Raw genomic sequence first — 121896 nt, 5'->3', positions numbered from 1 at the left:
TTCTGCTGGGATCCACTGTTTACCATGTCTGGTTTATGTGGTGCTAGGAATCAAAGTCAGCGCCTTATGACTGTGAGGTGAGCATTCTCCCACATGAGCCTCATTCCAGTCTCCCAGGACAGCGTGTAAGAGCTACCCTTCCTCAGTGTGTCTGTTTGTGCTAAAGTCCTCTCGCAGGCACCTGTCTTTTCCTTTCTGTGCTGTACTTGTATACCCTGAAATCAGGCAGGTAGGTTCTACAGTGTGCACTTGGCATAGAGAACGCAGGCCAGCACCCATTGTTCCATGTGATGTATCACTTGCCACTTCCATTTTAAAAGGCTAACCTCTCATCTGTGGTTCTGTGACTCCCTTCTTTTGTAACAAATAGGATGGCTCCCATCATGGTAAGACCTGCAAGAAGAGGCTGCTTCTCACACTTATGTATAAACAGGTACCAGTTTCAATTTTATTTCATCATATTAACATACATGACATCAAAACGAGAAATGCACAACCGAACCATTCAACAGCTTGCCTTACTCCAACAACACTATATTCATATTACACATTTATACAGTCTTTCCACTCTGACTTTACACACGCTCTCAACCGTTTCCAGCATTTCTCAGAGTCTAGTTTTGCTCATTAAAGTCACTGCTCTGCATCTGCAGAAGACTCCAGGCTTCCCTGTGCTCACAGAGCCAACCACCACACCACCCACAGTGCGCCGCAGAGGCAGCCCTTTCAGTGCGGCAGTTGTGACCCCAAGATGGGCTGAGATGACATTAGTGATGAAGAGTGACAGCTGCAGAGAATGACTCACTACACAGAAGGGACCGTGGCCCAGAGAGCCCTGCATGACATGGCAGAGGCAACGCACCACCGGTCCTCCTGGAACACACGGAATGATGGAGCTGTTGCTTTCATGTTTAGATTATGTCTTACCAGCGTGAGCAGATTTTAAAGAGGGTGGGCTCTTACGCATTTAGTGTATCAAAATTTACTGTGAAGCATTGAGAACTTCTGATTACATAAGAGATTTTGATGTATATCAAAGACACAGATTGCTGAACAGAACCTCCACAGAGTGGCAGCCTGTTCCCCGTGCAGTGTTCTGCCTTCGTCTGTGTCCAGACAGCTTATCTGTACAGGGCGTCCATGAGGACTATAATCCTCCTGATCGAGCCCATCAGCTTCGAACTATGTCATTCTATGCTGGTTTTAGCAATCACTATAGGAAACATTAAGTCACATCCTCGTCAAAGGACTGTCCATTTCACAAACAGAGAAAAACCTGAGACATGAGTCAGCCCCTGCTACACTTACAGTAAAGAACAATGACCGTACCTGCCCCACCCATACCCTGCTGACGTGAATTAAGGCCTTGAGAAGGACTGTACTCTGGAAGATAAAACTCAAGCCAGGGAGTTGAAAGGCAGATAGGCACTATCATGTGCACACTTGTTCTTACTACCTTCTGTTCTCCACTGCCAGGATTACGTCCACACAGTGATTGTACGCCAGAGACTGAGAAACCACCGTGGTCCTCCACCTGACATGGCCCTTCCTCAGCCTGCTGGGACAGCTTTTGAATACAGCTCTCATGCATTCACAACTAAACAAAATTCAACAACCCCTCTGTGAACTTTTCTAGCATGTCTTATTCTGAATAGGTCTTGCTTGCCAAAGCCCATGGTAAGTCTGGAAGTCTAAGATGATTCTAGAAATAGTACCCTTATTGCATACCACAGGAAAAAAAGACACCAAGGAAATTGGTTTCCTGCTTCAAGTTTTACCTTCTCGAAGCTTTCTGTATGCCAAGAGACAGAACTGAAAAGCATCTGTTCTAGCTGAGGACCCGAGGGCGCTGTCACTCTGCTGCCCAGCCCAGTGATTCACATTTATCTCTAACCCAAGTCTGTGGTCAATTTAAGGATTAACAACCCCACTTTAGATAATTCTTTGATTATTATAATCAAATGTTTACTTTCCCATCCCTGGCTTAAGTCTCTAAGCTACCTGACTGCGCAATCTCTAGCTATGCTGAACTCTAGTTGGTTTCCCCTCTTCTAAAGACAAGAAGAAGGGTACAATGGCAGCTGCCCATCCAGGCACACTGGGATTTTGTGCACAGATGGTATGAATTTGTCTGGAAAGTGATAAGTTATTTATTCACAATGCCTAGAAAATGGGCTCCTAGACATGGTAGTGGTGATGGCCCCAAATGTCCTGTCTGAGGTACTGGGTTGGTTGAGTAGATCTGGCAAGGCTCCTAATAGTTCATCCAGCAGAATGATGCCCGTGTCCTTCAGCTGCCAATCAAGCTTGAATTTATGACTCAGCTTTGGACAGGATCATTGCTCTTGGACTTACCACTAGGGTCTGTCCATAAGAGGGTCTTTCCCCCAACAGCTGGCTCAGTCTCAGCGCTAAGGTGCACAGGAAAGGGCCTGGACAGAAGTGAGTTCTGGAGATCTCTGTTGCACATGAAGATGGGAGGGATTTTGCCCTGTAGCATCAAAAACAAAAACCCTTGCTTTTGTAGGAACAAGATGTGCAATTCACTGAACAAAATCTCTTCTCCTGGCTGGGAGAATTCTAACATCTACCCTTCCACTCTTCTGAGAGAATTAGCTGCTCTCAGTGCAGGTGCTGAGAGAATAACTGTGTTGATCCATCTTTTGCTTTTACACCGTAGCTCTATATTCCAAAAATATATATGTATATACATACACATATTTCAGATTTACAGGGAATATTTTTTTGTGAACAAGAAACAAAACAAAACATCAGAAGTTACAAGGGTCTTTCTTCTCAGGAAACCTCAATGATTTCCATGCTGCCTGAAAAGCTAGACTGACTGCCCACTTTGCCCAGCTCTTCCCTCGACCTGTTCTCTGACATGATGCTCTCTCCGAATTCCATCTGGCAGCTTCTGCGTTTAAACTGCTTTTCAAAGGGGCTCTCTTCATGCCAGCTGCGTCTCGAGTCAGCTCTGTCACTGGGCTTCTGCCGCCTGCGAACAGAATAGACTTGGTCACTGCAGGTGGGCAGCTGGCTACAGCTATAGGCAGAGTAACCGGTGTTGCCTCCATAGATGGCGGAAGCAGAGTAGAAGTGTGAGGGCTCTGTGGCAAAATACCAGCTGCTGGGCAGGGAGGGGGCAGAGGACTGGGGCGCCAGAATATCTGAGTGCCAGCCCTTGAGACCGTGCCCTGCAGCAGACTTGGTGAGGTGTTGCTGGCTGGTGGAAAGGCCGAAAAGAAAGTTGGTGTGGTAATTGTCCTCTACACTCCCACTCCGATGCAGCGGTGAGAAGAAGGACCTCTGGGTGGTCCCACTACTGCTGGTTCTCACTGAGTGTAATCGCTTGCTCTGGCTCTCTGAAGGCCTGGTGGGTTGGGGCTGCTTGGGAACGTGGGCCTCCTCCTTATCTGGGCTGGTTTCTGGAGTCTGCTCTGATACCTCCTGAACAGGGGAGAACTGGCAGAGCTTGCTGGTCCCATCCAGTGTGGCAGAAGGTCTGTAGTACTCCACAGCATCCTCTGACGAGAAGCCATGGGAAGATGCTGCCACACTGGCCGAATACGAAACACACTTGATATCAAGAGAGAAGGAACGCTTGAGCTTATTGCTGTCTTCCAGCTTCTCTGAGGACAGCTGGAGCCCGTTGAACGCCTGTACCAGGGGACTGTCCTCTAAGAGTGAAGGCTGTAAGCTGGACACGCTGGCAGGATGCACAAGCCTTTGCCCTGATGCCTCTGAGGTAGAGCTGACACAGGGTGGACTGAGAGACAGCGCACTCTTCCATCCGCCCTCCGAGGCTGCAGACTCGCTGCATTTGTCCAGGGGCAGCAGCTTGAGTTTGCTCTTTGGCCCTGACACTCCAGTCTGCTTAATAGTCTTCTCGTAGTCCATGAGTTGGCCCAGAAAATTAAAGTTCGGTGATATGGTAGGTCTTTTTTCTTTCACAAATCTACAGAGAGGACAAAGCAAAACCCCTGAATTTTATAACTGCACTTTGTCTTGAGGGCACTAAGAGAAAGTGAGGCGTGGAGTTACTACACCTTCCCAGTGCTTTGGAATCGGGTTCATTTACAAGTCCAGGTCCAAGGTGAGATACCTTACTAGGAGAGCCGTGTGGATGGTAGGATGTGTGCCAGTGGGAAGCCTCCAGGTTCCTTACTTTTAAGAAGCCAAGGCTTCCAGTGCAGTGGCTAAGAGGATTGTCTGCTCAACTCTGCCCCGTTACACACACATCTCCCAGAGATGGCACCAGATGGTAAAGTGTCACAGCACCCAATCCTACAGTTCTCTTTATATTCAAAATGACACACAATAGGCTACAAACTGATCTCTGGGTGTTAAACACTACTGCTGTGCTGCGGTATTCCATCCTTAACCTGTTCATCTAGACAGCCACAAAGTCCGAAGGTGCCCTTGTCTCAAAGTGAACACAGCTAGATGTGATGGAGCGGGACTCAAAGCCTGGACTGACCACCATGTTAAAAATTCATCAAGACATAAAAACTCAACTAATAAAACTGTGGGCCTTCCCACCTGACTTCAGCCAAGGCAGAAAGATGACAGAGACAGAGAGCTAACTGGAGAGAGCTGGTGCCGAAAGAAGACCCATCCCTTCCAGTGATCAGCAAGACAGGCTGTCTAAGCAGCTCACTTCGTTATTCCAGATTTTATAGTTTGAGAAACTCAAATATTAAAATCAGTCAGCAGGGCGCATCTATATTCTTGTTTTCATATGAAAACCAATTACTTCCTGCCAACAGGGCAGTGAACTCAGACTCACCTGTCCTCACAGTCCTGCCTCTTCCTGCTTTTCCCGTTGAGATAATAGAAGCAGCCTAATCAGAATACTTCCTGTAAAATCTGGCCAGTTAGACAGGACAGGAAGTTTTATTCAGATTTTATGAACAAGTGCATCAGACTTTCATCTAGGAAGTACGGTCGAGCAGAACACTCTGGTGGGCACTGTGCAAAGACACTTTCCCCACTTACCAATCAGAAAAGGCCATGTTTCTCTAGCAAGGGAAAGGAATGCGCTTTACTGACCTATTGTCACTAAAAGGCAGCTGAGGGTGAACGTATGGCTCAAGAGAATGACAGCTAAACCACTCTTTCTCAGTCTCCAAGACCATGGCCACCAAGGACCTGTGACGAATGTGACCAGAATCATCTTGGTCTGCCTTTCATCTGCTCACCCGCCTTCACAGGTCTTCCTGTTTCAGGGAAAACGAAAAGCATGTTCCATAAGCCATGTTCCTGTCCTTACCTGTAAGCCTCATCTAGAGACATGTCCATCCTCTTCATGATGTAGGCAATAGCAATGGTGGCAGAGCGAGAGATTCCAGCTAAGCAATGTATCAGCACACAGCCATTGGAAGCTTTTGCTTTCTCTGTGGGAGCAAATTTAAGAAAGGTCACTAGGAATTTCTTCAGTAAGGAAATCTTATACTAAGCATTGCCCTGAATGTTACCATCAGTGATTTCACCTGAAACTTCAAAGCAGGTCTCACGTACGGAGCCTCCTAGTTATCCTTTAGTGCTGTTTATTAGAAGAAGAAAGGAAGTTCTCTTGCCATTAAGATCCCAAAGAATTACTAATAAGCAATGAGATTGCTTGGTTCTTATTTCAGAACATATGCTATGCAGAATGTATGTGTGTGTATAGAGAATGTATGTGTATGTGTGTAAGAATACAGAGTGGAAGACAGATGTCAACCTCAGCTGCCATTACTCGGGTGTAAAAAGGAGTACAGGTGTATGGTTTTCAGACAGTATTTCACGGATCTGGAACTCACCAAGTAGGCTAGGGTAGCTGGCTGGCTAGCCAGCAAGCCCTGGGGCGTTCCTCTGTCTCTGTTCACCAGTACTGCATTACAAGCAAGCACCACGGTGCCCATCATCTTTCTGTGGGCTCTGGTCATCAAACTCAGGTCCTGATGCTTGCACAGTAAGCACCTTAACAGGCAGAGCTATCTCCCCAGCTATTTGCTTAACTCAAAACTCATGTGTATGCTGGACCAGAGCTCGCTAATAGGAAGCAGGAGTTACTAACATATTACATCATCTTAATCCCCCGGAACGCGTTAGAGAGACTCGTGGATACCATTAGAAGCAAAGCCAGGGGATTCACCCGGTGCTGCCCTCTTTGCTGATGAGGAGCTTTAAAAGCTTACATGTAGGAGCAGATGACATTATCCCAAATGGCCTGGAAGCAACTACCATGACTGATTCTGTTCTGAACAACTACACATGTGCTCAGCCATGGAGCCAAATCCTTGCCTTTCCATTTATTAGTCAAAGTTGAGGTTAATTTTTGAGATGGAACTTGCTCTGTAAACCAGACTGGCTTTGAACCCAAAGATCTGCCTGCCTCTGCATCCCAAGTGCTGGAATTAAAAGTGTGAGCCACCACCACTGGCAGCGAGGTTGAAATTCTTAAAATTATAAGAACACAAGGAACCTGCACTGGCTAATGAATCTAAAACTGGTTTGGCCTTGCAGTCTGTGATAGATGTCTAGTAGATGCAATTTATTATTCATTATATACTCGTTCATATATATATATATAATGAATATGTATATGTATATTCATTATAATTTAAGAGTAAGCAACAAGCAGTGTCCCTGCTAGAAAAGGAAGCCATACAAGAACAAATGAACACAACCCACACTGACACACAGAACCAGGCTGACATAAATAACACACGGCCTGCATGTAAATCCTGTTGTATTAGCAAACACAGTTATCTTCTGCTCCATGTTCTTTCTTTCCCTTGGGATGGAGACTTAAAGCTATGGTTTACACCTAATGGCAATTCCGATTTTCTGCCACAGCCATTGTACTTTTCCTGTAATTTGGTTCTTCCCCCTTTTTTCTATCTCATGGTATAAAATGTGTCTACACTGATCCCCAGTCCCTAGCTGGAAGCTGCTCCATACCCAGGCTTGGAAGCACCATGGGAGAAATGCAGTGCAGACCATGCCTACCATGTTTAAAGCTCCAAATTCCACTCCCAGCACACACTAAAATCATGGGTTTCAGCTCTCTTCATTTTGAGTGTATTTCCTATTATGCTAATAATGATCTGGGCTGGAGAGGCTCGGTGCTGAAGAGTACTTGTCGCTCTTGCCAAGGACTGGGGTTTGGCTCCCAGCATCTACACTGCAGTTGTATGACTCCAGAGCCAGAGTATTTGATGTCCTCTTCTGACTACCTTCAGGCACCAAGCACACGCACACATGCAACAAAAACATGCAAAAGGATAAATATAGATCTAAAATAAAAATTTTAAATAATGATTATCTATAAAAACTAGACTATAAGAACATTATCATGGTCCTGTTCTCACACTTTTCAATGGTTCAAATACTAGCAATATTACACAAGCAGTTAATACTGACACATATTTTTTAAAAAGATTATTTTTTTTAAAAAATGGGGGAAATGGCAGGAAGGCTCAGCAAGTAAAAGTGCTGGGTGCATAAGCCTAACAACCTGAGTTCAATCCCTGAAATCTACGGTGGGGGGAAAGAACCAAAGCCCCAAAGCTGTCCTCTGCGGTGGCACATGTGTGCCCCCACTCATGCATCACATACACAAATAACAATAAAATTAAATTAAAAATTTTGAAGGAGGCTGCAAAGAGGTAAAACTGACAGTCATACAGGCAACAGCCTGAGTATCAGTGAAGCCACAGAAACAGAAGAGATGCTGCCTCCAAGCAGAAGGTGAGAGCTGACCCTAGACTGTCCTCTGACCTCCACACACACTAATGTGACAGGTCTGCTGGGTCACGCACACGCTAGACTCAATACATACAAGGAAGTAAGCAAATGTTTTTGGAAACCTGACAGTAGCACACATTGCAATGTGGATGATGGGTTTCCCTCTCCCCTCCAACTTTCTCTATTATGCTCATGCTGGGTTTACAACCACAATAATTTTTTCTTGTTTTTTGTTTCTCGAGACAAGGTTTCTCTGTGTAGCTTTGGAGCCTGTCCTGGAACCTTGCTCTGGCCTTGAACTCAGAGATCCACCTGTCTCTGCCTTCCAAGTGCTAGGATTAAAGGCATGAGCCACTACCGCCTGGTTCATCTGATAATTTTTAAAATTAAACATAAAAGTGATTATTCTAGCATGGATTCATTTCACATAGTCTTGACAGACTGAGTGTAACCCGAGTCTCCAAGTGGAAGTCTCATACACAAAGACTTGGCCAAGAGGGGAAAGGAACCTGGCACAGGAAAGCCCTATCAGTCCTGAGCAGGGTGCTCAGGAAGCAGCCTACCCAAGCTGACACTCACAAGCCCTCCAAGAAATAGTTGGAGCTGGCTGCAAAGGTGGGAACATTTGTTGGGGGGGGCAGTCTTGGGAACATTAGGTTAAGAGACATATTTTTGTATAGGAAATTAAGGAGCCTCCAAAAGTTCTGGAGTGAAGAACAAGAAGACAGAGATGTGAAGCTGGAAATAACAGCAAGTTAGTACTACAGAAACCTAAGAACAATGCTTAGGCTTAAACAGAAAAGTACAGAAACCTTTGTCTCCAACAACAAATAATCAAGACGGAGGGAGAGGACTGGAAAGTTAACTAAGGGAGCAATGAGGAGTCCCAGCTCACAGAAGGAAGCGATGGCCGAGGAGGTGACAGCACAGACCTACAGATGGGGAAAAGAACAGCTCATGGCGATCTCTAAAATGTTTGTTAGTCAGAGAGGGCAACCTGTGCCCACAGCCCCAGCAACCTGGGATGAGTGCCTGGGCCCGAAGTCTGAGGCCAGCCTCACACACAGCGGGAGCCTGTGTTGGGAGAAGCAAGGGTAGAAAAGGAAAAGTACAAACATTTCTTCAGAGCTGACTCTGAGCCGAGTCTGCTGTAAAGGTTTGGTGCATACAGATCATTGCTTTGGTCCTCACACTATCCCTCTGAAGAAGGTCCATGACCTTCACCCTTTAATTCAGGAACCAGGCATGCGAGAGTTTTAAGTTAGGTACACACAATCACTTAACTGATAACCGGGGAGGAAGGGCTCAAAGTTTGGCTCCAAAGTACATCCTTTGAATCAACTCTCTATGTTGCCTCAGTGCGGAATCAAGGACTTGGTGGGGGTGGGGTTGAGCAGGAGCTTGAAACATGTCTCTGAATCAATACGACATGCAATGGGAACATTAATCACAGCTGGTTTCTTCTCAAGGACAACAAATGGAATAGTATGCTGAATATACTTCTTAGAGGTGCAATGACAAAGTATTAGTTTGGCAAATTTTCTTTATGATCATTTCAGTGTGAACTGTATGGTACAGACTAGCTTCTGTAAGTGCATGTCAGAGTATGTGCTGGAATTTCACTGGACCAAAAACTACTTGAAACTATCCATGCATGACCTGAGGCTCAGGAAACCTTGTAACAAATAAAAGGACTTCATACCTAACAGTGTGTTTTCACAGGACCTGACTTTACCCTGGGAAAAGACAACACCAAGTAAGAGAGAAAGTCAGCCAGATCTATCAAACCGTTTTCAAAGCATTTGCAAAGTGGAAGGGTGAGTTAGCTCTGAAAGCTTAACTGATTTTTAAGAACTTGCAACGCATAATCACAGCTCCTGCAATGCTTAACCTTGGTGCTGTTAAAAGTTAGCTAGTAGGTCACAAGGCCAATGGCATGGCACACGTCACCTTGACCACTAAATGTGGAAGTGACATCATGTACTGTTTTCAGACTTGAAATCTCTAAAAGAGGCAAAAGGGGAGGGGTAGCTATCCCTGCCTGTGACACTAAGACTCGAAGGGCGTGTCCCCTGGTCTTCAGCTACATACCTATGAAATCCACAGACTTGTCCAACCAGGGCAGAATTTTTTCACAAAAGCTGTCATTCACAGGCACTCTCAGGAAGTGAGATTCAGGAATGAAGTCGGGCTTTGGACATGTATTGCTGGCATTTAACACGTAGCCAATCCCATTCTGTTGCATCAGTTCCTGTAGAGAGAAAGAGCAATTAAAGAAAGGGACTAATTGTACTAAGAATCATTTTGAGAGATTAATGTTTAATACTATGACAAATATTACCAGTTTCTTTGCAAGAATTACTCACATAGTAAAACCCCAAAATCCAATGAAGTGACATTTACTTATGCTATGAAATAATCCCCTTGTATACTGTAAAGATTTGTCATTCAAATTGGTTTAATAAAACACTGATTGGCCAGTAGCCAGGCAGGAAGTTTAAGTGGGGTGACCAAACTAAGGATGCTGGGAAGAAGAAGGGCTGAGTCAGGGGTCACCAGCCAGATGCATAGGGAGTAGGAAATGAACGTGCCATGCTAAAAGAGGTACCACCACATGGCAGAGCGTAAATAAGGAATATGTGTTAATTTAATATGGGTTAGTAAGCCAGGCGGTGGTGGTGGTGCACACCTTTAATTCCAGCACTTGGGAGGCAGAGGCAGATGGATCTCTGTGAGTTCGAGGCCAGCCTGGTGTACAAGAGCTAGTTCCAGGACAGGCTCCAAAGCCACAGAGAAACCCTGTCTCGAAAAACCAAAAAAGGGGGAGGGGGATGTTAGGTAATAATAAGCCTGAGCTATTGGCCGAGCATTTATAAATCATATTAGGCCTGTGAGTGGTTACTTGGGAACTGGTAGGTAGGAAAGAAATGTCTGTCTACATACACATTTAAAGTTGAAAGTGAAAAAAATATGGACATAAAAGCCATTTAAAATAATATGCCTGAAGAGCAACTACACAAGATCAATACAGTCAACCTCAGTTGTCTCCACTGCTAGAGAAAGGAAGAGGACAGAGAACCTTTTCCCACATGGACCATGCTGGGTGTTCTCCAAGACCCAGGCCTGGCCATTCTTGTTGCTTGGTTTAAACAATCTTTTTAAAGGCTACATCTATTTATGCGAATTCATATCTACTAGATTTTGGGATGTCCCACAGGCCTTTCCCATTCAAATCCCAAAAACTAAACACAGTATCCTTCTCCCTTTTTTGTCCTGAACTTCTGTTTCCTCTCATCCCAGCACTGATGAAAATGACACATTGAGAACACCCACCCAGCCAGTTGGCAAGAAAATACCACACGGCTCCTTTTCCTTCCTCATAATCCCAATTCCAAAGGCCTACCAAATCCCTTTGGTATGACTTCCTCTATTCATCCTCTTCCCATCCACCATTCAATGAGTCTTCCAGAAGACTCTGTAGAAAGCCACCAGGGTGCTCCTGATGTCTGGGGTGCATTTTCCCTCCAAACCATATTCAACAACTAGGGCAGTATTTTTTTTTTTCCTTTTTGAGACAGTGTCTTGCTGTGCATCCCAGCCTGGCTCAAACTCCAGACCCAAAATGATTCTCCTGCCTCAGCCTCTAATGCATCTGGGACTACAGGTGCATGCAATCATACTCCGCTAATCTTTCTTCACAACTAAGAGTAGGCCAAGTGTTCCTGATGCACACAGCCTGAGCCGGGCTTGTGATCACCCTCCCATCCGTGTTTAGACGGCTCCACTCCCATCCACCTGGTGGCTTTCGTCCCACTTTCCCTACTCAGCCTGACTTTATGAATTCCTTCCCATGGACACACAATTAACTATTCCAGGCTCTGACCTTCTAAGGTGCTGGGTTCACACCATTATAACAACCCAGCATTGTATGTTATATTAACAGTTAATTCTTGTCTCCCCTATCAAAAAGTAAAACAATGAGTAAGGTCCTTGAGCTGGTTTGTTTTCCTTGCGTAACTGCACTGATAACGGATCTGTTATTTGATAAACATATCTACCACAGACCCAATGACTAGGCAAGCTGAAGCCCCACCTGATGAGTCTCCCCATGCGGCCTCTCAGGACATCTTCTAAGCCTGGAATATTAGGCTAAGAAACTCTGGTCATTCTTTTTCTTGGAATACCACCGTTTTTACACTTTTCCAACTACTTTAAAGACTAATGGTAGTTTCCTGAAACATGCGTCATCTCTCCTCTACTCATTTTACACACTTGGCATAGCAAGTGTATTTTATTTTGTACAAAGGATACAGATTGTCTGTGCAACCCCTTCTCATTTCTGAGATAACACCAAGAAACACCTTTTGACTTATGTGGCCCTCTTGGATTGACGAACCCCTTTTTTACACCAGGGCACAAGGCCCCCTGATGGGCTCATCTGCTCCAGTGAAGCTATGATCAGACCATGAAGATCTTAGTGGTGTTCATGACAACTTCTCCTCTACAGTGCTTGTGGCAGAGCACACCCGTTTGCCTCCAGGTGACCCACAGATACACTGGGTTACTAAGTACCATCTGACTCACCACAGGTCCCATATGTCCCCGGTAAGGACTGAGGCTTTTCTTAGAAATGTTTTTGAGGAAGCAGGCAATACATTTTTCTCTTCTTTACCAATAGTATTACTAAGTTACATTATGTTAAAAAGCAGAATGAGGGGACTGGAGAGGTGGCTCAGCAATTAAAAGTGCTTGTTTTTGTTGAACTGAGGTTCTGTTCCCAACACCCACATGATGGTTCACAATCATCTATAACTCCAGTTCCAGGGGCTCTGACCCTTCTTCTCAACTCCATGGGCACCAAGCATGCACGTGGTACTTATCTGTACATGCAGACAAAACTCTCATATATGTAAAGAATAAATGAATCTAATTTTTTTCTTGGTTTTTCAAGACAGGGTTTCTCTGTATAACATTCTTGGCTGTCCTGGAACTCACTTTGTAGACCAGGGTGGCCTCAAACTTGCTGAGATCCACCTGCCTCTGTCTCCCATGTGCTGGGATTAAAGGTGTACACCACCTGGCCTAAATTTTTTTTTTTAAAAGAAGCTAAGGAAAACAGTAGCAGAGTGCTCTACCTACCAACTCAATAATGAAGACACAGACTTTTAGAAAGGGTGCAGTGTGCTTACTTTAACAGTCCCAATGCAACAAGGCAGTATCAGGGACAAAACATGCTGCAAGTCACTGATGGTCACAGAATATGGCAAGGGGCCTGACATGCAGCCTGATATCCACACTTTACAGAAATGACAATTTAACCTATATCCAAAAATATTGATGACCTTTGTTAGAGGACTATTAATAGAACACTGTGATATGTAGTGCGTATTAAAAAGACAGCATCCTAAATATTAAGACGCTAATAGCTACTGTATGCCAGGCACCATACTGAACATTTATTAGTTCACTGGATCCTCACTTTCTGTGTGGTATGTGCTAGTACTGTCCCCATTACAGATGAGAACGCTGAAGCTGAGAGGTTCTATAACACATCCCAGGTCTCACCTCCACACTCTGGTCTTGCCTGCTATACAGAGTACAGAATGAAAGATTCAAATCCAAACACACTCACTCCAGAAACTACCCTTTTAGTCCCATAATACGCAAAACTTAAGTTCCTTTTAGAGCAAATTAGCCTGAACAATAAAGCAACAACCCCAGAAACCCACAAACTGAGTTTTGTGGTACCTTCTTTTCATCTTAGTGCTAGGGAGACAGAGGCAGCCAGATCCCTGGGGCTCACTGGCCTACCACCCTGGCCCACAGGCTAGGACAATGAGTGACTTGTCTTGGAAAGCAAGATATACAGCTCCCCCAAGAACAACCCCAGAGTTGACCTTCTGGCCTCCACTCACAGCGTGCAACCCACCCCTCCCACAAACCTACTTAGAAAACCTACCACCAGCTGCTGCTGCTGAACATTCCTTAGGGAATAAGACAGAACTTGCTAAACATGAGGCCAATTTTTAAAACAAAAAGGCAAACAAAATACTAACATGGCACATAAGATAAAAATGCAATTTGACTACTAAATTAAACATGGTGCCTTCGTGTATAGATTTGTAGCTACCACATCAGTGGGAATGTCAGTTAAAGAAGAAAATCATTAATGATGAAATGTGACTTCTAGTCTAAAATTACATACTAAATTATTATATATAAAATGAAAGTAAGAACAGGGCTATCTGGGAAAAGGAATGTTTTCGACCATAATACACGATACATTTGAATGAAAATGTCATGAAACCTACCACTACATAGGTAAAAAGAACTCCAAGTCAGCCTGTGCTAAAAACAATTAGTAAAGCAAATGCACATGAATTCACTAATTTCTAGTGCAAGTTCTCTCCTTAGAGGAGTAGGGTTTAGGAAAACCACACGAAACACAACCATCTGTTTTTATTGTGTAAAAGAACATGGTCTCACAATGGGCTGGAGATGTAGCTCGGTGGTAACACAGCTGCCTAGCATACATGAGGCTCTGGGTTTATTCCTATTACCAAACTAAAAAACAATAAATACATAGTAAATAAAAGAAAGAAGTAAGGAAACAAAGAATTTAGGAAACAATGTCAGTGCAGACATCTTCTCCATTACGAATGCCTCCCAAACATTTTACAGCTGCCTCATTCCCGCCTAATTTAGCTTAGGTCATTCAAAGACAAGTCTCTTCCCTCACTCTCGTTTCATCAGCACATGCACTATTTTAATTAATGCACATAATTACAACAACAAGCATACTGGCCCAAACAGGTCTGAGGCAGGCGGCTGGTTTCTGGTAAGCACACACTAGTGTCAGGTGTGCTGCAGGGAGAGCCACAGCCAGACTGAGGGCACACGGATTTGACACAGAATCTCTGACGCTAGTCAGATACATTTTAGGAGTCAATACAACTCGATTAGTTGTTCGCTTTACTGATATTTCTTTTATATTTTGATGAATGTGCATATAAGTGGCTGATAGGGTATATTAATTTAAACTTTCTTACTTTTGTGTGTGGGTTTATAGATGCAACATGCATGCAGTGCCCACAAAGACCAGAAGAGGGTGTCAGCTCCCCTGGACTGGAGTTAGAGGCATCTGTGAGTTACCCACGTAGGTGCTAGGAACCAAATCTAGGTTCTCAAAAAGGACATTTACTGTAAGTTTTAGTGATATAACTTAAAAGTACACTTATGAAGAATAAGTATTTTGTGAAATGATTGTTCTTCCTCATAAATGGGTGCTAATGCCTTTGTTATAAATTAGATACATTTATATAATTTTCATTTTATTCTGTCACATTATATAAAATATATACAACTGAATAATTACTCTGTTCTGTAATTAAATAGCACAATCTTTAAGCTTCTAGAGTAGTCATCTTACACTGTTAAATATTTAGCTTGGACTTTGAACTAGTGCTAACAGTGCCCTTCCAATGATAAGATAAAGCTCTGGTCTTCAATATCCTGATGTCATGGTGCCTGCGTTCTTTTGACTCCCCTTTACTGCTTACCCTCAGGGCCTCCAGCCTGCAGGGTAATAGCTACACTGTCTTGTGTTTGCTCTCATTCACTCCACCTTCACTCTGATGATCCTATGCAGTCCCCACTCTTCTGTTCTTCATCCCCTTGGAAGCTGCCTCCCTTGTCCACCTTGCACTCCACAGGCAACTGCTGCAGCCACCCCCTTGCTTCCGCCCCAGTTCCTTCACCCTGTCACTTCTCAGCTTGCCAGCTCTAATTACTAGTTGACATTCATCCTCCACTGAATCTGCATGTGTGCTCATGTCGCCAAACACGGCTATGGAAAAACCTCGGCAACATCATCTGCTTTCACTTTTGATTCCGACTCCTCAGCAGTCAAGGTTTCCCTCTCGTGCCATTCCATCACGTCCCTTCCCTCAAAACTTCTATTTCTGCTCACCCTTGCTTACTCTTAGTTGATGGGAGATCTCGTTTTCCTGCTACGTGGATTTCATCCACCACAGGTCCCTCTACTAGCCACACGTCTGTCCAGTCTATCTTCCGAGCAGCTGGCAGTCCCTCTGCTTGCTTAGTAAATTCAATTTTTTCTTATTCAAGGATGTGACTCTAGTAATTGCTGGCTTTTCTCCTACATCGGTTTTCCACTCTCTGGGATGATCTCCTCTACTAACAATCAAAGCATTTCTCCCATCTTGAAAATAGCTCTTTGCCTTAAGCTCTTCTTTTTAGCAAAATTCCTTGGAAGAGTTGCTTATGCCGGTATCTCCATTCCTCTCTGTCTATTATTTCTTGCACCCATTTATTCCACAGGCTTTCCGACCCCTCAACAAGATGCAGATCATAAATGACCCTTGATCTCCATGTTGCCCTATCCAATAGCCAATCCTTAGCTTTCATCTTTCTTGACCTACAGCACCATGTGGCACACTTAATTAGACCCTCCTCCTGGGTGGGCTCATTCACTTGCTTCCTGGACTAGTCTCCATTTCTTCCCTTCCTCAGTATTTATTTCTAAGAAGACTTGAATACTTCCAGTGCTAATTCCCCTATGGCTTAATCTACTTCTCCATTTAGATTTTCTTAATCTTATTTTTATGATACTAAAAACTGCCCACATGCTAATGACTCTGGAATTCATACCTCCTCTTTCAAAGACCTCATTCTGAATGCAAACCCCACCTGGCTACTCAGCATGTCCACCTGGAAGTTTAGCAGGCATCACAAACTTGGTGTGTCCATCCTGCACCCTTCCTGCACTTGCCAGCTGCATCCCATGTCTCCTTGACATCAGACACACATACACACACACATACATACACACACACTCACACACACACTCACTCACTCACTCACTCACTCCTGCCATCTGGTCACCAGAAAACTCTCAGCTTTGCCTTCAAATCTAGCAAAAATCCAACCATTTGTCATTCCTGTTACCAACTTGATTCCAACTATTATCAGACTACTAGGCCTGCTTTATGGCCATTTTGCTTCTGTCCTGTAGGTCGCACCACCTATTTTCCAACACTGGCTCTAAAGCAATGTCATAAAATCTTGCCCTGCTTCTCCCAGAGGAAATACTTACAAGGCCTCAATGCACAGTCCCGCCCCCACCCCCTCCCAGTCTTCCTCTCTGGTCAAGCCTCCCATGCTCACGCTGTTCCAGCTACACTAGTCTCCTTGCTAGCCTCTTAACGAATTCACTCTGCTCTCTTCCTAGTGGCTTCTTCTGCCTGTGTTGCTCTTTTCTAGATAGCCAGATGATTCGCTTTTTGACCTCTTTCAGGTATTTGTTTAAAGTTATCTCAGTGAGATAAATTTAAGCTTCCAAGCCCTTTTCATTAAAAACCATACTGCACAGATAATCCCAACCTCTTACCCTAGTTCGTTCAGGGTACTTATCTCCATAAGCACTTATCACCATAACACACAGGTAATAAATAATGGATTGCACTATATAATTTATCTATTTGCTCCACTTACTGTCTATTCTCTTTACAGATGTATCTCTAGTACTGAGAATACTATCTGTCAAACAATAGAGACTCACAATTTGATCAATGAACCATTGATCTTTAAAATATCTTTAAAATGACTAAAATTATGATCTAGTAATTACTTTATTAGTATCTTTTGATGAAGAATCTCCATAGATGTTTCTAAAACATGTTCATTTGGGAAGGCATAATAAAATGTGATTAAACTATGATCCAATCATTTTATAACTTATGATAAACTGTTTTACCTGGGATTTCCATATTTATTTAGAAAAAATGGAGTGCTTCTGAGTAAATTAACAACATGGGGAAAACATTTTAGCAGCTGTGCTAAAGTAGTTTTTAAGGACAAGTTAAATTGCCTGCATCAGGTTGCAACTGTTTATACATATAAAGTTATAAGTATTTGAAGAATAATCATATAGGGCTCATCAAGCATCAAGGTGCTCTTTAAGCATGAAGAGTGGCCATCTGCTGAGAGATGAACAGTGTATAAGGCAGACAGTTGACAGAGCTACACAGATATCAACACCAAGAGGAGTCTGGTGCATATGGCAGAGCAGAATAGCACTGGAGTGAACCCAAAAGGAAGGATTCTGAAAGGATCCTCAATGAGACTGTGTTTCATACCTACAAAGATAATAAAATTACTGGATGTCCAATGTCTTTATTAAAAAATTCACAGCTTTTGCGTATATCATCTTGTGTAAACACTATGTAAGCATATGCAATACTACATTGTTTCAGGAGTAAAGACAGATGCGAAGTTTGTATAGGTTCAGTACACATGTAAATTTTTGCATATTTTTAATCTGGAATTGGTTAAATCCATAGACGTGAACCCAAAGATACAGAGGGGTAATGGTACAGTTACTGTGAGTGGAATGCAGAAAAGAAAGACAAAGGTGCAGAAGTGTCCAGAAGCACTGGCTACAGTCCATTCTGAAACTGAGAAGATAAGCAGAGAAGAGATCAGAAGAGCTGCAAGATTATAGTCAGGTCATAGGATGCCTTAAAGTCAAACTAAGGAGTCTTAATGCTACCATGCATCAACTCGTGCCTGCAGTTTTAGCCCTCAGAGGCTAAAGCAGGAGGATTACATCAAGTCTGAGGCTTTCCTGAGCTAGACAGTCAGTTCCAGGACTTACTGGCCTAGAGAGTAGGATGCGATTTCAAAAACAAAGCAAAACTTAAAATGAAAAGACATCTAGGTATGCCATGCACCTGGACAGCCAGAGCTAATGGCAGAAACCTGTCTCAGCTACCCCATAATCCACCCCACTTACTGTTAAGTAAAAAGAATTTTACCAAATGCCATAATAAGAAGGCTGATGAACACAAGACTTATTAGAAACAATTCATAAATAGTGTGGCATGGAATGATGCATGAGTCCCACACACCCAGAGCACAGCCCAGCACATTTTCAGTCCCACAATGTCCTGGGTCGATTCCCTGTCCTCCCTCAGCTTTAATTTCGTCCTGTTAATTAAGGCTGGTGGTGAGGATGTCACAATGAAGGCAACAGTATGAGGACATACAGTATGTGACATATAAGGTCTCACTAAATATTACATCGCTTTATCCTGTTTTTAAAACAGCCTATAACTGGGCATAGTGGCATATGCCTGTAATCCCAGCACTCAGCAGGCTAAAGCAAGAAAGATCACAAGTTCAAGGCCAGTCTGGGCTCCATAATGAGACCCCTTCCTTTCTTATAGGTAGAATGTAAGTTATTGATATATGAAATTTTATATATATTACCCAAAAAGCATGTAATATAAATTTTCCATGAATTCAAACTTTTCCTTTTTTTTTTTTTTTGGTTTTTCAAGACAGGGTTTCTTAATGTAGCCCTGGCTGTCCTGGAACTCACTCTATAGACCAGGCTGGCCTTGAACTCATAGAGATCCACCTGCCTCTGCCTTCCGAATGCTGGGATTAAAGGTGTGTGCCTCCACCACCACCTGGCTAATTCAAATTTTACTTCCTCTTAATTGGCATTAAATTGAATAAAGCAGCAGGTCAGCTCTAGGAAAGGGTTCTCCTGCAAAGTAAAACCATGAACTTAAACAATGGTTAACACATAATTAAATATGTCCAAAAATAAAATTTATAGCCAGGTGTGGTGTTACAGATCTCTCTGAGTTCATGAACCACCTGGTCTACATAGTAAGTTCCAGGCCAGTCAGGATTCCATAGCAGGACTCTATCTCAAAACAAAACCAAGATAGTCATATTTATGAGTCAAAAGAGAACGTTTAATTCTGTTATTGTAATTTCCATCAACTTACTTCCTTGAGACAAGGTCTTGCTATACACAGCAGGTAGCCTGAGCTGGCCTGGAATGCTCTGTACCCCCCAGGCTGGCCTTGACTGGCAGCTCTCCTGCCTCTAAAGCGCAGGGGTTGCCTGCCTGCACTAGCAACACTTGGCACGTCACACTTTTTATTTCATTTAAAAGTTTATCTCCTAGAGTAGGAAATACAATCTCTCTACAGTTAGGACTAAGTCTATAATCTGTTCATTAGATCATGGAATACTGATGAAAAGATGGCCTTACTAAGACTGTCCCCCTACACACACACACACACACACACACACACACACACACACACACACACACGTTCTTTATGTTCAGCTAGTCTGAGAGCAGAAGGTCTCACTGAGTCACACAGGCATTGCACCTCTGGTTAATGTTACTTTAACTTTTCTGAAGTCAATTTGCATTCAACATTGACCTCAAGTTCTACCTCCTCCTCCTCCAGCCTTTCTCAGACCACTCACTGCATGTGCCCCCACCCTGTAAGACGGAACAGGCCATTTCATCTGAGCATTACATGAGGACTAGAGTTGGGACTTATCAGTTTTCAGGGGAAGAAACCATCCATGGGTTAGCAACTCAAAGTGATAGAGTGGCTAGGTGGAGAATTGACATGAAAACCGTTTCTACCCAAAGCTGTCTCTCAGCCATCGTGTGGTGCTGCTTCAGTACTGCGAGTCAGGCTGCGTCACCAGGTCGTGTGAATTATTGTTCTCTAAACAGCCAGAATGTACACTGCAGGGTGTTCTACACATGTACCTAATGATAATTTGGTTATCTTCACATGTTCTCTGAGAACCCCCCCAATCAGCACTTGACAATGCTGTGTGCGGGCTATTAACCAACACCTACACAAAATAAATACATCAGCATAAGTCCTACCAGGAGCATAAGAAAACAGTGTGGGAAAAATCAACTTTGCATGTTAAACAGCCTCAATAAAAAAAAAAAATACATAAAGAATGCTGAGAGCAAGCCAGGTAACAGCAAGTCTTTAATCCCAGCACCTGGGAGGCAGAGGCCAGCCTGGTCTACAGAGTTCCAACACAGTCAGAGTTGATGCAGAGAGATACTGTCTCAGAAAACAAACATACAAACAGAACACACACACACACACACACACACACGCTGATGGCAGATAGTTTACTGACAGTTTAAGTGGGTCACTCCAGACAACAGTTTCAGGCTACTCACAGCAGGTAATTTTATCAGCACATCTAGAGTATTTAAGTATAAAAACTCCTCTAACTTTTACTTTTATGGGATAAGGGAGGAAACTAATCAAAAAACTTGAGGGCTGGACAGCCAGCTCAGAGGCAGAACACTTGCCCAGCACACACAAGGTCCCAGAGTTATAAGGGAAAAGAAAAAAAAACATCATTCAAATAACTATAGTCTCAAACTTCTCTCAGTCTAGATAAGAAAAAGGCATCAGCAATGACTTTAATACAGTACAATCAATGTTTCTCATTTCAACTGTAAAGACCAGAGAACAGATTATAAGAAACAAACAGTATAGTGTAAGGGGAAGGAAAAGGATCCTTTGCAGCCAGTGACTTCTCATGGTTTTCAATAGAAGGCACACCTCTAGAATGTGAGAAGTAACTAGTTCATGCAAGCAGCTGGACCTTAATGTCCACTAAGGTACCTGAGGCTTCATAGAGCTCTTACTAAGAGTGGCCACATTACACTGAGCTGTAAAGTATAAAACACATGGCAGACCTCGAAAACTTAAAACAATGAAAAGAACATAAAACACATACATTTTTATGACTATTAAAATATTGACTTAAGTGAATGACTTAATTAAAATTAACTCTAAATTGTAGTCAACGTTTTAAATAAACCTACTAGAATATTTTAAATTATGCATGTGGCTTGTATTATATTTTTACTGAATATCACTGATAAAGAATTGGTTGTTAAAAACAGAAGGGGGCAGAACTCAACTATGATCCAAAAGACTGATGGGATTTGCCAGTCCTTCTGTACAGCCTGATACAGAGAATTCCATTTTCCAGAAAACGGCTAGGATCTCTGCCACTGAAGCCGATGACAAGATCTTGGGTAAATGACTTAATTTGGGGCCAGCCTACATCCCAATCCTATGTGGATTAAACACAACAATGTAAACAGTCTGAACTTGACAAGACCCCACTATATAGCTCAGGCTGGTGCATGTTGGGATTACAGATGTAAATCATTATTCCTAGGAGCCAAGCACTTTAAATGTAATAGTATGTAATTGAAATTTAAGGTCAACCTATCTTCAACAACTTAGCATTGCATTATACTCCCTCCATTATATTAGCTATGAGCCTCCTAAGAAAATAGCTGTGCTTTTAACATATTTTGGTGGCATTTTATTTTGTGTGTGCATATGCATATTCACATGAGTGCGTGTGCACACACGCGTACTGTGCATGTTTGTGTGTGTATAAGCATGCTCACATGCAAATGCGGAAGCCAGAGGTCAACCTTAAGTGTTACTCCTCAATAGCAATCCACTTTATTTTTTTAGGTAGGGACTCTTAGCAGGACCTAGGGCTTGCTGAGAAGACTAAGCTGGCTGCACAGTGGACCCCAGGGATCTAATTGTCTGCACCTCCTCCATGCTGAAATTATAAACGCAGACCAGCACTCTGTTTTTTAACATAGGTGGTGCAGATGGAATTCAAATCCTCATAAATGTGCTGCACACACTTTACTGATCAAGCTATCTCCCTAACCCCAGCACACATGCTCAAGCCACGGCCAGTGAGACAGACCACTTCCTGTTGCCTGTGTAAGATGTAGAACTCTCAGCTGCCTCTCCAGCACCATGTCTGCCTGCACACCATCATGTCCCACCATGATGACAATGGACTAAACCTAGGCACTGTAAGCCACCCAGTTAAAAGTTTTCCTTTTTAAGAGTTGCCATGGTCATGGTGTCTCTTCTCAGCAACAGAAACCCTAACTAAGACAATGACGCTTCTGAAAGAGTAAATCTGTATTACCCATGCATCTGTAACCCCAGCCTTCTGAAGGTAGTAGCAAGAGGATCCGAAATTCAAAGCCAGCCTCAGCTAAAAAAGCTCAAGACTAACCAGGGCTTATGGACCCTGTCTAAGAAAAATGAAACTCAAACAACTAAAAACAAAACAGGGTCATGTTGTGAGTTCATTTAACACTTTTGAAATAACAATTTTCTCACCTAGCAAAATAAAAGTGGCTAACTAAATCTCTAAAATCTTCAGCTCAAAGGTTCTTGTCAACAATGAACCTCGTGGTCAAAAACAAATTCCTGTCCAGTGTTTCAGAGTTGCTCAGCTTTCCAATATGTCTTCAGCTCTCTCCCCTCACTCCCACACCTTAGTGACAGGTCTTCCACAGTGACTTCTGCTGACACTATTGTCCCATAAACTTCTGTAAGTCCATTCTCTACCCACAAAGACTCTACATGCTCTGTTTACTGCACACCTAGTCCATGCCGCAAGTGACACCAGAAAGCTGTGCATTTCCCAATTCTCAATCCAGGTTCTGGATTGACTGCCCTCACCCCGTGAGTCCTCGCCCAGTTGTTAGGGTGAAAAATGGAACAGAGCAAACTCAATGTGTCATTGTCAAAAATAAATAATACAATGATCTGTAACTATTTGTACTAACTGGTTAAGTTTACCAAGAATAAATAGAAACCTTAACTAGTGCTTTAATTTTTTTTTAACCTGGATTAAATAAACCAAACATCTCCAGCTTTGCTACAGGAATACATGTAACTTTAGAAAGTTAATTTTGCTTTCTGTAACACAGTTTACTTATCTGTAAAACAGGATTAATAGTAAGCCACATGCTCAAAGGCACTGTGACCCCACCAGAGAGGTTCTGTTCATACATAAACTGTCAAATCTGAAGTAGGCAGATCTCAGTAAAAAGCAAAAATATTAATAACACACTGTGGCGGCAAATCCTACGGAAGCAGGGGCTTTGCTGTAAAAACAGTGAAAATACCTCACCGATGCCCAAAGACAGTATTTTTCCTCCTAAAACATTTGTTGTCTATACGCTAAGAAGACCACTATGTGCTTTCCAGCCAGTCTGACTGTTCCCATCACTCCAGAAGACGCTAAGGAAAACCGCTGCCTGATGAAGATCACCAAGAGCCGCATTTGGATTGCCACGTGCTTCTTCAATTAGTAACACCGTAAATTAAGACATTTTTAGAGGAAATTCACTTTTCCAAACAGGAAGAGAACTTTTATTTTTTAGCATTCCTGCTTGAGAGCATGTAAGCTGCAGAATCAGATCATAGTTCTACTATTGTTGTTTGTTCATTAGCACAAAAGCCTCCATCCAATCTGCGTTTCTATAACAGTTATGCCTATTCAGTGCTATCCACAGCTTTTCAGCAAGAATCCATAATCCTCTTTCTGCAGATTGTTCCAGCCAGCTTCAAACACAGCAGAACTGACGGAGCACACTTCTGAGTCTCTGTCCTTGGCGTTCTTGATCATCTCTCCCCACTCTGCTGCCAGCTGTCACCATGAGGACCTTCCTCAATCTAGGCCTGACCTGAATGCACTCTAAGTGTAGGACACCCAGTTACAGTAATACAACAATTAACAGCCCAAGAAGACAAAGCTAATGGTGTGAAAAAAAAAAGAAAGAAATCTTATTACAAGTTTCTTGGACCTATGAGGAAAACAAGCAGCGACAGTTTGGGTGTCCTATGGCAATAAGCAACACCAAAGCAATACTGGAAAGATAATACGACCCTTGTGGGAGGGAGCTCGTCGCCGGCACACTGACGGTGCTCCTCCTCTCTGGGACCACAGAATGCTCCACTGCCGCTTCTCCAGCTGCTACCAACAGACACATAAAGAAAGGCGTTTGGAAGCACCCACCTTGTTGAGGACATCTCGTTGGCAGCCAAGATAGAGATTGGGAAGAATTCGAGTTGGCCCAATGTTGGCAACAGGTAAGCAAGGCTGAGATATGCAGGTAGGGACTAGAGTGGATTTTCCTTCACAGAGGCCAGGGAAACAACGAGAGAACTCAGCAAACCCACCTAAGAATAAACATTGTATGATTATGCCATGTACAATGTAAAATAAACCAGCCTTCTGGAACTACTTGACTAAAACCGTTTAAAACAGACCCAAACAGGTAACACTGCCTATGCGCATCCTTCCCACAGCTACTGATGCTAAAACTGGTGTAGAATCCAGCGCTGACTCCAGCTTATAAGGCTGTAGTATGGACGGGCCCTGAAGTTCCAAGGGCCCTGAAGATAATCACTGCCTTCCTTAGACAGTCTTTTAATCCTCACATACTCTATGACATGTGATCCCCTTTCTCTCTCCATAAAAATGTTATCTATGGGACATTAAAGATTTTAAATCAATAGCAAAGAAGTCAAAAATAATTATTCACAATAGCAAACAAATGGGTATTTTAAAAAGTGATAAATTGAGTGTTACTCGTTTAGAGTAAAAATAATGCTGTAAATTCTTCCAGGATTTAACTTTACGTCTTCCAACCACACAGATTCTGGGTAGTAGTGGTGGTGGGATAAGACAAGGTCATGAGCCAGGCGGTGGTGGCACCTGCCTTTAATCCAGCACTCGGGGAAGGGAGAGGCAGGCGGATCTCTGTTGAGTTTGAGACCAGAATGTCTATAGAGTGAGTTCTAGATTATCCCAGGCTACACAGAGAAACCCCATCTCAAAAAACAAACAAAAAAGACAAGGTTGTGAGTAAGCCTGTTTGCTTCAGTCAGATTCAGGATGCGGCTGAATGGCCTTGAGCTCCTCTCCTCACCCTGCCTGACAGTTTTCCTAAGATGGCAAAAACATGCCTTATCCTTAAAACTTATCTTTGTAACAAGTCATTACAGTTCTGTGGGCAGTCAAGGCTCCATCATTACTACTGTTCATTTTCCTAAGCACTACGAACAAATGTTGACAGAGCCTAGATCATCTATAGTATATGAATTCCCGTGGCAATAGTCCTGGGTTCAGATTTAGAACTTGGGGTTGTCCCCCATCCCCCCGCCAGGTTTTGTTTTCTTTTAAAACACATATTTATTTAGTGTGTGTGTGTGTGTGTGTGTGTGTGTGTGTGTGTGTGTGTGTGTTTAGGAGGATGGTACAGAGGCCAGAGGACAACTTGCTGGAGTCAGTTCTCTTTTTCTACCATGTGAGCTCCGGGAATGGGACTCAGGTTATCAGGTTTGACAGCAAAGCTTACCTTACTAAGCCACCTCATTAGTGCCAGTCCTGTGGTCCCAGGTGTCTATTTCTAATGAACTGCCCTATGACACTTCATGAAGTGTCAGAGTCTGGCCACAATTCCAAAGAGAAAAATCCAAGGACTCCTCTGAAGAGGGCAAATGTGAGCAAGGTCTTCACAGGGGTTTCCAATTTAAGTAAATACTCCAATCCAAATTAAAACAGGAACCAAATTGTTTCTGATAAATTCCTTACTAACCAAACCCTTACTTCTTAATATCTCAACTCAGGAACCTTGAAGATTAGAATTATGGGAAATACTTGCTCAACTCAAGCATAGTCCAGCTGGACCCTGTTTATACTTATGTGCAATCCAGGGTCCAGGAGCAGTGAGAGACAACAGAATCTACAAAGCAATTAAGCCATAGCAAAAATAAGTCAACATTCCTATCTCCAGTCTAAGTAACTGTAATTTTAAAGCTATTCTTACACATGAGAAATTTAAAGGTCTTAAACTAAACTGGTGGATCAGATCAGATTGGCTGCAAAAATTCAAATTACTCTGTACAATGAACAAGGCCCTCAAATCTGCCCCGAACCACACACGCACACATACAAGCCCAGTGACCACACAGCAGGGAAAGCAAGAATACAAGCCCCTAAACTCATGTTCACTCCGGGCCCAGCACATTCTAGATGTCTGATGTGGTTAAGGTTACTGACTCCAACTCCGAGTTTCCTCATCTAAAAGTTAACTTAGCTCACGTGCAGTAGCGTGTGGCACACAGCAAGCACTCGAGCAGGTATTCGTGGTTGTTACTCCACAACAGCAACATCCTCGACCCTGGCACCTCTTTAGGATCCGCCTAAGACACACAGTGAGAAGGCGGAGCCTCTAAGCCTTAGAATCTAAGGTTACATTTCCCAAGGGTATGTCAGAGCACTGGCGTCCTGAAAGAAGCTGACAGACTGGACTTGTCCAAAAAGTAAAACACTGTATATATCTCCCTGAGAGGGTCACAGCTCCTATAACACAATAAGGACTCCAAACATATTACCTCCAAAGAAAATGACTTAATTTACTTAAGACAAATAAGCTTTTTCAAACTGATTTAAGCATGGAAATCCCTCTAAAATCTTTAGCCGATGGTGGCATTCTATACAATAAACACTAAGCTGGAACTGCCGGACTGCAATCAACTAGACTCCTCCACCTAAATGGAGCCGCAAATGGACTCCGAGGCAGGCAGACGGGCCATGATGTCCACTGTTTAAACGCATTTCTGGTTATAGAATACAGCTGCTGTAAGGTGGGGCCCTGCGGGCGGGTCTTACAGCAGCACAGTAAAGGCTGTCACTTTTCTTCAGTTTATGCCAACTGACAGGCAGGCACTATTTTGATTATAATTCATTGTATGATAAAATTTTAATATCTATATGTTGTTGTTTAACTTAAGAATTGTTTTGGAGTAATCTCTGGCCCCAACACAGTTCATAGGAAGCCTGTCATTTGCTGTAAGAAATCCTACAGCCAGTAGCCTTTAAGTTACCCAGCCACTGGGGAGTAGCCTCTTATACTATTTATGCCGATGTAAAGCTGGCCTCTTTTCTGGATGCAGAATTCGGTTGCTGTTCTCTGGTCCAGAAGAGGATTCTGATTTGTGAGTCTACCCCTAAACAAATAACCATCTATTATTCTCAATTCTGAGCTAGTGTGAGATTTCTTTTAAGCGTCCTTCTTCAGTCATTTAAGACAACAAAACCACATTCCAGTAAAATATTTTTAGAGAATGAGAATCCAAAAAACACATCTTGACTTACACTTTAAACTTGTAAGTAATCAGACTTAAAAATAACAACAGAATACACTGAACGGAAACTGTGACGAGCAGTGCTGAGATTAGAGGTGTGGCCTACATGCCTAGCTCTACAGGTGCATTCTTACTCTTTATAATATGCTATGAAATAAATGTTATCACTATTCCTATTTGCATACAAGAACACAGAGGCTCAGAATTACATTCTGTAATAATTAGCTGAGCTACAGGATGAGTCTACTTCTTAAATCCTGTAACGTGTGCAGGGACAGCCTTACTGTTACCTATGGTGTTCCAAGCCCTACAACTCTCATTTGCTAGTTCTCAGAACAAGTCCAACAGTTGGTATAGCCCTTCCCTAAACTGATGAAAAGTCTTATTTTCCCCAAAGAGAGGGTGTAAGGGTGCGTGTCTGTGTGTGTATGTGTGTCGCAGAAGTTTCAATAAGAGAGAAGAAAGAGAAGTATATCTAATATGACCAGAGATAAGAGACTTACTAAATACAACTGTTGCTAAAAATTTCTTCCTTGGGGGGAGATGTGAACGATGTCTATTATTAGGCTTTCTTACAGAGCACTGGGTGAGGGGTTATGGACCCAAAGGCAGCCACACTGGAAGGTTTGTATGATGGAATACTCCCCTCATATCCCTTCCCCTAGTTCTCCAACTGTATACTCTAGCCCTTCCCAGGACCCAGAAGCCACAAGCAATTAAAACAGAATTGTGTGCAACTGCTTGTGAGGGGTAGAGGGATACTCAAAAGAAGGTCCCATGATCCTGCCTACCCCCTACTTCTACAAGGGAATGTCAACCATCAAGAAGCCCAGCTAAGATGATCTTTGGCAAAGTGACCCAATAAACTTCCGAAGATAGTGGCAACATGGCTTAGGGGATAGTCATGTACAACAACTCACATGGAATCCATAATAAAGTTCACAAATATCTAGCTAAAATGTCAAAACACCGTGGTTTGTTCATGATCAGATTCACAAGCTGACAGTCAAGCAAAAGCTTTGTCTTAGCTTCCACAGACTGTCTTTCAGAGGGACACACTTCTGCATCCTCCAAAAACAACTTTCAAAGGGAAGTAACAATCATATTAAGTCAGTCAGCCTAGCTGTTCATGGTCCAGCTGCACCATTAATTAGTACAGGAATCCTAAGTCACTTTAACTTCAATGTACCTCAAAAGTATGGTTGGTTCTAGAAAATTCCATGGCAAGGAATTAAAATTAAATAACAGAAACCACTATTCAACCTCAAAACAAAAATGCCAAACCAACAATAGATGGTAAAATGCGCTATAAAAGCAGAGAAGCCCGGCGAGATGGTGCACACCTTTAATGCATGCCAGCACATGGGCAGAAGCAGGCGGCTGAGTTCAGGCCAGCTAGGTCTACATAGCAAGTTCCAGTCAACCAAGGCTACAAAGTAAGACTTTGTTGCTAAAAAAAAAAACAAAAACAAAAAAACAAACAAAAAAAAAACCATACTTTTGCTGGGTATTCTCAACTAATATCTAGTACAAACACTAATAGCCAAACTTTGAAATATTTAAGTTTTCAATGAAATTGGAACATCATTTAGTGCTCAGTCTGGCTTGAAATGTTCCAAACTTCCAGAAAATCCTCCATCTGTCAAAGAGTACATTTCCCTGCTCTTTATCTGTGACAGCATCCACTCTGCTGACTGACACGCACCCTCAGAGTGTTCTCCACCCACCGACCCCTCAGTCACTGATGGACTCTAGCGACTCCAGTCTCATTTCACTGACTAACAGAGACGCTGCAGCGCTACCCTGAACCTTCAGATGCTGTCTGTAGCCTCATCAGCAACTAAGTTTCAAAATATCTAAACTGTCCCTTTTCTTTTCAAAGATTCTCTTGCAAACAATATCTACATCAAGAGAAAAGCATACACAGCCTATTGATGTACATTTTGTTCCAAAGGGCTGCCAGATACAAACTAAAAGCAGCAGACTATCTGACCTTGCCACAAGGCTCGCTGTCCTAAGCAATCAATGTTTGTGTATTATAAAACCCCTATCAGCATTTTGTTAAACTTTTCCCTGTGAAAAACCATACTTGAAACTCTCGGTATTTTAAGAGTTATCATGGACTGTCTCACTGATACTACTCTGCTCCCTACATTCTATGCTGTTTGTCACCTGGGACTGCAGAAAACGTGAGATGGCAGCCACTCCCACGTATCTCCCTAACACACAGCTGAGCTTCAGAAGAGCTGCGCACCAGTACCCGTGGTGCTGAACTTTCACCAGGCGGTCAGAGGCTTTTGGTTTGGAGAGAAATGGGGAGGGAGAGAATAACAGACACTCTACAAGGGTGCTGTTAGTTAATCTTCCACCAGTCAACCAAAAAAAAATACATGTATAGAAATAAGAATGTATTATTTTAGACAGAGGAAACATCTGGTATAGTTTCAAAGGCATGTATCACTTATACGCCACTGTGTTCTCATTCAGCCAAGAGAAAGTTCTTCCCTGAGGGCACCTCCTTTATAACACCAATCAAAAGTATTATTTTCTGCTAAAAAAAAAAAAAAAAACCAAAAACCAAAACCAAAAAAAAAAAAAAAAATCACTGTGAGATACCATTACATTATGGTGGGAGGAAATATGCCATGCAAAATAAAATGCAAAAGAATTCCACTAAGCAATTCTCTTTCTTGGCTCATTTGTAATCAGCTATAAAAGTTATGGTATAAAAGCAAAAACAAATGCATAATTAACAAAAGTAACACTTCACTACAACTCAGTAACATTCCGTTTTTAATTAATTAATTTTTATTTTATTTTTGAGACAGGATCATACCGGGTAATAATATAGTTCTAAAATTCACCATATGGACCACACTGGCCTAAAATTTGCATTCGCATCCCAAGTCCTGGGATTATAACTATGAATATATAACCATATCTAGCTTTGCAATTTTTCTAAGTCTCGAATTCTAAAAATCAAACCATATCCCTTTAACCAAACTAAATATGATGTCAACTACTTTAAGGCTAATGCTCTATAGGGAGAAAGAGCGCTTTCATCCAAACAGACAAACAGTCACCGGAGCTTTAACTGATAGTTACCTAACATGGGAGGCAGAATTAAAAAGAACCACCCACTCCATATTCTGAATGAAGTCTATATGCAGAAATGGCATTTATAAGAAAATTTACTTTCTAGAAAACATTTTTCCAAATATGCAAATTTAACTTTAATTTTAAATAATTTTTATATACTTCATATTTTCTCATTTTAAGACAGTTTTCTAGCCTGATGATCCCATAGGCAGACCTTTCTGTGACATGAGCAGAATCCATGTTTGATTATTTTAGGATGTAGGAGGAAACTGAAGCACTCGTCACCTCTAGAGATGTTACTAGTCTGGGTTTGCTCTTGTTGGACTTAGCACATATTCATCTTATAAAATAATGGGATGGAGCCGGGCGGTGGTGGCGCACGCCTTTAATCCCAGCACTCAGGAGGCAGAGGCAGGTGGATCTCTGTGAGTTTGAGACCAGCCTGGTCTACAAGAGCTAGTTCCAGGACAGGCTCTAAAGCTGCACAGAAACCCTGTCTCGAAAAAAAAATAAATAAATAAAATAAAATAAAATAAAATAATGGGATGCATATGCTATCTATACACGTGCATATAATATACTTTGGTCATATTGAGAGTGTGATTTAAGTTCCCAGAAAATGCAGCGTGGCGACTAGTTTACTGAACTTTTGGCCTGTCAGTCAATGCACAGCTGGACCTAGAAACAACTTTTAAATACACACCTCCAGGGCTTCTAACAAATGCCTCAAATAAGCAAAGATCTTTGAAAAGAGTACAACACGGGCTGGAGAGGTGACTTGGCAGTTAAGTGCACTAGCTGCTCTTCCAGAGGAGCCAGGTTCAACTCCCAGCAACCACCTCTCTGTTCACACCCATCTTTAACTCCAGCTTCAAAGGAATGTGACACCCTCTTCTGGCCTCTGAGGGTACCAGGAATATAGATATATGTGAAGGCAAAACACCCAAACACATAAAATAAATCTTTAAAGTTTTTAATAATGCAACAAAAATAATCAAAAATAAGACAACCCAAATCCATCATCTCACTGCAAAAAATCAACAAGTTCTGTAAACAGGAGAACCAAATTCACAGGGCAAACTCCGTCTGACCCTCCAGTACAATCAGAGCGAGAAGACAACAGCAGAGTCCACAGTGTCAAAGACTCTGCTTCCAACAGCACGGAAGGGGAATCACATGTTCATTTGTTACCTGGAATCCAGAGTTCCTAGCTTGAACTTTTGGGCTTAATGCCCTAACCTCCAAGCTCACATTTCAACCTCCTTTGGTCACTTCAATGAAAGGATCTATGGATCCTAAATATAAATTCAAAGCCAAATCTCCCTCCTGACTTCAGTATCCAGTTCGTGCTTGCTCCACTCCCCAGTCACCTGAGGATACCAACAGTAGTTCTACAGAATGTCTCTTCAGCTCTACCACACTACGAAGTTTAAAACCGCATACACCTCATACTTGAACAAACTCAGAACTCCCTCAAATCCTTCTCCTTTTTTGTAATCTATTTCTACTCTGCTGCCACATAAAAATTACAAAATAATTTTTTGATGTTATTCCCTAACTATTCATAAAATCTAAAATATGTGGCAAACAACCCAATCCCAATCTAATATTTCGGCTATTGCCCCTGTCACCATCTTACATATGCCTAACATAGAAAATTGCTTTTATATTTGGATGGGCTTCTGTCAAGTCAATGCTTCATTTCATACATTCTTAGAAACTATAAAACTCATACTGGCGATCGGGCAGAATTATGACTAACCTGGTAACTGAATTTGTGTGTGTGTGTGTGTGTGTGTGTGTGTGTGTGTGTTGTGATCTATAGTCCATTGCGAATAACATTCTTATAATCACTTCACCATTTAACAAAGTGCCTAGCATATAATTAGAAATCAGCAAATGTTTATTGAATCCTTTTTTGTTACAATGAATAACTGTTGATGGACACAAGTTTCGTATATTTTTAGTATTCAAAAAGGATTTCCTGATTCCATTCAAAGACAGAAGTTAAGCTGGCATGGGTGGGGGCACAAAACCTGTTTCCTATTTGTAGATGACAATGTCCCAGAGACTGTCAGATGAGAAAAAAGGAACACAAGAAAATAATTTTCCAATACTAAAGGGAAAAAGGTACATGTAGTGACTGCCATTTTGTTCAGCCAAAAGCAACACTGTAGCCTCATGTCTTTACCCAAGGAACTTTTACAAAGACATAGCAAGCCAATTTTCTCAGACATCCTAAGTGGCCCAGGAGAGTCAGTCTATCTTTATGGCTCAGGGAATCAAGGGCACAATACCTTACAAAACCTTTAGGACAGTGGTTACAATCACACCCCAAGGAGGATGAGGGGGCTGCTGGAAGTGCCATAGTAATTTGAATGTGGTTATCAATCGAGGTAACTTATGAGTCAGGATAAAAGGCAAGCATAGTCTCCTCTCCAGAGAATGACACTCAGATCCCACTATTAGCACAGTCATTGTGCTCACCGCACAGGCGGTCATCCTAGCGCCTTTGTGTGCAGCTCAGAACTTCCTAGTCTACTCTTGACCGTCAAGGCCAACTGTGTACTCTGCTCTTATCACCAGTTTTTAGCTCGGTCTGGTGGAGTAGGCCTGATAGCCTAGTTATTTAAAATCTGAGTCTGGAAGATTGCTGATTCAAGGCCAGCCTGGACAATTTAGTGAGACCCTGTCTCAAACGTAAAAAGGTAATAGCTGGGGGTATAGCTCAGTGACAGGGCATTTGCCTAATATGCATTAGGCCCTAGGTTCAGTCTCCAGTAGTGCAAACAATAAAACCCTGTCCTCTTTGACCAACTTCACAATTTCATAGGAGACTTTAAAAAAAAAGCAAAGGAAGAAAATGATCCCTATTCAATAACCCAAGCAACAATAAAAACCACACATGTTTACGTTAAAAATCATTCAAGATATTGGTATGTGGTGCACGACTTTGATCTCAATACTTGGGAGACTGAGGCAGGTGGATCTCTCATGAATTTGAAGCCAGACTGGTTTACAAAGGGTTTCAGGACAGCCAGTGTCACATAGAGAGTATAGGTCTCAAAAGAAAAGAAAAGAAAAGAAAAGAAAAGAAAAGAAAAGAAAGAAAAGAAAGAAAAAACAACAAGCATACAAACAAAATTAAAATCATTCAATGAGCATGTGCTGTGATCTAGACACAGTGCTAAGCAAAGGAGCCAGTGGACCAAGAAAGAGGCCATTTCTGGAGTTCACAACTTAGTGAGACAAATTCTAACCAAATATTAAGATGAACACTTAACTAATTGTGTTTGGTAGCCAAAAAACTGTGGTAACCAACTGTACCTGTAACCGGGAGAAGGTTTAAAATTACATTGACTATAGGAGACACCTAGATTAAGTGGAAAGAGACCCTGAGACAGAAAAGAAAAAGGTTTCTGTGGAGGTCCAGAGACCATAAGGGATGAAAACTGATGGTCTAAAAAGGGAGGGGGGAGAGGAAGAAAGGGTAAGGGGGAGGGAGGAAGGGATGATACAGAAGAGGGGAGAAGAGCATAGAGGAGAGAAGAGAGGGAGGAGGGGGAAAGAAACAGGAAAGAAAAGAAAGTGAAGAGAGAATGTAGCTTAGCTAAGTCAGAGAGGCAGCAGAAGTCAGCCAGTCAGAGTTAGTTAAGGATTCTATAGTCTATCCTAATATTACTGGCACTATTAAACTGAAAGTGAAACAATCTAGCAATAAAATATATTTAACTTTGGCTCCAACTGTGCATAATGGGCTGGATATGGCAAAATAGGATACAAAGCCAGTTAGAGGCTCCTAGAGTATTCTGGAAGATAGGTGGTGTTGGCTTGACTAAGGACATAGAGGATGAAGATTTCTTACAGATAGGAGAAGACAGGCCTGGTGATTGAGAGATGACAGGCGTGACCATTCACAATGCCCACCGCATCAAAACAAACTCTTATATTGAAAGAGTTTGTATAACTAATCTCAACTCATCTCAATTCTCATTCCCCTTTGCAGAAAAAATCCACACCAGTCTCCTCATTAATCCTCTAAATCTATCTTCATTCCTGTCTGTTGTTTTGTTTCTAAACATCGAGTTACTATCCTAAAATGGCCTTGACCTCACAATTCTTCTGTGTCAGCTTTCTACAGGCTTGTGCCACTACACCCACGTTTTGTGGTGTTGAGGATTAAATCCAGAGCTTCACCAACACTAGGCAAGCACTGTGCTAACCTGAGCTATATATCTCCAGCTCCTGGCTTTAAAACAATGTGTTACTTGCAGAAGGGGAGTGTCATGGCACACATATGGAGGCCAGAGAACAACTCCTTGGGGTCAGCTCTCCCTTCCGCTTGTATGTGGGTTCTGGACATTGAATTGGGGTCAGCAGGTTTGTGCAGCAGGAGTTCTTACCAATGAGCTAGCACACTGCACTCCCCACTGAATCGGAAGGACCTCCACACTCAAATATTACTCAGTGTTCAAGGTTCAACAAAATTCCATTGCTGTAACTAATCTTCCTCTAGTTTCATTTTTTAAAAAAGATTTATTTATTTTTATTTTATTGGTGTTTTGCCTGTGTGTAAGCTTGTATGAGGGTATTGAAACCCTTGGCACTGGAGTTGCAGACAGTTGTGAGCTGCCATGTGCTGGAAATTGAACCCAGGTCCTATGGAAGAGCAGCCAGTGCTCTTAACCACTGAGCCATCTCTCCAGCCCTAACTTCCCCTATTTCTAGACTTCACACTGAACTGTCTCTTATCACCATATCACACAGCACATAACCACGTGCTTCCCTTTGTTTCATTCTATTTAGACGTTTCCCCAAATTAGCCAGGAAACTCTCAAGGACAGGGACAAGCCTTTACTCTCCCAGTGGCCCTTTTCCCTAGATCCAGGTCCACAGCACAACCATAAATGTGCCCATCAAATTCTGAAGGCTCGCAGTAAAAAAGCTAAATATGCCTAGATCTGGCATCTCTCCAGAGCACTGTTGTCTTCAGGGTATTTTTGTGTGGTTTGTGAAAAATGTCAGCATGAGGAAACAAGTAACAACTTCAGTTGGTTCTGTAACCCGTTTTATCAAAAGGCATGCTCTCAGGCATTGTGTCTTAGTCATTGGTAGCTAGGAAGTGACAAACACACCAGCAGATAACAAATGCAGGAAAGACAATCTAATTTAAATAATTTCATGCAAACTAAGATTCAGAAAACACCAGGCAAATCCATGGTAACTAGTAGGCAATAGTGATTCTTTTTTGTCTAATTTGCTTAAGAATAACTGGCAAGTAAAACTTACATTTTTATAAGTAATCATTTGATACAAATTTTGAAATGTTACCATAGTTTATATACTATCTTTTTTGTGGCAATAATATTAACACATCCTAGTCTCTTAGCAGATGTCAAGTATATTATTCACTATACTCACCAAGTTGCAGCCTCTAGAAACCTACTCAACTGACAGCTCAGATCATCTAACCAGCATCCGTCCTACCGCTCCTACCACCTACCCTTCAACTGCTTCCTTTTTGCTTTATTTATGTTTGTTTTTTAAGCAGGGTCTGATATAAGCCCAGGATTGATCATCCTAAACTCCTCACGCTTCTGCTTCCACTTCCCAAGAGGTGCGATGACAAGCACGCGCCACCACGCCTGGCTTCAGCCTCTCTGTCCCCGACTCAGTATGTGAGTGCGGCTGGTCTGCTGCGGCACTGCGCCTCTGCACCTGGCTGATTGCTCGGCATAATTCTGTACTGGTTCATGGTCCTGACTGATCCCAGAGCAACAACTATGTTGGGCAAATATTCTACCACTGAGCTGTAACCCCCAGCCCTTTGCTTTGTAAGGCTAAATAATTCCATTGTATATGTAAATGTTTTTTCTATTTTCTGTGACTCTCAGTCACTTCAATTTTTGTTTTTTTGTTTTGTTTCTGACAAATAACAACCAATTCTGAATAACTGGAGTGCTTTTATTGAAATATATTTATTTTAATCTTTTACCAGATGCTACAAGTTTTGGTGTGGAATGACTGAAAATGTTATTTCATTTTTCAAAGCGAAGAGGCGTCATACTAGATAATAGAATTAATAATAGTAGCGCAAATAGCAACTCTATAACCAGAAAAAATTATTTCTATTATGCTTTCCTTGGGAAGTGCAGTAATTAATTCTGTAAAACAGAAACTTAACATTTATTAAATCACTCTAGACCCATTTAAAATACATAAAGACTCAATATACAGGCGGGCAGTGGTGGTGCACGCCTTTAATCCCAGCACTTGGGAGGCAGAAGCAGGAGAATGTCTGTGAGAGCTAGTTCCAGGACAGGCTCCAAAGCTACAGAGAAACCTTGTCTCGAACACCCCCCCCAAAAAAAAAAACCTCAATATACATTCATTCACTTCAATAATGATATTTTCAATTACTCAAATCTACTATTTAACATAGGCTGAAGTTATACTTTTGATGAACCTCTCATTAGCTAAGATAATTTGTTTTGAAATTTTATGTAGTGATTTTATACATCATTTCATTCTGTAAAGTGTGAAGATTATGACTCTAAAATGTGTAGGAGGCTGAAAGACTTATTTATAAATGGTCTTTAAGAAAAAGCATCCTGAGCTGGACAGAGTGGCTCAGTGGTTAAAAGCACTGGCTGTTCTTCCAGAGGGCTTGAGCTTAATTTCCAGCACCCACATGGCAAAATCATGGCTAACTGTAACTCCAGTTCTATAGGATCTGACACACCGTCATATAAACGTACATGCAGGAAAAACACCAATGCATGTGAAATAAATTTAAAGAAAGGGAGGAAGGGAGTGAAGAAGGGAGGGAGAAAGGAAGGGCGAGTGAGCATCCTAACCCTAGGTGGTTCATGCTTTTTATCCCAGCATTTGGGAGGAAGAGGCAGGACCATCTCTATGAGTCCGAGGCCAGCCTGGTCTACATATTACAGGACCGCCAGCACTACATAGAAAGGCCTGTCTCAAAAAGAGACAGACAGACGACAGAGAGACAGAGACAGAGAAAGCACTCGATTCCCAATCTAGACTTAAGAAAATTCTAAAAGATTCTGGAAATACTTGTAGGTATGAGCCTTAGGCGATGGTGAGAAACTGAAGACTCAGGTCACTTGCCTCTCCCTGCATGTGAGAGCGGAAGCCTGTGATTCATCTGTGAGTTTTATCTGCTGTACAGTTGTCCTGTCACTCATCACAGGACAGAAATGAGTTAGGGATACAGCTGAGTGGCTCAGAATTTGCCCTATGCTTGACTTCTATGAGAAGGGGAAGGGGAGGGGGAGATGAAGGGGAGAGGAGGGGAGAGGAGAGGCTGTGAGTACATGGGCCTATCCTCTCTTCATCCTTCCTTCTAGAAACAAGGGGATGATGAACGTCAACCAGGGACCTTACTTGTGAAGCACAAATGCTACCACTGCACTGCAGCAAAGCTGCCCTTCTGCATCTACTCAGTGGGGAAAGAGAGCCAGGCACGGCCACACCACCCATAACTCCAACACTCAAGAGGCTGGGCACAAAGACTGAGAGAGCCACACGCAGGTGGGGGCAGCACATGTGGGTAGGACATGAAGTAGAGGCAGGAGGATCACGAGATGCAGATGTGGGTATATCTCAAGACTAACCAAAAAAAAAAAGGTGGGAAAAGAGAAACAATAGTATTGTTTATCTGTAGATTACCTTTTAACCTACTTGCTATCAAATTAATCCATTTCTGCATATATGTTAGTACAAAATGAAAGCCTGAGTTAAAGGAGCTTTCCTCCTATTTTATTTCAGTTCTGTGAAATAAATCTAGCACTTAGATAAGGACAAGGACAAGGACAAAAAGACTAAGATGATAAAGTGATCAACAGTGGGTAAGTAAAAGCCAAGAAAAAAGTTTGTTTTTTAAAGTTTTCTTAAGGTTAACAAAACCGAAAACAGCTGATCCATAAGTCAATGTTAGCAACTGATTATTATTGTCTTCTAGTTTGAAATGGTGACAGTCTTAAGACTACGGAAACAGATTTCACATGCACTATCTGATTCTCACAAAAAATATTCTCAAAGTGAAGGATCTATTTTTTGATAGCTGGAAAAGAAAAAAAAAAGCAAAAACACTGTTAAGTCCAGTTAAATGACTTTTTTTTACAGACATTCAGCCATGAGCTGCAGAGTAAAAACACAGCCCGTTTTTCTCAGCTTAATGGACTGTGTCGATAAAGATTTCAGAAGCCTAGGAGGCAGTGCTAGCCTTGGCACCAAGCCCATCACACGGCCCTGACTTTGCTTTTACTCGTCCAGCCCTGCTTTCTCCCTTCTGACAACATCTAAGGTTTGGAGTCAAGGTGTCATCAGCACTGGAATGGCTTGTCTGTGTCCTCACAGCCCGCCTCTCTCGTCCCCACAAGCCTGAGTTCTACATCTACAGAACAAACAGCAGAAATAAGAACTGGATCCAGTAGAGAGCAGAGCAGCTGCATCCTGCTTGCTCTACCTTCAGCGACTTCTAAACCCACCTGACCAGACACTCTCTTCCCATTCACCTAGCACACCACACATCTAGGCAACGTTTCTTACACGAAATGGGGATGAGGTGTTCTGACTCGGTGTGTCATACGGTTGGTCCAGCTGCTCAGACCGAACCCTCATTCTCCCTTGTAACCCAGTGAGAACCTCTCCCAAAGACACACATGACTAATAACCTTTTCACAAAACAAAGGGATGCTCTTCAGCAAAGGGAATAAATAAAGGCCCATAAGACATCTACCCAGAAACTCACTGTGAACATATCCACAGAATAGCTATCTGTTAACCAAGCTGTCAGGTCAGAGCTCCCACAGGGAAAATGTTTCAAAAAGGCATGGTGGATGTCCTGACAGACCAACTCTTTAAAGACTGGGACTAGGGTATGGTTCAGTAAATACTGTGCTTGTCCAACGTGAGTGATCCCCTCATTTCATGGTCAGTGAAGCGAGATCACAACAAACCTTGCACTCACTAAGAGCCCTCTGAGGTAAAGTCCATCACCATGGCTACAAAAACTCGAAATGAGTACAAAATAAAATACACCCTTAGTTGAATTTGAACAGTTGTTAGCTAGTGCTCTTATAGACCCCTTTAAAATGTGCCTATTGAGATGGGTGGAAGGGCAGGGTTTGATTAGGCTCAGTGCTAGAACATCTGCTTAGCATTACATACATCTATCAACAGAGACAGGGCAAAATATCATAAATTGTAGTCATAGAACTCTATAAACTACCATTCAGAGAGACCCGAGAGAATCATAGCATAAATGTAAGATGTGGTTAGAGATGACCTGAGGGGGGAAAGGCAAACAAAACAAAAAACTATCCTTGCTCCTGGAGAACTGAAGCAAAAATGTGTGACAGAACTGGAGATTTTATCTAAATCTGTATGGAATTTCACAGTGTTAAATTTAAAAACAATTCACACACCAACAACTGCCCTAATCTAATTACCAATAACGAATCAAGCTCACTCTATCCTCCTTCCCATAAACACCAAAGGTGGAAAATGAAAATACTATATCTTTCTTAAGTCACATTAAAAAAAACAAAACAAACAAAAAAAAACTCATGGGTATTATGGCTGGAATCTGTCTGGTAGCAGCTTTATGTTAAGGTCCTACACATTGGTCAACTATATTTACCATTCTGTGTGCCTGCCCCTGTAGCATAAATTCTATTTGTTCTTAATAATAAAAATCCAAAGTCAGATATTAAGGGGGTAAAAGCCGAAGGATCAGAGAAGCAGAACAGCCAACAACTAGAGAGTTCTCACCTCTACCAATGCTCAGACCAAAGGGGCGATCCTGTCTCTAGGAATCCTCAGACTGCTGCTGTCTCTACAAATCCTCAGATGGCATCTCAGACTGAATCCTCAGACTGCATCTGAGCTCCTGTCTCCTCCCATATTATATTCCTTTCTCTGCCCAGCCATATCACTCCTGTCTCCACCTCCCTAGTGCTCAGGTCACCTTTGTGTGAGTTCTGTTTCTCTTTTAGGCAGATTCAATTTTGTGTAGCCCAGGGTGGCCTTGAACTCACAGAGATTCCTCTTCCTCAGTCTCCGGAGAGCAGGGATTAAAGGTAGGTGCCACCACTGTCTGGCTTCTATGGCTAACTAGTGGTTTAGCTTTGCACTCTGATCTTCAGGCAAGGTTTATTTGTTAGATTACAAACAAAATATCACTACAAGCCCCAGGGAGAGCCAGTCTGCAACAGGTAAACCAAGGATGAACAGTTTGTTCTAATTCCATGAGATGCACCTGCCACACTGCTCTTTCTTGGGGAAAGCAGTCCTTCCCATGTGCCTTACAAAATGACGCAGCTGCTTAGCATTTATATATTGAAACTTTTTTCTAAGCATAAAAAAAAAAAAATTGGGGGGTATGGGTGGAGGGGAGGGGAGGGAAGTGAGAAGAGGGAAAGAGATGGAAATTTTCAATAAAAAAATGAAAAAAAAATCACACACACAAATACATAAGTAAATAAGTTTTTAAAATCTACATAATAATTTTAAGAAATAATCTGCACAATTTGTTCCTGATTTTATTATTCATATGCCCAAGAAGTCTCTGGAGTCTCTTTCAAGTGTTTGACACTGTAAGGCTGTGGCTCTGGCCACAGGGAGAGAATTCACAGGAGCCGAGATGTGGATCACTCAGTGTTCTTACACAGCAGGGACACATAAAATCATCAGACAAAAGCAAGTGGCTCTGAGCTGGCCATATGTGACATTTCCAGCTAATAAAATGCCAAGAGGAATGTTAACCTGGCCAGATTACTCTGAGCCAGGGGTGATGGCTCACACCTGTAATCCTAGGAAGCTGAGGCAGAGAACTGCTTCAATCTTGAGGGCAACCTGGGCTACAAAGTGAGACCCTGCATCAAAATCAGACAAAAAAACAAAGCAAAACACCACTGACTAATTTAATGTGGAGAAATAACAGTATCCAAGATCAATGGAACCATTCATCAAAAGCTGTAGTTCACTTTACACACCCGTTGTGGTACTGCTGTCACACAACAAACAACAGGCCAGGTCCTTTCGGCTGCACCCACTCACCTGCAAGCAGATGGACAGAGCTGAAGCTCTTCTCCAGTTTACCCAGGAGGACAGTAAGAAAGCAGTCTGACGACAGAGAGGCAACATCTTGGGAACTCTGGTCATAAACTACCACCTTCTGGTTGTAATCAATGTCAACCTAAAATGCAAAGAGAAGCTTGTTAAGAAGGAGGTGTGAGCCTCAGTCCCAGCACTTGGAAGGTGAAAGGAAGACTCAGGAGTCAAGGTCATGCTCACCTAACACAAATTCAAAGTCAGTTTGGACTTCTTGTGACCGTCTCAAAGAGGGATTAGGAGGTGGGGGATGGTTTGAGAAAAATAATCTAACAAGCCACTGGCTTTGTAAAAGCTCACATTTTACTGATTTTAAAATAATGATTTGTTTTCAATTAATAACTTGAATAAAAATTAGATTCAATTAATTTACTGGATATAATTAGCACAGAAGTGGTTAAGTGCTTGTAAAAATGATTGTTTCCAAAGGCAAAATTGATGCCACTTTTATGATGCGCTAAAAATTTGGTAAAAGGGTAAAGTTGACAAATGATATAATTTGCAAAATAAAAATAACAATCCTTCACCTAAAGAAACATATTAAACCAGGCAGTGGTGGCACATGCCTTTAATCCCAGCACTCAGAAGGCAGAGGCACGTGAATCTCTGTGAGTTTGAGGCCACCCTGGTCTACAGAGTAAGTTCCAGGGCAGACTCCCAAAGCTACTGAGAAACCCTGTCTCTGTGTCTCTGTCTCTCTTTTTAACCCTGTCTCTTTAAAAAAAAAAAAAGAAGGAGGGAGGAAGGGAGGGAGGGAGGGAGGGAGAGAGAGAAGGAGGGAGGGAGGGAGGGAAGGAAGGAAGGAAAGAAGGAAGGAAGATTTGTTAAAATAGCTACTATAGGAGAGTCTGGCGATCTGAGTTCAATCACTGGGATTCACTGGCCTACCAGTCTAGCCTCATATGCTGAATTCCAAGCTAGGAGGAAACTTCATCTCAAAAGGAGGTAGATTACATTTCTCAGGATAATACCCAAGGTTTTCTTCTGACCTCCATGATGTACACACACACACACGATTCATAGGTAACAAGAAAAAAAACCTATGTGACACAGATGTTCATTAAAAGATGCACTTATCAGGAGTTCAAGGCTATCCTTAGCTATATAGCAACTTTGAGAACAACTTGAGCTATATAAAACTTTGTCTTAGAAAAACAAAAGGGGAGGGGGAGGAACAGCCCATTGTATGCACAATACTTTATTATTCCAAGAATAATTATTTCCCAAATATAATGCCTCAACCAGTTTTACCACATATGAATGTTACTTCCACTTCTAATTATTAGTTCTTACTTCAGAGCATATGAAAAGAATGACTTTCAGTGGATTTGGAGAAAGACAAAATGTTGTTTAAATTGATAAAACAATTTCATTGAGACATTAATACACAAATAAATACAGTACATGTCCAAATTACAATAAATTAACTATCATGTATAGTTTAAAATATTATTTTTTCTTCCCCTGACATTTTTGAGACAGAATTTCACTATGTAGCCCAACCTTGCCTTGAACTTGTGGCAATCCTCCCTGTCAACCTCCCATGTTAGGATTACAGGCATAAGTCACAATGCCTGACTTAGTTTAAAATATTCTTAATGTGACAGTGTGATTGTTAATTTATTTTTAAGTATTGCAAGATTGCTAACATCTAAAAAGAAACCAAAATTTCTTCAAATTACTTTTTGTACTAAAAATGAAGCTTCAATTGAAATTATTTCCTCAGTATGTCCATTTAATTTAAAAAGTCATAAAAGAATTTACCTTCTGTTTTGCAGAATGCTGGATAAGTTCTGTAATTAATACTTTGTCCTGTTGCAACCTTCGCTTCATCAGCTTGGAGCAGTTGATATTAATGGCTTCCAAAATGTGGGCTGTATTGTATTCCACAAATGGCCGGCTGTCAATTAGCAGCACTTTTTCCGTTCCACTTTCCAGCAGAGCCACCAACCTCTCAGTAACAATTTGAGTTCCAATCATCTCATGGGCCATGACAACAATAAGTCCTCTTTTCCCACCTCGTTTTTTAATTTGCCCCAATGATGTAATGGTGGTGTGCTCAAAGGCTCAGCCACTCCATTGTACTAAGAATGTATGAGGTCAGGCTAGTGGTGACTGGCAACACAGAGTTAAACCCATTTCAGCAAGAGCCCTCCAGCTGAATGTCTCTTTCCTGTCGATGCGCTCTTGCACAGGACTCCTTCCACAAAGCAGTCCCTCACATCTGATTCATAAAAAGATGACGGGAATAACCATCCACAACAAAAGATGTTTTAGGGCAGCCAGGGCATTACATCATCCTTTACCTTTGCTCCCTCACTCCACAGCTTTACACTGGACTGACAACCTATACGAAGAGAGAAAGAAAGACAGAAAACAAAACATGGGGTCAGAAAAATAAGAATGAGTATCAGATTAGAGAGTTGTGACTCATAATATTTACTTCATTAATCTAATTCCATACTTAACGCATGCTTCATTTGAACAAACAAAAAGATTAAGAAGACATAGTTCCAAGACAGAAAAGAGAGTATCTTAATTCAGTTTTAACCTCAAAGTATAAAAACTTCAACAATACATAGCATTCATAATTATAATCACCTGAGACACCAAACTAAATGATTTGTATGAAACTAAAAGGCTGAAAAAGGCAAGTCAAAGTATTACTATCCAAATGGTTTTCTTGCATTTTACTTACATATGTCTAAAAACAATAGCAAAAAACCTACGCAGAGCAACAGCAAAGATTCAGGTTAGCAATTCCATATTATTAGGAGAAAAATTTTTTTCTCCTGGCTTAAGAATTCCTGTGTTGAGTGGACAGGTGCAAACAGTAGCCCCTCGAGAAGGGTCAGAAAGCAAGGCTCCACAAATTTCAGCTACCCTTTAAGAAGAAAGGGATTTTAAAAAAAGGCTGATGTGTTTGTCAACAGGACTGCAGAAGGCCTGTGATGTACACAGCTCTACGGCAGTTGGCGTCACAGCCATAGCCCTGGCCTGTCTCCTTCCCAAGCCCATCTTCCATCTCAAATGGTTGACCTGTCATAGACTTCCCCTTCAGTTTTCACACCTCATTCTCAGGAGAATCACCTGCCTTCTAGACTCAGAAAATTTCTCTCTCTCTCTCTCTCTCTCTCTCTCTCTCTCTCTCTCTCTCTCTCTCTCTCTGTCTCTCTCTCTCACACACACACACACACACACACACACACCCGTGGTGGTTAGAAAAAAATGACTCCCATAGGGAGTGGCACTACTAGGAGGTGTATTACTGTGGGGGTGGGCTTTGAGGTCTCAAGTTACACCCAGTGTGTCACAGTTGCTTTTGCTGCCTGCAGATCAAGATGTAGTACCATGTCTGCCTTCATGATGCCATGTCCCACCAGGATGACAATGGGCTGAACCTCTGAAACTGTAAGCAAACCCGAACTAAATGTTTTCCTTTCTAAGAGTTGCTGTGGTCATGGTGTCTCTTCAGAGCAACAAAAACCCTAAGCCCCTTAACCTAGAACTTGAAGACAGCAGGCAGAGCCCTTAAAATCCTTCCCCTATCTCATCAAGCTCTTGTAAGGAACCATTTCCTAAGTAACACTAAGTAAGGTTTAGTGTCCATAATTTGGGTCAGGTCCTAGCCTTTCATATTCTGAGACTTGTATCTATCCTGGTCCATTTTCCTTACATGAAATATTCTCTGTCTAAAATGAGACATTCGCTGTTAGCAGTCAGCTTTTAGGGATGAGCATTTGGTGGAAATGGCTTATATTAATTTCTTACTTCCACTCTTCTTGTAGATAAGATGCTCAATTTAACTTTAATAATAAGTAAAACCTTTCTTGTTCCAAGGACAATTTAAGATTATAAATAAATATTTGATTACCTGATTTCAGAACAAGATGGTAGACATTTCAACCATGTTAAGGTCATATTCTCTCATTTTAAACTTAAATTTCAAGCTTGGGGCATGGAGAAAAGAGACCAGGCTATAAAGAGAAGTGGCCTGGAATTTGCTGGTTTTGTAGCTTCTACGAAATGCAGATGCAGCAGTGACTCTTCTTTCTTTACAACTACCTAATTTATCTAAAATTCATAAATGAAAGTGACCATGATCAGAAAGAGGGAGGAGGAAAAATGCACTCCAGAAGGAAGCACTGGTGAAGCTGGGCATGACAGCACCTGTCTTTAATGCTAGGACTCAAGGGGCTGAAAAAGAAGGAATTTAGCATTCCAGGCCAGTCTGGGCTATGTAGTTAGATTCTCTGTCTCAGGCGCGGGAGGCAGCACTGGCAAACAAAGCTCACTCGTGTCTGGAATCAAGAAGGCTGGAGACACGGCTCAGTAGCTGAGAACTCAGCAGCTCTCACAGAGCCCTCTAGCTCTACTCTAGCTCCACTCCCAGGGCATCCAAGGCCTTCTTCTGGCACCTTCTCAGGCACCAGGAGCACACATGGTGCACAGACACACATGTAGGCAAAACATCGATACATAAGTATTTTCTTTTAAAAGAGACATCACTGAGTAATGAAAACAGAAGTAATTCCGCTCTCCTGTAGTCCTTTCTCACAGAGCCTGATAAAGAGGTCCCTGAGAAATCTTATTTTACAAATCCTACATTTAGTATATTGTATGTCCATGTCTTGTCTACTAACCTGCAACATTCAGTTCAATTAATTTTATTATATTTATTTTCAATATACTTTTATGTCAGTGAGGAATGAGAGTCACCTCTAAGTTGACTCTCAACTTAGAAGAAGCTAGAACAAGAAATTTGTCTTGGCAATCAACAAACTTTTGCAAAGTACCCAACATGTCCACAGGACTGAATAAAGTCCTGATTGCTCAGTGACACAGATCAACCAAAGTCCTACACGGAGGATGTCTGACTTTCAAACCAGAGCTTCTACTACTGGGTTACCCAGTTTTCTCTCTGGACTGGGGAAGAATGATGTGACTTGTGCACAAGGTGCCCAGAGAGCACTGAAAGCAGAAATCTGAGAACAAGAGCAAGCTGATTCCACCCACAGCACTGGGTCTCTGAGTGTGGTTGGCTCCTCTCAGTGATAAAATCAGGATGAGACTCAGCAGGGATCTGGGTTAGGAGATCGAGACAAAAGGAGAAGATAGCAAACACGCACAAGCTGAATCAGAAAATGCTCATCTTTGCTCCCCTTCAGCAGACAGTTCTTCAGGCATGAAATGGCCCTAGCTGGCTGCTGCGGATACAGAAAGACTCTTGTCTTGACCAAGAAAGGATCTTTCTCTGCTCAGTCACTCTAACACAGGACATAACTTAAGCACGGGGACGAGAGTGACATACATTTGTACACATTTAGTACTGGGCCGAAGTCAGCTGGAGTCCTCTTGTCCCTTTACACCCAGATCTGATTTTCTGTAGTCCTAACTTGAATATGTGGCAGAAGCCTGACAAAGGGCTGGAGAAAGTAAGGTACCGATGACCTTAACCTCTTTTCTTTATCAACAGAAAATTTTAACGAAATACTCACAGTCTGCTTCTACCCCGCAGGCTGGGTATATCTATGGATAGAGTACATCTTATCCAGCATGAGCTCGTACCCCAAGAGCCAGATATGGAGCTACACACCAGTAATTCTAGCACTTCAAAAGTATAGGCAAGAGAATCGGGAGTTCAAGGTCATGCTTACTGAGAAACCAAGGACAATGGCAATGAACATGAACTCTACAGCATGGACGGGCTCACTGTGAGCCTTGTCAGTTTGGTTGCTCACCTTCCTGGACTTAGGGGGAGCTGGGAGGACCTTGAACTTAACATAGTGAAGGGAACCCTGATGGCTCTTTGTCTTTGGAGAGGGGTGGAGTGGGAGTATGGGTGGAAGGGAGGGGAGGGAAGAGGGAGAAGGAGGGGAGGAGATGGAAATCTTGAATAAAAAAATGAGAAAAAGAAAAAAAATGATATAGAAAACTTGAGGCCAACTTGGGCTACAAGAGACCTTGTCTCAAAAATAATGATAAATAAAATACTTTAAAATTTCTCTTCTACTATTGTTCATTCTCAAGAATTCCAATACCCTGAGATCAGAGGTATATTTGTGGTGGCTTTGTTTTCAGACTTTTTTTTTTTTTTTTTTTTTGCTTAAAGTGGGATTTAAAAATGGCAAGCAAATAGTTCATTGTTTGCAAAACAATCCAACTAACTTCACCTCCAAATTTCCTCCTTCTCTGTCTCATGTCTGTGGGTGACATGTCTGATGTATCTGTGACTATGCCACAATCAGCATGCAGAGGTCAGAGGGCAATCTTTGGAGATGGCGCTCTCCTCCCATTACATGAGGGTCTGGAGACTGAAGCTCAGGTTGTTAGGCTTCTTGTACAGCAAATGTTTCTATTGGATAAGCCATTTTGACAGTCCTCCTCAAAATTTCTACTCAAAGTTCAAGGAATAAATATTCTTAAACTGAATCACACGAGCATAAATTCTTCATTTATTTTTTTAAACTCTCCACCCTTGTGACCCTGCCCCAAAAAAGAAGAAGAAAAAAAAATGTCCAATTTGTTCTACAATATACTCACTCATGGTCAAACTCCCCGTGGTCAGATCCTTCGCCACCTGCACCACCAGAAGCCGTCAATTGCGGAGCTATACTCCAGCATCCTGATCACTAATTTTAAGAGCTCTCTTCGATGGTTTTTGTGTTACTCTTTGGAGGTGAGGGAGGATAGTGATCATCACAGAAGCCTTCTATGTCCCTCTTTCTCAGCTGTGAGTCTGTAGTCAATATTACAAAAGTAGTTTCTTTGCCCTTTACAGTCAGCAGGAACACGGATCATGCACTTACACATGGTTTTGGGCAATAGCATGGACCATGGACATCCACATGGTCTCCAGTGCCAGCATGTGCTACAAACCTCAACATGGTCTCCAGTGAGCACAGCACAGGCCATGGACACCATCATAACCCTTGGTGGCAGCACAGCCCAAGGGCATCAACATGGCCTCCTAGGCAATACAGGCCATAGACACCAATATGGTTCCCGGTGATAACCCAGCCCATAGACATCAACATGGCTTCAGGTGACAACACAGAAAACAGACATCAACATGAACCCCAGCGCCAGCAGAACCACGGACCCAGACACGGCCTTAGTGGCAGCACAGCCCTTCAGACACCAAATGGCTTCAGGCAGCAGCACAGACCACAGACATCAAGGAAGCCTCCAGCTGAGTCTACATTCTTATAACCTACTACTTAGCCAAATTTTAAAGCTTTTACTTCCTTCTATTCTTTATAGATATTTGAACGGTTGAAAAATCTAAAATTGCACGCGTAACATGTCTACAAGTTGGATCTTGATGACGGTGTTACAAATTGTTACAATACTGAAACTTCTAACACTATTCTGAAGTTTTTTAATGTGTTATGTTGTAGATGCTTCTCACCTGTTTTTTTAACACATAAATGGAGACCACTGTTCTTCCTAAGATTTTTTTAAAAATAAACAGAAAACAAAAATGTTATTTTTTTCTCCTTTGTTCAGATAGTTCACTGACTATAGTTTTTATATCTTGCTTTTTCTTTCATTCACAAGACTAGTAAAAAATAAAACGTTTCATCTCATTAGAAACTGAACAAATCAATATACCCATCAGTCTTCCATATACACCATTTCAGAAATCTAAACGAAATATGTAGATAACATAAACTTAAAAGACAATGCCCTCTTTCCCCTAGAACTATATCTGTTCAATTAGCTCTGTATCTAGGTACCTAACAACTAAAGACAACTATGTTTTGGTGCTGGAGAAGTGATGTCATGGTTAAGAGCATTTGCCGCTCTTGTAGGGGAACTGAGTTCAGCTCCCAGCATCCACAAGGTGGTTCAAAGCTTCAGGGAAGTCAACAACTACTTCCGACCTTTGTGGACACCAGGCAAGCACATTGTATACACACATGCATTCAGGCAAAATACTCATACAAAAAAGGAGAAGCAAAGAGAACAAAAAGAGGAGGAGGGGAAAAAGCAGGCAGGCAAACTGACCTTTTTGTAGGCTGAGGAAATAGCTCAGTGGGTAAAGTGCTTCCTGTACAAGAATGAGGACCTGAGTTCAGAACCACAGCACCTATACAACACCAAACAGGTGCTGTAATCCCACTGCCCCTTCAATAGGATGGAGGCAGACACAGGAGAATCCTCAGAAAATAACAGACCAGCAACCTGATGTATTCAATAGTGAACAAGAGATCCTGCCTCTTACAGTGTGAAAGGAAAGAATCCACACCTGAGGCCATCCTCCGACATCTGACAGGCCGTGGTGGAATGTGCACCATACTGAGATACACCAACACACACATCATACACGTACACAAAGATTAAAAGATTAAGAAATACCGTTCCTAGTATAATTTACATTTCATCAAATAATTTATGCTTTATATGCTGTGACATCTAACAAACACTGTATAACTTAACCCTTAAAGTTATAACTTTAGTTGTTTTATGTAATATATTTAATGTTTAGATTCATCAAAATTTACTCTATATCTAACTGTGAAATACATCAGTGAAACATACTACTGACTTTGTTGTGAGTGAACACTGTAAGGTGGAAAAGTGGAGTTTGTTTTATTAAAGGAACAATATAAAGATTAATTTTTAAAAAGCACCAACTATTTGCCTTTAACGTAATTAAGAGGAAAACATTTGGGTTGACTTTCCTCAGTACCTGCAGCCAGCAGTGTATCCAACTAGACTCCCCCACCCCCACCCCAGTTCTAGGAATTTAACCCAGGGTCCTCATGTGCACTAGGTAAGCATCTTCAACTCAGCTGTATTACCCTATTCTGGTTTGTTTTATTATGTTTGTTTGGATTTTTTGTTGCTGTTGTTGTCTTGGGGATTTTTGGGGTTTTTTTTTAACTTTCTATTTTGAGAGGATCTTGTAAAGTTTTCTACACTAGTCTTGAACTTGCTCTGTAGCCTAGGCAGTCTTGACCTTGCAATTCTCCTACCTCAACCTCCACAGTGACTAAGATGACAGCTCTGTAGCCCTAGATCTTGCTAGGACTTCCCCCACCCCCAGATTATTATTAAATGAATCTACTAAACATTTTCTTAGATGAAGCATTTTTCTCTTAAACTTTCCAATAACATGACCATGATTCCAAGGTCAGTCAAATGAGGACATAAGCAACTGCAAAAATAGAAAGTTCCAGGTGCTAGAGAGATGCTCATTGGTAAAAAGAGCACTGAATGCTCTTTCGAAGGACCTGGATTCAATTTCCAGGATTTACATGGCATCTCACAACTATCTGTAACTCCAGTTCTTCTGGCACTCTTACACACATATGCAGGCAAAACACAATTGCACATAAAATAAATTACAAGAAGTTCCCTTTTTCCTTCTACTCGTGATGACAATAAGGTCTGCTACTAGGCACTGCTGCCTTGAACTCACCCACAGGGCCTAAGACAAGCAGGGTAAGAAAGGAGGCCCCACAAACATTTCAAAATGGCGCATGGAAAGTGAGAAGGCAGAGCGGTTGGGTCCTTGCTCTACATTCAAATGCGCATTTTAAGTATTTCCTTTACAAAGGGAAATGCTCAAGGAAGGGAGAGTGTCCCTATGCCTAAACGGTGCTTCTAAGACCTATGCTTGAAGAAAAAGATTCAGTTTTGTTTGTGGGACTAGAGTTCAACTTCAAATTCTCAGCAAGTCATGGGAGAAGGTTAGAATCAGGTGAGAAGTCTATTAAACTAGACTTAATTTCCTCTCCCCCACCAATAAAAATCGATGAAACAGACTACAAAATAAAAGAGACTTTTAGGGGAGTTCTAAATGGATGCTAGTAACAGGAAACGATACAAATCTACAGGGAGGACTAGACTTGCTGCCAGGAAGCTGGCAAGAACACCTTAGGCTTTGACTGTTGAAGTTGTGAGGTTCAGAGAACTGATAGACGGCTGAGGGTATGGTTTAATAGCAGAGTGAAGCCCTGAACCAATCCCCAACACTGTCAGTATAAAAATTCTAAAAACAAAACCAAAATCCTGACGGAAATTCAAAGATGTTCAATTAAAACCCACCCTAACCCAAACAGCCTTGAACTTAACATGTTTTGTCCACATTTTCTTAGCCCAAACCAGAAGACAAACACTGACAGGCGATAGTATCAGAAGAGACTGCTTGAAGCAGCTCTACCTAGACAACGGGCGAAGACATGGAGACAAAAGCACGGTAAAACCCAGCCTCCCACTGACAGGCAGCACTGCTGAAAGCGGTCACCACGTTCAAGCTGTTCATGTTCCCGGAGAACCACAGAGGAGGTGGAACAGCAGCTCACTTTCAAAGATTAACTCTCCTTTGAGACATGGCCAGATCTGAGGAGCCTTAAAGAGTTTCTGCTAGCCAGGAGCTATGTCTTTCTTCTCAGCATTGTTTCCTGTTTGCTTAGCTGACCTGTGTCCACAGGTAGCTTCCCTGTTCCCTGACCCACCTGAGCCCTGATCCCACACTACCTTCCCCTTTCCTCCATTACCCATGCTACTGCACCCACCACTCCCTCACTGATCCACAGCTCATGCTTCCTCCAAGTATCCTGAAAAAACCCTTCTAGTGGTCCTGCCCAAAAGAAGAGGAGCCTGGATATGGGGTGGTCATCTGGGAAAGGGAATGCAAGGATCCCTAGGAGGGAGCCACCAGGCAAGAGGGAATGTGGGGATAGTTTACTCTGGGAGTACAGAAAATGTTCTGGAAGACTTTTCATAATAAACGTAAGCTGGTGGTGAGGAGAGACTTACAAGTTAGGGTCAAGGGAGACTAAGGTGTGCATCCTGGTACTCCTGAGCATCTCCCAGACAGGTTGTAAATGAGTCAATTAGTGATTATTGGACACCTAAAATGTGCCAAACACTGTGTTGAAAATGCAGCAATAAATGATAGCTGTTCGTTATAAATTATAATTGTAAATGTATTGCCTAGCTATACATTATGCAAGTAAAAAAATTCTTGTCCTCTTAGAATTTAGTACTGGGGTACTGAATTAGTCATTTTTCCATTACTCTAAGGAAATCTGGCTGGGTGACACACACCTTTAATCCCAGCACTTGGGAGGCAGAGGCAGGCAGATCTCTGTGAGTTCATGGCCAGCCTGGTCTACAGTGAGTTCCAGCACAGTCAGAGCTGTTATATAGAGAACCCATCTCGAAAAACCAAAACCAAACGACTAAAAAAACCTACCAAAACAATTAACTTATTAAAAGAAAATATTGTGTATTTATATGCATGTCCATGTTTATGTGCCAGGGTCAACTTTTTTTTTTTTTTGCCAACCTTATGTGACAGAGATTTTTTTTTTTTATTAAAAATTTCTGCCTCCTCCCCGCCTCCCATTTACCCCCCTCCCCACTCTACTCCCCTTCCCTCTCCTATCCAGAGAGCAGTAAGGGTTCCCTGCCCTGTGGGAAGTACAAGTTCCTCCCCCCTCCATCCAGGTCCAGGAAGGTGAGCATCCAAACAGGCCAGGCCCCCCCCCCCAAAAGCCAGTATGCATAGTAGGATCCAAATCCAGTGTCATTGTCCTTGGCTTCTCAGCAGCCCTCTGATGTAGGAGAGTCTTCTGTTTGAGTTGATTTCATTGGCTAATAAAGAAACTGCCTGGCCCATTTGATAGACCGCCCCTTAGGTGGGTGGAGTAGACAGAACAGGAAGAAGGAAGTGAGGTAGATGGCTCAGTCAGATGCCACGCCTCTCCTAAGTTAGTCAGACCACCGTGCCTCTCCTGAGAGAGATGCCAGATGCAATGAAGCTCCAGCCCAAGATGGACGTACGCTAGAATCTACCTGGTAAGGCACCACTTTGTGGTGCTGCACAGATTATTAGATATGGGTTAATCAAGATGTGAGTAAGAGGCTGGAAATAATGGGCCAGGCAGTGTTTAAAAGAAAACAATTTGTGTGTTGTTATTTCGGGTTTTAAGCTAGCCGATGGCCGAGAGCAGGGCAGCGGGAAGCTGCCCGCAGCTCCTTACTACAGCCCTCCTTGTCCTCCATGTTCAGGGAGTCCAGTTTTATCCCATGCTCTTTCAGTACCAGTCCAGCTGGGCTTGGTAAGCTCCGAATAGATCAGCCCCACCATCTCATCTCAGGGTCAACTTTTGGTGCCATTCATCAGATGCTAGTCACTTTGGTTTTTTTGAGACAGGGGCTCTCACTGCAACCTAAGGTTTGTAAATTAGGATAGACTGGCCAACCAGAAACCCCAGGGATCTTTCTGTCTTTGCCTTCCCAGAGCTGGGATTATAAGTACCATCTTTCCCAATATTTATTATTATTGTTTAAAACAATCTTTAAGTTTAAATATATTTTGATCATATTCTTCCCCTCCTCCAACTCCTTCCAGATACTCTCCCCCCACCTACCCAACTTTAAGTTCTTTCTCAAAACGAAACCTAATATAACAATAAAATCCCCCACAATCACCCACACACACACACAAAAAACCCTACCAAACTGTAGGTAAATAAAAGCCCGCCCCTGCGCGCGCGCGCGCACACACACACACACACACACACACACACACAAACCACTGTGGAATTCCTTATATGTTGTCAACCCCTAAACATGAGGTCTGTCCTGGAGTGGTTGATACACCCAGTGTCACTCTATTAAAGAAAACTGATTTTCCCTCTCCCAGCAGGGATAAGTGACTATTTAGTTGTTAAGTTTTACCCTTTTCATTCACTCATTCATTCATTCATTTAAAAAACAAAACAAAACAAGATAAAACAAAAACTATCACACTGAAGTTGGAGATGACAAATCAACAGAAGGAAAAGAGCCCAAGAGATGGCACAAGATTCAGAGATCTCAGCCAAGCAGTGAGGGCTTAATCCCAGGTCAAAGCTAACCTGGTCTACAGGGCCAGTTCCAGGACAACCAAGGCACACAAAGAAACTCTGCCTCAAAAAAACAAAAAGCAAATACAAGATACTCACATTCACACACTCAGGAACCCCGTAGAAACACTGACCTGGAAGCTGTAACACGTGCACAGAGGACCTGCTGAAGACCTGTGTGGGCCTGAGTCCATAGGAGCTGTGCTTGCACTGATTTAAAGGACTTTGTCTCCTTGGTGTCCTCCATCCCCTCTTTCACCTCCTCTCCTGCAGGGGCTGGGAGGTAGGAGGTGGGAGGGATTTGACGGAGACATCCCATTTAGAGCTGAGTGTTCCAAGGCCTCTCAGTCTGCATGTCTGGTGACAACATATCCAGCATTTTATGTGGGTGCTGAGTGTTGATCTCAGGTCCTCTGCTTGCATGGCAGACTGACTGTACCATTTCTCCAGTTCCTAAAAAAAGCTATCTGGCTCAGAATTTTGGAAACTCCAGTCAAAAATTGAGCAGACCCATTGCTCTGGGTACTTCTTGTGGGCATGTCAAATAGCAATGGCCAAGAATGTGAGGTTAGGCAAACTTCTCACATAGCAAACCTACATGCAAAAAGAAGCTGGGGCCCCACAATCCCTTTTGAAGGCATGCCTCTTGTAACCTAAAATTTTCCCACCAAGGTCTTACAACAGAATGGTTCTACTACCTCCCAAAAACTAACTTGGGGACTAACATTAACATTAACAGATGAGCCTTTGGGAGGGAATTCAAAATGCAAATTATAGGAGGTACATATAATAGGCAAAATAAAATATATGGTAGTGGGGAGTCTATGGAGAAAACTAAAGCAGAGTTAAGAGGGGAGAGATGCTAGAGGAGGCTCAGGCCGACTAGAGCCTTCCTCCAAAGGGATCACCAAAACAAAACCATGAGGAGGTGAGAAAGCAAGCTAAGAGGACACCTGGAAGACGGCAGCTCTGCGCCAAAGCTGAATTGAAAATAATGAAGACACTGACCAAAATAATCCTGAATTAGGCAAATTCTAATAAAAGATATGGCAGATATTCAGTCTTTCTTCAAAACTATGGCTGTATTTACTGGAAATGACTCATTTCCAGAGAACTAAGATTTCAACTTTAGTTGAAATATATACAAGAATGTATGTAGGTGAATTCACACTCACACTAAAGAAACTAAAAGCATTTTCTTCCTTTAACACCGCAAAGGAAGGCACTGTGGTTCCTAAATTAATATATGTCTTAGCCAAGAAATAAAGAAACTGTACGAGGCCGGGCGGTGGTGGCGCACGCCTTTAATCCCAGCACTCGGGAGGCAGAGGCGGATCTCTGTGAGCTCGAGACCAGCCTGGTCTACAAGAGCTAGTTCCAGGACAGGCTCCAAAGCCACAGAGAAACCTTGTCTCGAAAAACCAAAAAAAAAAAAAAGAAAAAAAAAAGAAACTGTACGAGGAATATTACAAGTTTGCACAGTACACAGCTTCTAAGAAGACAAATGTTTGTTTATATATAGTCAGAGTCTTGAGGGTTTTTGTTTTTGTTTTTTCTTCTTGTTGTTTCTGACAAGGAATGGAGTAAAATTTAACAGACACTAAGCAGGATAGACATATGAAAAATCTATATAAAAAATATTTTAAAAATCTCTTCACTAAAATAGAAATGTTTTCAAGACGTCCTTCTTGTCAAAGGATGGATCAAGTAACTCAAGAACTTGTATTCAAGGGATTGGTAACAGTAACTTCAGAATCTCTATCTGTATGTAGCACCTCTGGCCAATTCACCGTAACAAAATCCACTATGAGAAAGACAGGCATGCTTTGCTAAGCTAAATTGCCACCATGTGCTAAGACAGGGCAAACGTGGATAACCTAGAAGTAGTCTAACAGAAGAAAGGCTATAATTTAACTTCTCAGAGAGTGTCAGCAGCCCGAGGAGCAAGCCGTGAAATGTAGAATGGTGGCACCCGCCTTCGAGCCCAGCACTTAGGCAGTGGAGACAGGAGAATTAGGTACTCAAAAGTCATCCTTGGCTATGAAGGGAGTTTGAGGCCATTCTAGATACACATGAGCTTGCCTTTAAAAATAAAAAGGAAAGCATTAGCAAATGATATTATGCACGCGCGTGCGCGCGCGCGCGCGCGCACACACACACACACACACACTTTGCTATATTTCTTAGCAAGACTGATTTTTTCAAAAAAGTTGGTAGTGAGTGGACAAACTAGAAGATGAACTAATACAATATATGAAAGTTGATGTTAGCCCTCAAGGGGTGAAAGCCTAGATGTAGCTTCAGAAAAGAACTTTTTTGTAGGTAGAGTATTTGCCCAACATGCTCAAGGATCTCAAGAAACAATACACACACACGCATGCACATACTCACTCACAAATTCCTTTAAATATTTAAACAAATGTGAAAACTAAACTTTAGTGTGCATGTTTGCATGTGTGCAAGTGTTTGTGTGTGCACACACATGTGTGTGTCTGCTAGTGCCTGAACCTTATGAATGTAAACACTGTCTACAGCACTGGGTTATATCTCAGCTGCCCAGAAAACTAAAGGTTAAATAAAACAAATACTTGTGACTAGAAACTTGAATTATAAAACACATCAATCAGTTGGGGTATACTTTTTAATAAAGTACTAATACTCTTAAAATGTATTTCGAGTGTTAAAAGTTTCCAAAGCAAAGCTGCTTAAACAAATCACAAATGTAATAGAGTATGACTTTTCATTCCTCACCAAAAAGGTGCAAATTCTCCTGGCAAAGTAAAGCAGTAGGCTCAGGTCACCATTGTCAGCTCCTAAACAGACAAGCACAACAAGGCTCGAACACATTCCAGGCATGGCCTTCAAGCACAGACCACACCTGCTTCCAAGGCCCCGGGGCTAAAAATAATTCTGGAGCCTCAAAAATGGGAGGCCAGCCAGGCCCAGGGGTAACTGCTGGCCCCTTGCTCAGTTCCACTCAGGGAAAGCAGGAGCTATAAAACTGTTAAAACACACACACACACACACACACACACACACACACACGCTTCCTTCTCTGAGTTTCTGTGCCAAGCACCCACAACTCAGACCAGCTCAGTTTCTTTGCAGCTTCCAACCAAAACTAATCCTAGGAGTTTAGAAAAAATAAATAAAAATGAGATTTCATGATGTATTGTTTTTTAAAGGAAAAAAAAATTGGACAGAACTCAGAAGACCTTGTTCCTCATTTCAACTTTACCAAACTGCTCAGTGGCCACCCAGAACATGCCACTGCGCTCCCAAGCCGTGTTAGTACACTCTGAAGAGCAACATCTGAGATGACTTCACTAACAACAGAAAGACACCACCGTGAGCATCTTATGATCTAGAAAGAGAAGAACAGGAAGGCCAGGATGCTCTGATCACCCAAGTCATGTAAAAATGTCACAATTTATATCCTCACATTAAAAGGATAACTCTGGGGCAAGGGGTCCACAACCAGCAGAGAAACTGTTCCAAATCATCCTTTTATAGATGGGGAATAGTTATCTGGAATAACTATTTCCACTTCTCTGCCATGTAGCAGAGAAAGATGGTTAACATCATTGTTTACCCCTGCAGGAGCTAGGCTATACTAATTCTAACATCACTGCATCTGTCCACACACCGTACACACGCATGCACACAAGTATACAGTAGGTACTGAGAATTTAATGGCGTAAGAAAGCTATACCACCAGGGAGCGAACCATGGAGTGACAGGGTCAGGGCCTGGGCAGAGAATGGCAGAACAGCGGAAGCAGAGACCAAACACTTGCAAAGACAGGGATGCTGCCTGACCTCTTGGCTACTGTCCACTCTGTCCTCTTTACTGTGCAGCTTTTCCCTGTGATGCTTTCAGCCTCTCATCCAACTCATTTCCCTGCCTCTCCTTTGTTCTACGAAGCTGGCGTCTCCTCTTATCTTGCTATCTCTTCACAATTAAAACTGAGCCCCTAGCATTCAGGTTAAGCTCTTACCATTTTCTGTGGTGGTATTTCGGGTTCTTTTTTTTTTGGGGGGGGGGGGCGCCAACGCCTTTGATATGTTGCTTTATATTATATCAAGTAAGCACAACTGTTCAGACTATTTTAACATAGTCACCAATGGGTCTGGTGTTCTAAAACACTTAAAATCTTTATTACTGTAAAACATTTTTAAAAATAAAGTGTTATTTTAAAGGGGAGGTTAAAAAACTTCAGCATGATTCATACATAGCTGGCTCCACAAATTAACTCCCCGTCTTCCGCTTTTATCAGCCCTGAAATACTGTGACGATCTAGATACAAAGGCCGAGCCTCAACCTAAACCTCAGAGGAGAAACAGATTCTTGAGGCTTCCACAGCTGGATATGTAGAAAATAACAATATACAGATTATTTTATAATCTAGTACTCATATTAGTAAAATATGTGTATTAAAATATGAGCATGCACGGACAAAACTAGCTTCATCGAGGGTGTGATGGCACCTGTGGCCCTGCCAGCCGCCTGACCCTCCAACCTCTCGTAAGCCACTAGTTTCAGCTGAGCACAACCTGGCCCAGAAGGAACATCAGAGAAACAAGAAGGCCAGAACACAAGGTGCTCGTTACAATCCATGTAGCTTGACTCCTATACAAGTCTAGCGATACAATTTAAAAAAATAAATATTTTATATATACCAGATTATATACCCCAGAAAATACCTGCAGAGTCAGGGGGGAAAAAGACTGTCCAGAAAACACCTATCCACAATGCAAGCCTGAGAGAATGTCATTTCCGCCTTCTATTCTTCAGGTGACTGTCTTTCTAAGAGGTCATCAGTCATCTTCACACAGCAAGCTGGCCCTGCCCTCTATAACCCAGAGGTGACGTTAGGTTCAGACATGCCGTATACAGCAAATACTGCCTAAGTTTCAATTTCCAGCTGAAAAACCTCAATGTCAGCACTGGCTTATCTTAAAGTAATAAAAGGCATTGTGGGAAAAACAGAAGAAACAGCTAATCTCTTGTAAGTATAAAATAATTAGTTATGGCTGAAATGACATTTTGAACAAATATTAAAAAAAAAAAGGAAAGCCTTCCTAGAAAAATCTTACTTTCAAGATGACTTTTGGGAGGAAAATTGGGACATGAACCCAGAGAGAAATGAGGAAGAAAGTTCCAAATGGAATAAATGTATGAACACAAAAGGAGACACAAGCATATTTTCCTGACTAAAGCACTATGGTGATATTTTGTTTGTGCTTTAACAAACAGAGTTTGCCTGAAGATCAGAGAGCTGAGCTAGCCACACTAGTTAGCCATAGAGGTCAGTAATGGTGGCATACACCTTTACTCCCAAACTCAGGAGAGGAAGACAGATCTCTGTGAGTTCAAGGCTACCCTGAGCTATACAAAATTGAATCAGTCTAAAAGAGAAAGAGAGACAAGCCAAGCAATGGTGGTTCACACTTATAACTCCAGCACTAGGGCGGTGATATGGCTGAGCAGAGGGAGAAATATAAGGTGAGAGGAGACAGTTCAGGATTCAGACTGAGATTTCGTAGAAACGACAGTCTGAGGACTTGTAGAGACATTCAGTCTGAGGATTTCGTAGAGATAAGAACTAGTGGCTGGCTACTCTGCTTCTCTGATCTTTCAGTTTTCACTCCCTAATATCTGACTCTAGGCTTTTACTATTAAAACCAATTAGAATCAAGCTACAAACCAGGTAGTGGTGGCACATGCCTTTAATCCCAGCACTCAGGGAGGCAGAGGCAAGTGGATCTCTCTGTGAGTTCAAGGTCAGCCTGGTCTATAAAGTGAGTTCCATGACAGTCAGAACTCTTCACAGAGAAACCTTGTCTTGAAAAACCAAACCAACCAACCAACCAAACAGCTATAAAGCATAGACTATATCAGTGCATAACAAAATAAGTTAAGGTGGAAGGGGCTAGCTGGTTAAGCATCCTGGAAGGCTGGAAGGCATATGCCATAAAAGCCACTATAGGCTGTATGAAATAGAATGTGAAGACATACCTGGAAGAGTTTCACTTGGTAACAATGGACAGAACAGAAATCTGAAACAAGGATACAGCCCCCATGATTTAGATGTTTAAGAAGAGGCTCAGCCTGACAAGAAAGGAAAGCACTGAGAGAATGCGGATGATCTAAATCTAAGGCACTGTGCCTGGTACTAAAGCACACCTTCATTAAGTTACAGATCTGTAAGATCTTGGTACCCTAATCTGACCCTGCTTCAGATGAGCTATTATAAAACTAAATGAGCATTATATCCAGATTCAGTTTCTGTTTACAAATAAAATGAACTGGGCATTTTAAAAAAAAAGGTTAAAATAAGTCAGGCATGGTGGTATTACACACCTATAAATCCCAGCAATCAGAAGACTGAGGCAGAAGGATCTTGAGTTCAAGGCTACCCTAAGCCATATGAAAGACACTGGTTTAAAAAAAAAATGAAACTAAATTCTGACATAACAATTCTCTTCTGTAAGTCAAATAAATACACACCATACACCTACCCTCCTTCTCTCTCTCTCTCCCTCCCTCCCCCTCTCTCTCTCTCTCTCTCTCTCTCTCTCTCTCTCTCTCTCTCTCTCTCTTACACACACACACACACACAGAGAGAGAGAGAGAGAGAGAGAGAGAGAGAGAGAGAGTGTTTCATCTTCAGGCCCTGAATTTTTTGTTTACTCTTAATTCATGTGATGCTAAAAATGTTCAAAGGAAATATACAAAAACTAAAGTACTGTGTTCTATTTTCTCAATAAACTAAGTAATGTTATTCTTCATCAATAATTATCCAAAATCAGTTTTATTGCATTGCCATGGGATTCATTCAATGGTAAAGGGGTAGTCTAAAAAATGGCCTAATTACAAATTTCTATGTCAATCATGCTACAAGATTCATGAGTACTCATGTGCCACGATTTAAAAATGAAGTCTCCCTCTACCTGCCCTCCTCTCCCCCAAAGACTTGGTCTGAAGCTGATGGATGCGATCATGGATGGAAAAGTGACTGGCACATCCCCCGTTTGTCAGGCAGAAGCAGCAGAGTCATTAGAAGTTCAAGTCCATTCTTGGCTACATAGTGACTTGGACAGCAACCTGATCTAACTGAGACTGTCTCAACAGCAACAACAAATGACGGCTCAAGCACTCAGAGGTCAAAGATAGGAGGATAGCCACAAGTTCAGAGCCAACCTGGTCTATATAGAGTGTTGAAAACCACCTAAGGAGACACACTAAGACCCTTTCTGGGGTGAGGGGAGGATAACTGGACATGAACACTTTCATAATAAGATGACATTATTGGGAAGTGGTGGAGAAAATGTGCCACTGAGAAGCCCTGGAAAGATACAAACTTGTTCGTGTCCTTTTCCTGTCCCTGTGCTTTCTGGCTGTCATGACATGAACACCCTCTTTCTCCATACCTGTCAACCATGATGTTTTCTTCCTCATGTCAAGGCAAAGGCCAACCAAGCACTGACTGAAACCCTAAACCAAAATAAATCCTCCTTTCAGAGTGTTTCTCTAGCAAAGTGTATTACACACAAAGCAAAGCAAGTAGACAGGTATGGGGCAATGTTTCTTTTTCCATTACTTTACATTAATGTTAAATTAGTAGGAAAGGCATAAGGGAAATTTGGTATAAAGCAGATTATAGGTTTCATGAAACTTTTAGGGTTTAACACTAAAATACCTGATTTCACCATCATATCTGATATGTAGTGAATGGCATAATAAGACCTCAAGAATAATTTTTAGTTTTACTGTTTAATCCTACTGTGTCAACTCCCAATTAAGTTCAAAAGAAACACCATTTGCTAGTAACACATTTAAGTATCACATAGCACTAAGTTACAGCAAAGGTATTTAAGCACAATACAATGAATGTTGAGCAGTGCTGGGATTAGAACTTTGCTAATCTGCAAAACCCTAAGGAAAACACCACACAGTTAGAAGTACAAATGTTTTCATTAATTGGGTACCATGTACATTCAACTTATAACGTATTTCCTACTTCCATCAGCCACAAGAATTACTTGGGAACTTGGTAAAACTAACCATCCAGTCCTACATCTGGAGATTAATTCTTGAGTCTACAATGCAAATGTGAATTCATATTATTAAAGATGTCACTAGAGGCTCATAGGAACAGGCAAAAATACTGTCAAGTATATCTTTGGCCTTTCAATGTTCACATTGATTCAGTTGGTAAAATATACAGATTTTGTCTTTCTCGCCTTAAGGACATAAATGTACAAAATTAGATTTGAAATTAAAATGCTGACAGGATAAGCCAGGCATAGTGGTGTACGTCTGTTAGTAACCCCAGCCCTCAAGAGGTTTGGGCAGGAGTATAAGAAATCCAAGGTCATTCTCAGCTACAGTGTAAATTTAAGGCTATCCCTGGGCTATCCTGGAGGGGGCGGGGCATAACAGGCTTTTTTTGGATAGCCAGCCCCCAAAGGAGACTTATTACTAATTATGAAAGCTCAGCCTTATCTTAGGCTTGTTCCTCCACAGGAGGAATGAAATATGTATGTAGAACTATTATGACACCATTAAAAGTGGAAACGAAGCTGAGCGATGGTGGCATGCACCTTTAACCCCAGCACTCGGGGAAGCAGGAGCAGGCTGATCTCTGAGTTCAATGCTGTCCTGGTCTACAGAGCGAGTTCCGGGACAGCCAGAGCTACACAGAGAAACTCTATCCTGGGGGGTGAAGGGAGTAGAAATGAAGAAAAAAAATAAGACCAGAGACAATGCCTGGAAGCAGAGCCCATGAAATTCTCCTCCTTCAACTCCTTAAAGTACCACACAAACTGGCCAAAAGAAGCACGGGGACTGAGAATATCACTGATCAGAAAGAAGCTATTAACTTTGAAGATAATTATCTTTGGCTTATCCCTGAAGGCCTCCTGCTTTTTGCAAGAAACCAGTTAGCACAATCCACCTATAGGAGGCAGTCAGATTTTTCAGTCTTATTGGTAAGTGACTTAAAGAGGGGAAAAAAGGAAGATAGTTGTTTTCCTCAGACAAGATACACAGTTGTCATACCCTAACACAACTACAAACACAAGAGGGAAAAAAAACATCACCAAGTTTTACAACTAATTGTTATCTTACAGGATTATAATAATGTTATTTCTAGCCAGCAATGTCTGCCCCAAGGCATAACCATAAAGGAGGAAAAATAACAGAACTCTTATGAAAATGAGTTTATTTTACTGAAAGGCTTAATAAGGTAGGCAAATGGTCTAAGCTGTTGAGAGTTGGTCATCCTGTAATAGTAGATAGGAAAGTAGCTGACTGTCAACCATCAGGCTTTTTAGTCTACAGACTAATTCACGGTGCCAAAAATGTTTGGGTGTGTGCCTTCCTAACAAGTATCTCTATAACTCAGAATCTCAGCTTGGTGAATGACACTTTCACAGGGGTCACACATCAGATATTTATATTACGATTCATAACAGCAGCAAAATTACAGTTATGAAATAACAATGAAAAATAATGCTATGGCTAAAAACTAAGTATGGGGCTGGAGAGAAGGTTCAGTGGTTAAGAGCACTGGCTGCTCTTCCAGAGGACCCAGGTTCCATTCCCAGCTTCCACGTGGCAGCTAACAATTGTCTCTAACTCCAAGACCTGACGCCCTCACAAAGACATACATACAGGCAGAAACAACAATGCACATAAAACAAGTATGAACATGTGTAAGGGCACATACAGGCACAGTGCACCTTAAAGTTTTGCGTACTGAAATGAGAACACAGAGCACTTCCACTGCACACCTAAGTACAATGCTGTCTTCAGGGAAAACACTTGGGAAACTGAGCTTTGGGTGTTTCTCAAAGAATTCCATTCTGATTTAAAAGGGTTACTTGCAGACAACTGGAGTAATTCATTTCTTTCCAAAATGAATGAAGTAAAGCCTCTCCAAAGCCGACAATACTGATAGCCAATAATAAAGTTCAGAATTCTGCGAAATAAATTCACTACCAAGATCCCAACTCCTTCCGATTTCATATTGAGGAGTAGTGCTTGTTTAATACTGTATAATCGAACGTGAATTCTGAGTGACCAGTCAGTAAAACTCAGCAATCATTACCTTCCAAATGACCATGCATATTACAAAATGAGACAGCGATCAAAAATTCACAAGAATCACAAGCTCAACTAATAGATATTTAATATTACAGAATACAAAAAAATCCATGTCATCTCAGATTCAACAATTCAGCTAATCTTTAATATCCATATTTATTAAAAAGACAATTAAACAGTCCATCTTTTTCAACTGTGTATTTGAGTGTAGCCTGATTGTCTTTATACACTTAACTAAAACAGTTGGTCAGATACTGAATTCAGAAGTTATAGTTATGCAAACCGAGCCATTCTATATTCTATTCTGTCAGTCAGTACATTAAATAGCAAAATGAAAAATAATACTACATTTTCCACTAGATTTGGAAACAAAATTTAGTTTTTCACATCATTTTAATGTTAACCATTAGTATTAAGTAAATATTTTAATTTCCTATCATAGTTCACAAAAGATACTAGTAGTACTCAATTTAAGAGTATAAAAGTATCTTAAGACTAATATGTCTGAAAAACACTGGTTTATAGCACCATACTGCTCCTCCCCAAAAAGAAAACAACAGCGTACTGAGTTGGGCATGGAGGCACATGCACCTATAATCCCAGCACACAAGAGAAACAAGCAGCAGTCAATCACAGGCTCGAGGCCAGCCTACAAAGCAGACCCCTTGTCTTTAAAACACAGTCTTGGTGCTGGGCAGTGGTGGCGCATGCCTTTGATCCCAGCACTCAGGAAGCAGAGGCAGGAGGATCTCTGTGAGTCTGAGGCCAGCCTAGTCTACAAAGCGAGTTCCAGGACAACCAAGCAGAGAAATGCTGTCTTGGAAAAAAAAAAAAAACCAAAAAGATCTGTAATAAGCTTTCTTTTGGGCAACCAACCAACTCCTAAACCATGACACAGAGACTTAATATCAGTTATAAATGCTTATATTAATGCCTTATCTCATGCTTGTCCCACTATAACTTAAATCAACCTGCTTCTCCATCTACATTTTGTCTTGGGGCTTTTGAGCTCTCTTTCATTCTGTATGTTCTACTGTGTCTGTCTGGCTCTGAGCATTTCCCTCTCTTTCTCCCCTCCATCCTAGATTTCTCCTATTTATTTCCTCTACTCACCAGCACCGCCTATCCCTCTACTGCCTAGCTACTGGCCATTCAGCCATTTATTAGACCAATCAGGTACCTTAGGCAGGCCAAAGTAAAACAGCAACACATCTTTACATAATTAAATATGCAGTATAAACAAAAGCAACACACCTTTACATGATTAAACAAATGCAGCATAAACAAATGTAACACACCTTTACATAGTTAAACTAATATTCCGTAACAAAGATCAGATTTTTAAAAATATGGTCTGTACTCACTTATAAGGGGATATTAACTGTAAAGTATTGGATAACCATATTACAATCCACAGACCCAGAGAGGCTAGGTAACAAGGCAGGCCCAATGGGGGATGCATGGATCTCCCTGGGAAGGGGAAATAGAGGAGAGATTCCCCAGTTGGACTAGGGAGGGTGGACATGGGAACATAAAGGATTGGAATGGGGAGCCTGGAAGGGGACAGTGCTGAGCTAGATGACTGGAAAGAGGGCTGTGCAGAGTTGGGTAGAAGCCTGAGGCAAGGGAAACCTCCCAAGTTTACGAGGATGGCCTCAGCTGAGACTCCTGGCAGCAGTGGAAGCATAGCCTGAACTGGCCTTCCCCTGTGATAGGATTGGTGACTATCACAATTGTTATTGAAGAGCCTTCACCCAGTCACGGATGGAGGCAGATTCAGAGACCCATGGCCCAATACTGCGCCTTACTAGGGGAATACCGCCGAGGAAAGGAAGGAAGGATTGTAGGTGCCAGGGGGCGTCAGGAATATATATTGCAGAAAAACCCACAGAAACCACTACCCCAGCTCATAGGAACTCACAGAGTCTGAACCAACAACCAGGGCGCCTGCATGGGACCAACCTAAGTCCTTTGCATATATGTGACAGTTATGTAGCTTGGTCTATATGTGGGATTCCCAGCAATGGGAGCAGGGTTGTCTGTCCCCTGTGCTTTGACTGGCTCTTGGAAACCTATTCCTCATGCTGGACTGCCTTGTCCAGCCTGAATACAAGGGGAGGTGCTTGGTCGTATGGCAGCTTGACAGGCCATGCTGTGCTGAAACCCACTGGAGACCCACCCCTTTCTGAAGAAGAAGGGTGGGTAGAGGGGGGCGGGGCAGAAGGGAGGAAGGGGGTGGATGGAAAGGAGGGAGGGAGGGAAAGCTAAAGTTGGGATGTAAAATAAAACAAACAAACAAATAAATAAAATAAATTATAATACTCCAGAAAAAATCATCTTTGTATTTATACATATACAAAATATCAGAATATTAACTCCAATTCTAGCAATACTTCTTACTTTATGATTTAACTAGAGTACATGGTGTCTGTCTCCAAGGCCTTAGTTTCCTCATCTACAAAATAGAAAATTCCTAATAAAAATCACAATATGTCAAAGCACATACTATAAACTATAAGATATTCCTGTAAGACGCCAAAGTCGAATTTTAAGCATGCTTATCTTTCTATAAAATTTTCCCCATTTTCCAATTATTTCAAATGCTAAAACATCTTTGTTTGTTTTGAGCCAAATTTGAAGCAAGTTTAATTAAATACTGGCCAAGATGATGGATAATGGCCAGTCCATACCTGGGATTCTCAAGTATGGCCCAAAACATTTAATTTTATTATATTTTTATTCTTCGCAGTGATAACTGGTAATATATACTTCAACACATTATTATGTGTATTTCCAATACATGCAAAGAGATGGAAAAGAATGAACTCCAAAGCACACATTACCAAGCTTCAACAATATTAAATTGTTTCATTTATTCATACTTGCAGTTGTGCCTATCCTGAAATTTTCAAAACAAGAATCATGCATATACTTCTAGATTTATCTTTAACTGACCATAGTTTAACATAATGATACCATATAGAATTCTAGGGCCAAGTTTCCTAAATGTCTCAAAAAGTCTTTGATTTTGGTTGATTTGTGTATCAATGCAGCAGTCTTACTAGCTTTTTTTTTTAATGAATCAACATTTTTAACTAGAGCTAGCTAAGATGGAAAGAAACCATACTGTGTCCATGTTTCATAGATAATATACAGTCACAAAGCTAAGAACTATCTTCCTGAGTGTGCTCTCCCACCAACCAAGTCACAGAAACAAGAATCGCAAGACCAAGCACACTATAAACTAGGTCACCATGTGACATACAAACATTCTGAGGAGAGACTAGAGGAGATGAAAGGTGACAAGAATCAACCACCCGCCATTTCAGAAAGGAGGAGGTCAGGTCAGCAAAAAGGCAAAAATTCAATGGAGTCAGCAAGTGTTTATAAAGATTACAGTGCCAGGTACTGTCCTAGGCTGTGAGTTCTCTGTTAAAAAAGACTAATACACACAAGGCCTAGAATGTTGCTCAGTTGGTAGAGTGCTTCACTGGTCTGCAAGAGGACCTAGGCTCAATGCCCAGGACTGAAATACAGAACAAAACCACTGCAGAACATTATTCTATGGAAAGCTGTGCTGCTTTTGTTTATGCTACATTTCTTTAACAAAGTAAAGATGTGTTACATTTGTTTCACCTTGCCTGCCTAAGGCACCTGATTGGTCTAATAAGAAGCTGAACAGAATAGCTAGGCAGCAGAGGGATAGGCGAAGCTGGTGGCCAGAGGGAATAAATAGAAGAAATAAATAGACCGAGGGGGAAGAGTGGGAGGTGCCAAGGGCTAACCAGGCAGCCATCAGCCAAACAGACACAGAAGAAGCAGAAAAGTAGGACATACAGAAAGAAAGAAAGGTAAAAAGCCTGAGGCAAAATGTAGAGGACAAGAAACAGGTTAAATTCAGTTATGAGCTAGTGGGCAAGCATAAGATAAGGCCCAGCATTCAGAACTAATATTAAGTCTCTGTATCATGATTGGGAGCTGGGTGGTGGCCCAAAAGAAAGCCTGTTACAAAAACAGATAAATAATGTAGACAATTAGCATGTATCTCTCGACATGTATCCCTCATAAATGTTAAAGGGGGAAGTGGAGATATTTAGAATTACCTTGCTTTTCAAAACATATATGGTGAGCCTTTTTCCTATAAACTGTACCAATCAACTACCACTATCATACAGAGATACTAGGCAATTATTTTCAAGGCAGCAAGACAGGTTAGTTGTTTTAACTGGTGTGTGTGTGTGTGCGCGTGCGCGCGCGCAGAGTTCAGGCTTGCATGCCATGGTGTGCATGGAGATCAGGGGACAACTCTGTGGAGTGGGCTCCCTCTTTCCACCTTTTCGTGGGCTCTGGGGATCTGTCTAACTCAGGCTGCCAGGTTTCCATGTATTTGGAACCACCATGCCTTTACCCAATAGGCTATCTCAGGTTAACTTTGCTCACACAAACTACAGATGCCCAGCGTTTATATCCACAAATCTTTTCTAACTGAAGTAGTTCAAGAGAAAAATCAAAGAAACACTTGCCTAGTATGGCGGCTTATACCTACAAGCCCAGTAGTAGAGAGGCAGGGGCCAGAGGACGGCTGCAAGTTTGAGAACAACCTGGATTACATAGCAAGTTCCAGGCCAGACCAGCCAAAATGACACAATGAGAACCTGTCTAAAATAAAAAATTTTCCTTTCTTGCCATAAAAGTTTCTTTCAAATACTTATCTATAATGTGCCTGAACATGACATTGAGAAACACTGGCTAAGTACACACAGAGTAACTTTTGAAGCATATTCTTCTTCAGAGAGATACACAGTAGAAACACTTTACGGAGAGCTAGAGACATGGTTCCGTAGTTAAGGGTACATTCTGCTCTTGCAGGGGACTGGAGATCATGGCTCACAGCTCCCCTAATGTAACTCCAAAACCGAACTCCAGCTCCTGGGAACCTAAGGCCCTTTTCTGGCCTTTTCAGTCACCTGTACACACAGAGTACATTCACACAAATGCACACACATACACATAAAAATAAACTTTCTTTTAAAAAGAGAGGGATACATTATAATATTCTTTATTTCAATCCTTTATCTCAATTTCAATTCTTTACCCAAATTTTAAAGTTTAAAGTGGGAAAGGAGATGCAATATGTTTCTTATAGAATGCTTAGGCAAAATGCAGTGATATGGTGGGCTTGTGCCTATGATCCCAGTATTCCAGAGGCTGAGGGAGAATTGCCGTGAGTTCAAAGCCAGCTTCAAGACCAGCCTGGGTTACATATTGAGCTTCAAGCTAGCCTGGGCTATAGCATTTTGACATTATCTTTTTTAAGAGAGGGGGAAAGGAAACCTATGGGGACAACACCTGTAATCCCAGGACTTCAAGGATACAGGCAGCAGGATCACAAGTTCAAGGCCATCCCCAGATTGATACTGAGTTTTAGACCATTCTAAGCTATACGAGAACCTCTCAAAAAATCATTATAATATCATAATCAAAATAAATTAGTCAAAATAACTGTGGATGAGATAAACATATACCTCAATTGGTGAAGTGTTTGCCTAGCATGTTTGAAGCCTAGCACCACCCAGGGAGTGATGGATGGTGAAGGCCTGTAATCCCAGCTCTTGGGAGGTGGGGGCGGAAAGATCAGAAGTTCAAGATTATCGACACAGGGCACCAGTCTGAATAAATAAACTAACTGATTAAAAGGGTAACAGAAGAGTAACTGAGGACTTCCTTAATCTTTATCTTATTGCCAGGCACCTGGCAGGACTGTTGTTTACAGGACTTACTGCTGTCCTACTGTCTTCCTCTATCAGATGTAAGTTTCACAAGGGCAAAGCCTTATTTTCAGTTTAGAGAATTCAGTCATAAATTTGCTGAATAAGCAGATGATGAACAGATAGTCCTCAATCCCTCTAGTTCCCTTTCTCAGCACACAGTACACACACTTTCACCCGTTAACATCACCGTCAAATTCTATTATCTCTGAACCTTCCAATCTCTTTTCTCCTTACACTGTGAATCTGGTCCTTACCAACTGTCTGAGAACATTTTCTCTCTGCATGCATGAACACGTGTGTGCGCACGCACACACAGTGCACCTTAGCATTCTTACTTTCTCTTACCTTTCTCTCCTTAAGGGAATAGACCTGGGTAGCCACGTAAATAGGGTGTCTTATCCAGGGACACAGCAGTGCACACCTTTAAATCTAGCACTCTGGAGGCAGAGGCTGACAGATGTCTCTGAGTGTGAGGTCAGCCAGATCTAAACAGTGAATTCCAGGCCAGCCATAGCTACAAAGCTGCTTCAAAATTAAATGACTAAACAAAATAAATAGCATGCTTTTAATAAATTTGCATGTAAGTTTATTTGGAAATTCACGTAATAACATCAACATTTTATGATTTATCTCTCCCAGTTCAAAATGGGCCATAAAACTGTAGTGGGTCCTACTTTAAATGTATCTCTGGGAATTAAGTTGTTTTCATAGAGCTGTGTAATCATAATAATCCATTCCCTCACCCCTAGATTGTATTTTTTTAATATTTTTTGTGGTTTATTTAACTTTATTTTATGTGCATTGGTGTGAAGGAGTCAGATCCCCTGCAACTGGATCTTCAGACAGTTGTGAGCTGCCATGTGGGTGCCGGGAATTGAACCCGGGTCCTCTGGAAGAGCAGTTAGTGCTCTTAACCACTGAGCCAAACTGACTTTGTGATGACATGAGACCCACATAATTAACTAATACCAATCAGGAAGGAGGTGACATTTTATTATTCTCTTCTTGTTGTTGAAGTACCAAGGGGTATTTTTCCACTTGTGCCTCTTTCCTCTCATGCCAAGATGTATCCCATTTCCTCCTATGCTGGTCATACCCCGGCAATCTTTTATTTCTGTGTGTGCCTGTCCTCAGTAATCTGCCGCAGATTCTTCTTCTGAGCCCCTCTTGTTTTCTCCGGTCATACATTTGATTAAATTTCTACCCTCCTATCTCCATCAGTCTGTGTAAGAGAATGACCCTCTTCTTAAAGTGTAACCCTGCTTCTTTACCTTTTGCCAGCCTTCTCGACTCTCCCTCCCTTCACAAGGCAAAACGTCTGTCTGAATGAAAGAAATGTATAAAAATAACAGATTACACAAGTCATCAGGGGGAAATGACGTCTGGCTTTGAAATACATGTCGCTTTGGGCAAGATTTACTTTATGATTTTGCTTAAGCCAACACTAGTAAAATTTTTCTTTTGTGATGGCAGATATCAGTCTCACTTCTACATCTGATGCAGTTACCGCTGTAGAGCGAGCAAAGCATCAAATGTGTTTCCTATGACACCCTATGTTCAATCTGTTGAAATACGTTATAAAACTCGTTTTCTATAACCCTTGGTTATCTTTTGGGGGGATTTTAATCCAAGTGAGATTTCCCTATATTAATCTACTTCAAGTCATGGTATCTTCTGTTTGAGAACTCAAAGCATTTAAACAGCACTGAAGTCGATCCAGGTAAGAAACAACAGAAAACTGTCAGAAATTCCAGGAACACATAAGACTCCAGGATAAAATACACTGCTAAATTATAACAAGTTATATTTGGCAGGGCTTTATGATTGGCTGAAAACAGAAAAGGCTTAACAATGGATATTTATATAAACTGGCTTCTTCAATACATTAAATCCATATAATAAAAATCCTATGAAATTCAATTTCCTAATTCAGGCAGGTATAGAAAAAAAATCATTTTAAAACCCCAACATCATTCCTGCCCTTCTCTTAACTCTAGCCAAAGCCCACCTACTTTTAAGGTGGGGGGACGTGGGTTTACATCTCGGGCCTCACCTGACTCCAGTCCATACCTGCTCTGAACCTGCTGGCCTCAGCCTCCTCTTTCCCATTCCAGAAATAAATTTTTAATGTGGAATAAGGGGATGGGGAAGAGGTTACCAGGTTCTTCCTTTTTGTCCCCTTCTCAATCACTATAACTAGATCTTTGACCAAGCAGACCAGGGGGTTCTCTGGTTAATTTCATATTAACATTTTAATTTTATAGGTCCTCAATTACACTCATCAACCTTAACCAAAGGACAAGAGCTTCCAAACTGAACAGAGCAGGGGAGCGTGGAGACTGTGCACCTCTGTTCCTGGCCCTGTCCATTATAATTTACCATCTCAAACACTGAAGTAAAAATCAACACATTTTTAAGTCACATATTTCATTTGAGTTGCTGACATACCAGAAATTAAAACAAGACAAAACAGAAAAACTGTAAATATCATTACCAACTCTTTATACTTATTAAACATCAACTTATTCACTAATTACTAAAACTCTAAAGTTATTTCTAGTTTTCCCTCCATGTGGAACTCTGATAAACACAAATTACTGCACCTAAAAACTAATTCAAGTTGCAGTTAATTAGCCTGAATTTGTACAAGATGGTAAATTAACAAAAAATTAATAGCAACTTCCCGCATTGTCTTCAAACACAGTAAATTCCACAACTTTCTTTTTAAAACAAAGACAAAATCCTTTTGCAGTGCCTAATCACAGTTTGACTAAAACACACAAAGCCACAAATACTTCAATTTTCAATTTACTTCCCCACGTTGCTGGCCTTCACCAAATACAGAATTCTACAAATCTTAATTACAGCCTCCCAAACTGTGCTCAACAATATATATGATTGTCAAGTCATTAAAAAAGCAATTAGCTTAACTGTTAGGCTTTTTAAAATTTTTCTCTTGAAATTTTACCTTTAAAAATCTCTTCGCAAGGGAGACGAAAAGGTGTAGGTCTTTTGAGGAAGCAGTTGTCAACTGTCTGAGCCACAGTGGCTCAGGAGGCTTTTTCTCCGACACTCTATTTCCCAAATGGTTAGAAAGTCTTTTATGGATGGCAAATTACACTTACAAACGCGCACACACACACACACACACACACACACACAGACAAGAAACATACCTGATTATTTTCAAAACAGGTTTGATAGGTTTGATTCCGTTCTAAGAGTACAGTATTTACTTACAATCTTTTAAAGCAAAGTGGCAGCCAGAGCACTAGGTAAATAAAAACTTCCGAGGTTTTAAAACTCTCATCTCAACTCACTCCCCCTTGGTTCCAGGGGAAGGCACAGCCAACCCCACAGCAAATGCGATTATGCAACAGGTTTTTCCTCTCTAATCACGGGCTGATTAGAGGTGTGCGTTCTCCCAGCAATCTGAGACACCCAGGACTTCAAAACACCAAGGAGCTTTGCAACAGACGCTTAAGAAAGTTCTTTCGAATTCTGCAGTAGCCATTCATTTTAAGATCTCCTTGTACTTTCCCCGAGTTTATTATCAGCTTTCTGTAGGAAACGAAGCCAGCACCCGCTCTTAAAAAAGTTTGCATACACGTCCCCGAGTGATTTTTCTTACGTGAAACGACACGATCCACAGACTGTCCGTTGTCTCTCCAATTTGTTTTCTTTATTATTACTGTTATTATTGTCTCACATTTTACAGCTACTGTAAATAAAGAAGTCACCGCTGCACCACCGTTCCCCCCCCCCAGCACTACGACGGGAGTCCCAGAATGAAACTTGAGATTTGGGGGGTGGGTTTTTATGGGGGGGGGGGGTTTGAGGAAGCGCCACCGTCACTCCCCAGGTGGCCTGGCCGCCTCCACCCAAGGTGAATCTGGGATCATGGAAACAGTCAGGCCGGGGCCCCACTTGGCAGGCGTGTTGTGTAACAGTCTGGAAGTGAGCAGCTTCGCACGCCTAGGTGCCCGTGCCCCGCGCCCGGCAGCTCGACCCGACCCGGCTCGCCCAGGCTGGGGTGCGGGGGACCCCGAGCGCCCGTGCGTCCCGGCGCGCGGCTCGGCCCGACCCCCAGCGCGGCCTACACACCCCTTGTCGCCGCCGCCGCCAAGGCTTGGGGCTCCGGGCCGCGGGGAGCAGCCGGCACGAGGTGCGGACGCGTCTCCCCGCCAGCCCGCGGCCCGCGGCGCACACTTACTTGAGGGGCCGCCGGGCTCCAGGCTCGCTCGGAGGGCAGCGAGCGTTGTCACCGCGTCGCCCGCCCGGCCGTCGCTCGCTCCTCGCTCACTCGCTCGCGCGTCCTCTTCGCCGCCGCGGCTTCCACTCTGAGGGGTGGGCGGAGAGCTTAGCGAGAGCCCGGGCGTTTGCAACTTTTCTTCACTTTCTCTTCCACCGCCCCCCGAAAAGGAGAGAAGAAGGGCAAGGGGAAAAAAATGTCGACAGGGATGAAGGAGTTGGGGAGGTAAAGTTGGGGGTCCGCGCGGGAAAAAGCGGAGAGGGGGAGAATAAATGGTGGAAAATGGGATGGAAGCCCCCCAAACGGTGATACCCGCAGGAGGGGACCGGGGTGGGGGGGCAGGGTGGGGGTTGGGGAGAGAGAAAGAGTCGCTGGTCAGGAAACTTCAAGCGCAGATGAGGTCATTGGTTTAAAAATAAAGAGATGGCGTCACTTGAAACCAATCCCAGTGAATGAACTCAGCGGAGCCCGGGGGGAAAGGAGGAGACAAGCGAGGGCAGGGCGGGGGGCGGGGGCGCCGGGCGGGGCCGCGCGTCGCCCGCCCCTCAGCGCTCGTCCCCGCGAGGCGGCCGCTCGGGAGGCTCCGGGCGGAGGTCGCGGGTCACGTTCCCGACCGACCGACCGTCGGCTCGGCGGCAGAGCCAGGCGGCGCGCGCAGGTCGCTCGCCCGCGGTCTCGGCTGCTTGCTGCGCGCGTGCGCGCTCCCCGTCGCTCCGGGTTCGCGGCCCTCGAGCGCGGGTCCGCAGTCCGCCCGCCCGCGCGCCCGTGGGTCGCTCCCTATACCCACCACGCTCGTGCAACGAAATCAGTCACTGTGATCCGAGACTGGGGCCGTCGCTTGGTAAGAAGGTTCTGGAATCCCAAATCCGGGACTCTTCCCTTGAGAGGGAAGTTGCAGGTACTTTAAGGAAAACTGCACGCACACGTGTTGGCAGACGTTCCCCTACGCCTTCGTCCTTGAAAGGGAAGGCCCTACACGACTGCCTCTTTTTATGGTAAATTGCAGCCGAGAGTTTTTCAAAATCTTTTCTGCGGGCCCTCGAGATGGCTCAACGCGTGGACAGGAGTGCCTTTGATGGGTGACCTCAGAACACTTATGCCACCCCAGCCTACCCTACCCCCAAATTAATAAAATGTAATAAAAACTTGAAAGGTGACTTCTTGTTCCTAGCGCCCACGTGGCAGCACCCAACCATCTGTGACTCCAGTTCCAGGGGATGCGATGCCCTCTACTGGCCTCATGGACACCGAGCCGGCACTTGGTGCACGGACACACGTGCAGACAAAACCCCCATACACATAAACTATTTCCTATATCGGTAATACACCATCATCTTTATTTAAGTCACAGCAGAGTTCACTTTCTCTCAGAGATGCGAGACCTAGCTGGCTTCACTCCCAAGTCTCTCGTGGTTTCCCCCCCTCTTCAAAGTAGCTTTGTTTTGAAACACTACATACTTCGGAAAACTGGAGACCTGAGGTGGCGACAACCCAGGACTCTCAGCCGCTGACTCAGACAATCGAAGCTTTATTCCCGTGTTCTTTTAGCATTTGCGCACGAAGCTGCTGCTTCTAAGGAAGCCTCACGTGGCTATCACATAACGAAGGTGAGATTAATGATGAAAAAGCACACTTCTAGTGGACGGCCCCGTGGGCCAGAGTCCTAAGTAGTAAGAATTTACCCCTCCAAACATGCCTTTTGCAGTGCGCTGAAGTAGGGACTCTAGCCCTTCTCAAAGCAGTATGTTGAGGTACATCGATGTGGGCACTGCCTAGGGGGGGCGTTTTTAATTGGCAAAAGAACTAAGGAGCAGTCTAAAGTGGATTAGAAAGATTATAACGTTCTGTTAGAACTCTTCTGCTTTTAAACCCTGCAACAAAGGTGCATCCGTTATGACTGGCAATCATTAAATCACTTAAGGTAACCATTATGGAGTGTGCCTCTGGGTACTTGGAGTTCATCTTCCAAGGGAAGAAAGGGAGCCCATTTGGAGGCGAGGACAGCAGACTTCAAGCTGTCGGTACAGTTTGGGGGGGGTGCCTTTGACCTCTGGCAGGCTTGAGGAGAGGGGGCGTGTCCGGCTGTCTGTCATCTCGTGGCAGGACGCGGTACTGCAGCTTCACTGAGCCGACACGTTGACCACCTGAAAGCCAATGTTTAGAAGTCTGGGGTAGTTGAAGAGGTTCTGCATCCTCAGCCTCGGTAGCCAGAGCTGTTGGGGTTTATTGGAAGGAAGGAACAGAGGTGCGGAGTGTGGCTCTCGCCTGGTTAAAGAGTCAGAAGAACTGGATGGTACATGCCGAAGCTCCTATAACTCTGCTGTGACTGTCACATCGCCAAAGTTACTGCCTCTTGCTTCACTCATGCAGTTAAATTATAGTGCTTTCCCTGTGTGTGGTGCTGTGAGAGCCATGCTGGGGGCATCGTCTCTGGATATGACGTAACCAGGAGATAAGACGTGGATTAAAGCTAAGTAAAGGCTGAATTAATGATTAAGTGGAATATGATAGCGGTTAAAACAAAGAGTTCGAAGGTCAGAAAGTGGAGGCAACCTAGACTACATAATGAGGTCATTTCTGAAAAATAAAAATAAAGCCTGGCGTGGGGGTGCAGGACTTTACTCTCACACTCGACTAGAAGAGACCAGCAGATCTGAGTTCAAGTCCAGCCTGGTCTACATATGGAATTCCAGGCCAGCCATGCCAACATTTTTTTTTTCCGAGACAGGGTTTCCCTGTGGTTTCTAGAGCCTGTCCTGGAACTAGCTCTTGTAGACCAGGCTGGCCTCGAACTCAGAGATCCGCCTGCCTCCCGAGTGCTGGGATTAAAGGCGTGCGCCACCACCGCCCGGCTCCATGCCAACATTTTATTACCCTGTCTTAAATAATAATAATAACCATATTCATAATAATAATAAGTGAAAAAAGAGCCTAGAGGAAAAAAGAGCTGAGAGATGTAAGGGTGTCTGGGAGGGTGGGGCAGAGACAGTCTCGCACTGTGTTCCTAGAATTCACTCTGTCAACCAGGCTGGCCCTGAACTCAAAGAGATCTACCTGCCTCTGCCTCCGGAGTTAGGATTAGAAGGGTGCGCCACCATGTCCAGCTGTGACTGTTTTGGGGGAGGCATCTCAGGAACCGTTCGCACCTCCTTAGAGAATAATTAAGGGTAGTTTGTGATTTAAAAAAAAGAGACAGTGAAAAGACTATTTATTTATTTATTGCTTTCTAAGACAGGTTCTCCCTCTGTAGCCCGGGCTGATATGGAACTCACTTTATAGCCCTGTTTGGTCTCAGACTAAAGCCATCCTCCTGCCTCAGCCGCCTGAGAGCACTGGATTATAGGTATGAGCCACCATGCCTTCCATGAAAGGACTATTTTCCAGGGAAAATGGAACTGGAAATGAAATGAATAATGTGTGTTCAGGTGACAAAGGAGTAGACTCTGCCCATAGTAAGAGACTTGGGTTTCAGCAATTAGATATGAGGACAAGTTAAAGATATTCAGAGGTACGTCATAGAAGCACTTGAATGTTAGGATAAACACTAGACCAGCAGGGTAAAGAAAAACCGTTGAACAAATTTACTTTACTGAAGAGTACATTTCTCCATCTCTCTTCCCTCATTGAATACACACGTGTGTGCACATACACACCCACACACCCACACACATACACACACACAGAGAGAGAGAGAAAGAGAGAGAGAGAGAGAGAGAGAGAGAGAGAGAGAGAGAGAGAGAGAGAGAACAAGCATGAAAGCATTTTTAGTGCCTTACAGTTGCATCAAAGAACATTAACCTCTTGGTTGCTGTTGTATTGAAATCAGAGACTCAAGTACCAGAGACTAACCTCAAACTGAAGATGACCTTGAACTCCCGAGCCTCCACATGGATGGAACTGTAGGCATGGGCCACAATGTCCAGCAAAGAATATGAACTTTTAAAGCATAAGTTAACAAAACGTGGGGAAAAAAGTCTGTAAGATGTAAGCTCGAATTATGAGATTTTCATGGAAAATATTTAGCCTGATTGGAAGAACCAGTACAGAAGTATTTTTTAAAGTATAGTGAAGATATCAGTTCTTCTCCAAAGCAACCTATGAAATTAAAACAATTCTTAATAAAATCCCAGAAAGAGTTAACAAGCTTAAACTAAAACAATGCCCAGCACGTAGAGGACTCAGTTAGCGCTGGATTCCCCAAAGGCCGACAAAGAACTCCAGCTCTTAGGGTACCAGCAAAAGAAGGGCTCCAAAATCTTCCAATCTGATAACATAAATATTTCACCTCTTTACATGCCAGTTAGTGCTATTCTTAGCGTAAAATAGGAGCACAAGAGTATTTAGTTGGAATTAAATATGGAAAGCTATGACATATACCTGTTTAAAAACAAGGTCAAAACAGGTGGATTTTCAGAGTTTTAACCAGCTTGAGCTTCATAAGGAACCTCATCTTTTTTTTTGGGGGGGGGGGGGAGTTCCTTCTCCTAATGTTCTGGCCTGGCCAGTGTGTGGTACACAGGTGATTCTGGCACCCAGGAAGCTGTGGCTGCACCAGCATGGTGGCTCATAGGTAAAAAACCTGCAGACCTGAGTTCCAACCTGGGACCCACAAGGAGAGAGTGGGCTTCTGATTTCCATCCGTCTTCTGGTCTCCACACCTGGCATGTTTGTGCACACTCATCACACACAATAAAACACTTCGTTAAAGACACTGGCCAAAAGGTTGAGAGTTAGAAGCCAGCCTTTGCTTCAGAGGGAGAGCCTGTCTCAGGCAACAAACAAAGCCCCGTGCAACTGTCCCTTTGTGAAGGTGGCCTCTGTAAAGACCACCGAGTCTGTCTGGTTAACAAGGAACCGGCAGGGGGTGGTTTCACAGAAAGGGGTCTTACGGTGGCAAGATTTCAGGGAGGGAGAAATAGAAAAGAATGGAAAGAATGAGATACCATCCTTTCAAAAAGTTTGAGAAAAAACAGGCTATGCTCTACTAAAATATAGGTGTGGAACATTTCAGCCCTGTGAAGTCATAATGATCTGACAGCCTACCGAACGCTCCTGTGGGGTTGTGTACGTGTGTTTGTTTGCTTTTACGTTTATTTATATAACAGGATTGTGCCATGGTAAAGGTTAGAGAACAACTTGCCAAAATCACTTGTCATCCACAGGGTGGGACGTATTGGTCAAACTCGGGTCATCAAGCTTGGTGCAAACACCTTTACCTGCTGAGCCACCTCACCAGTCATAGTTTTGGGGTTGGTTTTTGTTTTGTGTTGTCTCTGAGACAGACTCTCGCTCTATAGCCCAAACTGGCCTGGAATGTCATTGATGCTGCTATCTTGGTTTTCAGCGTTTTGGGATTGCAAACATGAGTCACCAGGACTGGCCTCCCAAACTTTATTTTCAGTATTATGTACAATCCAGATTTGGGGTTCTTGTCAAAGGCATTTCTAGCAAGTGGAATAAAACAATAAAAATAAATAAATTATTTTTAACATCAGATGTACTTACATAAAATGCAGAAAAATCTTTTTTTTCCCTTCTGTGTTTATGATCTCACCTCCCAAGTACTGGAACTACAGGTGCGTGCCACCACACCTGGCTTATACTGGCTTGTCAACCCTTATAACAGCCATAAGAGCTGAGTGTTATTTTATTTCCTATGGTTTTTTTTTTTTTCCAGTTTTTCAAGACAGGGTTTCTCTGTAACTTTGGAGCCTGTCCTGGAACTAGCTCTTGTAGACCAGGCTGGCCTAGAACTCACAGAGACCCACCTGTCTATGCTGGGATTAAAGGTGTGCGCCACCACCGCCCGGCTCCTGTGTATTTTTATTTTGTTTATTTATGGAAAGAGTTCTGGCTTTGTAGCCCAGGTTAGCCTCAGACTCACGTAACCTAGGCTGGCCTCAAACTTGTAATCATCCTGTTTGAGCTCCCCCAAACACTAGGATCACAGGCCTGTGTCACTACTCCCGGTTGCTGATTTTACAGTGGAAGACCCTGAGACTGGGCAAACTAAGGAGCTTATACGAGGAGGCGTAAGTGATAAATAAGAAGGTGGTGTTAAAACTCAAGTTTCCCCATGAGACCATTTGTTGCTGAGAAGATAAAATTCAGACGGTAAGTTCCACATAACACAGCAGCGATATTGCTTCTCTTAGAGTACACTTCTGTGAAGCTTGAAACTCAAATGGAAGCAGCAGAGGCTGGGGGAGGGGAACAGCCAGCTACAAACTCCAGGGTGACTTGGGGGAAGTCAAGAAAGTAGTTAGCACCGGGCTCTCTGACTTACTGTGGGCTTTAAATCCTGTACAGGGTACAGCGCCAAATGTGGTAACCACCGCATTCTGGTTCCTTCCGCCTTAGGAAAGCTGCCTATGGAACCGACCTAGATGGTGACCCTGAGACTGAACTGGGGTAAAGAGAATGAGGAAGCTCATTCCAGGAAGAGAAAACAAGTACCGTCAGAGACACAGAGGGAACATGTGTTGAAACAGAACACTCAACAGTATACAGTCTGAAAAACGGTTGTGAGCTAGATTACATTAGGACCCAGCCAAAGAATATGAAGCTGGAAATGATAGGAAGTTTGTATTGTAAAACTATATAGATAAATTGATTTTCATTATAAAACTATACGCATACATTGTAGAAAGAAAATTATACACAGAGTAAAGAAGAAAGTAAAAATCTTTTTTGCCTCAGTCTAGCCACAGCCTGGGTTCAGGTCCTGAGATGGGAAAGGGGCATGGGCATGAAGAAATGAACTGTCTGACCACCAGATGAGTTTCACACAAGTGACCGCCCCCGAAAGCTCCAGCCATCTTTATACATCAAAACAAGCATGTTTTTCCATACTTACAAACAAGTTTTCCCATCCTCCAAACTTTATCCTCCTAAAAGAACAAGTATGTCAAATATGTTTTTCCCTACTTTTACAACAAAACTTATTATCATTTTGCTAGCTTGGCCAAGTACCAAGCCGGGTCCATCCTGTGTTTACAAAACTAAAAGATGATTGACACGGACACACATTTTCAAGAACAGCAATGCCACTCAAAACATATTGACAGAAATAGGGGTGATCTGCCTCCAATCCTGTCAGCACTTAATCAGAACAGCTCCCGGGGTCTGCAGGGACAGCTGGCATCCCCAGACAAGAAACCTGAGACGCATCGGCTCCCAAAGAATGTTAGGGGAAAATATTTGAGAGAAAAAAAATTGGGTTTCCAGGAATGATCAAGTCTCTCCCATGCATAGTTGACAAAATGACACTAAAACCACCCCAAGATCACCAGCATTATAAGACATCCCAAGATCACCAGCATTATAAGACATCCCAAGATCACCAGCATTTTAAGAGACAAGAGCATGCAGGCCACGTGGTCCCAACAGAATTCTGTGCTGTCCCCAAGTCCGCTGGTTCTGGCCGAGTGAGACTGTCCCGGTGGATGTTTGCCTCCTCTGGAGACTCATTGGACAAGCGCTCATATACTAGTCTGGCTCCCGGCACTCTCTCAGCTGCTCTGGTGGCCTTTATCTGTACGCTCAGCACTCAGTAGACTGAGGCCAACCTGAGCTACAAATCAAGATTCTGTTTCAAGATGGTTACTTGAGAAAAAAAGAGAAAACATCTTCATTGTTACATCTTTTAGTGGTGTGTTTCTATCCCCTCCTCCAACTTTATTGATGCATAATTGACAAATATATACATTCAAGTGTCGTGGATTAATAAATGTAGGCATTAGAAATGATTACTATAACCATCTATCATCATACGTTATTAGCATTCCTTTCATGACATTTTGCTTTTCGTTTAATTATTTAACATGGTCATTTGTTGTTATAATATTCATAATAAAGTTTGCAGACATGTGGAAAATACGAAGTAATTTGTCTTTTAAGGATTTTTTAATGTGTGAGAGTGCTTGCCAGCATGTAGAAGTGTGCACCACCTACATGGCTGGTGTACTCATAGATCAGAAGAGAGCATCAGATCCCCCGGAACTACAGTTACGGATGGTTGTGGGCTTCTTTGTGAGTGCTGGGAACTGAGCCTGGGTCCTCTGCAAGTGAAACCAGTGCTCTTAACTGCTGAGCCATCTCTCCAGCCCCAAGGAACTTATTGTTTATGCAAAAATTTTTCTCTCAAATAGAGCTGCTTTTTTTGAGATGGTCCTGTTACTAATATTAACTTCCTGAGACTGAAGCAAAGCAACTTTGAGCTAAAAATTTACGAACTCCAGTCATTTTTATTTTTAATCATGTATCTTGTCCTGCAACTTCAACATATATTGTAACGTTTTTCTCCTTTTTCTCTTAATATACTGTTTTTTAATTTCTGTAGAAAATAGTTCTATTGTCACACTATCCAAAGGTGATTTCCAGGGACATTTGAGTGTCTCTGTCTTAAAAGTGTGAATGTCAAGATGGCTGGGTAAAAGCAGAATCTGAGTCACCTTAGTCTGACCAAAGCATATTAGAGAACCTAAAGGGAATTATGAAGAAAGGGACACCATGTTGGACTATGGCAACAACTCAGGCATAAGTCAAAAAGAAATAAGACTGATACCGTGGCAATGGACGTGGAAAGAAAGGGACAAACGCAGGACACGGTACAGAGGGAGAGCTGGAAGGACTTGATGGCACATACTCCGGAAAGTCATGAAGATGAGTAACAAAAAATCTCAGCTTTAACAATTTGCATAGGCCTCCAAACCTCACCTAATAAATAGAGTAATAAATGTGAGAGGATTAAATGGATGCCGTGCAAAATGATAAGCAAAATCACAAGAATGCATTTTAGCTGTTAAATTGGGCAGTGATGGCACAGGCCTGTAATCCCAGCATGCAGGAGAGAGAAGCAGGTAGATCTCTGAGTTCAAGGCCAGCCTGGACTACAGAGTGATTTCCAGGACAGCCAGAGATACACAGAGAAACCCTGTCTAAAAATAAGTAAATAAAATTAGTTGTTACTATTATGACAGATATTGACAACAGATGACGCATTAAGAATAAGATTTAGCAGTGGTTGAGAGTACTTACTGCTCATTCAGAGGACAGGGCCATGTTCTGCCTTTAACTCTAGTTCCAGGCTCCTCTTTTATTCAGTTCTTTGTAGGCAGTGGAGACTGAATCATCTATCCACAGGGGTCACCTACGACCATCGGAAGACCCAGATATTAACATTATGATTCATAACAGTAGCAAAATTATAGTTATGAGTAGTAATGAAAGAATATTTGTGGTTGGGGGTCATCACAACATGAGGGACTGTATTAAAGGGTTACAACATTAGGAAGGCTGAGAATCACTGTGCTAAGGGCTCTTGCTATTTTATTGGTCTACCTGGAAAATCCAAATTATTCTGCTAATTAGCAATCTCTCTCTCTCTCTCTCTCTCTCTCTCTCTCTCTCTCTCTCTCTCTCTCTCTCTCTGTGTGTGTGTGTGTGTGTGTGTGTGTGTGTGTGTGTGGTATCCCTGTGAGTGTGTGCATGCATGTTCATATACTTTTGCAGTCAAGAAGTCAACAATGGTGGCTTCCTCAATTACTCTCCACCCTATGTGAGGAGACAGGGTCTCTCACCGGACCTGAAACTAACCAGTTCAATTAAGCTGGCTGGCCAACAAGCTCCCGGGATCTGCCTGTCACCACCTCCCCAGTACTGGAGTTAGAGATGCGTGTGACCAGCAAGTTTAGTTTGGTTTGTTGTGCTCATGTGTACAAGTGTGTACTTGTGCACCTCCCTCTAGTGGCATGCTTAGTGAGCTGAGGTCAAAGGTTAACTTCCAGGATTGGCGTCTCTTAACACCATAGGTTCCAGAGATCGCACTCAGACCATCAAGCTTGTGAATTTCTCCACTGATCGTCTCATGGGCTTGAACCCGCGCTAGGATCCGGTCCTCATTCTTGGAAGGCAAAGCAAGCACTTTCCCAGTGGCCCCAGCAATTAGAAACTGGAATTCCCTTCGTAACTGTCGATCTCCTTTCCTTGTCACTCAACATAGTCCAGGGCCTGGAGATTAGATTATCAGCATCTTGCTAGGCCCGTGCTCTACTTCCTATACCCTCCACAAAGAAAATGCCAGGAAAGTTTGCCCCTGCTTTGTCCCTCTGCCTTTGGAGGTCCCCACTAATCAAATGATGAACACTCAATTCTAATTTGAAAATTTTTATACTCTTTCGTAAGATTTTTTTTTTTCCTGAGGTAACCTAATTCTGCTTCATGCTGTGGAATAACCTTCTTGTACACTCTGAGGATGTGTCTTTGTTAAGGTGCCTTCTGATTGGTTTAACAAAAGGCTGACTGTCCAGTAGCTAGGCAGGAAGAAGTTAGGTGGGAGAGCCAAACTGAGAGGATGCTGGGAAGAAGAGCAGAGTCTGGAGTCTCCTGAGCCAGAAGCAGTGTATGCCATGCTGAAAAAAAGGTGCCACCATGTGATAGAGCATAGATTAAAAAACACAGGTTAATTTAAGTCATAAGAGCTACTTAGTAACAAGCCTAAGCTATTGGACAAGCATTTATAATTAATAATAATTAATTATATTATCTGTGTGGTTATTTGGGAGCCAGCAGGCGGGACAGAGCTGACTGGTGGACCCAGTAAAAAAGTCCTCCCACAGCTTCATACCAAAATATTTGCAACCAAACACAATGAACTTTAACTAACTTCAAATCCCTAAAGAAACAGTGACCTTGTAGACAGTGATCCCAGTAGACCTTGTCCAGCAAGGAGAAGACAGCATTCATTTTTGTAGATGATGATGTTTCTTCTGCACTAAACTGCCCTACAAAAATGCGCCATGGTCTTCACCATTACAGCACGTTTCTTTCAACAGCCTCTCAGAGTAATGTTTTCATCTCAGCTTCGGTGATTGATTAATGAACAGCAGAGTCTGTCCTCAGACAGGTGAAAAATATCAGGTTGCAAGGCAGTTCGTGTAAATACATCAGAGGTGGGTCCCCCCCCCCTCAAAACAGGGGCAGGGGGAGGTAAAAGGCCTTGAACACTATTTTAGGAACATGAAGGATTCGCACCCTTGTAGTTAACAGAGAACACTGATGCCTTTGGGTTTCACTCTAGAAGTCAGTATTTCTGTCTCTTGAGTTCCTTTGCTCCAGCTACACAGATGCACTCAAGACCATTTTAGACAAACCGCCAGTGGAAATGTGTTAATACTGATCCAGTTCTCTCATGGCTGGGCGGCTGGCTCAGCACGAGATCAAAGGGCAGGAGACAGTCAACAAGCCTCAAACAGCTATATGGCCCAGCACTGTTAATGTCACCCAACACCCACAGCAATTCAAATGCGTCGTTTGTGTTAGGCTCACTTTAAACTGGGAGAATTGAACTCTTCAGAATAGGCTCTGAACAGGAGCGACAGCTCCCAACCCAGATGAAACCCGTATGCAGCTTCTCCACCTCCATCAGCTACTCTTACTTGCTTCCAGCTACACACTAAGGGATTTGAGTTAGCCTCTAGCGCCTCGAGCTTTGGCTATATGAGTGGCCTTCGTGGTTGGGAAGGGACCTCTTCTTCTCCTACCTAGGAAAGCATAGCAGTTGCCTGTACATTTTGATTCTCCGTCTTTATAAAAGGACAGTGCTGCTATTGTGTCCCCTCCCCCAGAAGTGATGGGTGCTTCATGTCTGTGACCCCTGCACTCAGGAGGCTGAAGCAAAAAGCATCCCTCTTCAGTTGAGGCCAGGCCAGGCTACATAGTGAGTTTTAAGTCAGCCTGGGCTATAGAGTGAGACCCTGTCTTGAAATACATATATATACAGCAATATACATACAAATTTAAAGAAAAACTTCTGGTTGCTGTTTTTCTGTGGACCTTTTGTAAATGAATGTGCATTTCAAAAAGCAAACCAAGCAACATTTATTGATATTTTATTGTGTCCTGTAGTTAAACTATATGATGAGGCTTTGTCAGGCAGCAAAGAAGTATAGGCTATAGTCTGTGTGTCCCTAAGGAAATTACAGCTAGCTGAGAAGCACAGCTACCTTGAGAAAATATGTGTATGATACAATACTGAACTGGACGGTTCAGATAACAGCTACCCCATGAGTACAGAGAAAGGGGAGATGGAGGGAGGCAAAGGAAAGCCATGAGAACGGGGACAAAGAGTGCTCTTCACCTTACATTGTGGGCTGGGCTCTCTTGGCCTTCTCTGTGTTGTGAAATCCTGGCCTGAACCTCTCACACAGTTCAAACATTAGGAAGCCAGCTGCGGTGCTGTCCTTCTATCACGTCATCTAAACGCCACTTCATCTTTATTGGCACTTATGGGAGGGTAAAACCCCACTGGTATGCAAACACCGTCATGGTTACTTGCTCCAAGCCATGGGAAGTTTCGTGCAGAACCTGTTTCTCAATAGGGCAAATGTTGTGTCAAGGTGCAAGGAGCTTGAGAAACTGTTTGAGGCAAAGCCTGTTGTGGCAAGAGCCAGATTTCAATGGAGCACTTCCCTGTCTGTAGGAGCAAGGGTCAGTCTCTGGCTCCCCACCTGCAGGGTGCCAAGGCTCAAGCAAGTCAACCCTTTGACTCAGAGGCTCCTGGCCCTTGACTTATGTAGAAGGAACTACTTAGCTAAAATAGTCTCTATCTATTCGCTCTCATATGCCAATCCATTGATAAGATGCTGGATATGAAAAATATTCCAAAATTCTGGACCTCTCCTTTAGAAAACTAAGCACCAAATCCTACCCTAAATATAATGTGGGAATCTGATCCCAAAAGATGATGTGACATAAATTAGTCACCATATGTTCAGTGTGCATTCTGAAACAATACTAGATTAAAAAATATTTCCCAAATTATTTGACCACAAACCAACACACAGGAAGCAGTAGCTAGGTGGATCCACCAGAGTATTACCATCAAGTGCTAAATTAAGAGTAACGAAAACTCAATGTGGTGGCTAATGTTGCATTCCCAGCATTTAGGAGCCTGAGGCAGGAGGACGGCAAGTTTGAGGCAAGCCTGAACTATATAGCAAGACCTGTCCAAAATAAATATGAAAGAAGGAAGGAAGGAAAGGAGGAAGGGGAGATAGAGAGAGGAGGGGAGATGAGGAAGGAAGGAAGGAAGGAAGGAAGGAAGGAAGGAAGGAAGGAAGGAAGGGAGGGAGGGGTGTGGCGGCCGCACTTACATTCGCCATTACAAGATGGCGCCGAGGGCTAAAGTAAACAAGTATGTGGCGCGAACTTTTCGCGCCACATCTGCCTGGCAACAGGTTTCCACCAATCCTTTTCTGCCACGTCACCTAATCAGTAGACACGCCCCGTCCTCCTCTATATAAGCCGCCACCCAGCCCGGCTCGGGGCCCCCTGCTTCCAGCTCTCCCTCAACCAAGCAGCGCTTCATTAAAGTGTGATCAGAGAAGAATCCTGTGTCGGTGGTGATCTTTCCCTGCTGGTCAGGGTTCGCTCGCCGCGGCTGGTGCCGAAACCCGGGAACTTCGGCGGACACACACAGGGGGCCGAAAAGGATTCAGAACTCTACACACGAAGCGGTCGGCGCCGGTAAGTATCCTTAGGTATGCTTCTTGGAGGAATTAGTCCTTTGTGGTTTGCACTAGCAGTGGTTGTTTTTGCTGTAGTGGTTTATGCCTTTTGCATTTTTATCCGTTGTCATAGACCAGGAGAGGAGTGTCTCTGCTGTAACATCTAAAGTGAAAGTAAATCCGTAGCAGATAAGGCGATTTTTCTGCCCTTTTGTAAGCCTCTTGTAGAAAAGTGAGCAAAGATGGGCAACGATCAGTCTGTCTCCAGTGTATGCGATTTTGTAGATCCCATACAGCGGTTACTACAGGAGAGAGGATTGAAAATCTCGAAATCCACCATAAAGGTGATTGTCGGGGATATTGATCGCATGGCGCCGTGGTTTGCGGTGTCTGGGGATCTAAATCTGCATTGCTGGAGAAAGCTAGGCAAAGATTTGGAGGCAGCAAAGGAACAGGGGCAATTAAAGAAGGGGACTTATCCTTTTTGGAGATTAGTACACTCCTGTTTGAAAGACGGAAAAAATGTAGAGGAGTTAAGAGAAGGAAGGAAAATGTTGGCAAGACACCAGGACAGCCTTTCAGAAGCAGGTTCAAAGACAGAGGAGGATACAGAAGAAAAGTGCACGGTAATAAGGAACAAAAAAGGAGAAAAGAAAGATATAAAAGAAAAAGAGGATCCTAAGATAAATAAACCTTCAGCACCTCCCCTATATCCGGTGCTGGATGAATTCGCAGCCTTGCGGCTGGCTGAAGAAGAGCTGGTAGAGGCAGAGGAGGAGAGCTTAGAGGAGGAAGATGCACGTTATGAGGAGGAGAGATATGGGCCAGCTCTAAAAGTGCCTACTAGAGAGTTTCCCCCTCCTTACGTGCAGCCCAGGAGTAGCTGCCATTTCATCGACAGGGGCACTCTTGCGCAGTTAGCTGTGCATTATCCACCTTCAGTGGTGGTATTTCCTGTTTTTGAGGATCAAAATCAACAAAGATATCATGAGCCAGTCCCTTATAAAGAGTTAAAAGATTTAGTGGAAGCGGCAAAGACTTATGGAGCTAATGCGCAGTATACCCGCACATTACTGACTCGGTTGACCACCAGAGCTATGACACCAACAGATTGGTGGGAAATTGCTAGAGCATGCCTTTCTACAGGTCAATATCTAGATTATAGATCTATAGTGGTAGAAGCTGCTCACACTCAGGCTCGAGTAAATGCGCAAACGCCAAATCGAGCTCCCTGGAATGCAGACATGTTATTAGGGCAAGGGCAATGGACGGCTAATCAAACAGCCTATCCAGTGGAGGTATATCAACAAATTAATGAAATTTACACAAGAGCATGGAAAATGATACCAAAAAGAGGTGAAGTGACGGGCAACCTTACTAAAATTATTCAAGGCCCTACTGAACCTTTTTCGGAGTTTGTGGCTCGCATGATGGAAGCTGCAGGAAAAGTTTTCGGTGAGGCGGAAGAAGCTATGCCTCTGGTTCAGCAGTTAGTGTTTGAACAGGCTACTAAAGAATGTAAGAGAGCCATCATGCCGTGGAAAAATAAAGGACTGGATGCTTGGCTTAAGGCCTGCCGAGAGATAGGCGGCCCTCTAACTAATGCTGGCCTAGCGGCTGCTATGCTAGCAGTCTCCAGGGGGCAGGGAAGATCAGGTACCTGCTTTAATTGCGGGAAGCCGGGGCATGTACGAAAAAATTGCCCCCAAGGCACACATAAAAAGAGCCAAGGTCAGAGACAGCCGGGCACATGCCCGCGGTGCAAAAAGGGAAAACACTGGGCAAATGAGTGTCGATCCGTAAAGGATATCAATGGACAGCCCATACCTAATGCAACATCAGCCATGTCAAAAAACGGGCAGAAGGGCCCACTACCCCAGGGCCCGAGAATTTATGGGGCAATTCAGGAGCCAAACATGAGACCACCCCAGTCATCAGAAGGGCCACCACAGGCTCCGCAGGGTTGGACCTCCGTGCCACCACCGGATTGGTACTGACTCAGAGTATGGGTGTTCAAGCTATAGACACAGATATGTCAGGACCTCTAGAGGAAGGAACAGTGGGACTAGTTTTAGGAAGATCCTCCAGTACTCTTAGAGGGTTATTAGTGCTACCTGGAGTGATCGACCCTGACTACAAAGGCATTATTAAGGTAATGTGTCATTCTCTGTTTGGCATCATTTCGATTGCACCCGGAGATCGTATTGCACAATTGTTAATTCTTCGATCAGACCATGAAAAATTTCCCTCTTATGAGAAAGAGAGGGGCAAGCGAGGGTTCGGCTCCTCTGGGGTTGAACTAGCATGCTTGTCTATAGGACTTGATGATCGCCCCATGTGTACCCTAGAAATAGAAGGAAAGCTCTTTACGGGCCTATTGGATACCGGAGCGGACAGAAGTGTGATGCGTAAACAGGATTGGCCGAAGAGGTGGCCGTTACAGACGGCTGCACAAACCTTACAGGGTCTAGGATATCAAAATACTCCAGATATGAGTGCTAAGCAATTGCATTGGAGGATGGAACACAGTCAAGGCATTTTTCAGCCTTTTGTCATAGACCTTCCTTTAAATTTATGGGGAAGGGATGTACAACAACAATTAAAATTGATAATTACCAATGATTATTCTCAAGTGAGTAAAGATGTCATGAAGGCACAAGGCTTTGTACCAGGAAAAGGGCTGGGGGCTCGCCTTCAAGGACGAAGTGATCCCGTGTTGCCCACTCCCAAATCTGATCGGAAGGGCTTGGGTTTTTCCTAGGGGCCACTGATGATGCGTTACGCATCCCCTGGGGCACAGATACACCCGTTTGGGTGCCTCAGTGGCCCCTGTCTATGGAAAAGCTCCAGGCCGCACACATATTAGTTAAAGAACAACTTCAGCTTGGTCATATTGAACCTTCTGTGTCTCCTTGGAATTCTCCTATTTTCATCATAAAAAAGAAGTCAGGAAAATGGAGGCTGCTGCATGACCTTAGAGCAGTTAATGCACAAATGCAACTCATGGGATCTGTCCAAAGAGGGTTGCCTCTTTTAAGTGCTTTACCAAGAGATTGGCCTGTTTTTGCCATAGATGTTAAGGATTGCTTCTTTTCTATACCCTTGCATGTTTTAGATAAACATCGTTTTGCATTTACTGTTCCCTCTATAAATCACGAACAGCCTGATGAACGCTATCAATGGAAGGTCTTACCACAGGGTATGGCCAACAGTCCCACCATGTGCCAGCTATACGTGGATCAGGCGTTACAACCAGTGAGACGTAGTTTTCCAAAAGTTAGGCTGATCCATTACATGGATGATATCCTATTGGCAGCAAAACAAGAGCATATGCTAGAACGGGCATTAGTTGCCCTGGAGGCATCCTTAATACAAAAGGGGCTGATTATTGCCGCCGATAAGATTCAAAAGACAAGTATTATAGAGTTTTTAGGAGCCCATGTTACCCCAAAACAGATTTTTCCACAAAAAATTTGCATTCGCACATCACATTTACGCACTTTAAATGATTTTCAAAAATTGCTCGGAGATATAAATTGGCTGAGAGGATATCTCCCCATTACCCGTGAAGCTTTGCAGCCGTTGTTCTCAATATTAGAAGGAAATCCTGATGTAACGTCACCTAGAGAGCTTACACCCAAGGGAAAAGAAGCATTAAAGATAGTGGAAAAGGCCATAGAACAAGCGCAGGTTCTTCGGTTTGATCCAGAACAACCATTATTGCTTTGCATTCTGCGCACTGTTGGTCATCCTACTGGAGTATTGTGGCAGACAGGCCCGATTTGGTGGATACATGGTCATACACTTGGTTCACGCACGTTAAGCTATTATCCTGATTTAGTGGCACAACAGGCATTATTGGGAGTGAAGTTCAGCTTGACCACCTTTGGAAAAATGCCAGAGAAGTTAATATTGCCCTATACCAAAGATCAAATTGAAGTTTTGACAGGGACTACTGATGATTGGGCCGTATTGATTTCCTCATATTCAGGCGTTATTGATAATCATTATCCGTCTGATAAATTGCTGTCCTTTATGGCACAGAATGTTGTATATTTTCCAAAGATTACCAGTGCTTCTCCTTTGAATAATGGCTTGACTATTTTTACTGATGGGTCCAAAACTGGAATTGGAGCCTATATGGTATATGGCTCCCCGCCTGTTACTCTGAAATTTCGCTCTGGAGCACCCCAAGTCGTGGAGTGTCAAGTAGTGTTGGAGGTCTTTAAGGCCTTTCCCCATCAGCCTTTTAATTTGTATTCTGATTCATGCTATGTAGTTAATGCTGTAAAACATCTGGAAGTGGCTGCATATGTTAAACCTAGTAGCATGGTTGCATCTTTGTTATTACAAATTCAGAATTGTATAATTCAACGTGCTAAACCATTTTTTATCGGTCATATTAGAGCTCATTCCGGTCTTCCTGGACCTATGACTGAAGCTAATGATATGGTTGATAGGGCTACCAGGGAAATGGCTTTAGTTGCCCTGGATCCTATGCAATCGGCTGAACAATTTCATAGAAAGTTTCATGTGCCTGCAAATACCCTTCGCCTTAAGTTTAATATTACTCGCGACCAAGCGCGTGAGATAGTTAAACAATGTTCCTCCTGTGTGATCTTTCATCATCCGCCTCATATTGGGGTTAATCCACGTGGGTTAAAGCCACTTACCCTTTGGCAGATGGATGTTACTCATGTTTCAGAATTTGGTAAACAAAAATATTTGCATGTTTCCGTGGACACTTGTTCAGGTGTTATACATGCCACCCCGTTATGTGGTGAAAAGGTCCTTAACGTAAGGACCCATTGCCTAGAAGCCTGGGCTGCTTGGGGCAAGCCTTATTCTTTAAAAACTGATAATGGCCCGGCATATGCCTCTAAAAGTTTTCAACAGTTCTGCTCTATTTTCGAAATTAATCATACTACTGGTTTGCCCTATAATCCACAAGGACAAGGCATCGTGGAAAGGGCTAACCGCACCATTAAGGAATTGCTTCAAAAACAAAAAGGGGGAATAGCCGAGGGCGCATCCCCGCGAGATAGAATATCTCTCGCTCTCTTTACATTTAATTTTTTGACCTTGGATTCCAATGGCTGTTCAGCCGCGGAAAGACATATGGACCACAGACACAGAAATACAGAATTAGTAAAATGGAAGGATGTAATTGATAACAAATGGTATGGACCGGACCCTGTGATACAGAGGTCCAGGGGAGCTGTTTGTGTCTTTCCTCAGAATCGGCCAGATCCGGTGTGGATCCCTACCAGACTGACAAGGATCGTGACAACACTGGAACAGCCTGACGAAGAGCAAGGAGATGTTGCTGCTCCTGATCCTGTTGGTGAACCTGCCGGTTCCAGTTGAATCTGAAGAATCTTATTTCTGGGCTGTGGCCCGTACATGGCCCATTCCAATTCCTGTTCACAATGAGTCCACAATATTGCCACAATTTTTTGTTGATAGTTGCCAATTGAACTTAGTTTGCAAAAAGGTGGATGCTCAGGAACAGAAATTTAATCAAACTGTAGTGCCCCTAGCAGGAACTTTATGTTTTACCACAAATCAGAGCACTTCTATCTCAGACTGCATCTTGCTAGATGCTATGAATCTTACTGTAGCTAGAGATCCATTTTTAGAAGATACCCCTAATTTTTTGAGAAAGGCCATTAGCGTAGCCCTGCCTCAGGTCAGATCTGGAGCTAAATCTGGATCTGGCTCCTATTTCGGTTCCAATGATACTGTTAATGTTACCACTTATGGGATCAGTTGCAACCTTACAACGCCCAATTGGGTACAGGTTAGCAAGGTTAATAATAGTGATTCACAGGTTGGCAATAGTAATCATACTAGTAATAATATTTTTTCTTGGTCTGTCCCTAGATGCTCTGGTAATGATTTGAGCTATCCCCCTGAATTTGTGGATTGCAGAGGACGATATGATAAGTTTTACAATAATTCTGGATGGGTTCTTAGGAATCTTAACCATTTTAAGGTTAAAAGAAAACTTATGATAAAGGTTGGATCACCCTTTACACCATGGATACTTATGAATTCCAGAGGAGCTATAACTGAGTTGTCTCCATTTGCTACATTTGTTCGCTCTGGAATAATTATGTTAAATAATTATACAGGGATTATGAATCACACTTCTAAAGAAATTAATATAACTAGTGTAGAGAAAAAACATAATACTACTCTACGGCAAACCAGAGTTTGCCTGGATCCTCCCTTTGTCTGGCTTTTGTTTAATACTACAGGGAGTTCAAATAATACTGCAGTTGATTGCAAGAAGGATAATTGCTCTCTGTCACAATGTTGGAATTTCTACCATTCAGGTGCGATTGTTATGCGCATCCCTACCTTTGTGTTTTTGCCTGTAAAAGCCAATCCTAAGAACTTCCCATTAGCCACCCTGGTTCGCCGGAAAAGGGATTTTGGCATTACAGCAACTATTGTGACGGCTATTGCAGTGTCTGCTGCTGCAGCTGTTACTGCAGGAGTAGCTATGGCCAATCAAGTTCAGACAGTTACTTTTATCAATTCCGTGGTTCAAAAAACCTCGGACGCTATGTATATACAAGAAAAGATTAACCATCAATTAATGTCAGGTATTTTATTGTTAAATAAGAGAGTTGATTTGGTGGAAAGAAATATGTTAAAAATGTTTGATATAGTTACCTTTGGTTGTGTAGATCGTACTAAGCATTTGTGTGTTACCCCCTATACTGCTACCCTTAATGAATCCCGAGCGATTTCTCAATATCTAAATGGCAATTGGACAAGGGAATTGGAACAATTGCAAGCAAATTTTAGTTTGAAGATTTTGGCTTTGAATCAAACCCAGGCGACTATGGTTTCGCTGGGGGAATTTACAGATTGGCTGGTAGATACCTTTTCATATATTAAGGAATGGGCAGGGGTTGGCGTGCTAGGATTAATATTAACTTCGGGAGTGATATTGGCGTTGTTTCTGATTCTAAGGCTGATTCGGGTAAGGAAACGGGAAAAGGTGGCCATTGCTCGTGCCCTCGCAGCCTTGGAGGCCGGTAACTCCCCCCAAGCTTGGATCAGCATCTTACAGGACTCCTGACCCTAATCCCTGCTTTTGCACCCGAAGGCCATTGAGCCATTGCACTCGGAAAGAGGGATCGATGAGGTTCCCCTGAATCTGGGGATGTGTTGTCCTGGACAGGAGGTTTTGCACCTAAGAGTGCACTGAGTAGATCCACTCAGGAGATCATGACCTTATGCATATGGGTAGTCCCGCTTATTTTTCCCATCCCTGAGAAAAACGGGACATGTCTACATTTTCAGGGTAAGGTCCTCTGACCTCAGCCTTGACTGTCTTTTAAATTTCATAAAATTAAAAGGGGGGAACTGTGGCGGCCGCACTTACATTCGCCATTACAAGATGGCGCCGAGGGCTAAAGTAAACAAGTATGTGGCGCGAACTTTTCGCGCCACATCTGCCTGGCAACAGGTTTCCACCAATCCTTTTCTGCCACGTCACCTAATCAGTAGACACGCCCCGTCCTCCTCTATATAAGCCGCCACCCAGCCCGGCTCGGGGGCCCCCTGCTTCCAGCTCTCCCTCAACCAAGCAGCGCTTCATTAAAGTGTGATCAGAGAAGAATCCTGTGTCGGTGGTGATCTTTCCCTGCTGGTCAGGGTTCGCTCGCCGCAGCCCGCAGAGGGGGAGGGAGAGAAAGAAGAAGAAGAGAGGAGAAAAAGAAAAAGTGGTTGAGCCAAGTGAAACCTCGGCGTGCCTACAAATACTGAGGAAGTTTCATGGAGATAAGAATTGAGATTGACATTGTAGAACTGGAAGAATCTGGACAGCCAGAGAAGAGAGATTATGACATTCTAAAGATGAGGAAAGACACAACTGGAGGCAAGAACAATGGAATGTCCATGCCTGAAAAATGGAGGTCATCAGCCTGTCTCGGGGGAGCGTGGTGTGAAGCTGTACTTAGCATGTACTTAGCAAGAACTGGTGGGAACAGCCCTGTAAGTGAGACTAATCAGGGACTAGGGAGGTAGTGTTTGCTTAGCATGCACGAAGCCCTAGATCATCCCAAAGTACCACATGCACTAAGCATGCTCTGTAATCCCAGCAATTGGAAGGTGCAGGCAGGAGGATCAGAAGTTCAAAGTCAATCTTGGCTACAGAGGGAGTTTGAGGCCAGGATGTGCTACATAAGACCTTGTATCAATTTTTTTCTGATTTGTTAAAAAAACACAGTAAACTTATAAGTGCTGATTATATTCCACGCATTAGACTGGGTCTCTTGCCACAAAGTAACAACAGTCTAACCTGTTAAGGTTTACAGTGTGCCAGATACTATGTAAAGCACTTCACAGATATTAAATTGCCCATCCTCAACACAGACCTTTCATGCCTGCACTATTAGAATCTATTTTACAAAGGAAAAGAGAAGTCCAGAGAGGTCAAGGAATTTGCTCTGGGTCACATAATTAGTAACTGGAAAAAATCTGGGAGTAAGCCAAGTGAGTCATTTCAAACATGGGTTTCTGAGCACAATGCTAGACTGCCTCCACACATATTATCTCATTAAAACCTCATTAAGTTCTCTGTGACATAGACATCGTTATCCTCGTTTGACAAATGAGGATCCAAGACACCAGGAGTCAACCAATTACTCATGGTCATTGCATCGAATACAGGGCTACCATTTGAAAGCAGCTCTATTCCAACCCCATTAAACTTTCCATTACAATGTAGCCACCTGGCAGAGGTATTGTCCGGACAGGATCAAATTATGGAAAAGTTTGGCAGCTCAAGAAGAGTAAGAAGCCTCGACAGGAACAGAGAAGAACGTCAGAGTTTGAGCAGATATGATGGGGATCAGTCTAGGTCCCGCCTCGCTGGTCATAAGAAATGGACTCAGGAAAGGACAAACAAGACACCAGATAACCTCATAGGCAGTAAATACATAGAAATAGGCAAAGAAAAGGGAGAGACAGAAACAAGATCAAAATAGGTCACAGGAAATCAAATGAGGGAAGGGATAGATAGAACACTAGTTGACGTGAGAGGGGGTACGTGTGTGGAAATGGACAAGAAGGAGGAACAGAAACACGACCAAACTGAAGGAAAAGCTGATCGTCTCTGGGGCTGACTGGCTGAGAGTTAAAGAGAGACCAAAGACGACTTTGGGTCTAAATGACTCAGTGGGTTACTGACAAAGACAGAGACCTTATACAAGGACCTGGTATGTGACAGAAAATTGTTTTTAAACATGTTACAATCTGGGGCTGGAGAGATGATGGCTCAGCAGTTAAGAGCCTGGCTGCTCTTTCAGAGGACCTAGATTTAATTCCCAGCCCCCACATGGCAGCTCACAACTGTCTAACTACAGTTCCAGGGGATCTGACAGCCTCCTACAGACACGAATGCAGACAAAACACCAATGCACATAAAATAAAATTAATTTAAAAAAAAACATGTTACAATCTGTTTTGTAAAACAATGACCTAAAGGACTAATCAGTAGGTAGTTCAGGGATGCAGGTTTAGGCTTTGGAGAGCAGCTAGAGAGCAAAAGCTAGAGAGCAGTTGTCGATCACAGTTGACCGGAAAAGGCTCTCCAACGGCCTGTGAAGAAGCAGCTGAGGAAAGGTTGGTATGAGGGCCTGAGGCTGCAGTTCTTTGGTAGAACACTCGCCTAGCACCCACCAAGCCCTGGGTTCAATCCCTGGCATACACTGGCCATTTCGGCTAATGCCTATAATCCAGGATCTGGGGAGGTGGAAGCTGTAGCATCAAGAATCAATGGCAGGGCTAGAGAGATGGCTTAGCACTTAAAACCTGGCTGTTCTTCCAGAGGACCTGAGTTTGATTGCCACCAGCACAAACATGGCAGCTGACAATCATCTATCACTCCAGTTCCAGAGGACCCAATGTCCTTGGCTTGGCTCCAAGGGCACTGAGCACACATGGTGCACAGACACACGTGAAGGCAAAACATTCATGCCCATAAAGAATTCAAGGTCAATCTTTTCTACATAGCAAGTTTGAGGCCAGCCTGAGTGATGTGAGATCCTGTCTAAAATGTAATAAAAACAAAACAAAACAAAAACATCAAACAGAAATTGGAATGAGCCAGAAATCAACACAGAACAAAAACACGGCAAAACCAGAGATGAAAAAGAGCGGTCAGAGCCAGAGGTGAAAATGAAAGCAACAGTAGAAAGGACTACTGAATAACTTCCTGTCGTTTCTGGTAATCTAGGGTATTTCCTAGAGGAGCCAAGCCTAGCCTCTTGGACAGGCCCTACAGAATGATGAGGAACTCACTCCCATAAGGACGTGAGCAGTGCACATCAGCACAAGGACGGACCATCCCAAAGGCTCTACACTGAACTGCACCCCTAAGAAGGCCTAAAATGGTCCGTGAGAAATATCTCCCCAAATCTAAGTACCTATATATTCCCCAAAAACCTCTATGAACGCTTCAATTTTTCTTCATTTGTCCTTTCCGTTAAAGACCTTTCCTTTCCCCAGGTATGGTTTTGCACATCTATAATTCCAGTCTTTGGGAGGTAAAGGCAGAGGATCAGGAGTTCCAGGCCAGCCTTGGCTATATGTTACATATGGGGCCAACCTATGCTACATGAGATAAATTTTAAAATGTTTTTCTTTCCTAAAGAAAGGTAATGGCCATAACACTTGAGTGGGTGTAAGTACCTGTGGCTCTGATGTCCTCGAGTCCTGTGGGTTTTCAATCTGGAAAGCAAAGAGGGCCCTCAGTGGTGAACAACTTGCTATAAAGACTGTCCTTGTGAAACTGCATGTGGTGGTAGTCACCTGAGATCCCAGAACGTGAGACTGAGGTAGGAGGATCACAAGTTTAAGACCCCCTTCTCAAAAAAAATAGAATAGAATAAAATAAACAACCTCCTAAACTCCTGGTGTTTCTGCTCCCTGTCCACTTTTTCCCAGAGCATTGAGAATATGACACACTGGCCAGTGCCCCACCCTCTGTGACCTCTTTTGCCTGGCAAGATTAAGAAAGTGAGACTCAACAGTTCCGCCAACACCTAAAAGGGACTTGCCAGAGTGATTTCAGCTCCTGCTTCTTGTCTTCCGGGCACGTGCTGTGAGGGTCTAGGGCCCGCCCTCTGACTGACATCACCGAGGTCACCTCCAAGCCTAAATCCAATTCTTCTCCCACCGTCCATATAACTCTCCTAAATCAGAGGTCCTCCACCAACCTTAGTCTGCTCCTCCCATCTTAGAAGTAGCAAGGTGGGTTCCTCCTCATCCTAAAGAAAGGAAATGGGGCCCAGGGTTGTTAACGGGCTTGCCCCAGCTCACAGGGATCGACCTATGCTTTCTGACCCACCCTCCAAATCTTTGTCCGCTAGACAAAGGTCTTGAATAAACAGTTTGGAATTCTATTTTTACTGAATTTTTCCCCAAAGATTGGTCCTCTTTTACAGTCTTTTTTTTTTTTACAAGATGTTTATAATGTCTGGAAATCCCAGTTTATAGCCGGTCTTTACACCATGGCCAAAACTCGTATCCATGCCTGCCCTCACCCTTCGTGTGACTTCACCGAGGGCCCCTTCTAGGCCTTTCTGTCATTGTCTCTCATTGACCTTGACGCCTTCCACTGAAATCCTTGATTACCAAACGTCAGCAGACAGGCAGGCAGCTTGGGATGGGCCCTGCAGAGCTGTCGCAAGGCAGCAGAATGGCAGGCCAGCTCATCAGAAATGTATTTATCAGGCCAACTTCAGGGGAAACTGGTTGCTCCAGCTCCTCACTAAGAAAAATAGTTCTGCGTGAAGCTCCACATGGTATGGAATGGATGTAGGAAAGGCTGTCCCATCACCACGCTCACCGGAACAGAGATCCGAGGTCAGGGCACCACACAAACAGGCCCTCCCCTTCCCCAAGAGTATAAAGTCACGCGGACAAAACTGCTCTCATTAAACCTACATATTTTCCTATGGGCTTTTTTTTTTTTCTTTTTCAGGATCTCACACAGCCCAGGTTATATACGTCAGGGTGTACTCCAGCTTCAAACAGTTCTCCTGCTTCTTGCAGGCCTAGAACTTCTAGGTCAGAGAGTCACACCTAAACAGAATTCAGCAGTGGCGGCACAGGCTTTAATCCCAGCACTTGGGAGGCAGAGACAGGTGGATCTCTGTGAGTTCGAGGCCAGCCTGGTCTACAAAGCGACTTCCAGGACAGCCAGGACTGTTACACAAAGAAACCCTGTCTGGGGAAAAAATAAAATAAAATAAAAGAATTTGGAAATCACCTAACATAGCCCTAACATAGCAGGACTGGAAAGTAAGTTTCTCGTTATTACAATATAGTACACTCATTTTTCTACAAGCTAAAATTGCACCATTGACTCTGGTGGAGCTGTGGTTAACCTAAAACCCATAATATTTTTCATATAAACCACTGCTTGGATCAAATTTTTTTTCCATCCCAATAAATTTCTTAAATTTTTGTTCAACTTACAGTTTGCCTTTCAAATTCCATTTCGTTAGTTTTGACTCCATATTTCTGTCCAGAGTTTTAATTTGGAACATCTTAATTTTACTAACATTATATGAGAAGAGAGAAAATCTTTTGTAGTGTATACGTTAAAGAATGCCTGAGAACTTGTGTTTAGTAGCTAAACTCTCCTTTTCAAAGTTTTTATTTTTATTTTATGTGTTTCGGTGTTTGGCCTGCATGGATGTCTATACGGTGTTTGTACATTGCCCCTGGAGACCAGAAGAAGAGATATGATCTCCCAGACTGGAGTTATAGATTGTGAGCCAGTATGTGAGTGCTGGGGATTTAACAGGGCTCCACTGAAGAGTAGGCAGTGTTCCTAACCTCTGGGTCATCTCTCCACCCCCGCCCCACCCTGCCTTTCCAGTTTTTATTTCTTTTACATCTAGACTATTCTAAATAAGGCTTTACTTATGAAAACAATTTAACATAGCTTCCATTCACCTAGATTCTTAAGGGTGACTGATTTTCTTTTTATTTGACAAATCTCTAAAAAAAAAAAACAGGTCTTTCTTGCATAGTACAGAAGAATATTTCTGCAGGACTAGGAATTACTGAAATGGTGTAATAAAAAGCTACCCTGTAGAACTCCAGAATTTGTAGTGTATGGGGGTGGGGTGATGGGCGAGCCCACGTGCACACATGTGCATGCTGAGGTCAGAAGTCAACATTAATCTTCCTTCATCACTTTCCTCTTTATTTTTTGCTCTCTCATTGAACAAGGAGCCACCAGTTTTACTAGAATGATGGCCAACAAGCCCCAGGGACCCTTCTATTTATACCCTGCTGGCACTAAACTTGCAGGTGCCTTGTTCCATACCAAGCTTTCCTGCATAGGTCAAACTCAGGACCTCTGGCTTGCACACCAAGCACTGTACCAAAGAGCCATCTCCAGCCCTGATTTATGTATGTATAGCTCTTGATATATAAGTTAATAGTGTATTTTCCAATAGTCATAAAACCTGAAAAAGCCAAGAATTTCAGAAGTAGGAAGAAAGGGATTTCCTAATCTCTTTATACCACAAGGAAATCTGCTATGCACAAAAGGACAATTAAAATTTAAAATATTTATGATTATTTTATATAATGCAAGCAGCCTGACACTTAATTCTGAGTCCTGTTTCTTCATTCTTCATATCTAGTAAGAATGGTTAACATTTATCAAGGTCTTACGATGCTGTGAAGACACTTTATAAACTTTAATCCTCACAACTGTCTTGATTTTAAAAGGAATTAAACACAAGGTCCCATTTATGCTAGGGACCAAATATTCAGATATTCTACCCTCAACTATTCCTTCAGCCCAAGAGTGACTGGTTTTTGTTTGTTTGTTGTTTGTTTGAGACAAGTTCTCACGTATCTCCAGGCTAGCCTATGTAGCCAAGGATGCCCTTTAACTTCTGATCCTCCTGCTTCTACCTCCTAAATGCTGAAATTATAGTCATGCACCGCCATCCCTAGTTTATGTAGTGCTGGGGATCGAAGCCACAGCTTTGTGCATGCTGAGTAAACTCTACCAACCAAGCCACATCACTAGCCTGAGTACTATATTACACGTCAAATTTCTTCCTTGATTTAGCTCCCATACCTAAGGTAGATCGAGTTTGTTTCTCAACAAGTTATTGTGACTCTAGAAGCCAAAAGCTCACTCACTCTTATGTCTTAGTCCAGGTCCCCTAGGAGAACCATTGGGCCATGATGTAGGTACAGAACTTATGAGTCATGGAGAGAAGGGAGGGAAGAAAGGTGAGTGGGAGGGAGGGAGAGTCTAGAATTGCCCTGCTGTGGTAAGTGAGCTCTTTCACACTAGTGGAACATCCTAGAGCTAACATGTTCCTCATCCTCAGACACAGACTGGCCCTGCTGTCTCTGCAGACTCAGAGTAAACCGGGCTTTAAGAACCATTCATAAGAAACTGGAGAATTGGCTCCCTGCTTAAGAGCACTTGTTCTGCTTCCAGAGGATCCAAGCACAGCTCCCAGCACCCACCTCTGGCACTCATAATTGCCTGTATCCCTCCAGCTCCAAGGACTCAACACCTTCCCTGTCTTCCTGAGACACTTGCACACTTGTGGTATACAGACACACACATACACATAAATAATAACAATAAGTCTTAAGAAAACAAAGGAAAGGCCAAAGAGATAGTTCTTCAGTTAAGAGCACTCAATATTCTTTTTAAATTAATTTATTTATTCTATGTGTTTTTCTACATCATCTATCTTGATTGCACTCATTTCCTGTACCTTTACATCTGCCTTCTGCCCCTGCACCCCTCCCCTGAATAAAGCAATAATCAAGAGAAAAAATAAAGGAAATAAAATGAGAAAAAAATTTTAAAAGGAAGGAATTAAAAATCTTGTCATGGCTAGGTGGTGATGGTGCCCGCCTTTAATCCCAGCGCTCGGGAGGCAGAGGCAGGCGGATCTCTGTGAGTTCGAGGCCAGTCTGGTCTATAAGAGCTAGTTCCAGGACAGGCTCCAAAGCTACAGAGAAACCCTGTCTCAAAACAATCTTGTCATGGAAGTTGCAGAAGAGAATTTAACACTCTTAACAAAACACTGGGGTTGAATTCCCAGCACCCATGTGTTGGCCTACAAGCATTTGTAACTCCAGTTCCATGGTATCCAGCGCCATCTTCTGGCCTCCAAGGGCCCTCACACAAATGCAGAAAGAACACTTAAATACATGCAGGCAAAACACCTATACACATAAAACAATAAATATTTTTTTAAAGAAAAAAATCACAACTTCAGGAAGAAGCCATGGCAAGTTTCAGAACACGCTAGGGGGAGTACCCGCTCACTTGGGCTCCTCTCTAGATCGCATGTTTTCATTGCTGGCTCTTTAAGGCATTCTGTCTCTTCACTAACAGCTCCCCTGCTAACCTAGTTCAAGATGCTCTCATCACTGACCTAGACAACAGCATTCATTTACCGTCTCCTTACTACCAGCCTCCATTTCCTTAAAATGATCCCCTGCGGTGCTCCTGGGACCATCCCTTCTGATACAAAGCCCCAACTGTATGGGAACCAAGTTCAGCAGTGGATGGAGGCAGCTTCTTGTCACCCTAGTGATAGGTATGCTGATCCTCTAGTCGTCTACAGAGGACAAGAGTCTTACAGGTTTCATGAACTAGATTACTTTGGTAGGGCCACCATTACAAAATTTATATATGGGCCCTGCTGGTTCCCACCCGTCATCCATCAGCTTAAAATCCTGTCAAGTGTTTTTAGGCTAGACCCCAAGTATTGATCCTGGTAACCAGGACCCCTAGGACCCAGCCACTCCCTACTTCTTCAGCATTCCCTCCGACACCTACTCCTTGGCATGTAACGATGAAAAACTACAGCACCGTTTCTGCAAGCCCGTGCTCATGCCCCTCCCTTTCCCTGGAAGGCCGTGGCATCTTCTCCCTTTCCTCCGCCTTTGTGACTATTTCAGTCTCATTTTAGATTCAGCACGGCTGCCACCAACTCTCCAGAGTTCATACAGACGCCAGTCCACAGATGGTTTAGTGCATTCCCTCGCCGGTCCAGGAACCTCTCTCTCTCTCAGGCATGCAGCAGGGAACGAGACCACATCTCGCAGTCATACAAGTCCATCATAACCACTTAAAAACATCTTTTAAAGAACTGTTTCTGATATATAGACCCACCTGGAAATTGGAATCAGACAAAAATTTGGGAGGCAGGGGTGTGGGGGTTAGAGGGGGGAAAGGAGGGATGGAGGAGAACTTGAGGGAATGGGATGGTCGAGATGGAGGAAGGACAGAGATGAGAGCAAGGAAAGAGATATCTTGATTGAGGGAGCCATTATGAAGTTAGCAAGAAACATGGCTCTAGAAAAATGCCCAAGAACCCACAGGGGTGACCCCAGCTGAGACCCTAAGCAATAGAGGAGAGGGTGTATAAACTGACCTTACCCTGTAGTCAGACTGATGATTATCTTAAATATCACCATAGAACCTTCATCCAACAATAGATGGGAACAGAGGCAATGACCCACATCGGAGCACTGGACTGAACTCCCAAGATCCAGTTGAAGAGTGGAGGGAATGAGAATACGAGCAAGGAATTCAAGACCATGAAGGGGTCATCCACTGAGACAGTTTGCTTGAGCTAATGGGAGCTCACAAACTCCAAGTGGACTGGGAGTGAACCAGCATGGGAACAACCAAGACCACCTGAAGGGGGTTGACAGCTGGGGCAGACTGAGGGGCCACTGATAGTGACAATGAGATGTGTCTCTACTGCATATACCAGATTCATGGGATCCTATTCTCTTTGAATGTAAACCTTGCTCAACCTAGACATAGTAGGGAGGGCCTTGGACTTTCCACAGGGCGGGGTGCATGGCACTCCCTTAGGGTTGGAGGGGTTGGGAGAGGGTCTGTGGAGGGAGAGGAAAGGGACTGGGAGGAGGGGAGGAAATGGGAATTTGGATTGGTATTTTTTTAAGTAATAAAAAAAGGGAAAAAATTTAAAAAGTACACATCTAAAAAAAATTGTTTCTGGGTGCTCGTGTGTCTGAGCACTGCTTGTATGCCTGGTGCCCATGGAGGTCAGAAGGCGTCAGAGCCCCTGAAACTGTAATTACAAGCAGTTGTGAGTTACACGTGGATCCTGGGAATCAATCGAACCTGTGCCTTCCGGGGAAATGGCCTCCTCTTAACTACTGAACCTTATCTCCAGCACATAACTACTTCTTTGAAGCAGATTTTCCCTGTGTAGCCTGGATGATCAGGAACTTGGTATGTGCCAGGTGGTGGTGGCGGTGCATGATTTTAATCCCAGCGCTTAGGAGGCAGAGGCAGGCAGATCTCTGTGAGTTCGTGGCCAGCCTGGTCTACAGAGAGAAGTCCAGGACAGCCAGGGCTACACAGAGAAACCATGTCTTGACAAAAAACATAAGGGGAGGGGGGCGATGGACTTGGTATGTAAACAGGCTGAACTCAAAACCATAGCAACCTTCCTAGCTCTTCCACGTGCTAGACGTAAAGGGCTGTAGCACCACGCCAGGCTCTGGACTTCTTGCTCTGTCTCATCATGAATCTAGCAGCTCCTCTTCCTCCACCTTCCCAGTGGTTAGCAGTTAAATAGCACTCACTTGGAGTAAGCTAAAAGAACCAATGGCAAGCGCACTTACCTCAAGCCCGGAGATGGAGTGTTAAGAATCCGAAGCCCAAGGGTAGCATTCTCTGGTCAAGGTCCATGGAGAAGACTGAACCTTTAGCCTGATGGGGGGGGGGGGCACGGTGGGATGGGATGACGATGAGGAAGGACAGAGCTTGGCAACTAGCTCCTGGTCATTTCCTTCGCTTTTAATCGCTGTGAATTTTCTGTCTTTTCATCGCTGAGATCACACGTTTCAGGAGGCTTTCAGAATGCCTGTGGACTTCAATGAGGAGGCCAAGGCAGATAGCGGGTTCAGTCCATGACTAACCACACAAGGATTAGAATTTAGCCGAAGTATCTGCAGTTATTAAGGTTCTAAATATTTTCATTGGTACCTTTTGGCCAACCTCCCTTTCTCGCGAGGCTGAAAAATTGCATCTTTGAATCACATACATAGATGGGAGATAGTATAGAGTCTGGGAGAAACAGTGAACCGAGATGGCCTGCGGAGCCCTACAACTGCTGGGATTATGGAATGAGAAGGACAACAAATGTCAGTCTTCACATCCAGATTAAATAGGCATCCTGCTGCCTGCTCCAGGGACCTTAGAGGATGCCCGGTAGTGGCCAAGTCGACCCGAAAATATTGACCAGTGGTTTGCAGCCAGTCGTTTATTTTGAAGAAGCACAAGGACTTCTAATAACCGTGAACAAATCGGAAAAACAGGAATGGCTAAAAGACTCATTAGGAATGTTTACACTGCAATATCGGGAATGGAAACAACAACCAAAATGGCACTGGCCATTCTGAGTCATGAAATTGTCTTACTGGCCATTGTAACCCTGATCAAACAAGCATACAATTAAATTTTATATCAGAGCTTGAATATAGACCATCTGGAAATATAAACAAGAAGAGAATGATGAAAGGAAATTACTCCCATCAGATTTCAAAATATCTCCTAAAACCACACTAATTAAGACAGCTTTACAAGCAAAAGCAGACAGGGCATATCGATGGAAAGAGAGAGACAGTCCACAAATGAACCCACATACCAATAAAATCAAAGGAACATTCCAGGGCTGCTGAGCAACTCAGCAGTACAACACTTGCCTAGTATGCACAGAGCACCAGATTCAGTTCCCTGACGCTGCAAATGAAACATTCCAGATCAGTAGGAAAAATATTAACTGGGTGTTGTTCTGATAAAATTTTAAAATCAAAAGAATAACAAATCTGTATTTTTTTTCTCTTTGATAAAAAAATCAATCCCGGGGCAGGGCATGATGTCATATAGCCGTGATTCCGCACTCAGAAGACTTGGCAGGAGGATTGCTACAACTTCAAGGCAACCTAGGCTACATCAAGAGTTCAAGGCCAGCCTAAGATGAATAGCAAAACCATATTTCAAAAGAAATAAATAGATAAATAAATAAATGTGGTGAAGACTTAAATATAAAAGTGAAATTATAATGTTATTGAAATAAAACAATGAATTTGCATATAGTCTTTCTGTATATATCTTGTCACAGAGAAAGCTTTCTCTGATTATAACATAACAGTCAATAATCACAGAGGAATTGCTAATAAATATGATTTAAAAATAGAAATTTCTGGGTTGAAGATGTAGCTGAGTGGTAGAGTTGGCATGCTAGCCTAGTGTGCACAAAGGCCTGGGCTCCATCCTCAGTACCACAGAAAGCAGGCACAGTGGCACAGGCCTGTAACCGTAGCACACTTGGGAGGTATAGGCAAAAATACCGTAAGCCAACTTCAGCTACATAGTGAGTTCAAAGCCAACCTGAGCTACTCAAGACCCCATCACAGACAAAGGAATACCCCTCCACAAACACATTGATAAGCGTGTGAGCACATGTACAAATTTTGGTGAGAGAACACCTATTTGTGATACATTCAGAGGAAAACAACAGGCTACAGAGATGGCTCAGTTATTAAAAACCTTTGAGGGTTTTTTTTCTTTCTGAGACAAGGTCTCACTACATAGCTCTGGCTGTTCTGTAACTCATTATGTAGACCAGGCTGGACTCAAACTCAGAGATCCAGCTGCCTCTATCTCCCAAGTATTAGGATAAAAGGCATACACACCATGCCTGGCTTACACTTAATGCTCTTGTCGAGGACCCAGGTTCGATTCCCAGCACCTACATGGTCCTCTGTAACTCCAGTCTAAGGGGGGACGCCCTCCTCTGACCACTGAGGGCACCAGGTACCATGGGGCATACTTACATTCATGCAAGCAAAACACTTACACACACACAATAATAAACTTAAATAAAGGAAAACAGCAAATTTGCAGACATTGAGGGGTGTGTGTGTGTGTGTGTGTGTGTGTGTGTGTGTAAGAGAGAGAGAGCTAAAAGTTCTTCCACTAGGACTCTATCTTACAAAGTCACACAGGAACAGAGAGCTGTATCATTAAAATTCTCCATGTCTGTATTAATAAGACATGAAGTAAAGCAAGAATCCTGAAAGCAAAAAGGGAAGATATGGTGTCCTACCCAACAGATACAGAATAGCGTCTAATATATTTTATTGACTAATAAAAAGTTAGAAGCTGCACATAGTGGGGTATGCCGTGCCTGTAACCCTTGTCTTTGACAAGCAGATTTGAGGTATCAGGATCCCAAGGTCAGTCTCAACCACATATGAATTTAAGGGCATCCTGGAGACCCTGCTCTCACCGCCCCCCCAAAAAATGAATGGAACATAGCTCAGTGACAGTGTGCTTTTGTCCAGTATGCACAAGGCCCTAGAGTTTACTCCCATCACAAAGACACAAACACACAGTTATTGTCACTTGTCAGGGACATTAAGGTAGTGTGGATTATAATTGGGGATGAAGGGAGAGCTAAGCAAGGATCTGAAAACAAGCTGGGCACTGTCGTGTAGCTATGCTGGTCATCTGGGGCGATGTCTCAATGGTTGCTTTGTTCCTTATTGCTCCAGTGTGACAGAAAGCACCTGGCAGGGGAGTAAATCACTGATCATAGGTGAAGATTTAACATCAGAGTTCCTGCACAGGCATGGGTTATTGTAGCACTAATTCAAATTGGTCTTAATAATAAAAACTTGGAGTCAGCTATCGGGGGTGAACGCTGTAGGGTATGAGAAGCAGAGCGGCCAGCCACTAGTGTTCTTACCTCTACCAATGCTCAGACCAAAGGAGCCAGCCTATCCTCAGATTGACTTCCTGAGCTCCTGTCTCCTCCTGCCTTATATTCCTCTCTCCACCCAGTCATATCCTTTCCCGTCTCCACCTCCTCAGTGCTGGGATTAAAGGCAGGTGATTCCCAAATACTGGGATTAAAGGTGTGAGCCACCACCGCTTGGCTCTGTTTCTCTTTTAGACTGGATCAATTTCATGTAGCCCAGAGATCCATCTGCCTCTGTCTCCCAAGGGCTGGGATTAAGTCGTGGTGTGCGCCACGACTGCCTGGCATCTCTGGCTAACTCGTGTGGCTATCTCGGCACTCTGGTCTTCAGGCAAGCTTTATTTGTTAGGTCACGAACAGAATCTCACCACAGGTTATGGAGTGGTTAATATACACCAGGCCCTCGCCCTGTAGTGTTTGTTTCTGTATGCTATACCATCATATAAATGGTCTAACACAATAAAATTGCCCTAAGTAAAACAAGACACTGCTAAATATGTGTGAAAGGATTGGTTCAATTGTCACTCTCGTGTTCAAATCCTCAGTGGTCCCAGTTGCCTTCAAATCAAGTCCAGTCTCCTAAGCGTGCCATTTAAAGTGCTCCACCACCTGTCATGTGTCTTCTTGTTCATCCTTAGCTCTTGACTGTTCTTACCTCCTGGATGCCTGTGCTGCACCCAAACCCACCTGTCTGCACGCTCACCCTCGACTTCACCCTGCTGAAAAAGCATGTGCTCCTTTTATAAGATCTGGCCTTCAAGAGACTTGCCGTGATTCCTCTCTATTTCATTTATACCCATATTATCCAACTTACCACGCTACCCTGCAGTTACTCATTAAATACTCATTTATAAGATGTAAGCAAACCTGTAAATCCCCACTATAGCTCCTTGAGGGTAGAGACCCGGTTTGGTGTTTAGTTTTACTGGGGTGGGTGTATATGCATATGTATGCTCCCTTCTTTTCTTATCTCTCTCTAAATGTGTGTGTGTGTGTGTGTGTGTGTGTGTGTGTGTGTGTCCCCAGTGCACATATGGAAAACGGGAGACAACTTGCAGGAGTCTGTTCTTTCCCTCTTGAAGGTCAGAGAGAGCCAACTTGGGTCATCAGGCTTGGCAGCAAGCACCTCTACTCCCTGAGTCATCTTGCCTGACCTGGAAGGATGTCTTTGTAGTGTTGATGTTTCTTGATACAGCGACAAACTGGGTACAACCTGCACCTCTTGAATTCCCAGGCCCTATAGAAGGGCCTCACTCTCCATGGCTTTGGCGTTGAGATTCTTGTAGAGACTTGTTCAGTGTGGACTACACAGCTGGCACCAGCTTGCGCAGGGGAGGGTTTACTTTCAACCAAAGCACTGGCTATCCATCATTCCAGTCTTGACAGAGAGCTCTTAGGCAAATGCCTGAACTTTCTTACTTCACATAGCGAGCATCTCTCCAAACAAGCTTGGATGGCAACTTGTTTTCTTTGGCAAAATGATTAATGGGGACAATTACTCATATGCCTGGTTGCATGACATCTCCAATAACATTGTCATTTTGTTTATGGAGTACTGGGTAAAAATACCCGGGAATTTACTACCAGTGGAGGGGCCACCTGTCTGCTAGAGACACTGTAAAGGAGAAGCTGGGGAGACAGCTCCCTTGAAAGGCACCCAGGAAAGTCTAATTCTGTCACCAGCCTCCCCCTAACTCCCCACAAATGACCTCTGAGCTTAGCAATAGCACCTGTGGAAACAAGAGAACTGTCTTGAGCTGGCTGGGGACCCAGATACCCTGAAGGTATCCAGTGAAACTTCTCTCACGCCTGAGCATAAGGGAGTAGAGGAGCTGGGTGGGCAGGAGAGCCATAGTCTAAATTGAGAGATAGAAACAAGGGAAGTTGGTGGGGCAGAAACACGTGACATGACTGGAGAAGTAAACCAAGGGTAGCTAGTCCATGCTTCCATCTTGCGTGGGACGGACCCACAGTGTGGCACAGACTAGGGCAGGGAGGTATGAGAAAGGGAGGTACCATCTGTCCTCTGGAAGCCATAACTGGGCAGGAAGGTGAGAAGCAGCCTGTTGGACCTCATCTGTGTGTGTAAGAACAGAGATCAACAAACTCCACGCTTAAGCTTATGCTAAGCTTGGTGCTGTGTTAGCGGACTTGCTGTCCCAATACTTAGGAGGCAGAAACAAAGAATCAGGAGTCTGAAGTCATCCTCAGATACATAACAGGTTCAAGGCCAGCTGGGACTTACATTAAACTCTGTTTCAAAAAGAAAAGAAATCCCATGTTGCATTATGAAATGAGTTCCATAACAGAACTAATTATATCAACTCTCAGTTCTGATAATACTACTAAACATGGGGATTATCTGAACAACTAAAGAGCAAAAGGGAATAAAGCTTAGTGGCTATAGAAAGTGCATGCTGTCCACAAGGTAGAGCACAGTGGTCACTTGTCCAAAAAGTTCTAGCAGAAATTTCAGCTTTAGGAAAATACCAGGTCAGGCAGAAAGGTGGCTCAGCCAGTAAAACACTTGCCACAGAAAACTGACAACCTGAGCGGCCCCCAGAACCCACATTAAGGTGGAAGAGATTCAATCCCATAATGTTGCTGCCCTCTGATCTCCACATGCACACTGTGGTATTGTGTGCACACACGCAATACTACTAACAAAATGATAATGATGGCGGTGATGATGTCAGGTCAGGTGTAAAACAGAGACTGGTAGGCCATGGTGGCGCGTGCTTTTAATCCCAGAACACAGGAGGCCGAGGCAGGCGGATCTCTGTGAGTTCAAGGCCAGTCTGGTCTACAGAGAGAGTTCCAGGACAGCCATGGCTACACAGTCTCAAAAAAACCAAAAGGAAACAAAAACAAGAAAGAGAAATTATTCATCCCACTCAGATTAGAACAGAAGCAAAAATGGGGCGGAGGGTGTAGCTCTGTTGGAAAGGCTTGCCTAGCATGTGCAAGGCTCTTCTTAGTCCCCAGCATTACAAAAACCAAACAGACAAGCAAAACTGTGACTCATCCGTCACACAAAGAGACGCAGCAGAGTGAATTCGAGGCCAGCCTAGTCTACGAGAGCAAGTTCCAGGACCGGCTCCAAAGCTACCAAGAAACAAAACCCTCCTCACCACTCCCCCTGGGGTCCCCTCATACTTTCTCCTCCTACCTTCATGCCCTGCTCTTTTTAGAGCCCACTGGACCCAGCTAGTGCTGCCTGCACGCACATGATTGTGGAGCCATCCACTGGAGCATGGGTAACCTAACAATACACACACTCCTACAGAAACGTGACCACCCCGCCCCCATCAACTGCACCCATCCATCGCCAGCAGTTCCTCAGCTATGGGAGAGCAGAATGAACTCCTATCCCCTCCGTGCTGGAATGTTGACTGACTTGATCTCATGTGAGGCTTGGGCTGTAAGCACAGCTGGTTTGAGTTCATGAGTGCCACAGCCGCTGAGTGCTGCCCACTACAAAAAAAAAAAAAAAAAAAAAAAAAAAAAAAAAAAAAAAAAAAAAAAAAAATGGGCTGCACAGTACTGTAAAAACAGGTCAGTGGGGAGCAGGTTTTCAGGTCAGATCCAGATTGATTTCTCCATCTCCTGCAACCAAAGTGTGTTATATCTACAGCACTAAGACCTTCCCACTAGAAAGACCTTTGCAAAGCAATACCAGTCACCTTGGACAGGGAAGACTGAGTCTGGAAAAGCCGTCCACAGTGAGGAGAGAATTTAACATGGTCTGGATTACAAAGTAAGCATGAAAGGGTGCCATTTGAAACCGGTTTGAGATAATCTTGGAATGCATAGTTTGTAAAGAGTTGTTTCACATAGCAAGCAAAAGTAATCATTAGTGATTTGGATGACTTTCTTAACGACAGAAGCAAACCTGACACCTGAATGAGTTATACTGACACTTAGAGATGGTGCTAGCTAAAACACGATGCCCTCTAACAGAAGACTATTTGTGGTGATAGAAATTATGTGCTAGGCCAGAGGGGATGACTCACACTGACAATCAAACTTGGGAGTTTTAGGTCAGTCTAGCCTGCACAGTGAGAACTTGCTCAAACAAACAAATAAATAAGTTGTGTATTAGAAAAGTGAGGTCCCAAGTAGCAATATAATTCCAAAGAGACAATACTAACACAACAATTTTGGGGAATACTTGGAAGCCATGCTGTTCAGGTATCATTGAATCAACCAGAGAAGATAGATAGTAAATGCCTTTAAATTTACACAAGTATTTGGGAATATTCCTATAAATCAAAAGAATTTGAAGAATATATGCTATTTGAAGATATATACTAGCATCGAAATATTTTTCAAATAGGGTCTCATGAAGTCCAGGCTGGCCAAGGCTAACCTTAGGCTCACCCTTCTGGCCAGTGCAGGTGTAGTAACATATCTAGTGATTTGTTTTGCCATTATAGCCTTGAAATGGTTGCAGTCTTCCTGCTTGGGCTTCTGAGTGCTGGGCTTACAGCTCCATGCCCCCATACCCATCCCTAGCATGGAAATTTAATATAGACAAGAGAAACCTTTTTTTAAGTTAAAGAAATGAAAAATATGCCTAAAACAGAAATCTGTGGCTGGGGATCTAACCCAGGGGCAAATCACATGCTCGGTAAATTCAAGCCCTTGGTTTGTGCCCACAAGAGAAAAACAAAACATGTAAGTACAGATGTGTGAATAATGCGTGGTATCCAGAAGAAAAACCTAAATATTTGCACTGTTATGAAACGCTGCTAGAATATGAGTTGGGACATATTGTTGAAACTCAAATCCTTCTAAATGCTGCCTGTGGCCCTGTGAAGTCATATTTATGGTCATAACTGTGTCTACAGGATCCCAATAGTAAATTTTTTTAAGATTTTTAAATTTAAATTCAGGTGTGTTTTTATGAACATATGTCATTGTGCAAGTGCCTTCAGAGGCCAGCAGAGGGCAACAGGACCCCCCTCATCCCCCCCCACCACCCCCACCACCCCCACCCCCCACCCCGGCTCTAGAGTCGCAGGTGATTGTGAGCCCCTTGACCTGGGTGTTGGGAGCTGACCTCCAGTTATCTGGAGTAGCAGGAAGCATTCTTAACCACTGAACTATTCTCCAGACAATGAAAAAGTTTGGTTTTGTTTGAGGCAGTCTCCCTGTTAATCTCGGGTCTCACTGGGAGTCTCTGGTAGATCAGAATGTACTATTTGAACCAAGCTGGGCTTGTACTCACAGAGATCCGCCTGCCTCTGCCTCCTGAGTGTTAGGACTTTAAAGGTGTGCACCACCACAACCAACTTTCATTGTTTTTGTTTGCTTGTTTGTTTTTGAGACACTGTCTCAGACCATAGCACTAACTAACTTCAAACTCTTGGTGATCCTCCTGCCTCAGACTTCCCAGTGCTGGAAGTACAGGTGTGAGCTACCATATCAGACTCCAGTAGTATGTTTCAATTTACATTTTTCCCCTCAAAAAATGGGGGAGCTGAGCAGCGGCACAGCCCAATTAGTGTTTGCCTGGCATTGCTGAAGGCCTGGGTCAGTGTCCCCAGCATAGCACACAGCAGGCATGGTGGCACACACCTGTTATCCCAGCACACAGGATGTCGAGGCAGGAGGATCAGAAGTTCAAGCTCATCTGCAGCTACGTAACGAATTCCAGGACAGCCTAGGGCTACACAAAACCCTGTCTCAAGAATAGAAAGAGGGGGAAGAGGGGAGGAGAAAGGTTAATTAAGGCAAATGTTGGAAGAGTTGGGGCTACCTCTTAAAAAAATGCACTATGGGGGGGATATGAAGATATGGCTCATCAATTAAGAACAAATACTGCTTCTCCCCCCCCCCCCCGTTCAGTTCCCTGAACCCATGCCAGACAATTTTGAGTTGCTCAGATGATCTAGCACCTTCTTCTGGCCTCTGCAAGCACATGGCGCACAAACACAAGTAAAACTTAAAAATAAGAACTAATTTAGGTTAGCATCTTCATCACCAACACACGTAACTATTTTCCCACCATTCCTCTCCCTCACTGGCTCCTCCCCTTGGGCTGTTCCCTTGTCTCCCCTCCCCCCATCTGCTTCCTGTGCTTCCTGTCCCACATATCCAGGTATCCTCTCCAGGTATCCTCTCATTTCTCCCTCACTAAAGATCTTTTTCTCACCTTTCGTGATCCCTTTTCTAGTTGTTTCTTTTTAATAAATCTTAAATTTTTAATTTTATTTTCATGTGTATGGGCATTTGCCTGCAATGGTGTCTGTCCACCACATATGCACAGTGCCTACAGAGGCCAGAAAAAGCCAGAAGGCGGCATTGGATCCCCTGGAACTGGACTCACAGACAGTTGTGAGCCACCACATGGGTAGTGGGAATTGAACCTGGGTCCTATGGAAGAGCCACTGGTGATCTTAACCTCTGAGCCATCTCTCCATCACTCCCCTTTCTAGTTGTGTGATGTACTCAATTATAAACATACTCACACACACACACGCATGCGCACACACACACACACACACACACATTTGCTTTCTACATATGAGGAAAAAAAAGTGGTATTTTGTACCAGACTTCTTTTGGGCCACCAACTAGCTCCCAAATCATGGCATGGAGAACTATTAGTTATGAATGCTCAGCCTTCTCTTGTGCTTGTCCCACTAGCTCTTGTAACTTAACCTGTTATTCTTCACCTGTGTTTTGCCTCTGGGCCTTTTGCCTTTCTTTCCTTCTGTATATCTTACTTTCACTGCTTCTTGTGTCTGGCTGGCTGGTGGCAGCCTGTTTTCTGGCCCCGGGCGTGTTCTCTTCTCCCTTATTCTCTCCCCCTTTTCTCTCTAGAGCCTAGATTTCTCCTCCTGCTTATTCTCTTTTCCCACCAGCCCTGCCTATCCCTCTACTACCTAGCTATTGGCCAGTCAGCTTATTATTAGACCAATCAGGGGTCTTGTGCAGGCAAGGTGAAACAGATGCAACACATCTTTACATAATTAAACAAATGCAACGCAAACAAGCGAAACACATCTTTATATCATTAACAAAGGCAGCAGAAACAAATGTAACACACCTTCACATAGTTAAAGTCATATTCGCAGCATAAACAAAGGTAGCACATCTTTGCTCAGTTAAAATAATATTCAACAACAGTATTTGTTTGGCTCATTTAGCTTAACATCATTTCCACTTGCATCCAGTTTCCTGCAGATGCCATGGTTTCATTTAAACTCATGGTTACATAAAATCCCATTGTGCGTATATATCCCATTTTCTTTACCCACCTGTCTGCTGGCAGGACTCTAGGCTGTTCCCACTTTCTTGGCTGTTGTAAGTAGTATATCTATAAACATGGCTGCATGAGTATCTCTGTGGTATGGTGACAGAGAGTCCCAACACATAAACAAAGTAGTACAGATGGGTCATATACTGTAGCTCCTTTTTCAGTGTTTCAAGGAACTTCCATACTGATTTCAACAGTGGTTGCCCACGTTAAAACTCCCACCACAGCAAATGGTGTTCCTCCACCAGCACACCCTGGACAGCATGTGTCGTCATTGTTTTCTTGATGATGGACATCCTAACTGGGGGAGGTGGGCCGCTTCTAAAGAAGTGGTTTCTCTACCCTCTTCCAAATCTTCCAGGAAGGAAGCACACTTCGTTCTGAATTGCCAGGAGTCCTATCCCTTCACTTTTTAAATTCTGAGATCCAGAGCTGGAGAAATGGCTCAGAGGTTAAGAGCACTTGCTGCTCTTGCGGAGGACCCAGGTTCAGTTCCCAGCACCAACATGGTGGCTTGGGTTCCAGGGAATCTAATGCCCTCTTCTGTCCTCCATGAGTACTGGGCATGCGTGTGATACACATACACCCATGCAGAATAAATGCCCCTACACATAAAATAAATATTTTTTAAAGGTATAAGATCTGGCTGTTCCTTTACACTTGGTTATCCTCAGCAGTTGGACATGGTGGACAGCAGTTGCATTCTGAAACAGCTGTGAACTGTGAGCAAGGCTGCACTAGGCTTACACAACTTCAGGTCTGAGTCCATGAGCTAGAACGTGCCCCTCCCCCACACTCTGTGTCAGGCCCTCAGAGAATTGTGTAAGAAGGTACCTGACCGCTTGTTCCTATTTCAGCAGTGCGCTATCCCCATCGTCATCCCAACAGGTATCCAGTTTCTGCTCACTGACTTCAAGCCACTCTGATTCCATTGGAACTCTCAGATCTACCCCCTCTTCCAAATCATGTGTTCATCCCATCTCTCTCTTGTAAGCCTGTATTAAGGCAGGGAGATGATAAGACGGGAAAACACACTCCTATTGTAGTGCAGATGAGTAACAGCGGTGGTTGGTGAGCCTTCTCTTACAGAGTAGAAAGGTTTGAACAGTTGCTTGTTGCCTAAATGAGTGGTCTATTGTTTCTTCAAATAAGGGCATGTTTTATTTTTTTTTCTACTGGGTAGGGGATAATGGCTAATAAAAAACAGCAGTATTTCAAGTAGAAAGGGGGTAGTCGTAATCGGACGTTTCTCTCCCACCTGCCAGTTCCTGAATAAGCACTCAGAGACTTAATAGTACTTATAGATGCCCTGCCAATAGCTCAGGCTTCTTACTCACTAACTCTTACATTTTAAATCATTCCCTGTTCCTTATTTACAACTCTGCTATGCGGTGGTGGTACCGTTATTAGCATAGCACGTTCATCTCCTGTTCCCTCTGCATCTGGCTGGCAACTCTTGACTCCAACCTTCTTCTTCCCAGCATCCTAAGTCTGGTCGCCTGGCCCATACTTCCCGCTGGGCTACTGGCCAATCAGTGTTTTATTAAACCAATTTGAGTGACGAATCTTTACAGTGTACATGAGGATTATTCTACAGCAGGTCGTATTTAAAATAGAGGTCATAAGTCGGGTACAGTGGCTCACTGAGGAGGCTGGCCCAAGAACAATTGCCATGAACCAGTTTAAGGCAGAGAGGGCTACACAGCAAGACCTTCAATCTGAGGCAAAGCTTTAGCACAATGCTGAAGAGGAAGAGGTGAAAGAAGGTTTGGGTGGGGGAGGTTTTAGTTCTTTGAGCTTCGTTTTCTCTTCCTTGTTTCTATGCTGGTGGTTGGCTCTCAGTTTCCCTTTAGGTCAGCAGATTGTTTTAAACCTTCTGGGCTTTATTTTTTAGGGTTTTGAAAAACACATATGTGTGGAGGTCAGAGGTCAACGTCAGTTGTCTTCCTCAATTGATCTCTATTTTTGAGACAGGATCTCTCACTGTGCCAGGAGCATGGCATTTTGGTGAGGCTGGTGGCCCAGTGGGCCTCTGGATTCTGCCATTCCCTGCCTAACCACCGATACTGGTTAGTTTTATGTCAACTTGAGTCTCCAGGGAAAAGGGAGCCTCAATTGAGAAAAAGCCTCCATGGGATCAGCTGTAAGGCTTTCTCCTTATTAGTGATCAACGGGGGAGGGTCCAACCCACTGTGGACAGTGCCTACCCTAGACTGGTGGTTCTGAGTTCTATAAGAAATCAGGCCAAGCTGGGCATGGTGGTGCACGCCTTTAATTTCAGCACTAGCCAGGCAGAAGCAATTGGATCTCTGTGAGTTCAAGGCCAGCCTGGTCAACAAAGTGAGTTCCCGGAAGGAAAAACAAACAAAAAGCCAAGCTGAGCCATCCACGAGGAGCAAGCCAGTAAGCAGGACCCCTCCACGGCCTCTGAATCAGCCCCGCCTCCAGGTTCCTACCCTGTGTGCCTCCTGTCCTCGCTGTGATGATGAGCTGTCAGATGGAACTGTGAGTGAAATAATCCCCCCCATGTTGCTTTGATCATGGTGTTTCCGCACAGCAATAGTGACCCTAACACACCAGCACAGGGGTAACAGACCTGCCCAGCTGTACCTGGCTTTTATATGGGTGCTGGGATCCAAACTCAGGCCCTTATCGTGCTCAGCAAGCACTTTACCCACTGAACAACCTCTCCAGCTCCTCTTTTGTTTTTTGAGCCCCTCCCTTGTTTGTAGCCTTGACTGGCCTGGAACTAGCTCTGTAGACAATACTGGTCTGATCTCTGGAGCCAACCATGTGCTGGGATTATAGGTACATACTATTTTCTATACCTGGCTTTTGGCACAGAATTTCAATATTTATTAACTCTCAAGTGGGCCTTAAATTCATTATTTAGCCCAGGCTGACCTCAAATTTGTGGCAAACCTGCCTTAGCTTCCTAAGTGCTGGGATCACAGCACAGAGGTGATAATACTCCCTGTTCTTATCAGCCTCCCTCCATCTTTCCCTCCCTCTCCCCCCCATCTCTTGCTTTCTCTCTTTCCTCCTATCCTTTTTGTTCTTTCTGAAAGCTAGAGTCCAAATTAGTTGCTCACTCTGAACGTGGTCCAGATCATGTAGTCAAGGCAGAGTTAAGTAGGTATGTATGTATGTAAATGTAGGCATATTTGTTCAAGTAGGCCAAAACGGGGCAAGGCATGTTGCCAAGCGTCTTTAGAACAGCAACAAACTTTTGAGATGGAATATTTTAAAGCATTGTTGAAAATAAGCTAAACTTTTAGGAAACAGCAAACGCAGAGGAATACTTCTCTGTCAAGTAAATTGGGCGGGGAACCGCACACCAAACAAAACATGACTAATACTTCAGCAGTGATTTCACCTCAAGCATTTCATGAATGTCACATGACCCACCCACTTCTCCTCCCGCACCTCCAAAGATTACCGTATCAGCAGCAATAACACCCTGTTGTTCGAGGGCCAGACTTGTATCTCAATAGCCACAGCATTCCCAAGTGGAGAATACTGCACTGTTCTCTTGTTCACGGTTTCTCTGATAAGGTTAATTTTTGTTCCCTTCGCCTCCTCCTTTAATCTCATTCCACCCCCTTCCTCTCCTCAATCAGAATTTTTTTCATTTTCCTTCTTTCCTTTCTCCTCTCTGTCATGGCTTGAACAATGTACAAATTCATTATGTAAACCACGAACATTTTAATATCCTAACACTCAGTACAGACTGTCCACTCTCTAAAGACAGGCCAGAGAAAGAGAAACCATGAACAGCCTTTCCGGATGGACCCTGGACACCCAAATCCATGATGCTCATTAACATGGTCCTGAAGGTAGAATAGCGAAGGGCTCACTAGTAGAGCATGAACCTTGCTCCCCAAAGCCAAGGGCCTGATGACCAGCAACATAGGAAAGACACATCATGGAGTCAAGCAGGGGCACATGTCTGAAATCCTGAACTCAGGAGACTGAGAAAACAAGCTGAGTACCAGCTCAGACTACATAGTCAGGAGCCTGTCTAGAAAACAAGCAACAGAACAAATGAAAAGCCTACTTATGGAATCTCACGTTATGCAAACATTAACACAATGGTCTTAATGGCCATCTTTCTCTCTTTTGGTTTTTGGTTTTTGTTTGTTTTGTTTTGAGACAGGGTCTCATATAGCCAGGGGCCTCAACTCTTGATCCTCTTGCCTCTGCCTCTTGAATACTGGAATTATAGGCCTACACCACCACCTGAGTTTATGCAGTGCTGGAGTTGTGAAAATTGAACTCAGGGTTTTGTACATGTAAAGCAAGCACTCTATCAGCTGAGATACACACACACACACACACACACAGAGAGAGAGAGAGAGAGAGAGAGAGAGAGAGAGAGAGAGAGACAGAGAGAGAGAGACAGAGAGAGAGAGAGACAAAGACAGACAGAGAGAGAGAGAGAGAGAGAGAGAGAGAGAATACACACACACACCTCTTTGGTAGACTTGTTTTTAAAAAGACTGATATTTCTAGATTGTATTCATGCCAAATTCGCATCAACTTTTTTTAATCTTCAATGAAAGTTAGGAAACAGCTGAGTGATTTTTAATTTTTCAGTTACATACTTAACGGGAAGAGTCTTTTTTGAGGCAAGGTCTCATGTAGCCCAGGCTAGCCTCAAACTGGCTATCTTGCTAAAGATGACTTTGAAATCCTGATTCTCCAGCCTGCACCTCTCGAGTGCTAGGATTAAAGGCATACACAACCACACCCACACCCACAACCATTGTAACAAGCCTCCTTTCCCTCACGGTAACAGCTGCTTCAGCAGATAGCTGAGCCTCGAAGAGAAGTATCATCCTGGCTGTGTTTAGACACCTATGCTCTTTTAGCCCAGCAGTACGAGAACCACCAAAGGTAGACAGAAGGAAGGAGAGGGAAGGGAACGGAGAGCAGGCAGATGGAGGAAGGTGAGCACCTTTCTGTGCAAGGCATCCCTGGAAAAGGCTCTGCAGCTGCATCCAGGCTTCAGGCATCCAGGCCCACAGAGCCTCTCTGTGGGGGTCCAGCAGGAGGAACGAAGGAAGGGGGAATGCGTGCTTTTCTTCCCCCAAAGGAATTGCATGTGTTCCATCTGAGAAGACACTGTGGGAAAAGATTAACCTGAACTTGGTGGCATCTGCCTGTATCCCAAACTTGGGTGATGGCAGCAGGAGGACCTGATGGGAGCCATTCCTCAACCGAGGTTCCCTCTTCTTGACACAGACTGACAGCTCATCCTTGTGTTTGCTCTCGTCTGCCACCGTTTGGGTTCTGCTCAGCGAGGATTTATCTGTGGCTGTGTCACAAGATTTCAGAATACTCCTTCATCAGACTTCCTTCCCTTTACCGAGTTTTTATGGCCTTATTGGTATTCTTTTTTTTCTTCCTTTCTCTTTTCCCTCTTCTCTCTTGTGGCGCTGGAGGCGGAAGGCCTCT

The 121896-nt window shown here is 43.1% G+C and overlaps 1 protein-coding gene across 5 annotated transcripts; it reads right to left on the bottom strand.

The window, feature by feature from the left end:
• Positions 1-424: 424 nt before the first annotated feature.
• On the bottom strand, positions 425-75239 carry Dusp16 (dual specificity phosphatase 16). 5 transcript variants are annotated; one of them, XM_038318762.1, is made up of 7 exons: positions 74798-75239; positions 43602-44184; positions 41784-41922; positions 24463-24626; positions 9823-9982; positions 5273-5396; positions 425-3958 (listed from the first exon to the last, which is right to left on the bottom strand). In XM_038318762.1, the coding sequence occupies exons 2-7, from the start codon at positions 43827-43829 to the stop codon at positions 2797-2799; spliced, it is 1977 nt and encodes a 658-aa protein (XP_038174690.1). In that variant the 5' UTR covers positions 43830-44184; positions 74798-75239; the 3' UTR covers positions 425-2796. The 5 variants fall into 5 exon arrangements, with proteins under 5 accessions (XP_038174690.1, XP_041910414.1, XP_041910412.1 ...); XM_042054480.1 differs by lacking the exon at positions 74798-75239 and adding an exon at positions 74216-74335; XM_042054478.1 differs by lacking the exon at positions 74798-75239 and adding an exon at positions 73825-73959.
• Between the last annotated feature and the right edge of the window lie 46657 nt (positions 75240-121896).

This window comes from Arvicola amphibius, chromosome 2 (genome assembly GCF_903992535.2).
Source record: "Arvicola amphibius chromosome 2, mArvAmp1.2, whole genome shotgun sequence".
Lineage (NCBI taxonomy): Eukaryota > Metazoa > Chordata > Mammalia > Rodentia > Cricetidae > Arvicola > Arvicola amphibius.
Note: the sequence above shows the minus strand (reverse complement) of the source record. Positions and strands in the feature narration are given on the sequence as shown.

Excerpts from the sequence above, each read along its gene's own strand:
- Dusp16 (XM_038318762.1), bottom strand. The coding sequence starts at position 43,829 with ATGGCCCATGAGATGATTGGAACTCAAATTGTTACTGAGAGGTTGGTG. Across the intron at positions 9,983-24,462 it reads AACGAGATGTCCTCAACAAG|GAACTGATGCAACAGAATGG; the intron begins GTGGGTGCTTCC and ends TTCTCTCTACAG. Across the intron at positions 3,959-5,272 it reads TCTCTAGATGAGGCTTACAG|ATTTGTGAAAGAAAAAAGAC; the intron begins GTAAGGACAGGA and ends TCCTCTCTGTAG.